The 128,200-nt window shown below is 44.0% G+C and overlaps 7 protein-coding genes across 10 annotated transcripts; 3 read left to right on the top strand and 4 right to left on the bottom strand.

Annotated features, from left to right (window-relative positions):
• The first annotated feature begins 21,918 nt into the window (after positions 1-21,918).
• On the top strand, positions 21,919-32,414 carry LOC109901630 (delta(24)-sterol reductase-like). Its single transcript, XM_031838053.1, has 8 exons — positions 21,919-21,972; positions 22,645-22,807; positions 25,636-25,754; positions 28,309-28,572; positions 28,707-28,850; positions 31,643-31,692; positions 32,078-32,173; positions 32,270-32,414. Exons 1-8 carry the CDS (start codon positions 21,919-21,921, stop codon positions 32,412-32,414), a joined length of 1,035 nt encoding a protein of 344 aa, XP_031693913.1.
• A 4,784-nt stretch (positions 32,415-37,198) lies between these two features.
• Positions 37,199-56,082, bottom strand: LOC109901581 (lymphocyte expansion molecule). Of its 3 annotated transcripts, none has more exons than XM_031785891.1 (11): positions 55,991-56,082; positions 42,218-42,312; positions 39,894-39,981; positions 39,369-39,542; positions 39,163-39,282; positions 38,806-38,946; positions 38,283-38,426; positions 38,023-38,196; positions 37,734-37,865; positions 37,523-37,653; positions 37,199-37,393 (listed from the first exon to the last, which is right to left on the bottom strand). In XM_031785891.1, exons 1-11 carry the CDS (start codon positions 55,997-55,999, stop codon positions 37,306-37,308), a joined length of 1,296 nt encoding a protein of 431 aa, XP_031641751.1. In that variant the 5' UTR covers positions 56,000-56,082; the 3' UTR covers positions 37,199-37,305. The 3 variants fall into 3 exon arrangements, with proteins under 3 accessions (XP_031641751.1, XP_031641752.1, XP_020353168.1); XM_031785892.1 differs by having other exon boundaries at positions 38,023-38,174; positions 55,991-56,050; XM_020497579.2 differs by lacking the exons at positions 42,218-42,312; positions 55,991-56,082 and adding an exon at positions 40,098-40,975.
• LOC109901583 (collectrin-like) lies at positions 44,888-47,821 on the top strand. Its single transcript, XM_020497581.2, has 7 exons — positions 44,888-44,905; positions 45,096-45,174; positions 45,807-45,865; positions 46,079-46,164; positions 46,597-46,713; positions 46,959-47,153; positions 47,245-47,821. Exons 2-7 carry the CDS (start codon positions 45,102-45,104, stop codon positions 47,375-47,377), a joined length of 663 nt encoding a protein of 220 aa, XP_020353170.1. The 5' UTR covers positions 44,888-44,905; positions 45,096-45,101; the 3' UTR covers positions 47,378-47,821.
• A 35-nt stretch (positions 56,083-56,117) lies between the features above and the next one.
• On the top strand, positions 56,118-59,148 carry mdp1 (magnesium dependent phosphatase 1). Of its 2 annotated transcripts, none has more exons than XM_020497582.2 (6): positions 56,118-56,716; positions 56,937-57,000; positions 57,151-57,258; positions 57,443-57,550; positions 57,820-57,905; positions 58,188-58,737. In XM_020497582.2, exons 1-6 carry the CDS (start codon positions 56,683-56,685, stop codon positions 58,217-58,219), a joined length of 432 nt encoding a protein of 143 aa, XP_020353171.1. In that variant the 5' UTR covers positions 56,118-56,682; the 3' UTR covers positions 58,220-58,737. The 2 variants fall into 2 exon arrangements, with proteins under 2 accessions (XP_020353171.1, XP_031641753.1); XM_031785893.1 differs by having other exon boundaries at positions 56,126-56,716; positions 58,628-59,148.
• A 3,315-nt stretch (positions 59,149-62,463) lies between these two features.
• LOC109902698 (cadherin-2) lies at positions 62,464-93,382 on the bottom strand. The gene is made up of 14 exons (XM_020499282.2): positions 93,238-93,382; positions 80,902-81,655; positions 73,538-73,832; positions 73,296-73,415; positions 72,816-72,983; positions 71,802-71,983; positions 70,103-70,359; positions 69,819-69,955; positions 69,536-69,657; positions 66,193-66,310; positions 65,606-65,914; positions 65,231-65,441; positions 64,680-65,121; positions 62,464-64,527 (listed from the first exon to the last, which is right to left on the bottom strand). Exons 2-14 carry the CDS (start codon positions 81,493-81,495, stop codon positions 63,631-63,633), a joined length of 3,852 nt encoding a protein of 1,283 aa, XP_020354871.2. The 5' UTR covers positions 81,496-81,655; positions 93,238-93,382; the 3' UTR covers positions 62,464-63,630.
• A 15,820-nt stretch (positions 93,383-109,202) lies between these two features.
• LOC109902699 (proteasome subunit beta type-5-like) lies at positions 109,203-114,269 on the bottom strand. Its single transcript, XM_020499283.2, has 3 exons — positions 113,890-114,269; positions 112,968-113,274; positions 109,203-109,853 (listed from the first exon to the last, which is right to left on the bottom strand). The coding sequence occupies exons 1-3, from the start codon at positions 114,106-114,108 to the stop codon at positions 109,564-109,566; spliced, it is 816 nt and encodes a 271-aa protein (XP_020354872.1). The 5' UTR covers positions 114,109-114,269; the 3' UTR covers positions 109,203-109,563.
• A 6,356-nt stretch (positions 114,270-120,625) lies between these two features.
• On the bottom strand, positions 120,626-123,088 carry psmb11b (proteasome 20S subunit beta 11b). The gene has a single exon (XM_031838045.1). The coding sequence runs from the start codon at positions 122,969-122,971 to the stop codon at positions 121,718-121,720; it is 1,254 nt and encodes a 417-aa protein (XP_031693905.1). The 5' UTR covers positions 122,972-123,088; the 3' UTR covers positions 120,626-121,717.
• Positions 123,089-128,200: the final 5,112 nt, after the last annotated feature.

The following is a 128,200-nucleotide window of genomic DNA, read 5'->3' as shown; positions in this document are numbered from 1 at the left end:
GGAGAGTGAGCTAGTGAGGTAGGCTGGTCAATACATATACTGAACAGGGATGGAGAGGGAGCTAGTGAGGTAGGCTGGTCAATACATATACTGAACAGGGATGGAGAGTGAGCTAGTGAGGTAGGCTGGTCAATACATATACTGAACAGGGATGGAGAGGGAGCTAGTGAGGTAGGCTGGTCAATACATATACTGAACAGGGATGGAGAGTGAGCTAGTGAGGTAGGCTGGTCAATACATATACTGAACAGGGATGGAGAGGGAGCTAGTGAGGTAGGCTGGTCAATACATATACTGAACAGGGATGGAGAGGGAGCTAGTGAGGTAGGCTGGTCAATACATATACTGAACAGGGATGGAGAGGGAGCTAGTGAGGTAGGCTGGTCAATACATATACTGAACAGGGATGGAGAGGGAGCTAGTGAGGTAGGCTGCAGTGGGTTTGCTGGTCAATACATATACTGAACATGTAACCACAGTAATGGTGGCCAGTAAATCAATGAATAAAAATATAATATTGACAAATTAAACAAATTGTAGACCTTTAATCTTTTCCAATATGTCAACAGACACTTCAATTAAGTATGAAACATTTCACCGTGTTAACTTTCTCTTTATCCCTGGTTGATGTACATGTCAGAGCCTCTTCAGTGTGGATGGGGTATAGCATACATTTTCAACAACAGAGACTGCACTTCCAGTTTGTGTTCTTTACTCTGTTGAGCTCTTTTGTCTTTATTCCTAGGCACAGCACATGGAGCCTCAGTTAGCATGGAAAACATTCAATCAAAACAAAACAAAGTGTAGCATAAATAATATCATATATCAATGTAGTATGACGAATTAGCCATCAATTGTGATATGTCATAAATTGTCTTACATGCCATCACTGTTGTCAAAAGATTATAAACATGTTAAATAAAGTTACTAACCCAGTCAGTCTTTGGGCCACATCCAGGTTCTTTATCAGTTGCACACATGAAGCAGTTGTTGGCTTTGTTGAACTCTGAAATCAGAGGCATGAACTGAACATACGGCTTTCCCACACAGCTACATAAAAATAAAGAATTTACATTTACTTTGAATTAAATGTCATTACCAGACATGTTTAGTATATCCTCAGTCATTTCTATTCCCAGTTGCTCCATGTGTTTTTGAAGTTTCCATATAGATTTGGGAGGGGATGTTGGGGAAGTTCTGTGCAACTTCCTTGGCCACCTACACCAAAAAATAAAATAGAGTTTTTTTTAGCTAATTGTTACATAACAGCTAACCATTCATTATTGAAAATATAACTATCAAACCTGCATTATAAAGACCCCACAGCTGAAGGTGTCCTGCTGCATGGTGGGAGTTATTTCCCCTCCTTTCCACTTTATGTCCGCCCAGTCGTCTTTTCCATGGCAGGATCTTCTCATTTTGAAGTATTCTCTTTTTTTTATGTAAAAATAATGTAATTATGATTAGTTAGAGGCAAATGAATACACGGGCCAAAGTTGTATGCTGTTTTCCTTGTCACTATAATCTAGTAGTAATTTATTAGTAGAGGTAATTTCCTTTATGCCCCATTCTACACACAACCTAAATTATAGGCACTGAACTATTTACAGGACAATAAAAGTAACATATAGGATCCAACCCTATCACAGAGTGAATAAATGTAATTGCCAGTTTTGAGAATGACACAAATATACATTTTCACAAAGTCTGCTGCCTCAGTTTGTATGATGGCAATTTGCATATACTCCAGAATGTTATGAAGAGTGATCAGATGAATTGCAATTATTTGCAAAGTCCCTCTTTGCCATGCAAATGACCTGAATCCCCCCAAAACATTTCTACTGCATTTCAGCCCTGCCACAAAAGGACCAGCTGACATCATGTCAGTGATTCTCTCGTTAACACAGGTGTGAGTGTTGACGAGGACAAGGCTGGAGATCACTCTGTCATGCTGATTGAGTTTGAATAACAGACTGGAAGCTTCAAAAGGAGGGTGGTGCTTGGAATCATTGTTCTTCCTCTGTCAATCTTGGTTACCTGCAAGGAAACACGTGCCATCATCATTGCTTTTCACAAAAAGGGCTTCACAGGCAAGGATATTGCTGCCAGTAAGATTGCACCTAAATCAACCATTTATCGGATCATCAAGAACTTCAAGGAGAGCAGTTCAATTGTTGTGAAGAAGGCTTCAGGGCGCCCAAGAAAGTCCAGCAAGTGCCAGGACCGTCTCCTAAAGTTGATTCAGCTGTGGGATCGGGGCACCACCAGTACAGAGCTTGCTCAGGAATGGCAGCAGGCAAGGTGTGAGTGCATCTGCACGCACAGTGAGGCAACAACTTTTGGAGGATGGCCTGGTGTCAAGAAGGGCAGCAAAGAATTTTCTCTGGTGAATCCCCTTTCCAATTGTTTGGGGAAGACGAGGTGAGTGCTACCATCAGTCCTGTGTCATGCCAGCAGTAAAGCATCCTGAGACCATTCATGTGTGGGGTTGCTTCTCAGCCAAGGGAGTGGGCTCACTCCCAATTTTGCCTAAGAACACAGCCATGAATAAAGAATGGTACCAACACATCCTCCGAGAGCAACTTCTCCCAACCATCCAGGAACAGTTTGGTGACGAACAATGTCTTTTCCAGCATGATGGAGCACCTTGCCTTAAGGCAAAAGTGATAACTGAACAAAACATTGACATTTAAGAAATAAATATTAAGTGACAGTTTCATCAGTACATGCTTAAGTCATTAGGTCACATGACCAAAGAGCCATTGAAATTCTGCTTTTGAAAAATTCATGTAAAAACTTGTGAGATGAAAATGGACAAACTAAAGGGTGTGCAATATGTAGGCCCACTCAGTGGACATTATGAACATTGTTTGAAGTCACTAGGTCATACGACCTAGGAGCTATTGAAACTTTACATTTGGAAAAATTCATGTAAAATCTTGTGCGATGAAAATTGACAAACTAAAGGGTGTGCAAGAGTAGTCAGTGGAAATTCTGAACCTTGTTTGAAGTAAGTATGTCACATGACCAAGGAGCTATTGAAATTCGAATGTAAAAAAAGTTTGTACTTTGTTCACGCTCCCTAACTAATTCAATTAGGAATACAAGAATCTGCTCACATTTCCACATGTTTATTAGCTTTGGAAAGCAAATTAATGTCTAAATCGTGAAAATAAGACCTGTGCAATGTTGTGCGCAATGTTTCCAACATCATGTCACTTATTTGGAGTCTGTTGCTCAAGTGGTTTGGAAGTGTGAATATCCGTTGAATATCGAACTTGAAACTGTCTTTTACCTCGGTCTTTTCACCCCACTTCGATGCAAAGTGTTCGTAGCATGTTAGGAGAGCATTTTTGATAACCCGAACCCAAACCATTTTCCTGACCTCAGTCTCTTAACCTGCTATGTTAATTCTCCTAACCTTACTAAAGTGTCGTGAAAAGAGTGTTTGCTTTTTAAATTTTTGACATTTAGCAGATGCTGTTAGCCTCTTATCCAGAGCGACTTACAATTAGTGCATTCATTTAAAATATGTGGGACGACCGCATATCACAGTCATAGTAAATACATTTTCCCTCAACAAAATAGCTATCAGCAAAGTCAGAGCTAGTAAGGAAGAAAAATTGTAGTTTACGAAAGGCATTTTTTGGGGGTGCTGTGGGATTATTTAAAATACTCTTTGTGTTTTCGGAAGATGGGCAGGGACTCTGCTGCCATAGTTTCATTTTGAAGCTTGTTCCAACATTGGGGTGCAGGACAGAGAAGAGCTTGGGCTGGGCTCGATTTGGGGTGTAGGGTCTGAGCATAGCCTGAAGGTATGGAGGGGCAGTTCCTCTTGCTGCTCCATAGACAAGTACCATAGTTATTTTGAGGTGACATTTCAACCACAAGATTGTCATTTTGGTAACCAAATTTCAACATAGACAAACCTTTAAAATAATGTCAGATCTTCAATGTTATATCCACTATCAGAAAGAAAACTCAAGGCTGGGCAGCACCTTTGTTCTCCCACCCAGGGTTTTATTCAAGACCAACCCTGATATTTGTCACTGGCTATTACTATTGTGAGAGTGATTGTTGAGAGATCTCCACTTAATAAAGTAGATTCACTGTTGCTACCAAAGTCATTCCAAAGGGTAAGTTTAACAGAACAAATTAAATGTCACCATGCTTTATCACTCATATCATTAATGATGCTATTTAGGCCTACAGTAACTTCAGAAAGTATTCACACCCCTTGACTTTTTCCAAATGTTGTTGTTTTTTTGTTTTTGTTAACAATCTACACAAAATACGGTGTAATTCTAACATTTGTCAAATATTTATGAGAAATAAAACACTGATATATCTTGTTTACATAAGTATTCAACCCCCATAGTCAATACATGTTAGAATCACCTTTGGCAGTAATTACAGCTGTGAGTCTTTCTAGGTAAGTCTGTAAGAGCTTTGCACACCTGGATTGTACAATATTTGCACATGCTATATATTTATTTATTATTCAAGCTCTGACAAGTTGGTTATCGATCATTGCTAGAAAGTGATATTGTCTTGCCATAGATTTTCAATCCGATTTAAGTCAACTGTAACTAGGCCATTCAGAAACATTCAATGTCATCTTGGTAAGCAACTAGAGTGTATATTTGGCCTTGTGTTTGGGGTTATTGTCCTGGTGAAAGGTGAATTTGTCTCCCAGTGTCTTTTGGAAAGCAGACTGAACCAGGTTTTCATCTAGGATTTTGCCTGTGTTTAGCTCTATTCTATTTATTTTTATCCCATAAATCTCCCTAGTCCTTGCTGATGACAAGCATACTCCTACATGCTGCAGCCACCACCATGCTTGAAAATATGAATATGTGCTCACTGATGTGATGTGTTGGAGCTGCCTCAAACATAACACTTTGTATTCAGGACACAATTTATTGCTCTGCCACATTTTTTTTGCAGTTTTACTTTAGTGTCTTTGCGAACAGGATGCATGTTTTGGATTATTTTACTCTGTACAAGCCTCCATCTTTTCACTCTGTCATTTAGGTTAGTGTTGTGGAGTAGCTACAGTACAATGTTGTTGATCTATCCTCAGTTTTCTCCTATCATAGCCAATAACTGTTTTTAAGTCATCATTTGGCCTCATGGTGAATTCCCTGAGCGGTTTCCTTCCTCTCAGTTAGGAAGGACGCCTGTATCTTTGTTGTGACTGGGTGTATTGATACACCATCGAAAGTGTAATTAATAACTTTACCATGCTCAAAGGGCTATTAAATGTCTGCATTTTTTAAACCCATCTACCAATAGGTGCCATTCTTGCGAGGCTTTGGAAAACCTCCCTGGTCTTTGTGGTAGAATCTGTGTTTGAAATTCATTGCTCGACTGAGGGACCTTACAGATAATTGTATGCATGAGGTACAAAGATGAGGTAGTCATTAAAAAAGCATAATAAACACTCACACAGTGAGTTCATGCAACTTATTGCGACTTATTAAGCAACATTTTACTCCTGAACATATTTATTCTTACCATAACAAAGGGGTTGAATACTTATTGACTCAAGAGATTTCAGCTTTTCATTTTTAATTCATTTGTAAAAGAAACAACATATATATATATATATATATATATATATATATAAACATGAATCCACTTTAACATTATGGGGCATTGTGTGTAGGCCAATCTCAATTTAATCCATTTTAAATTCAGGCTATAGCATAACAAAATGTGGTCAAGGGATGTGAATACTTCTTAAGACTATTGTTTCAATTCAACCCAGAATTCAACAAAACATTGAAAATACAGAAAGGCCTATAGTTTCAAGCTCTGGTTGATTTCAAATGTATGATCTTTAGTGATATTGAATTGTGTTTGGTTGTCAACAGAACCAAATATCAACATTTGAAGGACGTGTCTTCTGCTTGGATAGTTATATCTGTGCCACTGACTTAATAGGCTTTAATTCCAGTTTGTCTACAAATTGATATTGATATATTAGATTCACGTCTCCATCTCAACCAAAAATCTAAGTTAAAGAATAGGCATTTCAATGCATTTAAAGATTGATTTGATTTAGTCTTATTCTTTAACTTAGATTGTTGGTTGAGATGGAGTAATGAATCCAACACATCCAGTACATTTTTAATTTGTAGAGAAACTAGAATTAAAGCCAGACTAAGTCAGTGGCACAGATGGAACTATCCAAGCAGAAGATTCATCTCCTTCAAATGTAGATTTTTGGTTGCTTTGATAACCAAACACAATTCAATATCACTTGAAATAAAATAAATAGCCTATTAAAATGGAAATTCAACTAAGTTTTGGCTGTCTTTTTAATTGGTTGAATATAGGTTGTAATCTCATTGATCAATGTCTCAACCAAATATTACCCAACTATTCACTTTGAAATTATGTGGTGTGCCCAGTAGGATGTGTGTGTATGTGTGAAAGAGAGAGCGAGAGACACTTTTGTTTATTATCTATTTCAATTGCTTTGGCAATGTAACATGTTTCCCATACCAATAAAGCCCATTGAATTGAATTAAGAGTCAGACAGACGGAGAGTGTCACAATCGTCGTATGAAGGAGACCAAGGCGCACCAAACAAACTAACAAAATAACAAACGAAATGTGAAGCTATACAATAATGCTGACAGGCAACTACACATAGTCAAGATCCCACACCAGAAAGTGTTATATTTCAATCACCATATGCTGCCTAAAGGCCTGCCTAAATATGATCCCCAATCAGAGACAACGATAAACAGCTGTCTCTGATTGGGAACCATATCAGGCCAACATAGAAATACAAAAACCATAGAAGAACAAAACTAACCCTAGATGAACAAAACTAACCCTAGATGAACAAAACTAGAATACCCACTCTAGCCACACCCTGACCTAACCAAAATATAAAGAAAAAACAGAGATATCTAAGGTCAGGGCGTGACAGAGAGAGAGATATGCCATTCCTATTGTGTGGTATAATTAATGATCAATAGACTAGTTCAAATGTGTTGGCCTATGTAGGATATTATCTCTGAAGCCGAACATACAACCAGTCAACATACAAACCTCTGTTCATCTGGGTATTATAATCTTCAGTGATTATACTGTAATGATTGACTAGGTTTCTCTACTACTAGCATATGGTGATTGAAATATAACCTAACCTGGAATCTAATTCCCAAACTTATACAACCAAATTGCACAGAATAACAGTATGTGTACTTATAAAGTACCATCATGTAATCATTAAAACGTGATGAAGTACTTGCCAGCCAAGGAGATACATCTGGGCTGTTTGTGTATGTGAAGCCTGTTTCTTTCTTTATCTATCCATTGATGTTGATGATGTTCCCTATTGTTGATTAGTGACGTTATTGTGGGGGTAATCAGCACCAGGGATGGGGCCCTAGCTGTACACTCTTATAAAAAAAAGGTGCTTTCTAGGACCTTAAGGGGTTTTTCGACTGTCCCCTTAGGAAAACCCTTTGAAGAATCTCTGGGTTCTACATGGAACCCAAAAGGGTTCAACCTGGAACCAATAGGGGTTATGCTATGGGGACAGCCAAATAAACCTTTTGGAGAGAAAAAAATCTAAGAATGTAGGAAGTTGGTGTCTCTGAGCACCATTCTATTCTCCTCCTGGTGAATTGCTTCTGGAGGTGTCTTGGGACGGATACCCTGGTGGCAGGACAGGGAGATCATCAGGTGACTGACCACTAGATGTCCTCGTACACACATGTATGTATCACATCTGGATTTTTCATGTGGATTTCAATAGGATTATATTATATTAATTCAATCCAAGTATTCATACTATTTTGTTGAACTTTACATAATTTAACAGTATTTCAGTTTTATATTCTGTTACACATGCATATACTGTTCCCGAGCTAGTGGAGGCAGGGAGAGGCCCTGAGTGTAGTAAAGTATATGAAAAATGTGAAAATGTGTGTATGTCATTTGAAAGGCATTTTGTGAAAACATGCTAAACTACAGGTTGTTGAAGACAGACAGACAGAGACATGCTGCTATACGTGTTGATTCATCTCCTATTCCTGTCACTAACTCTGGGTTGACAGCTGATTAGAGGAGCCTAAAGTGAAGGGTGTGGCCACAGTGTTCCTCTTGTGGTGTGGTTGGTGGAGGCAGTGTGTGGGCCTGTCTGAAGTGATGTCACACTTCAAAGCTGATCTCCCGTGATTGGCCAAACAGGGGTTCCGAGGCCAGGTGTCCGTCTGAGTAGGCACGGCGCAAGTGGGTGGAGCTACAGGTGTTCTTGATGGCGACCTCGTAGGGAGGTGGTGGGCCCAGCCAGGGGGGATAGTGGGAGGGGGGGCTGAGTGGGGGGTAGTCCACATCATCACCCCCATTCACACCTCGCTGCTGGTGCTCGGAACTAGACACACAAACACACACCCACATAAAGAACAGTTGCAGTACATGCACAGTGCGTTGTGAACTTGAATTGACCTTTTATGCACTTTAAAGGCCCAGTGCAGCCAAACATGTGATATTCCTGTTTTATACAGTGCCTTCGAAAAGTATTCAGACTTTTTCCACGTTTTGTTATGTTACAGCCTTATTCTAAAATTGATTAATTAAATACAAATCCTCAGCAATCTACACACAATACCCCATAATGACAAAGCAAAAACAGGGTTTTAGAAATACCTTATTTACATAATGTCACACCCTGACCATAGAGAGCCATTGTTTCTCTATGGTAAAGTAGGTCAGGGCTTGACTGGGGGGTATGTACAGCTGCAGCGATCCATTAGCTGCTCAGATAGCTGATGTTTAAAGTTGGTGAGGGAAATAAAAGTCTCCAGCTTCAGCCATTTTTTTGCAATTCGTTCCAGTCACGGCAGCAGAGAACTGGAAGGAAAGGCGGCCAAATGAGGTGTTGGCTTTGGGGATGATCAGTGAGATATACCTGCTGGAACGTGTGCTACGGGTGGGTGTTGTTATCGTGACCAGTGAGCTGAGCTAAGGCGGAGCTTTACCTAACATAGACTTATAGATGACCTGGAGCCAGTGGGTCTGGCGATGAGTATGTAGTGAGGGTCGCAGTGGTACAGGTAGCATTGGTGGGTGGTATAAGGTGATTTGGTAACAAAACGGATGGCACTGTGATAGACTGCATCCAGATTGCTGAGTAGAGTATTGGAAGCTATTTTGTAGATGACATCGCTGAAGTCGAGGATCGGCAGGATAGTCAGTTTTACGCCGCCAAACTTAACCTAGTGAGTGAAGGAGGCTTCGATGCGAAATAGAAAGCCGATTCTAGATTTGATTTTGGATTGGAGATGTTTAATATGAGTCTGGAAGGAGAGTTTACAGTCTAGCCAGACACCTAGGTATTTATAGTTGTCCACATATTCTAGGTCAGAACCATCCAGGTTGGTGATGCTAGTCGGGCGGGTGCGGGCAGCAAACGGTTGAAAAGCATGCATTTGGTTTTACTAGCGTTTAAGAGCAGTTGGAGGCCACGGAAGGAGTGTTGTATGGCATTGAAGCTCGTTTCAAGGTTAGTTAGCACAGTGTCCAAGGAAGGACCAGAAGCATACAGAATGGTGCCGTCTGCATAGAGGTGGATAAGGGAATTGCCCACAGCAAGAGCGACATCATTAATATATACAGAGAAAAGAGTCTTGAGAATTGAACCCTATGCCCTCTGATTTGACACACTGAACTCTGTCTGCAAAGTAGTTGGTGAACCAGGCAGTCATTAGAGAAACCAAGGCTATTGAGTCTGCCGATAAGAATACGGTGATTGACAGAGTCGAAAGCCTTGGCCAGGTCGATGAAGACGGCTGCACAGTACTGTCTTTTATCAATGGAAACATATGTCTCCGAATCCCTAGGGCAGGGGTACATTTGGCCCTCCACTCCATCTGCCTCCTCCAGTTTCTTTTTGTGAAGAAGAAGGATGGAGGTCTGCGCCTGTGCAGGTATCAACCAAATCGAGGTATCAACCAAATCCCTGTGAGGTACAGCTACCCGCTGCCTCTCATAGCCAGTGCGATAGAGTCAATGCACGGGGAGCACTTCTTCACAAATTTGGAATATCAGGAGCGCTTACAACCTAACTTAGTACCACCTCAGAGCACTATGAGTACCTCGTCATGCCGTACAGGTTGATGAATGCTCCATCAGTCTTCCAGGCATTTGTAGACGAGAATTTCCAGGACCAGCACGGGCAGGGTGTAGGGGTGTATTTTTTATTTAAAAAAATAAATAAAATAAAAATGTGTTACCCCTTTTTCTGTGGTATCCAATTGTTTAGTAGCTACTATCTTGTCTCATCGTTACAACTCCCGTACGGGCTCGGGAGAGACAAAGGTTGAAAGTCATGTGTCCTCCGATACACAACCCAACCACTGCTTCTTAACACAGTAGGATATCCCTACCGGTCAAGCCCTTGCTAACCCGGACGACGCTAGGCCAATTGTGCATCTCTGGTGGCACAGCTGGCGCTGCAGTACAGTGCCCTTAACCACTGCGCCACCCGGGAGGCCGGTAGTGGTGTATATCGACGACATTCTGATATACTCCGCTACACGCGCCGAGCATGTGTCCCTGGTGCGCAGGGTGCTTGGTCGACTGTTGGAGCATGACCTGTACGTCAAGGCTGAGAAATGTCTGTTCTTCCAACAGTCCGTCTCCTTCTTAGGGTACGGCATTTCCACTTCAGGGTTGGAGATGGAGAGTGACCGACTCCCACCACGGTAAAGGAAGTGCAGCGGTTTCTAGGGTAACTAATACCAGAGGTTGATCCGGGGCTTTGGTTAGGTGGTGGCTCCCATTACCTCACTGCTGAAGGGGGGACCGGTGCAACTGCAGTGGTCGGCTGAGGCGGACAGGGCTTTTGGTCACCTGAAGGCTCTGTTTACCTCGGCTCCCGTGCTGGCCCATCCGGATCCCTCTTTGGCGTTCATAATGGAGGTGGACGCATCCGAGGCTGGAATAGGAGCTGTGCTCTCTCAGCGTTCGGGTACGCCACCGAAGCTCCGCCCCTGTGCTATCTTTTCGAAGAAGCTCAGCCCGGCGGAGCGAAACTATGATGTGGGGGACCAGGAGCTGTTGGCTGTTGTCAAGGCTCTGAAGGCGTGGAGACATTGGCTTGAGGGGGCGAGACACCCTTTTCTCATCTGGACTGACCACCGTAAATCTGGGTGGCGAGGAGACTCGCCAGGCAAGGTGGGCCATGTTCTTTACCCGTTTTGTTTTCACCCTGGGACCAGGTTCCCAGAACGCTAAGGCAAACGCTAAGGCAGAGGAGCGGTCCATAGATCACACTTCCATACTTCCGGCACCTTGCCTGATGGCATCGGTGGTGTGGGAGCTGGACACGGACATTGAGCGAGCATTACGTGCAGAGCCCACTCCCTCCCCCCTCCGCAACCGTTTGATCTATTGGGCCCACACGTCACCCTCCTCTGGTCATCCTGGCATCGGTCGGACGGTGCGCTGTCTTAGTGGGAAGTACTGGTGGTCCACCTTGGCCAAGGAGGTGAGGGTTTATGTTTCCTCCTGCTCGGTGTGCGCCCGGTGCAAGGCCCCTAGGCACCTGCCCAGAGGGAAGTTACAGCCCTTACCCGTTTCACAGCGGCCGTGGTCGCACGTATCGGTAGATTTCCTCACAGATCTTCCTCCCTCACAGGGTAACACCACGATCCTGGTCGTTGTGGATCGGTTCTCTATGTCCTGCCGTCTCCTTCCTTTGCCCGGTCTCCCTACAGCCCTACAGACTGCGGAGGCCCTATTTACACACGTCTTCCGGCACTATGGGGTGCCTGAGGATATAGTGTCTGATCGAGGTCCCCAGTTCACGTCCAGGATCTGGAGGGCGTTCGTGGAACTTCTGGGGGTCTCGGTCAGCCTTACCTTGGGTTTTCACCCCGAGAGTAACGGGCAGGTGGAGAGAGTAAACCAGGATGTGGGTAGGTTTCTGCAGTCTTATTGTCTGGACCGTCCGGGGGAGTGGGCGGCGTTCATCCCCTGGGCAGAGATGGCCCAAAACTCGCTCCGCCACTCCTCCACTAACCTCTCCCCCTTCCAGTGAGTACTGGGGTATCAGCCGTTTCTGGCACCTTGGCATCAGAGCCAGATCGAGGCTCCTGCGGTGGACGAATGGTTTAAGCACTCGGAGGAGACCTTTGCTACAGGTTCCAGCTTCCCCCAGATTACCGTATTAACCCCTCGTTCCATGTGTCTCTCCTCAGGCCGGTGGTGGCTGGTCCACTCCAGAAGTCTGAGGTGCGGGAGGTTCCTCCGCCCCCTCTGGACATCTGGATATATGTTCGAGGCATACTGGACTCGAGGTGCCGGGCAAGGGGCCTTCAGGACCTCGTGGAGTGGGAGGGGTACGGTCCGGAGGAGAGATGCAGGGTGCCGGTGGAGGACGTTTTGTTTGGACTTTGTTTTACACACCTGGTTCCAATTCCCCAATTACATGTTAATTATTTAACCCTCTGTTTTCCCCATGGTTTTTGTGAGTGATTGTTTTATTGTAAGTTCGGTCTGATGTTCGTGGGCTTGGTATTACTTAATGTATTTGGACATTTTTAGTAAAGTTCCTTGTGTTACTCATCTCTGCTGTGCTGCACCTGACTCCTCTGTACCAGCTACACCCAGATCCTTACAGTTCTTAGTTCTGCATTTTTTGAAAGGGGCATGCTTATCTAAGATGGTGAGGAAGTTACCTTTAAAGAACGACCAAGCATCCTCGACTGACGAGATGAGGTCAATATCTTTCCAGGATACCCGGGCCAGGTCGATTAGAAAGGCCTGCTCGCAGAAGTGTTTTAGGGAGCGCTTGACAGTGATGAGGGGTGGTCGTTTGACCGCTGACCCATAGAGGATACAGGCAATGAGGCAGTGATCGCTGAGATCCTGATTGAAAACAGCAGAGGTCAAGTTGGAGGGCAACTTTGTCAGGATAATGTCTATGAGGGTGCCCATGTTTACGGATTTAGGGTTGTACCTGGTGGGTTCCTTGATGATTTGTGTGAGATTGAGGACATCTAGCTTAGATTGTAGGACTGCCGGGGTGTTAAGCATATCCCAGTTTAGGTCACCTAACAGTACGAACTCTGAAGCTAGATGGGGAGTGATCAATTGACATATGGTGTCCAGGGCACAGCTGGGAGCGAGGAGGGTCGGTAACAGGCGACAACAGTGAGAGACTTATTTCTGGAGAGATACATTTTTAAAATTGAAGTTCGAACTGTTAGGGTATAGACCTGGAAAGTATGACAGAGCATTGGGGACAAAGAATAAAAGGAGCAGATTTCTGGGCGTGGTAGAATAGATTCAGGGCATAATGTGCAGACAGGGGTATGGTGGGGTGCGGGTACAGCGGAGGTAAGCCCAGACACTGAGTGATGATAAGAGAGCTTGCATCTCCGGACATGCTGGTTAAAATGGGTGAGGTCACCGCATGTGTGGGAGGTGGGACAAGGGAGGTATCTTAGGCATGTACAGTGGGACTAGGGGCTCCGCAGTAAACTAAAACAATGATAATTACCCTAAACAACAGTATACAAGGCATATTGACATTTGAGAGAGACATAAAGCGAGGCATAAAGCAATCACAGGTGTTGATTGGGAGAGCTAGCTAAGACAACAACGGGTAAGACAACAACAGCTAATCGGCTAAAACAACAACAACAGGTAAAATGGAGATGAATGGGCAGAGAGGGTCGGTTAACTACAAACCGGGCCTGAGTTTGGGGCTAGGGCCGACAGATAAACAAAGGTAAACAAAGTGGAGTACCGTGATAAATGAACAGCACACAGACAAGACATCGCAGGAGTGGCTTTGGGACAAGTCTCTGAATATCCTTGAGTGGCCCAGCCAGTGCCCAGACCTGATCAAACATCTCTGGAGAGCCTTGAAAATAGTTGTGCAGCAACGCTCCTCATCCAACATGACAGAGCTGGAGATCATCTGCAGAGAAGAATGGGAGAAACTTTCCAAATCAGGTGTGCCAAGCTTGTAGCGTCATACCCAAGAAGACGCAATGCTGTAATCGCTGCCAAAGGTGCTTCAACAAAGTACTGAGTAAAGGGTCTGAATACTTATGTAAATATGATATTTCCATTTTTATTTTTTATAAATAAGCGAAAATGTTTAAAAAATACCTTGGGGTATTGTGTGTAGATTGATGAGGGGGGAAAACAATTCAATACATATTAGAATAAGGCTGTAAAATAACAACATTTGGAAAAAGTCAAGGGGTATGAATACCTTCCGAAGGCAATAGACAGTTTATTAGGTACACCCAACTGGGTTGGACCCCCTTTGCCTACAGAACAGCCTGAATTATTCAGGGAATTCTACAAGGTGTGGGAAATGTTTACATGGTTGTTGGTCCATGCTGAAGCAATGGTCAAATCAAATCACATTTTATTTCTCACATGCTCAGAATAAAACATGTGTAGATCTTACAGTGAAATGCTTACTTACAAGCCCTTAACCAACAATGCAGTTTTAAGTAAAAATAAGATTTAAGTAAAAAATAAAAAATAACAGTGACAAATATTTAAAGAGCAGCAGTAATAACCATAACGAGGCTATATTAGGAGGGTACCGGTACAGAGTCAGTGTGCAGGGGCACCGGTTAGTCGAGGTAATTGAGGTAATATGTACATGTAGGTAGAGTTAAAGTGACTATGCATAGATAATAAACAGAGAGTAGCAGCATAAAAGAGGGGGGAATGCAAATAGTCTGGGTAGCCATTTCATTAGCTGTTCAGGAGTCTTATGGCTTGGGGGTAGAAGCTGTTAAGGAGTCTTTTGGACCTAGACTTGGCACTCCAGTACCGCTTGCTGTGTGGTAGCAGAGAGAACAGTCTATGACTAGGGTGGCTGGAGTATTTGACAATTTTTAGGGCCTTCCTCTGACACCGCCTGGTATATAGGTCCTGGATGGCAGGAAGCTTGGCCCCAGTGATGTACTGCGCCGTACGCATTACCCTCTGTGGTGCCTTGCGGTCAGAGACCGAGCAGTTGCCATACCAGGCAGTGATGCAACCAGCGCTGTAGAACTTTTTGAGGATCTGAGGACCCATGCCAAATCTTTTCAGTCTCCTGAGGGGGAATAAGCTTTGTCGTGCCCTCTTCACAACTATCTTGGTGTGTTTGGACCATGATAGTTTGTTGGTAATGTGGACACCAAGAAACTTGAAGCTCTCAACCTGCTCCACTACAGCCCTGTCGATGAGAATGGGGGCATGCTCGGTCCTCCTTTTCCTGTAGTCTACAATCCTCTACTTTGTCTTGATCACATTGAGGGAGAGGTTGTTGTCCTGGCACCACATGGCCAGGTCTCTGACCTCCTCCCTATAGGCTGTCTCCTTGTTGTCGGTGATCAGGCCTACCACTGTGGGTCATCTGCAAACTTAATGATGGTGTTGGCGTCGTGCCTGGCCATGCAGTCATGAGTGAACAGGGAGTACAGGAGGGGGCTGAGCACGCACCCCTGAGGGGCCCCCGTGTTGAGGATCAGCGTGGTAAGGGTTGTTATCTACCCTAACCACCTGGGGGCATCCAGGATCCAGTTTCAGAGGGAGGTGTTTAGTCTCAGGGTCCTTAGCTTAGTGATGAGGTTTGAGAGCACTATGATGTTGAACATTGAGCTGTAGTCAATGAATAGCATTCTCACATAGGTGTTCCTTTTTGTCCATGTGGGAAATCAATGGCTCATCCGTGACAAAGTTCGGCAAGTTGTGCATTCTGAGATGTTGTTCTGCACATCACTGTTGTACTGTGCCATTATTTGTCTGTTTGTCTGTTAGCTTGCACGATTCTTGCCATTCTCCTTCAATCTCTCTCATCAACAAGCTGTTCTTGCCCACAGGACTGCCGCTGGCTGAATGTTTTTATGCTTGTCGCACAAGTCTCGGTAAACTCTCGCCTTGACACTGTCGTGTGGTAAAATCCCAGGAGGGGGGGCTTTCTGAGATACTGGATTCGGCGCGCTGGCACTGACAATCATACCAAACTCAAAGTTGCTTAGGTCACTTTTTCTTTGCCAATTCTAACATTTAATCGAACAGTAACTGAATGCCTTGATGCCTATCTGCCTGCTTTATATAGCAAGCCATGGCCAGGTGACTCACTGTCTGTAGGAGTGATCCATTTTTGTGAATGGGGTTGTGTACCTAATAAACTGTCCGGTGAGTATATTTCCACACTATGAGTCTAGAATAATACTGTGAAATTGTACAAATTATTATATTGCCCTTCAGTGTAAGAACTGTTTGACAATACCGCCTGAAATGTCTGCATGTTTTGGTGGGACAGTCCTTGCAGTCCTTGCAAAATTCTTGCATGAGGTATTTCTGTTTGGTAAGAAGCAATTTTTGTTTCCTTTTTACCATATTAATTTTTAAAAAATCACAGTAAGGTACTTAATTGTTACCCAGAAATTATTTGATATTGAGATAAAAACGGCTGCATTAGACCTTTAAATTCAACAATACCAATTCAAGAAGGATGATATACACCTCTGCAGCAGGGCTGATTGTGACTCTGGGAAGTGTCCAACAGGACCAGGGTGGCTGAAGAGGACGTGGCCCAGGTCAGGATGGGCGTACCGGCCAAGGTAGTTGAGGTCTGGGTGTGGATAGGGGTAGTTGGGGTGTTGTCCCTGGTGAGGATAGTGGGGGATGTTTGGGTACTCTCCCTGGCTGTACTCTACGTGGTTCTTGTTGTTCATGGCCCAGAACAGCCCCAGAATCAGCATGATGGCTCCCAGAACCACGCAGCACAGAGAGAAGGCCTGCAGGCGACTCTACAATCATAACAACATCATATTTATATTAACATTAATTTTAATAGTAATACATTTCACATTGTATTTCTTTATAGTACCCACCTGAGGGGAGGTGAGAAAGGCAGTGGAGCCACCTGTCACAATGAGGAAGAATCCGAGGAAGATGGCTGCTTGGTGGAGGGAAGGCATCGCTCCGGGACCCCGGGGATGGTGTTTGTTAGTCTCTGTGCTGTAGGGAAGGCATCTCCCTCTCCATGTGACCACCGGGGATGGAAAATATTAGTCTTCCCAGTGGAGTAATCCCCTGGTAAATAACCCTACCCCCCCGTTAGGCATGCTCTGTCCCGGTCAGTTCCATGGGACCAGGTCCAATTCTAAGTGTGCTTCCGTGTCGGTTATTTGGGATTCAAGAAGCAATGATATGATGAATGGAGCTGAAGTTAAAGGAGAGTTCAAGTTTAAAAACATTCCCACAAAGTCCCGTTACCTCCAGGTATTAAGACAAATAAAATGGGTGAAATGTTGGTCTTTTATTCCTTCCAGGCTGGATAACGAAATTAAGACAAAACATGAAATGATCTCCATCAATTTCTTTTAGAATAATAGAGACACATTTTCCAATGATATCCAGAGGCTCGCATGAAAAACTGACAATATAAAACAGTTTCTTAGATAAAGGCAGATTTTCTCTGAAAGCAGGAGAGCATTGCCCGGGAGGGCTGAGCATGTGTGTGAGTGAGAGAGAGAAAGAGAGGGAGAGAGTGTATGCGAGTGTGTGTGTGTGTGTGTGTGTGTGTGTGTGTGTGTGTGTGTGTGTGTGTGTGTGTGTGTGTGTGTGTGTGTGTGTGTGTGTGTGTGTGTGTGTGTTCCGGACTGGAGAGACAGACAAGCTGACAGCAGAAACCATTAAGGATCCTTACTGGCGCCCCACCCTCTGTCTAATGGGTGTGTACCACTCACCAGCCTAGTAACGCTCCATTCATGTGTGTGTGTGTGTGTGTGTGTGCGCATGCCTGGGTGTATGTGTGTTTTCATGTTCACTCCTTTTTATTTGTCCCAACAATTGAAAGTGAATTAAACAGATTTTCATTGAAGATGTGAAAACACCTTAATTGAAACCAATCAGTTAGAATTCCCTCCCATCACTGTGACAGTTCATAGATGTCACTAAAGCTATGTACAGTTGTGGCCAAAAGTTTTGAGAATGACACAAATATACATTTTCACAAAGTCTGCTGCCTCAGTTTGTATGATGGCAATTTGCATATACTCCAGAATGTTATGAAGAGTGATCAGATTAATTGCAATTCATTGCAAAGTCCCTCTTTGCCATGCAAATGAACTGAATCCCCAAAAAACATTTCCACTGCATTTTAGCCCTGCCACAAAAGGACCAGCTGACATCATGTCAGTGATTCTCTCGTTAACACAGGTGTGAGTGTTGATGAGGAGAAGGCTGGAGATCACTCTGTCATGCTGATTGAGTTCAAATAACAGATTGGAAGCTTCAAAAGTGGGTGGTGCTTGGAACCATTGTTTTTTCTGTCAACCGTGGTTACCTGCAAGGAAACACGTGCCGTCATCATTGCTTTGCACAAAAAGGGCTTCACAGGCAAGGATATTGCTGCCAGTAAGATTGTACCTAAATCAACCATTTATTGGATCATCAAGAACTTCAAGGAGAGTGGTTCAATTGTTGTGAAGAAGCCTTCAGGGCGCCCAAGAAAGTCCAGCAAGCGCCAGGACCGTCTCCTAAAGTTGATTCAGCTGCGGGATTGGGGCACCACCAGTACAGAGCTTGCTCAGGAATGGCAGCAGGCATGTGCAGTGAGGGGAAGACTTTTGGAGGATGGCCTGGTGTTAAGAAGGGCAGCAAAGAAGCCACTTCTCTCCAGGAAAAACATCAGGGACAGACTGATATTCTGCAACAGGTACAGAGATTGGACTGCTGAGGACTGGGGTAAAGTCATTTTCTCTGATGAATCCCCTCGATTGTTTGGGGCATCTGGAAAAAAGCTTGTCCGGAGAAGACAAGGTGAGCGCTACCATCAGTCCTGTGTCATGCCAACAGTAAAGCATCTTGAGACCATTCATGTGTGGGGTTGCTTCTCAGCTAAGGGAGTGGGCTCACTCACAATTTTGCCTAAGAACACAGCCATGAATAAAGAATGGTACCAACACATCCTCTGAAAGCAACTTCTCCCAACCACCCAGGAACAGTTTGGTGACGAACAATGCCTTTTCTAGCATGATGGAGCACCTTGCCATAAGGAAAAAGTGATAACTAAGTGGCTCTGGGAACAAAACATCGATATTTTGGGTCCATGTGCAGGAAACTCCCCAGACCTTAATCCCATTGAGAACTTGTGGTCAATCCTCAAGAGGGGTTGGACAAACAAAAACCACAAATTCTGACAAACTCCAAGCATTGATTATGCAAGATTGGGCTGCCATCAGTGTGGCCCAGAAGTTAATTGACAGCATGCCAGGGCGGATTGCAGAGGTCTTGAAAAAGAATGTTCAACACTGCAAATATTGACTCTTTGCACCAACTTCATGTAATTGTCAATAAAAGCCTTTCACACTTATGAAATGCTTGTAATTATACTTCAGTATTCCATAGTAACATCTGGCAAAAATATCTAAAGACACTGAAGCAGCAAACTTTATGGAAATTAATATTTGTGTCATTCTCAAAACTTTTGGCCACGGCTGTATACACACCTATATGGTATTATTTTTCTGGTTTCATTTCAGAATACAGCGCCTTCAGAAAGTATTCATACCCCTTGACTTATTCCACATTTTGTTGTGTTACAGGATTTTTTCCCCCACACAATATCCCACAATGACAAAGTGAAAACATGTTTTTAAAAATGTTTGTAAATGTATTGAAAATTAAATACAGATATCTAATTTACGTAAGTATTCACACCCCTGAATCAATACTTTGTAGAAGCACCTTTAGCAGCAATTACAGCTGTGAGTCTTTCTGGGTAAGTCTAGAAGAGCTTTCCACACCTGGACTGTTCAACATTTGCCCATTATTATTTTCAAGATTCTTCAAGCTCTGTCAAATTGGTTGTAGATCATTACTAGACAACCATTTTAAAATCTTGTCATAGATTTTCAAGTAGGTTTAAGTCAAAACTGTAACTCGACCACTCAAGAACATTCACTGTCTTCTTGGTAAGCAACTCCAGTGTAGTTTTGGCCTTGTGTTTTAGGTTATTGTTCAGCTGAAAGGTAAATTCATCTCCCAGTGTCTGTGGAAAGTAGACTGAACCAGGTTTTCCTCTAGGATTTTGCCTGTGCTTATCTCCATTCAATTGATTTTTTATTCTGAAAAACTTACCAACCCTTAATGATTACTAGCATACCCATAACATGATGCAGCCACCACAATGCTTGAAAATAAATGTTATTTGGGGATTTGCCACAAACGTAACAATTTGTATTCAGGACATGAAATTACTTGCTTTGCCAATTTGTTTTGCAGTATTACTTTAGTGCCTTGTTGCAAACAGGATGCCTGTTTTGGAATAAGTTTTATTCTGTACAGGCTTCCTTCTTTTTAATCAATTAGGTTACTATCGTGGAGTAACTACAATGTTGATGACCCATCCTCAGTTTTCTCCTATTATAGCCATTAAACTCTGCAACGGTCTTAAAGTCACCATTGACCTCATTGTGAAATCCCTGAGTGGTTTCCTTCCTCTTCGGTAACTGAGTTAGGAAGGATGCCTGTATATTTGTGGTGACTGGGTTTATTGATACACCATCCAAAGGGTAATTAGTAACTTCAGAGGGCTATTAAATGTCTGCTTTTTTTCTCTTTCTTTTTTTTACCCATCTACCAATAGGTGCCCTTTTTTGTGAGGCATTGGAAAACCTCCCTGGTCTTTGTGGTTGAATCTGTGTTTGAAATTCACTGCTTCACTGAGGGACCCTACATATAATTGTGTGTGTGGGGTACAGAGAATAGGTAGCCATTTAAAAATCATGTTAAACACTATTATTGCACACAGAATGAGTCCATGCAACTTATGTGACTTTTTAAGGAACAATTTACCCCTGAATGTATTTAGGCTTGCCACAACAAAGGGGTTGAATACTTATTGACTCAAGACATTTAATCTTTTCATTTTTTATTAATTTGTAAAAATTTCAAAAAACATTATTCCACTTTGACATTATGGAGTATTGTGTCTAGACCAGTGACAAAAAAATCTCAATTTAATCAATTTTACATTCAGGCTGTAACACAACAACATGTGGAAAAAGTCAAGGGGTGTGAATACTTTCTGAAAGCACTATAGTTAAATGCATTAGATTTTGCATTGGTTAGGGTTTCATGTAATAATCTGTGTAGTTTTATTACCTGGTTTATGGCAGTAATATTGTTATATAATACCGCTATATAAAATCTATAATTACTATGGTAGTTAGATGTAAGTTATAATAAATAGGTTATATAAATAATGGTTAACCACTGTAGGCCTAGTTTGATATCAGTTTAGTTGAATGGTTTTAACAAAGTTTTATTGACACTGCACCGGGGGAATGATGTGACGTGATTTCTGCTCTCTGATTGGACGAAGCGCGCCAACGTAGGAAATGGAGTCATCCCGATTGACGCGTCTTTAGCAAATGAGCGCCGGCCAGAGGCGGAGCTAGCCGACCACACAGCTAGACTCGCCTATCAGAGAAAACGACAGGAGTGGCAGGATTCTAACTTCAATATTCACCCACCTGTCTGTCTATGTAGTGATGTGTGCATTTATGTGTGTGTATGTGTTGGCATAGATAATGTATGTGGATTTTAAAAAGCAGAAGTTTAGAAATATTGCATCGCATCCCAACTAAAGGCAATAAAAAATCGATTGTTCTAGAAGGGAGTCATTCTCTGGAACAGTTAACTAGACCATCATCAGGCCAGTAGACCAGCAGCGCAGGGAGGATGGATCCGTTGTTGTATCTCGGTGGACTGGTAGTTCTCTTTCTGTTGTGGATCAAGGTGAAAGGCTTAGACTACGTGATCGTTCACCAGAGATGGATATTCGTCTGTCTATTTCTGCTGCCGCTCTCAGTCATATTTGATGTATATTATTACATGCGCGCGTGGCTCATTTTCAAAATGTGTTACGCGCCAAAACAGCACGACCAGCGCGTGCGGGACATCCAGAGACAGGTAAATCCACGTGGCTAAATTACAACGACAACGTGTGTGCGCGTGCGTGAGAGAGAGAGTGCTGTGAGGTTCCTGGGGTGAGGAAAGACTGTAATCCCTCTCTTCCTAAAGAGAGTTTTGGAAAGAACGAGGGATTTGGGAATGAATGAGAGGAATAACAAACTGCAGCATTCACTGCATAGGTCTTGGAGTTCAGTGTGTGTGTGCATTCCGGGAGCTCAGTATTTGAGCATGGCATCAGATACTGTATGTCTTTTACAAAGTTTAAATTCTTTCTTCCATCGAATGCTCTGTAATGATTTATAGGGAATAGCAGGAGTAGGGCTTTAATCAGAGACCCCAGAGAAAGTGCAGTGCCTTCTGTGCCATAAAGGTCCAGACCTTTAGGCAGAGGCCATAATACATACAGTATGATACTGTGTGTGGGTTGCAGGTACACGTGTGGAGGAAGGGGGGGGGGAGACTCACATATGTACAGGTCGACCTGGCTGGCTGACTGTCTCTCTCAGAGGTGGGAAATACAAGAAGACTAACAAGAACATCATGATCAACATGATGGACATACTGGAGGTGGACACACAGGCAGGTAGGACAAACACACTCGCACGCTGTAGCTCTGTAATATAAAAGTATGTAGGTGTGTGTAAACCTGGGAAAGTATATGTACAACAGGTGGTTCGTGTGGAGCCCCTGGTCAACATGGGTCAGATCACTGCTCTCCTCAACTCCCTGGGCTCGACTCTGCCTGTGCTGCCAGAACTGGACGACCTCACTGTCGGTAACTCCCTGGGCTGGACTCTGCCTGTGCTGCCAGAACTGGACGACCTCACTGTCGGTACGCTATGCATATCATTATCATTATATCTGCATATCATCAGTATATATTGTTGGCTCAGGTTTTATGGTACATGGTGGTATATGTTTTTGTGTATGGTTTTGAGTTATTGGTATATCGTATATAATGTATATATTGTTGCATGGCTGTTATATGGTATATATGGTGGTATATGCAATGATGTATATAAACCCCAGATTGCTGATGCTATGTATTGGCCATTGGCTTCTTTCACGCTTCTAGGTTTGTAGAACGGAAGTTCAGCAAAGTGGTATTGTTTATGTTCTGGTCGCTAGCAACAGCGCAGAATTATCAAGCTTGCATAATGGCGGCACAATCCTCTCACCGATGCTGTTGTAGTGTCCCTTTTTGTTCCAACAACAAACAAAAACCATATCTCAGCTTTCACGACTTCCCAAGAATGCAACTTTACGTGACAGCGGGGTGAGAGCAATTAGAAGAGATGAGGGCCCTGACGTCACTATTTTACGTGGGAGCACCTTCGTCTGTAGCCTGCATTTTAACCTGGCCAACTGTCGGCCATATTGGCACTCCCCAGTAGGAGCAGTCCTCCATAGGAATGAATGGAATTCTACACTATTTCAATTAAGGACAAAATTATATGTATTTAAGTATTTTTATTGTTGTAGTGGGGACATTAAAATTATACTTGAAGGAAAATGTTTTTAAATCTATTTATTTTAATTTGAGTGTTTAGTTCACATAATAAAATGTATACTGAACAAAAATATATAAACTGTCACGTCGTGTATGTAGGTAGCAGGGAAGTCAAGCGCAGGAGAATTAAACTTGGTATAAATGGAGTATTTTAATAACTTAAAACACAGACTCCAAAACCAAAGTCCATAATAAAATAAATGTGGGTACAAGAACCCGTCACACACCAATCCATAAAACATGAACATAACAATAAACAATCTCTGACAAGGACATGAGGGGAAACAGAGGGTTAAATACACAACACTTAATGAATGGGATTGGAACCAGGTGTGTAAGAAGACCAGAAAAAAACAATGGAAAATGAAACATAGATCAATGATGGCTAGAAGACCGGTGACGTCGATCGCCGAGCACCACCTGAACAAGGAGAGGCATTGACTTTGGCAGAAGTCGTGACATAAACACAGGCCTCCCGAGTGGCGCAGCGGTCTAAAACACGCAGTGTTGCAGCGTCACTACAGCCTGGGGTTCACATAGGGAGTCCCATAGGGCAGCACACAATCGGTCCAGAGTTGTCCGAGTTAGGGGCAGATAATGCCAAGAGTGTGCAAAGCTGTCATTAAGGCAAAGGGTGGCTACTTTGAATAATCTCAAATATGAAATATATTTTGATTTGTTTAACACCTTTTTGGTTACTACATGATTCCATATGTGTTATTTCATAGTTCTGATGTCTTCACTATTATTCTACAATGTAGAAAATAGTAAAAATAAAGAAAAACTCTTGAATGAGTAGGTGTGTCCAAACATTTAACTGGTACTGTATATAAACGCAACATGTAACAATTTCAAAGATTTTACCTTGTTGTAGTTCATATAAGGAAATCATTCAATTTAAATAAATAAATTAGGCCCTAATCTATCGATTCTAGGGCATAGGCCCACCCACTTGGCAGACAGGGCCACCCACTGGGGAGCCAGGCCCAGCCAATCAGAATGAGTTTTTCCCCACAAAAGGGCTTTATTACTGATAGAAATACTGATAATGCTGCTTAATCAGTTTCTTGATAAGCTACACCTGTCAGCTGGATGGATTATCTTGGCAAAGGAGAAATGCTCACTAACGGGGACGTAAACAAATTTGTGCACAAAATTTGAGAGAAAATAGCTTTTTGTGTGTATGGAACATTTCTGGTTGCACGGTGGCTTCAACCCAGCGCCCCATGTCAGTCATCTAGCGTATATATGAATCATTGGGTATATATATTGTTGTTCGGCTGTGTTATATGGTGTGTATATATGGTGGTATATGTTGTTGTTATTGTTGTTGTTCTATAGAACAACTGACTGATTGTCATCCAGAGGGGTATACTACAAAGCAGGATCAATGAGTTAGGAGGATCAATGAGTTAGTCAGCTGACTTGCCTATCTATTCTGAAATAACTTTTTTTTTTAAAGATAAGCTTGAAATGGGCATGGACTAATTGACTCAACAACCAAAAACACATATCTACTTTTAGTTTTCTTAATGAAACAGAAAATCAATAGTTATTTCTGGTTGTTGATCAAAGTTAGCTGGCTAACTCATTGATTCTGCTTTGTAGTATACCCCTCTGTAGCTGAGTGTTTCCATGGCATCTTATCCATCAGGGTTGTTTATTTCCTGTTGGGAGCATCATCACCCTCTCTTATTGGATTAGAGGATCAATTGTTTATAGATGGCAGAGTTCCGAGGGTGAAACTCAGAGGAAATGGCTTCAGAGTGCACAGCACTCCTGGATCAGATTCCATAATGGTTTTCCGGATCCATAAATGTTAGAGCAACAGCTTAATGTTTTCTCTTCAGCATGCTGTAGATTAATCTGGAGCACCACAGAGAATGACACACACACACACACACACACACGATAAACTGTTTGAGTGTTTACGCTGCTCTCTGCTTCACCTGTGAGGAGATTGAGTTCCCCAAGTCCCTAAAGTGTTGTTGTTTTGTTTGTCTATGTGTCCTGTATTGTTGGTGTTGTAAATTGACTGTGTCCCTGAGCACTAGTGTGCCCCAACTGTCTTTTGTTTACTGAATAATCAAGCCTACCTGTCCACCCCACCCCATCCCTCCCTCTTTCTCCCTCTCGCTCTCCATCTACAGGAGGTCTGGTGATGGGTACAGGTATAGAGTCATCCTCTCATATCTACGGACTCTTCCAACACATCCGTGTTGCCTTTGAACTGGTGCTGGCTGATGGCAGCCTGGTCCACTGCACTGAGGTGAGCAGAGTTCTCTTTACTGCTCAGATCTTTAAGAGAACCTTGGTGTCGGAGCAGAGCAATACCTCCAGTTCTGAAGCTCACAGAGCAATGCTACAGGCTTCCAGTTCTGTAGCTCACAGAGCAATGCTACAGGCTTCCAGTTCTGTAGCCCACAGAGCAATGCTACAGGCTTCCAGTTCTGTATCCTACAGAGCAATGCTACAGGCTTCCAGTTCTGTAGCTCACAGAGCAATGCTACAGGCTTCCAGTTCTGTAGCCCACAGAGCAATGCTACAGGCTTCCAGTTCTGTATCCTACAGAGCAATGCTACAGGCTTCCAGTTCTGTATCCCACAGAGCAATGCTACAGGCTTCCAGTTCTGTATCCCACAGAGCAATGCTACAGGCTTCCAGTTCTGTAGCCCACAGAGCAATGCTACAGGCTTCCAGTTCTGTAGCCCACAGAGCAATGCTACAGGCTTCCAGTTCTGTAGCCCACAGAGCAATGCTTCAGGCTTCCAGTTCTGTAGCCCACAGAGCAATGCTACAGGCTTCCAGTTCTGTAGCCCACAGAGCAATGCTACAGGCTTCCAGTTCTGTAGCCCACAGAGCAATGCTACAGGCTTCCAGTTCTGTATCCCACAGAGCAATGCTACAGGCTTCCAGTTCTGTATCCCACAGAGCAATGCTACAGGCTTCCAGTTCTGTATCCCACAGAGCAATGCTACAGGCTTCCAGTTATGTATCCCACAGAGCAATGCTACAGGCTTTCAGTTCTGTAGCCCACAGAGCAATGCTTCAGGCTTCCAGTTCTGTAGCCCACAGAGCAATGCTACAGGCTTCCAGTTCTGTAGCCCACAGAGCAATGCTACAGGCTTCCAGTTCTGTAGCCCACAGAGCAATGCTACAGGATTCCAGTTCTGTAGCCCACAGAGCAATGCTACAGGATTCCAGTTCTGTAGCCCACAGAGCAATGCTACAGGCTTCCAGTTCTGTATCCCACAGAGCAATGCTACAGGCTTCCAGTTCTGTAGCCCACAGAGCAATGCTACAGGCTTCCAGTTCTGTAGCTCACAGAGCAATGCTACAGGCTTCCAGTTCTGTAGCTCACAGAGCAATGGTACAGGCTTCCAGTTCTGTAGCTCACAGAGCAATGCTACAGGCTTCCAGTTCTGTATCCCACAGAGCAATGCTACAGGCCTCCAGTTCTGTAACTAACAGAGCAATGCTACAGGCTTCCAGTTATGTATCCCACAGAGCAATGCTACAGGCTTCCAGTTATGTAGCTCACAGAGCAATGGTACAGGCTTCCAGTTCTGTAGCTCACAGAGCAATACTACAGGCTTCCAGTTCTGTATCCCACAGAGCAATGCTACAGGCTTCCAGTTCTGTATCCCACAGAGCAATGCTACAGGCCTCCAGTTCTGTAACTAACAGAGCAATGCTACAGGCTTCCAGTTATGTATCCCACAGAGCAATGCTACAGGCTTCCAGTTATGTAGCTCACAGAGCAATGGTACAGGCTTCCAGTTCTGTAGTTCACAGAGCAATACTACAGGCTTCCAGTTCTGTATCCCACAGAGCAATGCTACAGGCCTCCAGTTCTGTAACTAACAGAGCAATGCTACAGGCCTCCAGTCCTCCAGTCCTTAGCTCACAGAGCAGTGCTACAGGCCTCCAGTTCTGTAACTAACAGAGCAATGCTACAGGCTTCCAGTTCTGTAGCTCACAGAGCAATGGTACAGGCTTCCAGTTCTGTAGCTCACAGAGCAATACTACAGGCTTCCAGTTCTGTATCCCACAGAGCAATGCTACAGGCTTCCAGTTCTGTATCCCACAGAGCAATGCTACAGGCCTCCAGTTCTGTAACTAACAGAGCAATGCTACAGGCTTCCAGTTATGTATCCCACAGAGCAATGCTACAGGCTTCCAGTTATGTAGCTCACAGAGCAATGGTACAGGCTTCCAGTTCTGTAGTTCACAGAGCAATACTACAGGCTTCCAGTTCTGTATCCCACAGAGCAATGCTACAGGCCTCCAGTTCTGTAACTAACAGAGCAATGCTACAGGCCTCCAGTCCTCCAGTCCTTAGCTCACAGAGCAGTGCTACAGGCCTCCAGTTCTGTAACTAACAGAGCAATGCTACAGGCTTCCAGTTCTGTAGCTCACAGAGCAATGGTACAGGCTTCCAGTTCTGTAGCTCACAGAGCAATACTACAGGCTTCCAGTTCTGTATCCCACAGAGCAATGCTACAGGCCTCCAGTTCTGTAACTAACAGAGCAATGCTACAGGCCTCCAGTCCTCCAGTCCTTAGCTCACAGAGCAGTGCTACAGGCCTCCAGTTCTGTAACTAACAGAGCAAAGCTACAGACCTATAGTCCTTTAGAAAACATAAAGCCAACACCACTGAAAATGGCAGTTAATCTGGAAACAAAGGGTCCACAGTACAACCAGAGAGAGCGAGAGAGAAGGAAAGGAGAAAGAAGGAGGATTGCTTCTGCAATCTGCTATGTGGCTCTTACAGAAGGGGAACTGATGTTCTCTGTGTGTGTGTGTGTGTCTTCTCTAACAGGAAGATAACTCTGACCTGTTCCACGCAGTTCCATGGTCCTGTGGAACTCTGGGGTTCCTGGTTGCTACAGAGATAAAGATCGTCCCGGCAAGGTATTGGGTTCGTCGGCAGTATGAGCCAATCAGAGGGCTGGAGAACATCTGCCGTCGTTTCAGTGAGGCGTCTGAGGACAAGAACAACACATTTGTAGAAGGACTGCAGTACTCACTTGACAAAGTTGTTATCATGACTGGCACTATGACTGACACGGCTGAACCCGACAAGGTGAGAGAGAGAGAGAGAGAAATAGAGGAAGAATGATAAGGTACTCTCAGAAGGACAATGGAGGAGAAGACTGCTGTTTGTCTGCAAGATCTAACCATAACCCTGCACTGTGTGTGTCTGTGTGTGTGTTTCAGATCAACAGGATCAGCCTGCACTATAAGCCCTGGTTCTTCAAGCACGTTGAGAGATACCTGACAGAGAACAACACAGCAGTGGAGTACATCCCTCTACGCCACTACTACCACAGACACACACAATCCATCTTCTGGGAGCTCCAGGTACACACATACACACACACACACACACACACACACACAACAAAATTGAATTTTATTTGTCACATGCGCCGTATACAATAAGTGTAGACCTTACCATGAAATGCTTACTTACAAGCCCTTAAACAACAGTGCAGTTATAATAATTACCAAATAAACTAAAGTAAAAAATGTTAGAGTAACACAATAAAATAACAATAACGAGGCCACATACAGGTTGATACCGGTACCGAGTCAGTACGTGGGGGTACAGGCCAGTTGAGGCAATCTGTACATGTAGGTAGGGGTGAAGTGGCCATGCATAGACAGCAAACAGCGAGTAGCAGCAGCGTACCAAACAAATGGAGGAGGGGGGGTGGTGTCAATGTAAATAGTCTGGTGGCCATTTTATTAATTGTTCAGCAGTCCCATGACTTGGGGTAGAAGCTGCCAAGGAGCCCCCCGGTCCTAGACTTGGCGCTCCGGTACCGCCGGCCGTGCGGTAGCAGAGAAAACAGTCCTCCTTATAGGCTGTCTCGTCGTTGTTGGTTCTCAGGCCTACCACTGTTGTGTCGTCAGTAAACTTTATGATGGTGTTGGAGTCGTGTTTTGCCACGCAGTCGCAGTCGTGGTTGGCACCCTTGAGGGGCGCCAGTGTTGAGGATCAGCGTGGCCGACGTGTTGTTGCCTACCCTTACCACCTGGGGGCTGTCCGTCAGGAAGTCCAGGATCCAGTTGCAGAGGGGGGGTGTTTAGTCCCAGGGTCCTTAGCTTAGTGATTCAATCTTCATCCTGTATTGACGCTTTGCTTGTTTGATGGTTCGTCTGAGGGCATAGCAGGATTTCTTATAAGCGTCCGGATTAATGTCCCACTCTTTGAAAGTGGCAGCTCTAGCCTTTAGCTCGATGCGGATGTTGCCTGTAATCCATGGCTTCTGGTTGGGACATATGGCCATTGTGGGGATGATGTCGTCAGTGCACTTATTGATGAAGCCGATGACCACTTCCGTATTGAGCGATTCACTGGTACTTTAGTTTTAGCATGTAAGCAGGAATCAGGAGGATAGAATTATGGTCAGATTTGCCAAATGGAGGGCGGGGGAGAGCTTTGTATGCATCTCTGTGTGTGGAGTAAAGGTGGTGTGTAGTTTTTTCCCTCTGGATGCACATGCTGGTAAAAATGTGGTAACTGCATTAAAGTCCCTGGCCACTAGGAGCGCCGCTTCTGGGTGAGCATTTTCTTGTTTGCTGATGGCCTTATAGAGTTGGTTGAGTTCCAGCATCGGTCTGTGGTGGTTGGTAAATAGACGGCTACAAATAATATACGTTTCATCTTCATGCCCTTGCTGATGGAAGGAGGTTTTCACTCAAAATCTCACGATACATGGCCCCATTCATTCTTTCCTTTACACGGATCAGTCGTCCTGGTCCCTTTGCAGAAAAACAGCCCCAAAGCATGATGTTTCCACCCCCATGCTTCACAGTAGGTATGGTGTTCTTTGGATGCAACTCAACATTCTTTGTCCTCCAAACACGACGAGTTGAGTTTTTGCCAAAAAGTTATATTTTGGTTTCATCTGACCATATGACATTCTCCCAATCTTCTTCTGGATCATCCACATGCTCTCTAGCAAACTTCAGAGGGGCTGGACATGTACTGGCTTAAGCAGGGGGACACGTCTGGCACTGCAGGATTTGAGTCCCTGGCGGCGTAGTGTGTTTGTTACTTTGGTCCCAGCTGTCTGCAGATCATTCACTAGGTCCCCTCGTGTGGTTCTGGGATTTTTGCTCACTGTTCTTGTGATCATTTTGACCCCACGGGGTGAGATCTTGCGTGGAGCCCCAGATCGAGGGAGACTATCAGTGGTCTTGTATGTCTTCCATTTCCTAATATTTGCTCCCACAGTTGATTTCTTCAAACCAAGCTGCTTACCTATTGCAGATTCAGTCTTCCCAGCCTGGTGCAGGTCTACAATTTTGTTTCTGGTGTCCTTTGACAGCTCTTTGGTCTTGGCCATAGTGGAGTTTGGAGTGTGACTGTTTGAGGTTGTGGACAGGTGTCTTTTATACTGATAACAAGTTCAAACAGGGGCCATTAATACAGGTAACGAGTGGAGGACAGAGGAGCCTCTTAAAGAAGAAGTTACAGGTCTGTGAGAGCCAGAAATCTTGCTTGTTTGTAGGTGACCAAATACTTATTTTCCACCATAATTTGCAAATAAATTCATTAAAAATCCTACAATGTGATTTTCTGGATTTTTTTTCTTCTCATTTTGTCTGTCATAGTTGAAGTGTACCTATGATGAAAATTACAGGCCTCTCATTTTTTTAAGTGCGAGAACTTGCACAATTGGTGGCTGACTAAATACTTTTTTGCCCCACTGTACATACACATACATACATATATACACACACACACACACACACACACACAGTGCATTAGACAGATGATACAAAGTGACCCTTTTATCCTGCAGATTTCAGCATGTCATCATCTCCTCCCCCAACACATAACTCTGCATTAGTCTCCCTAATGTACACAGACACACACGCTGCCATTAGGAAGCCACGTGTGGTTTGCTGGTAATTGTTCCTTAACATTAAATTATGTTTGAAATTATGCCAAGTTTTTCTCTGACAGTTATATGAGACATAGAGGAGGGTCGTGTTCTGTGGGACATATAATAAACAATCTTTCTGAAATAGAAAACTAATATGTGTTTCACTCCATTTCAAAACTGTTTTTCCCTACTGGACACAACTGTGGAGCTGGAAAGCTGATTGCTGTAAACATGAATGTGTGTTTTTGTCTCCAGGACATCATCCCGTTTGGTAACCACCCAGTGTCCCCGTGTTCCGGTGGATGGTTCCTCCTAAGATCTCTCTGTTGAAGCTGACCCAGGGAGAGACCATCTGACAACTGTATGAGCAGCACCATGTTGTGCAGGACATGCTGGCCCCCATGAAACACATCCAGACCGCTATCGCACGCTTTCACCAGGACATCCATGTAAGACACACACAAACTAGTACATTTCACATAAGACACATAGCATGCTTCCTCAACGTAACATACCCTAATACATTATACACACAAGTGTGACTGAGTTGGTTTATCTCATTTTAGGGGTGTGAATGAGTTGGAACAGTATATCTAATTTTAGGGGAGTGACTGAGTTGGTATATCTCGTTTAAGGGTGTAACTGTCTCATTGCAGGGGTGTAACTAAGTTGGTATGTCCCTCCCTGCAGGTGTACCCTCTGGTTGTGTCCGTTCGTGCTCCCCCTGGCCCGGGGGATGGTTCATCCTAAAGGTGAGGAGGCAGAGCTGTACGTGGACATCGGAGTGTACGGAGAACCCAGGGTTAAACACTTCATGTAGACAGCTGGAGCAGTTTGTCAGAGAGGTGCATGGGTGAGTTTCGGTTGTGCGTGTGTGTGTAGGTTCCAGATGCTGTATGCAGATGAGTACATGGAGCGTAGTGAGTTCTGGGTAATGTTTGTCGGGATGTTAATATCACCGGAGCTGGGCTGTCGGGACGCTTTCCCTGAGGTATACGACAAGATCTGCAAAGCTGCACGACACTGACCTCTGACCACTAACCCCTGATCCTTTAACATCTGCCATCCCACTAGTAACATGATGAAGATTAGAGCCTTTAAGGAGTGTTCTCAGCCTGTTTGTATTGTAAAGCCCAGTGAATGTGAATGTGCTGATGAAACAAATACAGCCTTAACACCAGCCTGTTTTGATGTACACTAGCGTTCAAAAGTTTGGGGTCACTTCGAAATGTCCTTGTTTTTGAAAGAAAAGCAAAAAAAAATGTCCATTAAAATAACATCAAATTGATCAGAAATACAGTGTAGACATTGTTGATGTTGTAAATGACTATTGTAGCTGGAAACGGCCAATAAAAATAAATAAATGGAATATCTACATAGGCGTACAGAGGCCCAATTTCAGCAACCATCACTCCTGTGTTCCAATGGCAGGTTGTGTTAGCTAATCCAAGTTTATCATTTTAAAAGGCTAATTGATCATTAGAAAACTGTTGTGTTAACTACACTGCTCAAAAAAATAAAGGGAACACTTAAACAACACAATGTAACTCCAAGTCAATCACACTTCTGTGAAATCAAACTGTCCACTTAGGAAGCAACACTGATTGACAATAAATTTCACATGCTGTTGTGCAAATGGAATAGACAACAGGTGGAAATTATAGGCAATTAGCAAGACACCCCCAATAAAGGAGTGGTTCTGCAGGTGGTGACCACAGACCACTTCTCAGTTCCTATGCTTCCTGGCTGATGTTTTGGTCACTTTTGAATGCTGGCGGTGCTTTCACTCTAGTGGTAGCATGAGACGGAGTCTACAACCCACACAAGTGGCTCGGGTAGTGCAGCTCATCCAGGATGGCACATCAATGCGAGCTGTGGCAAGAAGGTTTGCTGTGTCTGTCAGCGTAGTGTCCAGAGCATGGAGGCGCTACCAGGCCAGTACATCAGGAGGCATGGAGGAGGCCGTAGGAGGGCAACAACCCAGCAGCAGGACCGCTACCTCCGCCTTTGTGCAAGGAGGAGCAGGAGGAGTACGGCCAGAGCCCTGCAAAATGACCTCCAGCAGGCCACAAATGTGCATGTGTCTGCTCAAACGGTCAGAAACAGACTCCATGAGGGTGGTATGAGGGCCCGACGTCCACAGGTGGGGGTTGTGCTTACAGCCCAACACCGTGCAGGACGTTTGGCATTTGCCAGAGAACACCAAGATTGGCAAATTCGCCACTGGTGCCCTGTGCTCTTCACAGATGAAAGCAGGTTCACACTGAGCATATGTGACTGATGTGACAGAGTCTGGAGACGCCTCCACGTCTCCTGGCGTTGTACGAGATATTCAGTTTCTTGGTAATTTCTCACATGGAATAGCCTTCATTTCTCAGAACAAGAATAGACCGACGAGTTTCAGAAGAAAGTTCTTTGTTTCTGGCCATTTTGAGCCTATAATCAAACCCACAAATACTCAACTAGTCTATAGAATGCCAGTTTTATTGCTTCTTTAAATCAGCAAAACAGTTTTCAGCTGTGCATAACAGAATTGCAAAAGGGTTTTCTAATGATCAATTAGCCTTTTAAAACTTGGATTAGCTAACACAACGTGCCATTGGAACACAGGAGTGATGGTTGCTGATAATGGGCCTCTGTACTAGTGGTCGACCGATTATGATTTTTCAACGCCGATACCGATTATTGGAGGACAAAAAAACACCGATACTGATTACTCGGCCGATTTTTATTTATTTATTTGTAATAATGACAATTACAACAATACTGAATGAACACTTATTTTAACTTAACCTCTAGCGTCAAGCAATCCCGTATCCGGGAGCGTAATTATAGCCTCAGGCTCATTACCATAACGCAACGTTAACTATTCATGAAAATCGCAAATGAAATGAAAGAAATATATTCACTCACAAGCCTAGCCTTTTGTTAACAACACTGTCATCTCAGATTTTCAAAATATGCTTTTCAACCATAGCTACACAATCATTTGTGTAAGAGTATTGATAGCTAGCATAGCATTAAGCCTCGCATTCAGCAGGCAACATTTTCACAAAAACAAGAAAAGCATTCAAATAAAATAATTTACCTTTTGAAGAGCTTCGGATGTTTTCAATGAGGAGACTCTCAGTTAGATAGCAAATGTTCATTTTTTCCAAAAATATTATTTGTGTAGGAGAAATCGCTCCGTTTTGTTCATCACGTTTCGCTAATAAAAAAATGCAAAAATGCAGTCTCTACAACGCCGAACTTTTTACCAAATTAACTCCATAATATCGACAGAAACATGGCAAACGTTGTTTAGAAACAATCCTCAAGGTGTTTTTCACATATCTATTCGATGAAAAATCATTTGTGGCAGCTGTGTTTCTCCTCGACGCAAACGAAAAATACACGCAGCTGGAGATTACGCAATAATTGCAACGGAGGACACCAAGCGGCAACCTGGTAGATGTAGTCTCTTAAGGTCAATCTTCCAATGATTTGCCTACAAATACGTCACAATGCTGTCGACACCTTGGGGAAACGACAGAAAGTCTAAGCTCATTCGTGACCCATACACAGCCATATAAGGAGACATTGGAACACAGCGCATTCAAAATCTGGGGCACTTCCTGTATGAAATTTCATTTTGGTTTCGCCTGTAGCATTAGTTCTGTGGCACTCACAGACAATATCTTTGCAGTTTTGGAAACGTCAGAGTGTTTTCTTTCCAAAGCTGTCAATTATATGCATAGTCGAGCATCTTTTCGTGACAAAATATCTTGTTTAAAACAGGAACGTTTTTTTAATCCATAAATTAAAAGAGCGCCCCCTATATCCAAGAAGTTAATATGATACATCAATAAAATCAATTTAGCCTCAAATAAATAATGAAATATGTTCAATTTGGTTTAAATAATGCAAAAACAAAGTGTTGGAGAAGAAAGTAAAAGTGCAATATGTGCCATGTAAGAAAGCTAACGTTTAAGTTCCTTGCTCAGAACATGAGAACATATGAAAGCTGGCGGTTCCTTTTAACATGCGTCTTCAATATTCCCAGGTAAGAAGTTTTAGGTTGTAGTTATTATAGAAATTATAGGACTATTTCTCTCTATACGATTTTGTATTTCATGTGCCTTTGACTATTGGATGTTCTTATAGGCACTTTAGTATTGCCAGTGTAACAGTATAGCTTCCATCCCTCTCCTCGCCGCCACCTGGGCTTGAACCAGGAACACATCGACAACAGCCACCCTCGAAGCAGCGTTACCCATGCAGAGCAAGGGGAACAACCACTCCCAAGTCTCAGAGTGAGTGACGTTTGAAACGCTATTAGCGCGCACCCCGCTAACTAGCTAGCCATTTCACATCGGTTACACCAGCCTAATCTCGGGAGTTGATAGGCTTGAAGTCATAAACAGCGATATGCTTGAAGCATTGCGAAGAGCTGCTGGCAAAACGCATGAAAGTGCTGTTTGAATGAATGCTTACGAGCCTGCTGGTGCCTACCATCGCTCAGTCAGACTGCTCTATCAAATCATAGACTTAATTATAACATAATAACACACAGAAATACGAGCCCTAGGTCATTAATATGGTCAAATCCAGAAACTATTATTTCGAAAACAAAACAAACCGTTCCATATTTTATCTAACGGATGGCATCCCTAAGTCTAAATATTGCTGTTACATTGCACAACCTTCAATGTTATGTCATAATTACGTACAATTCTGGCAAATTAGATCGCAATGAGCCAGGCGGCCCAAACTGTTGCATATACCCTGACTCTGCGTGCAATGAACGCAAGAGAAGTAACACAATTGCACCTGGTTAATATTGCCTGCTAACCTTTCTTTTAGCTAAATATGCAGGTTTAAAAATATATACTTCTGTGTATTGATTTTAAGAAAGGCATTGGTGTTTATGGTTAGGTACACGTTGGAGCAACGACAGTCCCTTTTAGTGAATGCGCACCGCATTGATTATATGCAACGGCAGGACACGCTAGATAAACTAGTAATATCATCAACCATGTGTAGTTAACTAGTGATTATGATTCATTGTTTTTATAAGATAAGTTTAATGCTAGCTAGCAATTTACCTTGGCTTCTTACTGTATTTGCGTAACAGGCAGGCTCCTCGTGAGGCAGGTGGTTAGAGCGTTGGACTAGTTAACCGTAAGGTTGCAAGATTGAATCCCTGAGCTGACGAGGTAAAAGTCTGTCGTTCTGCCCCTGAACAAGGCAGTTAACCCACCATTCCTAGGCCGTCATTGAAAATAAGAATGTGTTCTTAACTGACTTGCCTAGTTAAATAAAGGTGTAATTTTTTTAAATAATAATCGGCAAAATCGGCATCTAAAAATACCGATTTCCGATTGTTATGAACTTGAAATCGGCCCTAATTAATCGGCTCTTCCGATTAATCGGTCGACCTCTACTCTGTACGCCCATGTAGATATTCCATTAAAAATGAGCCATTTACAGTGTGACAAACACATTACAGTGTCTACACTGTATTTTTGTTATTTTAATGGACAAAATGTTTTGCTTTTCTTTAAAAAACAAGTACATTTCTAATTGACCCCATACTTTTGAACAGTAGTGTACAACTTCTGACCCCTAACCCCAACACCTGCATGTTCTGACCTCTAAACCCCTAACATGTTCTGACCCCCAACCCTAACCTGGTTATTTCTACTGCCTGGCAGAGAGAAAGGAGATCACTGCTATTGTCCACAAATGTTTTTGTTGGTGTATGATGATAATAAAGTTTGTTTTGTCAACAGCAAATCTCTACTACTTTCTACCAAACATAAAAACATCTCATGTTGATCAATATTGATTTTAATATAGTTGAAAAACTAAACTTGAAATCTGATGGTTTGTAAACATGTATCCGGAGTCTTTGTTCCATGATGCTTCGATGTGTGTGTCTAAGCTGATTTCATCAAAGTGTTCCTTCCAGGCTGCACCAGGAAACTCAGTCTGTCCACCGGAACATTTATCGCACGCAACCTCTCCCTGAAACACACAGAGCAATACACACACACACACACAACACAACACAACAATCACTGTACTGATAGAAAATGTGATATTTCTTTAATTTCAGGTGAGGTATCACTGTATGTGTATGTGTGTGTGTCTTACTGTGTGTGTTTGTCTCTGTCTGGTTTGTGAAGATATCTCTGTGTCCGGGAACTGAAGGAGGAGGTGTAGCCATTGTCAGTCTTACTACACCCCTTTTCTGCAATGTCATAACGACCAGGACCAACCATGCTCTGATTGGAAGAGAGGATGTTAGAGTTTAGGGGACAGGGTTAGAGGTCAGAGTTAGAGGTGAAGGTTAGGCTTAACTCACATAATTTCCGTTCTGCAATCTTTCTGTCCTACGGCTGGCACGGGGGGCAGAGGAGAGGAAGGGGGGATGGGTGTGACTCTCTGGACGGGACTGTGGAGAGACGACCTCATACCACCCTGGCCCTGGGAACGTCTGAGGGGAGAGGGATAGAAAGGAGGAATAGAGGGAGAAGAGAAAGATATTATATTTGTTCTTTCACTTTTTGGGGCAGGGGTTGGATGTTAAAGGTTAGCTAGAACGGTTGGAGAGCATTGGGGCAGGGTTAGGGGTCAAAGGTTAGGGTACTCACAGCAGGTCGAGGGCATTGGGACAGGGTGCTGTGGTAGATTCTCTCTGTTGGAACAACTGGGTACTGATCCAACATTCCAAACACACCGTGGTTCCGCTTTTCACGACGACACAACTCCTCTCCAAAGCCCCCACACCCACTGGGGTACTCCCCTGGAGTTAGATTTACACACTTCTACACATGTACACACACACAATAAGTTGATGGTGGTCCCTCACAATTTGATGTGTTCTGAGGTGTGTGTGATGTGAGTGTGTTACCGGGGTAGCGAAGTATCCAGCGGTGATGGGTTTGTCTCGTGGTCCAGTGAAGAGATCATATGCGCCTCTCCTGCTGCTGCCGCTGGCCAACAACGCCTCTGTGCTGCTCTTTAGAGTATAGGTACAGGGACTCAGCCCACAGTCCTACACAGATGAACACACAGTTAGTTGTAGTATAGCGAGTTTTATAAACTGTGTGGTTCGAGCCCTGAATGTTGATTGGTTGACAGCCATGATGGTATATCAGACCGTTTTGCACAGGCATAACAAAACATTTATTTTTAATGCTCTAATTATGTTGGTCACCAGTTTATAATAGCAATAAGGCACCTTGGGGTTTGTGGTATATGGCCAATATACCACGGCTAAGGGCTGTATCCAGGCACTCTGCGTTGTGTCGCGCTTAAGAACATCACTTAGCCGTGGTATATTGGCCATATACCACACCCCCTCGTGCATTATTGCGTAAGTAACCTATACCTTGTTGTTTTCAGTTATAGTGTTGTGTTTGTGTTTGTCATACTGTACTGTTGCCTTCTGGGAAGCGTTGCAGTGAGGAGCTGAGGTGCATGCTAGGAGCCCCATATAACCCCGACCTCTTCTCCTCCAGCGCTGCCCATGGAACACCCCCATTACCATAGCAACCAGGGCCTGGCGTCCAGCTCTTTAAACACAGAATTTGAGAAGGGGTTGGGGTGTAAGGCACTTTGAGTATCACAGAGAAAGATTGATCTTAGTAGTTTGTAGCCAGTTTACACCTGCTATTAACATGGTGTTAACATGTGACCTACCAACAGTATGCTGAGTATAACATATTGTGTCCTCCTGCCCTCTAGAGCTGCACTGTGGTACCTCTGTGTGTGTGTGTGTGTTGTGGTACCTGTGCATTTCTGAACCGCTCTTCCCTGCTGTCACACACTCCTCTCACACTGCCTGGTTTCTTCTGCAGTTCCTCTATAAAGTCTGCTACTCTGTAGGTTCCTGGACCCACTTTAGTTTTCTATGGGACAGACAGAGAGACAGAGGTTAGGGGTCAGGTGTGTGTGTGTGTGTGCACACATGCGTGTGTGTGTGTGTGTGACCCACCAGGAAGCGTTTGTTTTCCCAGGCCTCCCTGTAGAGGAGGTGAGGTATGGCTGCCAACCTGGCAGTCTCCTGGGCCCTCTGCCACCCCGGCCCTTTGGCCCGCTCTGCCACCGACCGTTTACTGAAGTCCCCATGGCCTGCAGCATCATAGGACCCCGGGCCCAGCCGCCTCTCCTGACAAACAACACACATATCCTTATAAGTGAAAATGTTTGTTATGATTTTGAAGCATAGAGAGGACGTTTGAGAGAGAGAAAGAGTTATTTCACTTTTGTTTATTATTTATTTCACTTGCTTTGGCAATGTAAACATATTGTAATGAAACAGGCAGGGAGCAGGTCACGAACCCTCGACCTTCTAGCCCGAGGTCCGGCGCGCTATCAACTGTGCCACAAAAGCATGCTCGTGCGGCAGGGTCGATTTCCGCGCTTGCTTATAAACCCAGGGTCGTTACAATATGTTTCCCATGCCAATAAAACCCATTGAATTGAGGGGGAGAGAGAGGTTGGGAGTTACAAGTCATACCAGGTCATTGGTCATCTTTTTGCAGTAGGGGATCTCTGTGTAGGTCCCTGCTCTCTTATTGGCTGGATGGACCGCTGACACATCAAACCTGCAAACGCACATTGCAGTAAGACATCAGGCCGGAAGTGCTACGGATAACAACATCCATATTGTTTTCCTTATTAACCTTCATGATTCCGCATGTCCTTTTGGCGCTTGTCTTACCTCGATGTCTGTGTTCCAAACGGGGCTCCTTTGAACTTTTTTTCAGCCATTGTTTATTTTAGCCTCCCCTGACACAAGAAATGAAACCTGTGTATTTGACAGAGACGTAGCTATGGCAACAGTGACGTATACGAATATCCCATAACGTATTGATGATAGAATTCGCGTTGCTAGGAGATACTATCTTTATTCTCTTTTTATACAGCAGCACTCTGGCAGGCAGAGTTGCGATCTCCAGTTTGCTGCCTGATTGGCTACTTTCAAAAAGATGTCGCCGGTCAAACTATTGATCGCGGGTTGCAGGTTTTTGGGCTAAATTGCACCGCGGCCGCCATGGCATTTTTCTTTCAAATATTTCACTGTGACCTGCTGCTGCTAACTATCAGGTAGTAAGTCAGCCGAGTTGCTGAATGTGTTAGTGGTGGGGATGGGGCGGAGGGGTGTGCGTATGTTGAGACTGAGCGCCGCAGCAGGCAGAAGTCACATGAGCAGCACGCTCGCACGGCATGACAACTTTTTACCAGTTGTAGGTAGATTGTCATTGTGGAGACACATATTCCCAACCCTTTTTCCATAAAACGCGCTATGAACTGATGCGCATCAGGAAATAAGGCGTCAGTGCACAGACACAAACTACATTAGGCGCTCTAGAGCGCATTAGATAAAGTCGTTCGGAGGTGGTTTAAACTGGATTCATTTGTCGACTTTTCTTATGGCAAACCACATCAAGACAATGGTTTTACATATGCTCCGTTCTTGGGTCTCGAGTGCTGCGCGATTGGAAATTTTAAATTGATGATTTGGAACTCATTTGCATGCTTCTGACATGGGGAAAAGTACACTATGAAACTGACATTGAATGTGGAGAGTGATACATCTGTTGACGATATCACTGACTGGAGTCGTTGCAAATCAATTTGTGCAACTTGTGTAGCCTACCGGAGCTGGCAAACTGATTTAATAAATAGGCTATAACTTCAGTTATTGTAGCCTTGTGTTATTATGCAATTATTAATGGCCATGTTTAGTTAATGCAATTGGAAGTTATCAATCATGATTACAGCTCTATCAGCTGTTAGAATAGTGTAACGACCCTGGGTTTATAACCGCGGAAATCGACTATGCCGCACGAGCATGCTTTTTTTTCGAAGGTCGAGGGTTCGAGACCTGCTCCCTGCTGTTTCATTACACTGGTGTCAGAAGTGGGATAGCCAGGGTCGTTACAATACATTCAATTGAAGGTAACAGTCAATCAGATTAGTCTACAGGTTTAAAACAACAACAAAAAAACACTGTCTGTTGACAAGCATAGGCCTATTCAGTTCATATCCATATGATTAATATACGATTTAGTGATTGAAATTAAGACCCCATCCTCGGTAGCCTCTTCCAGCAGGCTATCGGGCAACAGAAGCACTTCTTAACTCTAAATCGCTTCGCTATTCATGTTATATACATTAGTCTGTCAATATGAACTAAGCAAGCTTGCCTAAGCTATTGTAGGCTATCAGGGGCTATAGGCTACCTGCGATTAACATAATTAAACCAAATTGAATTACAATCATAAACTCTGATTTTAGTAGGCCTAGCCTATGCCTATTGAAATGACAAGTCAATCTCGTTAATAGGCCATATATAATCGTTTGTATAACAACGGCACAATCACCAGAAAATAGTTTTAACATTATTTTGACGTTCGTCCAAGTGCTTCTTGCACAGAGATTTCGAGATGATCTGTCCAACTTTCATCCCTCAAACTCTCCTGTTGGATTTATCTATAGTTATGCACATACACATACGGGATTAATTTACAATCATAGCAGTCAAACTAGTTAAATCAACATCCATTGATGGAACATTATCTGGCGACATATTGAAATTCCTTTATTAGTAACGGTTAGCTCGCAATAATTAGACCAATTATTTTCATGGAAAACCAAATTTAGCTTCTTATGTCGTTACAAATGACTTTGATATTCCTTCTTAATTAATTTGCTCAATAACGTAATGGAAAAAGGGTTCATTGGCTAAATGTGGCAACTCGCCTTGCTGCAGCAAAAACAATGTGGGCTAGTTTTTAAGGTTTTGAGTAGTCATTGCGAGTAAAGTCTTAGCTATACCTGGCAACCCTGGCAGGGCGGTTCCGGACGTGCGATTCTTCGAATGTGCTGTTCCGGACATGCGATATCAGCTTCTTGACATCATCACCATGATGCTGGAGACAATAAACAGGAAAATAGCCTACAAAGAACTCTCGTCATACAAAGTTGAATACCAGTAAATTATATATCAAACCCACGGAAATCCCTAGTTAGTTGCAGTAGCAGTGCGTGAGTAAAATCACTGGGGAAGCCAAGCAAGAATAAAAAAACATATAGCCAATGGGTTGTTATAATTGTGTTGTTTGCTCTAAAACCTGTTAGTTCATATGGCTTGTTATATAGGCCTAAGGCCGATACAATATGAAGATGCTGGCAGAATCATTCACACCTTTGTTTCTTCACAAAACCAGAGAGCAACCACTGTTGGGTGAAGTGCACAAAGCTTATTGCATGTAACAAACAGTTACATGACCTACAGCATTGTCAGGTAAGTTAATGTTCCCAACATTTTCAGACCACTAAACAACTATTGATTTAAAACCATGGAGAGTTACCACAAGTTTCAAAGAAAATAGGAGCTGCCTCCACTATTCCAGCACCATTTCAACATAATCAAATCACCTATGCATAGTCTAATACAATGACAACTAAAATATACCAAAAACAATTTAGTCCAATCAACTTAAGCTAAATATGACGTGGCTGTCCATGGTTCTGATTTGTGTGTTTGTGCATGCGTGTGTGTTTGTGCAAGTAGAGAAACATGTTGACTCGCTCTACTTGTAGAGAAATGCCAATGCCATCCTCCTATCTTTCATTTTGAAAAATGGTCTCTGTCATACAGTTCAAGCTTTTATTTTATGTTGTCCCGCTACCTGGCTAAAATGCTTGTTCGCTAGCCTAGCTTAATTTCATGTTCATCGTTAGCTAGTTAACATTAGCCTTCTACATATTGAACTTTCATCCTGTCCAACTAGGGGCACAATGTATGAGGCCCAAAATGCTGGTAGGCTTGAACAAATGAGACGAACTGGCAACAGACAGACAGAAAACACAGGTAGATATACACAAGGGATAATGGGGAAGATGGGCGACACCTGGAGGAGTGTGGAAGCAAGCACAAGGACAGGTGAAACAGATCAGAGCGTGACAGGCTTCCCTTGGCATCCACGAATACATGCCACTGGTTAGTTGAGCATGCATAGGCTACAGACTTAATATACCTCAGTGGCTACAGAGCATGAAGTCTATTCTACAATTGTCCTGCAGGGACTCCTCAACTTCAAACTGCAAAATGCACACCAACCCCAGTTTTATGTTCAAGAGACGAGTTCAACCAGCAATATATCTTTCAATAAAATGATTTCAGTATAATTTCTGATGGGTGTTTCCTGTATGGTGAAATACCCTAGCATTTTATGAGAGCAAAGATCATTTACTGATAATGCGTTATTGTATGTCTTGTATTCATGAGCTAACAAGGAAGCTTCACCCGGAGTCTGTATTACATTTAATATGCTTCTGAATGTTCTTCTTCCTAAATAGATTTGCAATCAGCTAATTTGGTGTTAATAGCCAGCAATCAGCTGGAAGAGTAGAGCTACCCCCCACAGGCAGACCAAGTGTAATGTGTGAACCCATGTTTCTCATGAACAATCAATGATTGAATTTGAACCTAAGATGTGCTTGACAAAAACTTTCACTGGTGAAAAATGTACCACATTATAGGTAATGTATCCAGGGCAGTGTGAATGGTTAATCATGACAGTTTCCCTGAATTGTAAACGTGTAATGTTACATTAGGTCTACCTTCATCTTTGTTATGTTACCTTAGTACTGTAGAAGCTGATGTGACACTGATGTTTCCCCCAAATGGCACCCTATTCCCTATAGGGCTCTGGTCAAAAGTAGTGCACTATGTATGGAATAGAATGCCATTTGGGACAGAATCACTGATACTCGTAATAAAGGTATTATTAACTGTAAACACCCAGAAGAAAAGTGTCAGCTGTCTTCCTTGACCTCAGTGTGGCCTGTGGTGGGGCATAAGTCTGAAGGTGTCAGCTCTCCAGGTTGGGAAAAGTACTAAAAATATGTTCATAGATGCTACAAACCTCCTACGAGTGGGTTGTTACAAGGATGTACTGTATTATCAATTAGTTTATATTATTTTGTCTGGCCAAATTCTCCTTAGGCTCTACACTTGTTGAGGGATCTGAATTTGATCACTCGGTTGTCGCTGAGAATTTTCCTGTGCCGCATGATTGACATAAATTCACTGAAACCCTGCAATAACACATGGTTATATTAACAGTATTGCACTTTTCAAGTAGCCTGAATTTGTCCAGCTAATAGCTTAACCACTGATCAAGCAACATTACATCAGCGGAAAAGTGTGACTGGACTAAACGTTAAGATCCCGTTGCTGCATGATTATTGTGCTGCAACAATACTGGTCATTTTAAGATCCCATCTGTGCAGTAAAGCAGGCCCACTGGGTAAACAAAACAAGACTGGGTCTGTGTGTTTATCTTCCCGAGGTCTGCCTCCCTCTCACATTATCAAACCTCTTCCAATTCTCTGAGGCTTGGACAAATAGTGCTGACACTGCTGCGCACGCACTGCTGTTCTCACATCATTCTGCTCTTTGGGCAGGCTATCTGTACTGTTGGTGACAACTGTTATAGGGCTGTTACATTTTTAAAGGTGGGCAGGGAGAGTTTTAGCTAGCAGCTGTGTGTGTCATAGTTTAACCAATAAAACCTGGTAGTGGCCACTCCAAGGTCTGTTTGATTCCATTGTTGGACTGCTCCTTCAACTTTAATGTCTGACCACTGGGACTTTGACTGAGCCAGCAGCACAGCAGACTCTTTCTTAGTTCTGTTCTTATCCTCAGGAGGGGATGTTGGTGTGGATCCTGTTTCTGCTCTGCCAGGTGGGGGCACCTGCTCTGGCACAAGACCTCTGCCAGCGCGGTGAGTGACTCAGAGTACTCAGAGTAGCTAGCTCACATCCTCATAGCTGGAATTACTTGGTGTTTGGTTTTTATTATTTCGTTTGTAAGTATTACAATTTGTACAATACCAGTTTATTGCTTCCCTGAATGTTTGTTTCAGCTAATATTCCAATAGTTTAATGTAGGGAGAAAGACAGTTTAATATGTCAGCTGATCAGAGTCTTGAGGAAGAAGGTACTGGTTGTGAGTGTTTTCATGACTTCAAATGGTCTACACAGGATGTTGTTATCTTGTCTTTGCATTAAATTTGGCTAGTTTAACAGCAGCGAGTGCCTGAGTGGGCAGAGGGCGAACACGCAGTAAATATGAAAATACTTTATGGTTTGTGGTACAGATAGTGTCCTTCATACTGTCCTGATAAAGAACTGTGAGACTAGATGAGCAGGGTGTCCTATTCACTGTTTGTTTCATTGGTGTCCTGTTTTTTTGTTATTATACAGTTTGTTTCAACCGATGTGACTCAAGTCAACATCTTCGTGACTTATTAGACTAGACTATTGTATGCTAATGTTTCATGGTGTCTAAAACATTGAGCATACAATATTTGAGGTAGGGGAGAGAGATAAAAAAAAACTGTTATTCTCTCTGTAGATGCTCCAAATGGGTACAAAGTGCGCATCAGCCTCAAAACTGCTTTGGGAGAGGATGCTGTGAGTACTATGCTTACCAAAAGATACAGCAGATTATTCAATTATTTTCAGAAATGTTCTCTGAAATCAGTGATATGCTCTAAAATACAGAAGGGGTCCTATTGATCAAGAGCTTTGAAATGCTAGAAATTTATTATTTTCAACATTATCAACACAGAAAAATGTGTTTGAATATTGTGATTGGTGATGAGATTATACTTTTTTTGTCTGCAGTATGAATGGAATCAGAGTGAAATGTTCTTTTTCCAAGCTACTATGGCCTTTGCCATGAGGAGGCACTTCCAAATGGAAACATACAAGTAAGAATATCTACAGTGCCCGAAAAATTTCTGACACATTATTTAATCAGTCGCTGTTTGAACTCAATACAAAGCACATGCTACAGTACATCAGCATGTAGTACATTATAAATTGGGTTGTTTGAGCCCTGAATGCTGATTGGCTGACAGCCGTGGTATATCACTGTATACCACAGGTATGACAAAATGTTCATTTTTACTGCTCTAATTAAGTTGGTACGCAGTTTATAATAGTAATAAGGCACCTCGGGGGTTTGTTGTATATGGCCAAATTATGTTTTTTCACTTCTTAAAAAAAAGGTTTATTTCCAGCCTTCCTGTGAGCATGTTTTATGACATCTGTTTAAGTCAATAAAATTGTCTTCCTGGAGTGTTGTGTAATGCTGTCATCATGGCATTTCTGGCATTATGATGTTTGTGGGACTTTTCCAGTGTCGACAACATTATCCTGTGTGTTCAGACTTCGAGGGTGTCCTTCTGGTTTGTGGTGACATCACCAGACAACACCACCATGCTTATTCCTAAGGCAGATGTGGAGAAAGCTGTGAGGTAATGCTCTGGTCTACTTTAAAATAAAATGTTCTGGTCTACACCTGTAGATAAAACTAAAGTAAGAAAATTAACATAAGCATCCACCTGAATACCTTATAAAACAGAAAATAGATATTATGCTTACAATGTTAAACACAAGGCAAGCGGTATTTAGACAGATTCAAGTACAGTTTGAGATAACAGACCTGTAAAAGAAGAGATGTACTATCTGGACCTAAATGATCCCCTTCTATAACCAACAGGATGTCAAGGCATCGCATCAACAATGCCTTCCTCCTGTCAGATAGGACCCTGGAGTTTCTGGGCATCTACCCTACACTAGCAGCGCCAGTGAACCCTGACACCCCTCCCTGGCTCATCGTGTTTGGAGTGGTCATAGGTGCTGTGTGTGCTGGAATCATTGCCCTGCTCGTATCCTCTCTGTTACAAAAGAGACGGTGAGTCCACCCTTTGACAATACTTCAGTCTTTCTGTTCATAATGATATGTTTGGTTATTTAACTGGTGTTGATGGTTCATCTTGATCTAGGAAAGAGAAAGGGATGACAGAGGATGGGCAGGATGAAGAGGACATGCAGGTGAAAGGAGTGGAAAATGGCATCAACCTGGATGGCACTTACAATAGAGGATTCACAGATGATGATCGCTTTACAAAGCTGTAAAGGCTTTTCCGGTACAATGCTGCCAAGTAAGCACTCCAAAGACACTTTTATGCACTGTGTCTACAGTAAAACAGACTCTAGCCACTAGGTAAATAAATGAGTGAAAAGAACAGTAAGACGGGTAGCCTTCAACCAATGCGAATTCAATGTGAAATCAACAAAACATGTCACCATGACATTGGATTTAGGTTAAAAGTTTTGTGGAAAAAAATTACAAAATTCCCTTATGTTGATTACTTTTTAAAAATCCAATCAGTTTTCCACATTGATTTAACTTCATCACATTGAATTTTTGTGGAATCAACAACGTTGATTCAAGCAGTTTTTGCCCAGTGGGTTCAATCCAATTGTAAATGTATGAAAAGGTGTATTGCATATTTGTTTATACTCAATGAATGAATAAACATTATCTCAGTGGTAGTTTATAAATCAAGCACAAGATTATATGGTTGGGTTTCCTTTTTCCTTTATTTTTGTGGTAGGCTATATGGCGAATATCACAATTCAGTTACAGTTGAAGTCAGAAGTTTACATACACCTCAGCCAAATACATTTAAACTCAGTCTTTAAAATCAGACATTTACTCCTAGTAAAAAATTCCCCGTCTTAGGTCAGTTAGGATCACCACTTTATTTTAAGAATGTGAAATGTCAGAATTATAGTAGAGAGAATGATTTCTTTCAGCTTTTATTTCTTTCATCACATTCCCAATGGGTCAGAAGTTTACATACACTCAATGAGTATTTGGTAGCATTGCCTTTAAATAGTTTAACTTGGGTAAAACGTTTCAGGTAGCCTTCCACAAGCTTCCCACAATAAGTTGGGTGAATTTTGGCCCATTCCTCCTGACAGAGCTGGTGTAACTGAGTCAGGTTTGTAGGCCTCCTTGCACAGGCTCTTTCAGTTCTGCCCACCAATTTTCTATAGAATTGAGGTCAGGGCTTTGTGATGGACGCTCCAATACCTTGACTGTGTTGTCCTGAAGCCATTTCCCCACAACTTTGGAAGTATGCTTGGGGTCATTGTCCATTTGGAAGACCCATTTGCGACCAAGCTTTAACTTCCTGACTGATGTCTTGAGATGTTGCTTCAATATATCCACATAATTTTCCTACCTCATGATGCCATCTATTTTGTGAAGTGCACTAGTCCCTCCTGCAGGAAAGCACCCCCACTACATGATGCTGCCATCTCCGTGCTTCACAGTTGTGATGGTGTTCTTCAGCTTGCAAGCATCCCCCTTTTTCCTCCAAACATAACGATGGTCATTATGGCCAAACAGTTATATTGTTGTTTCATCAGACCAGAGGACATTTCTCCAAAAAGTATGGTCTTTGTCCCCATTTGCATTTGCAAACCGTAGTCTGGCTTTTTATGGTGGTTTTGGAGCAGTGGCTTCTTCCTTGCTGAGCGGCCTTTCAGGTTATGTCGATAAAGGACTCGTTTTTACTGTGGATATAGATACTTTGTACCGGTTTCCTCCAGCATCTTCACAGGGTCCCTTGCTGCTGTTCTGGGATTGATTTGCACTTTTCGCACCAAAGTACGTTCATCTCTAGGGGACAGAACGCGTCTCCTTCCTGAGCAGTGTGATGGCTGCGTGGTCCCATGGTGTTTATACTGGGGCGGCAGGTAGCCTAGTGGTTAGCGCGTTGGACTAGCAATTTTCTGGAATTTTTCAAGCTGTTTAAAGGCACAGTCAACTTGGTGTATGTAAACTTCTGACCCACTGGAATTGTGATACAGTGAAATAATCTGTAAACAATTGTTGAAAAAATGACTTGTGTCATGCACAAAGTAGATGTCCTAACCAACTTGCCAAAACTATAGTTTGTTAACAAGAAATTTGTGGAGTGGTTGAAAAACAAGTTAATGACTCCAACCTAAGTGTATGTAAACTTCCAACTTCAACTGTACAGTATGGGTTATCCATGGCTTTAGTTAAGCATTTCTGCAAACCACGGAGGTGACAAAGGTCTACATTTTTAATATTGTCAAAACTGTGAAATTATAGAAAGAATCCATAAGCATGTTCATTTAGAGATCATGAATGCTTCTTCTCAGTGATCGCAGATCTGAAAATAGTCCAAATGGAGCAACAGTTCAATAAATGTATTTGAGAGGGAGGAAAACCCCACGATAATTGATTTAACTAAGAAATGCATGTAGTTAAGTGTTAAACGCCTATTAATGTTTTTTACTGCTTGTTTTGCACAATGTGAACCACTGGAGAAGAACACGTGAACAGATTGGTTTAAACTTTAAATAGGTTTTATAGTGGATGTTCTAGTAGTTTGACATAATGGCCATTTTGATATTACTGTAGATTGCTAAATTATGTGAATCAGAGGATGTGCAAACCATCTGTGATTTAGATGGAACCTCTCTAGTTTGTTGAGATTAAAGCAAATTAAACTTCATTAAGGACTTGAGCTTCCAATTGCTCATTTATCCCCCTCTGTTACTATTCCCCAGGTCGCTGCTGTAAATGAGAATGTGTTCAGTCAATTTACCTGGAAAAAAAAAAGTGTTACCTCTATTCAGCTACAGCATACGACGAAAGATTATGGGCACTTGATGCAACACACATTCAGTCAATGCCTGCAATTACACATGCATAAGGGGTAGATGTGGGGTCAGCTGTACAGGCGGCGACAAATGCGGCAACGCCCTGAAACGTGGTAGGCCACCAAAAGCATTGTCGCAGAAAGGCCAGGGTCCGCCGGGAGCCTGGGTGGCAGGCAAGCCTGGAGGAATGGGCCCACTCCAGGACAGCGGAGCGGACAGTATCAGGCACGAACATCCGGTTATCTGGGACTCCCCCAGCTGAGTCCCGTCACCAGGCACGAGCTGGGAAGGATGGTCTTGGGCTCCGGGGTGGTAGCCGTGGGGTTATAGCGGCGAGACAGAATATCTGGCTTGTAGGAGAGGGAAGAGTTGAACCGGATAAACAGCAGGGCCCATCTCAATTGCCTGGAGTTGAGGCACTTGGCGGTGCGGAGATGCTCCAGGTGTTTGTGGTTGGTCCACACAATGAATGAATGTTCCGCCCCGTCGCGCCAGTGCCTCCATTCCTCCAATGCCATCTTCATTGCGAGAAGCTCCCGATTCCCCATATCGTAATTCCTCTCTGTGGTGGTGGAAGAAGGCGGCACGGGTTGCAGTTTAAGGTCCAGTGCAGAATGTTGGGACAGAACAGACCCCACTCCAAAGCATCTACCTCCACCACGAACTGACGGGAAGGGTCCAGATGAACCAGGATCAGAGCCGTGGTGAAGCGGTGTTTAAGGTCCCTGAACGCCCTGTCCGTGGCCGTAGACCACGTGAACGGAACCTTGGTAGAGGTGAGGGAAAACAGGGGGAGGCTAGGGTGCTGTAACCCTGGATTAAGCGGCAAACAAAATTGGCGAACCCCAGGAAGCATCGCAGCTGCACCCTGGACGTAGGCTGAGGCAAATCCACCACCACTTTCACCTTCTCGGGATCCATCTTGACGCTCCCAGCAGAGATGATGTAGCCCAGAAAGGGAATGGTGGAGCGATGGAACTTACACTTTTCCGCCTTAACAAACAATTGGTTCTCCAGAAGGCGCTGGAGAACCTGCCGGACATGGAGCTAGTGTTCTTGGGGAGAGGGAGAGAAGACGAGGATGTCATCAATGTAGACGAAGACTAACCGGTTCAGCATGTTGCGGAGAACGTCATTCACCAGACCCTGGAACACAGCAGGGGCGTTGGTGAGACCAAAGGGCATGACCAGATATTCGTAGTGGCCGCTGGCCGTGTTGAAGGCGGTCTTCCACTCGTCCCCCTCTCGTATCTGCACCAGGTGGTAGGAATTATGTAGATTCAACTTGGAGAACACAGTGGCCTCTTCAGAGTTGTCAGGTCCCGACAGTGAGTACAGACGCCCTCGGGGCAGTGTGGTGCTAGGGGGAAGGTCAATCCCGCAGTCACAGGGGCGGTGCAGCGGAAGGGAAGTGGCCCAGGACTTGCTGAACAACTCCCGGAGATCCTGGTACTCCGCGGGAATGGCGGAGAGATCCGGAACCACCTCCGAGGACCCAGGAAGATGTCCTGGGGAAGGTTGCACCAACTTCAGACAATGGGCATGGCAGAACCGACTCCAGCCCATGATGACACCCGTAGACCAGTTGATGAGTGAGCTGTGTCGCTGGAGCCAGGAGAATTCCAAAACCATGGGGATCTGGGGGGAATTGTTGAGCAGGAACTGAATGATCTTGCTGTGATTCCCTGACACCCGTAGGTTGATGGGATTAGTGTTATGGGTGACCTGACCCATAGAGCGCCCATCCAATGCTCTAACATCCACGGGAATGGAGAGGGGCTGTTCAGCTCGGAAGCCAGTGTCGCATCCAAAAAGCTCTCTTCGGCCCCAGAGTCAATGAAGACCCGAAGAGATTTGGACTGGTTTCCCCACAGCAGAATGACATGAAAAGGGGTGTGAGTAAGGGAAGCAGAAATGTTCCTCATATGGCCCACAAGAGTTCTCGCTCCTACCGGTGAGCCTGGTCTTTTACTGGGCACGAGGACACAAAATGACCAAAAGTCCCGCAATACAGACAGTTCCTTGTGCTGATCCGGTGTTGCTGTTCCGCTGGCGACAGCCCAGCCCGGGCTTGGGAAACAGTGCCTCAGCCCTCCACTGTAATTCTCGAGGAAGGTCAGGATATCTTGGGTGCTCTCGGCCACGGGACCGCCGGTGACTTCCGGGATGACTCGGAGGCAAGGTGGAATCCCTGGACGTAGGAGTGAAATCGAATTTCCTCTCCATACGTCATTCCCGCAGTCGCCCATCGATGCGGATGGTCAAAGCGATGAGGGAGTCAAAATCTGTGGGTAACTCCCGAGCCGCAAGCTCGTCCTTAACCTCCTCCGAGACGCAGTGCAGGAACATGTCGAAGAGTGCTTCCGCGTTCCACACACTCTCCGCTGCCAAAGTACGGAAATCCACCGCATAGTCGGCCACAGTGTGGGCGTCCTGCCAGAGCTAGATTAGCTTCCGGGCAGCTTCTCTCCTGGAGAACGGGGCATCAAAGACCTTCCTCACCTCTCCCACGAACCCCTCCAGGCTCGCACATACGGCCGGCTGCTGTTCCCATATGGTAGTAGCCCAGGTGAGAGCCCTTTCAGACATCAGCGTGATGAGGTAGGCTATTTTGGAGCGGATCCAAGGGGAAGGAGGAGGGCTGAAGCTCGAAAATGGGGGCTCACTGAGCTAAAAACGCCCAACAGGTGATTGGCTCTCCATCTATCACCTACTTTTTGCCTTACCTCTCTAACCTTACTACATTTGCACACACTGTACATATATTTTTCTATTGTGTTTTGGACTGCATGTTTGTTTATCCCATGTGTAACTCTGTTGTTGTTTTTGTCGCACTGCTTTGCTTTATCTTGGCCAGGTCGCAGCTGTAAACTGGCCTACCTGGTTAAATAAAAAAGTAAAATCAGGTATGAAGGTAAGACCCAAATGCAGACCACATCAAATAAACAATAGTTTAATATTCCAACAGGGGCAGGCCAATAGACAGGTCAAGGCAGGCAGGTGTCAGTAAACTAGAGGTGGGGCAATGGTACCAGGCAGCAGGCGGGCTCAGGGTAAGGCAGAGGTCGATAATCCAGAGGGGGGCAAAGGTACAGGTCGGCAGGCATGCTCAGGGGCAGGCAGGTGGGCTCGGGGTCAGGACAGGCAAGGGTCAAAACAAGGAGGACGAGAAAAGAGAGACTGGAAAAAGCAGGCGCTGTGACACAAACCGCTGGTTGACTTGAACAAACAAGACGAACTGGCAACAGACAAACAGAGAACACGGATATAAATACACAGGGGATAATGGGGAAGATGGGCAACACCTGGAGGGGGGTGGAAACAATCACAAAGACAGGTGAAACAGATCAGGGTGTGACAAAATGGGTGGCAATTAACTTCCTACAACCTCTAATGGTTAGGTATTCTACCAGTTTCAGCTCTGGTAGTGGAACACACAAGGGCCTTAGATTTGTTGAATCAAATGTAGCATCAGCAACTAAAGCAGCTTGCAACAACCTCAAGTGTGGCACTCAAGTGCCTTTGATCCTTCTCCAGAAAGGACATGTTACAAAGGGAAAGCTTCTGTGAGTCATTTGTTTGAGAACATTCTGTTCACTGGCTGAATTGTTTTCTTCCCACATCATAGCCATTTCTTATTCTAGACACAAGGGGGAGGTTTTAGCCATGCGGTCAGAACATACAGTTGTGTAGGACATACAGTTGTTTTAGCTATATATGTGTAATATGAGCCAAGGTCGATTAGATTGTCCTTTGCCAAGGCAGCAGCTACTCTTCCTTGGGTCCAGCCAAATTAAGGCTGTTATACAATTGTACAAATATTACAATACATTTCACAACACATTAAGTGTGTGCCACTACTCTACAACACATAATCCATGTGTATGTGTGTGTATAGTGCTTATATTATCATGTGGGTTTGCAGTCTTATTATGGCTATTCATTTGATAGATAAGGGGATAACTTCCACCTCCAAAGCATGTATTGTAGGCCTATGGAGAACCATCGACAGACTGAAGTATGACCTCTGCTGGTCGATAAGTGTATACCGAAGATGGTTTAGCTAAAGTGTGGAAAGATCTCAATTGAATACTCCTCTCTCCTTGTCTCCTTCTCAAAACCCATTAGATTCCCTCAGATTACACAGACCCAAAAATAATTTGAAAACAAATCCAATCTTGATAAACTCCCATATAAACTCCCACATCTATTACGTGAAATACCAGTGTCCCATCACAAAAAGGGCAACCAGTTAAGCACAAATACCAATGTAAATACAACCTATATTTATCTGTTTATATATTTTCCCCTTTTGTACTTCAATTATTTGCTCATTGTTACAACCAATAATATAACATTTGACATGTCTATTCTTTTAAAACTTTTGTGAGTGGAATGTTTACTGTTCATTTCTGATTGTTTATTTCCCTTGTTAAATGTATTTTTGTCTATTTTCTATTTCACTTGCTTTGGCAATGTAAACATTTTTCCCATGCCAATAAAACCATTTTAATTGAATTGAAAGACAAAGGTCCCTTCCCTCTGACCTTCTCCTCCAATGGGTTCTGAAAAGAAGAGACGAAGCTTCATATCCGTTGCCAAACCCACTGGCTCCAGGTCATCTATAAGTCGTTGCTAGGTAAAGCCCCGCCATATCTCAGCTCACTGGTCACCATAGCAGCACCCACCCGCAGGACGCGCTCCAGCAGGTATATTTCACTGGTCACCCCCAAAGCCAATTCCTCCTTCGGTTGCCTTTCCTTCCAGTTCTCTGCTGCCAATGACTGGAACTAACTGCAACAATCACTGAAGCTGGAGACTCATATCTCCCTCACTAGCTTTAAGCACCAGCTGTCAGAGCAGCTCACAGATCACTGCACCTGTACAAAGCCTATCTGTAAATAGCCCATCCAACTACCTCATCACCAAATTGTTATTTATTGTATTTATTTTGCTCCTTTGCACCCCAGTACCACTACTTGCACACTCATCTTCTGCACATCTATCATCCCAGTGTTTAATTTGCTATACTGTAATAATTTCGCCACTATGGCCTATTGCCTCACCCTTCTTATCCTACCTAATTTGCACACACTGTATATAGACTTTCTCTATTGTATTTATTGACTGTATGTTTGTTTATCTCATGTGTAACTCTGTGCTATATGTGTCGAACTGCTTTGCTTTATCTTGGCCAGGTCGCAGTTGTAAATGAGAACTTGTTCTCAACTGGCCTACCTGGTTAAATAAAGGTGTTCTCAACTGGCCTACCTGGTTAAATAAAGGTGTTCTCAACTGGCCTACCTGGTTAAATAAAGGTGTTCTCAACTGGCCTACCTGGTTAAATAAAGGTGAAATAAATAAAACATGTAAAAAAGGACACCCCATTGGACTTTGAATGGAGGACCGTATAGACAGATAAATAGTAATTGCGCCTTTTTGTAGGAACGAACTCTACCATGGTTCATTGGACAAAGCCTATGATGAACATCGGGTTTTTGGATAAACGCTGAAAATAAGGTATGTGGTAAACACAGGCATCGGATATTTTATACGTTTTGCTCTATGAGATTATCTTCATCAGTTAACGTCACTTTTTGTGAATTAAGGCTTCATAATTAATAATGGTCATGTAAAACTGACTGCTGTTATCTCATAGAAACCGTATAATATCTCCTAAGCATGTGTTAACCTCGTACCTTATTTTCTGCGTTTATTCCAAATCCCCATTCTTCCCCCATTCATTTTTTCCCATAGGGATGGCGGAACGAACCAGAGGTAACTATTTTTCGGGTTTTAGGACTCAAACTGGCGAACTCACGCCCCACCAAACTGGCTGTCGTCCAATCGCGTTCACGTTGTCATTCTGCATCACTCGGTTGCTAAGCAAATCGTCCCGCAAGTCCTTCTCAAAGTCAGGGTATGAGTAGATAAACCTGACTATTTTCATCGAAAGTACGCAATGTCACTATTCAAAAACGACCCAATATTACAGATAAGTTAAATATCTTACATATCGGAAAATATTTGTAATGTTGTACTCACGAAATTCATGCTAATGTTGGGTTTTTGAGCTAGCGCTCAGTGTTGATCCGAGCGTTCTGACCTCAAAAAGGGTGCGTTCGTAAATTCGCTCTGGCTATCTACTCCGATTTCAGAGCACTCTCGCCTGAGTGTGCCTGAGCGCAGAATAACTGATGAATTTACGAACATACCAAAGGCAGTCAAGCGCCCAATGTAACTGACTAAAGTTGGATAGCCTGCTAGTTTTTTGGGGGGGTTGATAGCTTGTGAACGTAAATTACTTCCAGACATTGAGAACACTTCACTCTGACAATTTTGCTCGCCATAGCAGAACTAGTTAGGCTGTGTTCATGTTATCTAGAGCGTTAGTGGCTGTAACTGTGTTGCTAGCAACAATTTTTATTCCGTTTTTTGTCAACCTTTACTGACACATGTCATATTCAAAGGATGTTTTGCGTTCGTACATTCAGCAGTTAATCTGTGCTCTGGCAGATACGATTCCAATGTAGTTTCCCCATCTCCTCAAAGTATCACTGGTATAGCTACCAATGTGATCTATTTGTACTTTTACTTCCGCATCTAGATCTTCTGAGCACATAACCACAACTACCACACTGGATGTAGCTAGCTTGTCGTAGATTTTACGATTATCAGGGTCAGTTAGCTACTAGATAATTGAAACAGTTACTGCTTAACTCAGGAAATAGCTAGCTATGTCCAAACCAAAGTTTGTTGTGTTTGACCTGGGTAAATTGAAAATATAACTACTGTAACGTTAGCTAGCTAACTTTATCTAGCTATGTAGCTAGCTAGCAATGTTATGAGAATGAAGACTCAACAAATAGCATACCTTGCTAATACCAAAGCAGAACAATAATATTGTTACCGCTAAAGTAGCTTGTCTAGCTATCTGTCATGTTTTTCTGTCATCCTCCATCATCTCTGTTTTGTTTTTTCCTTATCTCAGATTATACTCTTTGGCCCTTCTGGGTGAATAGCTATGTGGACCCACAATTTCACAAAGACGAAGAGTGAGTTTATTGGTTAAAATCTTGTTGAGTATCAAGCTAATGATGGCTTTAGGCTATATCTTTCTCTAAATCCTCTCCCTTCCAACTCTTACACACATCAGCCATGTCTTTTCAAATTTCAAATAATATCTCATCTGCCTTTCCCGACAGGGGAGTGGTGTTGAATGCAAGGAGGGAGAAAATCCAACTGTTCCCCGAAACAGTGGACATATTGACTTCTCTACATGGCCAAGGGATCCAGATTGGAGTGGCATCACGGTCGGTTCATACAGTGATCAACGAATTGTAAAACAAAATCATGCTATTTTATAATCTGATTAAAAATTTGTTTTAACATCTATGTAAAATGTGTTTAGACAATGGGCATTTCTGTTTTTAGCCTCTAGATGATTGTTTGAAATAACATGCCATTGTAAATCAACATTTTATTTATATTTCTCAGAACAGATGAGGTAGATGGAGCCAATCAGCTGTTGTCCCTCTTCAATCTCAACCAATACATATCCTTCAAGGAAATATACCCGGGGTCAAAGGTCCCTCACTTCAAAAAGTAAGTGTCTGAATTTGAGATTGCTGTGTTCACGTGCTAGTTGGAACTAGGAAACTCTGACATTTCTGACTTTCTATAACTGGTTGTAGTTAATCACGTGCCACTTTAAACAAATGAGCAAATCTGACATTTCTAGCATGTGAATGCAGCATTAACGACCACTACCACTGGACTATTCTTCTGTGAGGATGGAAGTGTGTGTTTGTGTTCATGTCTGGCCGTGAAAGAGTGTTTATAGTGGAACTCACTCTCATTGTGTCTTTGTTCAGGCTCCAGGCAGACAGTGGATTCAAATTCAGTGAGATGATGTTCTTTGATGACGAACACAGGAACATCACAGCAGTCAGTCGACTAGGTACAACTTTCATAACTTTCCACCTCAACTCAAACCAATTTATAATTTCATAAAGTCCACTTTAACTTTGAAGTCATTAAAATGCATGCACAACAGGTAGGTCAAAATATAGATGATTTAAAATGATTCCATATCATGAGTTGACCACGGACATTATGACATGACATCTGTTTTGAAGTATAGCAAATTAGCAAGTACTGTATATTGCGTAAACCATTCACACCCAAAGGAGATAACAACACAAGTACTTTAACTTACCCTGAACTCTGGTTTCTCTCTCAGGTGTGCACTGTGTTCTGGTCCCTGAACTCTGATTTCTCTCTCAGGTGTGCACTGTGTTCTGGTCCCTGAACTCTGGTTTCTCTCTCAGGTGTGCACTGTGTTCTGGTCCCTGAACTCTGGTTCCTCTCTCAGGTGTGCACTGTGTTCTGGTCCCTGAACTCTGGTTTCTCTCTCAGGTGTGCACTGTGTTCTGGTCCCTGAACTCTGGTTTCTCTCTCAGGTGTGCACTGTGTTCTGGTCCCTGAACTCTGGTTTCTCTCTCAGGTGTGCACTGTGTTCTGGTCCCTGAACTCTGGTTCCTCTCTCAGGTGTGCACTGTGTTCTGGTCCCTGAACTCTGGTTTCTCTCTCAGGTGTGCACTGTGTTCTGGTCCCTGAACTCTGGTTCCTCTCTCAGGTGTGCACTGTGTTCTGGTCCCTGAACTCTGGTTTCTCTCTCAGGTGTGCACTGTGTTCTGGTCCCTGAAGGAGTGACTATGAAATTAGTCAATGAAGCGCTTCTGCAGTTCGCCCAGGGTGCAAAATGAGGACTTGAGGACAGAGTTGATGCAATACATACAGTGCCTTGCAAAAGTATTCATCCCCCTTGGCGTTTTTCCTATTTTGTTGCATAACAACCTGTAATTTAAATGGATTTTTATTTGGATTTCATGTAATGGACATACACAAAATAGTCCAAATTGGTAAAGTGAAATTTAAAAAATGACAGAAAAGTGGTGCTTGCATATGTATTCACCCCCTTTGCTATGAAGCCCCTAAATAAGATCTGGTTCAACCAATTACCTTCAGAAGTCACATAATTAGTTAAATAAAGTCCACCTGTGTTCAAGCTAAGTGTCACATAATCTGTCAAATGATCTTAGTATATATATACACCTGTTCTGAAAGGCCCCAGAGTCTGCAACACCACTAAGCAAGGGGCACCACCAAGCAAGCGGCACCATGAAGACCAAGGAGCTCTCCAAACAGGTCAGGGACAAAGTTGTGAAAAAGTGCAGATCAGGGTTGGGTTATACAAAAATATCTGAAACTTTGAACATCCCATGGAGCACCATTAAATCCATTATTAAAAAATGTAAAGAATATGGCAGCACAACAAACCTGCCAAGAGAGGGCCGCCCACTAAAACTCACGGACCAATCAGAGAGGCAACAAAGAGACCATAGATAACCCTCAAGGAGCTGCAAAGCTCCACAGCAGAGATTGGAGTATCTGTCTATAGGACCACTTTAAGCCGTACATTCCACAGTGCTGGGCTTTACGGAAGTGTGACCAGAAAAAAGCCATTGCTTAAAGAAAAAAATAAGCAAACACGTTCACCAAAAAGGCATGTGGGAGACTCCCCAAACATATAGAAGAAGATTTTCTGGTCAGATGAGGCTAAAATTTAGCTTTTTGGCCAGCAAGGAAAACACTATGTCTGGCGCAAACCCAACACCTCTCATCACCCCGACCACAGCATCCCCACAGTGAAGCGTGGTGGCAGCATTAGGCTGTGGGGATGCTTTTCATCGGCATGGACTGGGAAATTGGTCAGAATTGAAGGAATGATGGATGGCACTAAATACAGGGAAATTCTTGAGGGAAACCTGTTTCAGTCTTGCAAAGATTTGTGACTGGGACGGAGGTTCACCTTTCAGCAGGGCAATACCCTAAGCATACTGCTAAAGCAACACTCAAGTGGTTTAAGGGGAAACATTTAAATGTCTTGGAATGGACTAGTAAAAGCCCAGATGTCAATCCAACTGAGAATCTGTGGTCTGACTTAAAGATTGTCACCAAAAGCACACACAAACTTCTACAGATGCACAATCGAGAGCATCCTGGCGGGCTGTATCACCGCCTGGTACGGCAACTGCTCCGCCCACAACCGTAAGGCTCTCCAGAGGGTAGTGAGGTCTGCACAACGCATCACCGGGGGCAAACTACCTGCCCTCCAGGACACCTACACCACCCGATGTTACAGGAAGGCCATAAAGATCATCAAAGACAACAACCACCCGAGCCACTGCCTGTTCACCCCACTATCATCCAGAAGGCGAGGTCAGTACAGGTGCATCAAAGCTGGGACCGAGAGACTGAAAAACAGCTTCTATCTCACGGCCATCAGACTGTTAAACGGCCACCACTAACATTGAGTGGCTGCTGCCAACACACAGACTCAACTCCAGCCACTTTAATAATGGGAATTGATGGGAAATGATGTAAAATATATCACTAGCCACTTTAAACAATGCTACTTAATATAATGTTTACATAACCTACATTATTTATGTCATATGTATATGTATATACTGTACTCTATATCATCTACTGCATCTTTATGTAATACATGTATCACTAGCCACTTTAACTATGCCACTTTGTTTACATACTCATCTCATATGTATATACTGTACTCGATACCATCTACTGCATCTTGCCTATGCCGCTCTGTACCATCACTCATTCACATATCTTTATGTACATATTCTTTATCCTCTTACACTTGTGTGTATAAGACAGTAGTTTTGGAATTGTTAGATTACTTGTTGGTTATTACTGCATTGTCGGAACTAGAAGCACAAGCATTTCGCTGCACTCGCATTAACATCTGCTAACCATGTGCATGTGACAAATAAAATTTGATTTGATTTGAAGATTCTTTATCCCTTTACACTTGTGTGTATAAGGTAGTAGTTTTGGAATTGTTAGGTTAGATTACTCGTTGGTTATTACTGCATTGTCGGAACTAGAAGCACAAGCATTTCACTACACTCACATTAACATCTGCTAACCATGTGTATGTGACAAATACATTTGATTTGATTTTGATTTGAAGATTGCTCTACACCAGCGGAACCCATCTAACTTGATGGAGCTGGAGCAGTTTTGCCTTGAAGAATGGACACATCCCAGTGGCTAGATGTGCCAAGCTTATAGAGACATACCCCAAGAGACTTGCAGCTATGATTGCTGCAAAAGGTGTCTCTACAAAGTATTGAGTTTGCGGGGATGAATAGGTATGCACGCTCAAGGCAAAAAATGTTTTGTCTTATTTCTTGTTTGTTTCACAAAAAAAAATATTTAGCATCTTCAAAGTGGTAGGCATGTTGTGTAAATCAAATGATTCAAACCCCCCAAAAATCCATTTTAATTCCAGATTGTAAGGCAACAAAATAGGAAAAAAATGCTACGGGGTGTGAATACTTTTGCAAGCCACTGTATACTTTACCTCTTGGGACATTGTTGTACTGCCACAAACCTGATTCATACAGAATTTTTTTAAACTCCAGGCTGTGATCTCAAACCTCATTACTTCACTTCATTCAGTGTTACTGCAAGATGAGAGCAATGTTTGAGAAGATGGACGAATGTTTTCTTCATGACTTTTTATGTGTATAATCAACGATACTTCAAGGGTGGGCAGAGCCATGCAATCAATATGTTATACATGTATTGAATTGGAATTCAAGGTACATGAAATAACGTTCTCAGTTTTTTAATTTGACCAATTCTATTACACTTATTATTACTGTTGCAGAGAAAATATATAAAAAAATTATATATAAAAGTATTTTTTTTTATGAATATAGCTGGCTTCATTTTGTCTTATTGCCATATTAATTTATTCTCTATTCCATATCAACTGACAACTGTACCTTGTCAGCTTGGGGGTTTGAACTTGCAACCTTCCGGTTACTAGTACAACGCTCTAACCACTAGGCTACCCTGCCGCCCCATCATCATTATGTATTCTATTTGTCATTAGTTTTGATATTAATGTTCAATACTCAACTCGCATGTTCTATAATTTATGCACTGTTATTTTCTCTAATTTAGCCTTAGACTATTCATTCATAGTTTTAATTTACTCCTCTTTCTCATTGCCTATTCTTCCTAGAAGCCCCAGGACAATCTCCACACCTAATTTTTCTACCCAAAGAACTAAGGATTTTTTTGTCAAATGTATCAAGTACAAATCTAATTCTCATTAAGATGGTTGGTTGATTGAGATTTAATTCCCCTTGGTGATCACATAGAGGCCTGGTGGAACAAACAAATGTCAGTTTGACCAAGGCTCCTGGTCTATGCTAAATGTAGTCGTCACATAGTAATCGAAAGTAACATTGTTATCATTTTAATAGCTCATTCTAAAAGCGATGAGTTTTTTGCAGTAGTAGTAGAAATGAGCCATATTGTTTGCAAATCAGACCATCTTGATCTTTTGGTGGGAAATATTGATTGGTGGTCATATGAATCATTCTTCAGTTAAATTATTCATAGTATAGTCAACAGTAAGATTGCGTGTGTATGTTTTCCCAGTTCCATCTCAGGTTTAAAGAAAGAGCCAGCTTGTGTAGTAGGAAGGGTTGCAAATATGAAAGCAGACCAGAATATCACTACAGCCCTAAAATCAATGAATAGGTTTATATTGCCCAAAATGTTATATCTGAACTATCTGGGGGAAATAACATGTCACGAGACATATTCAACACCAACCATTTAATCACTTCAAATTATGGGTGTCATTTCTTGTATTCAGTGAGTGAAATAATGACAGTGTTACTCATAAAGGGACGCTTTCTTGGTTTGTGTGAAATCCTCCACTGAATAATCACCACATTGCAGAAGTTGATATTTACAAAATGCACATAATCATGTCGCTATAGTAGGAAACATTACACTTTTTACAAGGCTCCTTCAAGGACATATTATCTCAGGTATGTGTGCAAATTGCATAGTGTTTCATAGAATTTACTACTGTGATTATAATTACTGGGAGTTACACAATACATAGCTTGTTGGCTACACAATTCAATTCAGAGGAGCTCCCTCCTGATTGTGAAGCAACATAGCACCTGTATACTACAGTGTGTCTACTAAGATGTTATCATCAGAACAGCTTCCATTTGACTGGATGTAATGTGGACAGATTCTTCAGTCATGCCTATATATTTATATTAACTCCATGTAAAGTGTGCTTTTTAATTTGGTTCAATTCAGCTTAAATGATGCATTTGGGAACACAGTGTTCTGAGTGAGAGTGCCCCTATTAAACTATCTATATTAAATATCACAATTCCATTACATTTTTCATGAGGCCTATTTTCCAACAATGCGGCTTTCAGGGCTGGGAATCAATATTTTAGAAAGTTAATTTTTCATAACTTTAGCTAACTGAATTATTCATATCAGTTACAAGAGAAGTCTAAAAGTGACGGATTTTATATGCTCTTTAATAAACACAGAAGGGTGAGTTCATGAGGTGTGTTGAATGGATCCTCTGGCATGTCTCGGCTGTGCTGCATTGCCAATGAGCAGGAAGTTTAGTCATTGAACAGAACAGAACTTTCTCTCTGAAGTTGTGCATAACACCCTCGTATAGCTTTTAAATTGAATCCGTTGGAGTGTTTCTCTCTCCTTTCCAAACTGCTACTCGGTGTCTTTGATTCGCAGGTTCTCTAAAAATCCCACCTTGAGACCTCTTTTTCTTCACCCACACTCTCTGTTTTGCTTGTGTCATTGACAACCAAACCTTGGCTTCTATCTCCTACCAGTGTCTCCTCCTCCACAGACCTTCTGTCACACTCCTTTTCTTGTTCTCTCTCTTTGATTATCTTCACCAGCCTTTGGAACTTCTGGTCCAACTTGTCTACTGTTTCCCTCACCCTCTCCTCTCTCTCTCCCTCGTTCTCCAGTGAGCTCAGCGACCCCGCTCGGGAGTCCCCCCCCTCAAACTCGTAGGTCTGCAGTGAGTCGTAGGGTGGCTGGGATAGGTCTAAGGTCACCTGGTTCAGACGGTGCTTCAGGAAATCCTCCATCCTCACAGGCAGGGAGGAGTTACAGTTAGCCCCACCCCCTGCCATGTCAGCCACCAGTCCCTGCTCACAACCCCACCCCCTGCCGTATCCAAGCATGCCTCCAGAGAGGGGTAGTAGCTGTGGGGTCAGGTCCCTCCTACTCAGCGCATACATGTTCAGGAATTCTGCACTGCCTGGATACAAAGTAGTCCCGGTCACAGGTATCCCTCCACTGCCCTGGTTTAGTGAACCCACAATGCTGTATGTTGAGTCCCCCAGTAGATTAGTGTGGATGTGATTAGTATTTATCTGGCTAACACCAACAGCGTCTTCATTCTTCTCTGAGCTGGGGAGAGAAGAGGAATCTGTGTCTGTGTCTTCTACTGCAGAGCTAGAAGCTCCGGTGGTGGTGGTAGTGTGGGAGGGAATGAGGTCTGGATTGTTCTCCTGCTGCTCTGATGAAGAGATGCTGCTGCTGTGACTCTGAGATGATGAGCCATTTCGGACAGAATAGGTCAGAACCAGTGCTTCATCTGTCAGTACAGACTCAGGCTGTGTCTGGGGAGGAAATACACAATACTTTTATAACGATTATCAAATACTTTAAAATGAAAAATAGCCTGAGAGATTTACAAAAATAATATTGAGACAGCTGAGGTTGATATTAACAACATTGTTACATCCATTATATATGAAAGCTAATATCTGACTCTGATTGGGCCCTGCTCTGGATGCAGCTGCTGCTGGGTGTCAGTGTTGGTCTCCCTGCCTTCCTCTTTTTCTGTGGGTCTGCTGTTAGCCACCCAGATCTCTGGTCCATCTCTGCTGGGGAACCATGGCTCAGCAGAGTTGAGATGAATCGCCTCAGGCTCCAGTAGATCAAAGGTGCCCTGGTTCTGGATGACTAGGGAGTTATTATCCATGTGGTTGCCAGGAAGCCCATAGGTTCCCATCGGTTTGGCCAGCTGCAGACCTGACTGGAACGGTGTTGGCTCCTTGTGACAGTCTCTGAGGACAGGCAGGGTGTGAATGCTGTAGCAGAGGCGTCCGTACACAGGGGCTGAGCCTGGACGCTGTGGGTCCGCAGTAGAGTGTGGGGTCCGGCTCCAGCTGTACATCATGTCCCTGGCCTGATTCTGCTGGGTATACCATCTGGGGGAAGACAAGAGCATAAGGCAGAGCAACACAGAGACACGTGCACACCCACACTCCCTCACGCATGCTCACACACACACGGCCACAAACAGACGTCACAGCTCACATGTTCCTGCTGTCCTGCATGCTCTCTACTCTGTGCATGCTGTCTACTCTGTGCATGCTCTGGAGCGCGGTGATGTCAAAAGCAGCAGTGTCTGCCTCCCCTCCCCCTTCGTCATCGTAGGTAATGATGTTCTCCCTCACATCCTCCTCCTCAAATGGGGAGTGGGAGTCTTGCTTCTGATGCCGCAGAGACAGAGACAGAGCACACACCACTGGGGGAGAGAGAGAGAGGCACATTATCGTAAATACCACACACTGACACTGCAGTCCATTTCACGGGATACTGATCTTCAGACAGACAGACACAGGCAGTATACTGAGAACAGTAGAAACAGGCATGTGTACTATACATCAGACAGTAGACCTCAAGTCTTACCTAGCAGTGTAGTGACACAGGCCAGAAGGGCCAGCAGGGTGACCATACTGAAGATCAGTGATGGAGAGGTTGAGGGCCGGGGCAGACATACCGTCTGTCTCTCCCAGCCCCTGTCCCTCTGTCTCCCCTGCTCCTCGGCCCGCATGCCCCCTCTCAGACAGGGACATACGTTCACGGTGACCGTCCCGGTGTTGGTGAGGCCTGACGCCCCATCCCGCAGCACAATGGGCACGTACAGGGTGAGGAGGGAGAAGGAGAAGTCAGGGAGGGGCTGCAGTGCCGACTGGAGAACAAGGCTGGCTGTGGCACCTGGGATTGAATAAGACAATAACACCAGAAACTCAAGTCAGTCATCAGGTCACTTGTACATGAATGCCATTCTCCAGTTATACGTCAAAATATGAATTTCAGTTAACTTCAACAGGCCTATATCGTTACTGTAAGATGCAGGCGCACTGTCATCAAGCATGTAAAATAAAAATAAGCATATTGTCAATGATAATCCAGTTGCAGAATTTCTGATTTGACATAAGGGGTTTGAGGAGGGTGACAGCTTGACATAGAGGTTGAACATAGCTAGAATTCACCTCCACTCTCCCTGATGGTGAGGTTTAGAGCAGAGCTGGACTCTGGAGGGATGCTGAAGTGGATGGTGACACCCTGTCCTCCCTGGTCCCTATCCACTGCCCTCACCACCTGAACAACCTGCGAGACAGAGCAGAGAGAGGAGAACTTCTATTGGACCTCACAAGCTAGGTTTCCATCCAATTGGCGACAGATTTTCATACGAATATTCAAAAATCTGCATAAATAATATATGTACATTTTCCCACCAGAGATGTGATTCCATCAAATTGACTTGTTGTGGATAAAATTCTGTGCATGAAGCATTGACATTAAAGCCAGTAGATGGTGATAGCGCTGACGTCATCCATGTATTCCTTTGGAAAACTCTCGATGGCGTATGAAGACGGAAGTATTTGAATTTGAAGAACGCCATATTGCCACAGAACAATAAGCTAGATGTTTCAACAGATGTATAAATCTGAAGCCTCCTGTTGACATTTTCCCCCACCAACAAATGGCCCAGTGGCCGGAAGTGGGAGAAGATGGAGAGAGATGGATTTTGGCTGTCATTCTGCTAATTCTCTCATCAATGAAACATTTGATCTCAATACAGTTTTCTTTTCCTGAAAACTATAATCTGTAGTGGGCTAAGTTTGGTAAACTTTACCCTTTGCCAAAGTTTCAATATGTTTTATTGTTTAGTAGGAGTGCAAGGGCGAATTTAGTTATTGCACACGCTCACTTCATAGAGTAGGCGTTTCCTAATGGAAATATTCAAATACATGCTAGAACATTCCAAAAGGATCTCGCTAGCTCGTGCTTGGCTTGGCCCACCTCCTTGCTTGTTTTGCCCACTATGATTAATTTGCTCCCATGGGAAACGACAGGCTGTGGTCTATCTTGGGTTAGTTGTAAAAATCTTTGATATTGCTGAATGGGTTTGAATGGCACCATAAAATCATGGTGAAAGTGACCGTAACTAGCACAGGATCAATGTTGATGTAATTGTCTTCATCCTGCCTGAGAGAGTTAACTGGGAACCTCATTGTAGCCTATGGGTCAGCATGTAGTCCTGCGAGACAACAAATTTAGTAGTCAGAATGGATCTCTATTTAATCTCGATTTGTAGCGAACTTGAAAATAATTCACCGTGGGGATCGAATTTGATCATAAAAAGCCCATTTTAGATCCCAAAATGGGGGTCAATTTTTGGGGGTGTTTGGCCGTTCTGATGATCGTAATTTACATAGGCTTTCTAGGTCAGACCAGGGCTTTTGGCACCGCTAGGTTGCTACTACTGAGGTATAATATGAACAGTTGCTACGCAGTAGCCGTCCAACAGAGCTCGTGACTTCACGCTCCAGACCGGACATTTTACTTACAAATTTCCATCATTACATTTTTTATCTGATGTACTTTAATCGCATAAAAAAAGGTTGGATGGAAACCTGGTTACAGCCACATAACTCCAAATCAAATCAAATTTTATTTGTCACATACACATGGTTAGCAGATGTTAATGCGAGTGTAGCAAAATGCTTGTGCTTCTAGTTCCGACCATGCAGTAAAATCTAACAAGTAATCTAACCTAACAATTTCACAACAACCTCCTTATACACACAAGTGTAAAAGAATGAATAAGAGTATGTACATAAAAATAAATGAATGAGTGATGGCCGAACGGCACAGGCAAGATGCAGTAGATGGTACAGAGTACAATATATACATATGAGATGAGTAATGTAGGGTATGTAAACAATATATAAAGTGCTATTGTTTAAAGTGGTTAGTGATACATTTATTACATAAATATTTCCATTATTAAAGTGGCTGGAGTTGAGTCAGTGTGTTGCCAGCAGCCACTCAATGTTAATGATGGCTGTTTAACAGTCTGATGGCCTTGAGATAGAAGCTATTTTTCAGTCTCTCGGTCCCCGCTTTGATGCACCTGTACTGACCTCGCCTTCTGGATGATAGCGGAGTGAACAGGCAGTGGCTCGGGTGGTTGTTGTCCGTATTGATCTTTTTGGCATTCCTGTGACATCGGTTGGTGTAGGTGTCCTGGAGGGCAGATAGTTTTCCCCTGGTGATGCGTTGTGCAGACCTCACTACCCTCTGGAGAGCCTTACGGTTATGGGCGGAGCAGTTGCTGTACCAGGCGGTGAATGTGGATAGGGGGCTGCTCCCTCTGATGTTTCCTGAAGTCCACGATCATCTCTGTTGTTTTGTTGACATTGAGTGTGAGGTTATTTTCCTGACACCACACTCCGAGGGCCCGCACCTCCTCCCTGTATGCTGTCTCGTCGTTGTTGGTAATCAAGCCTACCACTGTAGTGTCGTCTGCAAACTTGATGTGCATGGCCACGCAGTCGTGGGTGAACAGGGAGTACAGGAGAGGGCTGAGGACGCACCCTTGTGGGGCCCCAGTGTTGAGGATCAGCGGGGTGGAGATGTTGTTACCTACCCTCACCACCTGGGGGCGGCCTGTCAGGAAGTCCAGGACCCAGTTGCACAGAGCGGGGTCGAAACCCAGGGTCTCGAGCTTAATGACGAGTTTGGAGGGTACTATTGTGTTAAATGCTGAGCTGTAATCGATGAACAGCATTCTTACATAGGTATTCCTCTTGTCCAGATTGGTTAGGGCAGTGTGCAGAGTGATTGTGTCATTTGTGGACCAATTGGGGCAGTAAGCAAATTGGAGTGGGTCTAGGGTGTCAGGTAGGGTGGAGGTGATATGGTCCTTGACTAGTCGGTTGGTGTATGTGTCCTGGAGGGCAGGTATTTTGCCCCCGGTGATGCGTTGTGCAAACCTCACTACGCTCTGGAGAGCCTTACGGTTATAGGTGGAGCAGTTGCCGTCTCAAAGTACGTCTCAAAGCACTTCATGATGACAGAAGTGAGTTCTACGGGGCGGTAGTCATTGAGCTCAGTTACCTTAGCTTTCTTGTGAACAGGAACAATGGTGGTCCTCTTGAAGCATGTGGGAACAGCAGACTGGGATAAGGATTGATTGAATATGTCCGTAAACACACCAGCCAGCTGGTGTCCAATGGCATTGGATAAACATTTGATAATAATAACTCAGCCAAGAGCAATGGAGAAAAAGAACTCTGGAGAAACAGGACTCATTACACCAATAAGGTGAAGAAGAAAAACAGAAACAGTGATCTGACATCAATTGCTCTTGAGTCAAAAGGAGACGGAATAAAAGGAATAGGAAATCTTCAAAGACTTCTACAAATAATTGTACTGAAGGTTGTAATCAGAAATTAGCATTAAGGTTTTCAGCATGCAGGGCTATAGATAGACAGACTGATAAAGTGGAGTGTCAAAGTTACATGGGTAAGTGTTAGCAGCACTGACCTGTCCAGGGGTACTGGAGTCACACACAGATGTTGTGTACTGTCTGTCCAACTCTGGTGCATTATCATTCTGGTCCAGTGTCTCTATGGCAACCACAACCCTGGTCACAAGGTTTGGATTGTCTAGAAAAGGAAAGGAGTGCCTAGTGAGTTTAACTTCAACTTCATCACAGCTATCACCAGGGCTACAATGAGTGATATGAGGGAGAACATGAATCTGTACTAAGCCAGAGTGAAGGTATTGTCTGTGGGTAGCTGGGCCTGAAAGGACTTGAATCTCATACCTCTCTGTGTGGCGATGACAGTGATATTATGCCATTGCTCACGCTCCCGGTCCAACTCCATCACCGTGGTGATAAGGCCGCTGTCAGAAGTAATACGGAACAGAGCCTCCAGGTCAGACTGGGGATCAATGGAGTACCTGAGAGAGAGACGGGGGCGGGGAGGCGGAGAGAGAATAGTTTGAGTAAAGAAAATGTGAGTGAGTGACAGACACACAGACAGATGGACGGACTTACGGACGGACGGACAGACAGACTGACGGGCTGACTAAGTGAGTGTAGCCTACCTGATGTTTGTGCTTTGTCCTGTGTCTGGGTCAACAGCAGATACTCGGCCCACGCTGCAGACAGGAGGACAGTTCTCAGACACATCCAGACGGTAACGGGATCGGGAGAAGCGGGGGGGCTCGTCTGCGTTGAGGACCATGACCCATACGGTCGCACAGTCCTTAAAGGGACCCTTCCGTAGAAACCGTGCATCCACCATGGGGTTCACAACTTCCACTGAGAATGAGAATGAACTGCGACTCTCATAGTCCAGCAACTGAGGAGAGAAATACAGCCAATTATGTTTTACTATACTTTTCTATAACCATTTTTGTCTATTATTTATCTGTCTCCTTTGCTTCCTCTCTATCACCCTCCCTAACTCGGACACTCTTTCTTCCCCTCTTTTCATCGTACCGTTTTCCTACCCTTGTTCCATAATTATTTCGCTCCCACATTCACTCATCATCACCTCATCCTATCTCATACTCTCACGCTTGTCACACAAACTTTGTTAAATGGAGCTTGAGATGCCCCATGTACTCAACACCACACTGAAGAATACACAGGCTCACAGCTTATTTTCCGGTTTGTGATTTAAATTCAACTGCTAGTCGGAATCTTTCATTTATGAATTAGTTGTGCATAAATTTCATTGTATTTGAATCTCCTTTTTTGTCTATTACTTATTTTCAAGTTATCCACAGTGAGACAATGTTTTGTTTGAGATAATTAAAGGCATTCTCTGGAACTCTTGTACACTTTTTAGCCAGTAGGTTAGAAAGCACTCGAGACAAAATATGTCCCCCAAAAATTGCGTAGTACATCACATATTTTCTCTCACGCTCTGCTCTTTGTGCATCATGTGCATCTTGCTAGCTGTCACTCATATGGCGAGGGGCTGAAGCTCATTGGTTGAACTCGAATTGCTTGGGGTCTGGCCCATGCGGGGGAAAATGGAGCAGCGTCCAGAAAAACAGTTGCCTTCAAATTAGGGATTTTCGTGGTCAAAAGTGGGAGGTTTAAAAAATACTTAGTAGTCACCAATGTTCCGGAGGATGTCTTTAAATTTGCAGGACTCGTGCAACCACACAACAGGATTGCAAGGGAAAACTGTTAAATGACTGTTTCCAGGGCCTCCCGGGTGGCGCAGTGGTGCCACCACAGACTCTGGGTTCGCGCCCAGGCTCTGGTGGCTTGGTTGGGTTGTGTATCGGACTTTCAACCTTCGTCTCTCCCGAGCCCATACGGGAGATGTAGCGATGAGACAAGACAGCAGCCGCTAAACAATTGGATACCACGAAATTGGGGTAAAAAATATTGATATATTTTTTTTACAGATCACATGGGTATACTGTCTGTTCATCATCATGGCTATCAAATGGCATATAACACGTAGCTTGATAGGAGTGTGTATTATAGGCCTATCAGACCTGTCTGAGGATCCACAATTATTTTAATTTTTTTACTGTTTCCAGACCAAATATTTATTCAAAGCATCCTATTACCAGGCCTGATTATGACTGACTGAAGTCTCTGCAGGCAACACTGTCCTGCTGTTTTAAATGTTTTTCACTGAATGAACTTCCTGGTAAGAGTGCCATGGAGGAGCTATGCTTAGTTTAGCCCCTCATTTTACACCATTGTGGATGTTTTTGACTTGAGTCTGATTAAGAGCTAAATGCAGTATAAATCTGGTCTCCATTATTTATTTCTCACCTTGTTTAGTACAATGACAGCTTCTTGGTCTCTTCCGGTGATGTTAAATGTGTCTCCCTCCTCTCCATCCAGGATGGTATATTCCAGCATGGCATTATCTCCCAGATCAGCATCTGTTGCTGAGAGGCGACCCACCTCCACCCCTGGTGCTGCCAGCTCAGAGATAGAGAACGACCAGGCACCTACAGACAAACAGACAGAGAGAGAGAAAGAAAGAGCGAGAGAGAAAGAGAGAGAAAGAGAGAGAGCGAGACCACACAGATGAGTGACTGGCATGACTAACTAAACATACCATTTAGACCATAAAATGATAGAGTAGTCATCCAGTAGTCCTCAGGGAAAATGTTTACAGTAATGATAAGTGGAGGGAGAGTAGATGGACAGCAGGAGAGTAGGAGAGGGAAAGTCAGAAAAATAGGGACACAGTATAGAGGAATGTATTGTGTCTCAGAGCATTATATTTGGCAGTGATTCTATTGTCTATTGGAGCAGAAACGACTGAACTTTAGATGAAATATTAATAGAATAGAATGTGGAAGCTCTTGGATAAGAAAAGACTGACATTATCTCTCACTGTTTTTCATGAAGAGCTAGCTTAGTGCTGTTGAGGACCCTAATAGAGCAATCTCAAGATGTTATTCATTCAGATTGATGACAATGATAATAATAATGATGATGAATACGATGGTGATGATGATGAAAAGGTAAGCAGCTCATTCATGGAATGTATTCAATGATGAAGGAAGCGCCACATGCACATATCAAGCAACACTGCCTAAAATGAAATCAAAATCAACTATTAGCACAGTAGTCTCTTCTCACAGCTGCTGTGTGACAACCCTGGCAGAGGACACCCTAAAGGTGCACATAGCAGCAGAGAGATCAGTGCACCTTCACAAGTGCCACAGTACAAGGCATTTCATCACTAATCACACACACACACAAATGGAGCATTACTAGGCGGTAATACATGACAAATGCCAATAACAAAACAGTAACAGTAATGTTGCTCACTCTTTCTGAAGTGAGGGGGGTTGTCGTTGACATCACTCAGCCTCACAGTGACTGTGGTCGTCCCTGACATCCCCCCCAGGTGCCCCCCCATGTCTTTGGCCTCAAGTACTACCAGATAGGTGTCCTGACTCTCCCTGTCCATGTCAGTTACAGCAGTACGTAGGACACCTGGCAGAGAGGAAAAGGAGAGGACATAGGACAGTAAATTACCCCATTACAATGACATGGACAGCTAAAGGGACAAGCAGACTGTACCAGGATGAGTTATCTGCTTTAATATCACATATCGCTATGTCACAAGCTTTTATGTACATAGAATACCTGTAGACTGTCTATGGCTGTACATACAGGCAAACAGAAGTGCACAATGTTGTATCTTTACAGATCACATGGGCATACTGTAGTCTGATCATCATCATGGCTATCAAATGGCATATAACACATAGCTTGATAGGAGTGTGTATTATAGGCCTATCAGACCTGTCTGAGGATCCACAGAGAAATACTGCTGGCCCTGGGTCACAGCATACACCAGCCTGGCACTGTTACCATACGTAGGGTCATCTGCATCCGTGGCTGTCACCTGGATTATGGATGTACCTGTTAGAGAGAGATGGAGTGGTGAGACTTCAGGAATGACTAATAAGCCCTTGAGATAGCCTGACCAGACTGTAATGTAAACCACAGATCAGGACCGGAGACCTGTCAGTCACATGTAGTACCTATATTGGCCATCTCGGGCACAGTGGCGGTGTAGGGCTCATTCTGGAAGACAGGTGGGTTGTCGTTGATATCCTGAACTCTGATGATGAACGTGGACGAGGGTTCGAGGGCGTGGCCTGTCTGGCGGTTGGTTGCTGTAGCAATCAGGCGGTACTGGTCCTTGTCCTCTCGGTCCAGGGACTTGGTGACGTGGATGTTTCCTGTGTTCCCGTCGATGACAAACACAGACCCCACCCCCTCTCCTTCTAATATGTACTTAGTACGCCCATCGCCCCTGTCCATGTCTGTGTGCAGCTGGAGGAGATGGGTATGGACAGAAAATAAAGTCATAACAGTAATCTAGCCATTCTGCTTTGAGCCTTGCTTAATGAGCGACTTTTGTTCTCTCTGCCCTATTCTCTAAAACGCCAGAGTTTATAGTTTAACTGATGCTTTTGATATATTGTGTCTGAGCCACCACTGACACAGACAATGCATTCCTCATCAGCGCCATTTATCATCAACCTAAACAAAAACATGTGATTGTGAAATGAGCGATTGAATCAAGCTCCAGATGTGGTATTCAGTGAGTGTGAATTGAATGGCACCAGGTGTGAAAGGGACAGAGGGGAGCTGAATGAGTACTGATGCGTACCGCTAATTAACTCATTGGACCAAGCAGGCCACTGGGATTGTTAGGGGGTGAAAGTACATGACTGTGGACAGTGGCCCCAAATGTCCTGCTCACACATGCAGAACACTGACAGCCCAATGTGTCCATCTGTATGTGTCACTCTTTCTGTCTTCTGTTCTGTTAGGTTCTGTCCATCTGTCTGTTTCCTTTCCCTCTCTGAATCCATCTGTTTGCTTGTCTCTGTATCTCCCCTTAACATTGTTTTTCTGTCACCCTCTCTCTCTCTCTGGGAACGTGCCTCTCTCTCTGACAGTCCATCTGCCCATCTGTTTCTCTCTCTCTCTTTCTTCATCTGTATCTCTATCTGTCTCTGTTTACTTTGCAGTAAACAGTGCTTGCTTGTTCAGTATTTAATGGCAGTAGGGGGACATTTACAGGGAGCTGGTTGGGTAAAAGGCCAGACACACAGAAATAGAAAGCTACAAGGATTACTCAAGCCTTCATCACACAGGGCTTTCTGAACAGGAACCTCAACATCTCACTCCCCTTAAGGCACATCTGCACATGTTCATAATCTACTATTCATATCACATAATTTCCTCCGCTCTGCTGCGGACCCTCCGTAAAAGACCAACACAACCTCTATCTTAAACCCTTTATTTTAACTAAACTCAGCAAAAAAAAGAAATGTCCTCTCACTGTCAACTGCGTTTATTTTCAGCAAACTTAACATGTGTAAATATTTGTATGAACAAAACAAGATTCAACAACTGAGACATAAGCTGAACAAGTTTCACAGACATGTGACTAACAGAAATGGAATAATGTGTCCCTGAACAAAGGGGGGGTCAAAATCAACAGTAACAGTCAGTATCTGGTGAGGTCACCAGATGCATTAAGTAGTGCAGTGCATCTCCTCCTCATGGACTGCACCAGATTTGCCAGTTCTTGCTGTGAGATGTTAACCCACTCTTCCACCAAGGCACCTACAAGTTCCCGTACATTTCTGGGGGAATGGTCCTAGCCTCACCCTCCGATCCAACAGGTCCCAGACGTGCTCAATGGGATTGAGATCCGGGCTCTTCGCTGGCCATGGCAGAACACTAACATTCCTGTCTTGCAGGAAATCACGCACAGAGCGAGCAGTATGGCTGGTGACATTGTCACGTAGGAGGGTCATGTCAGGATGAGACCGCAGGAAGGGTACAACATGAGGGAGGAGGATGTTTTCCCTGTAACGCACAGCGTTGAGATTGCAAGCTTAGTCTGATGATGATGTGACACACCGCCCCATTCCTTTGACAATAAACGCGAATCCGACCATCACCCAAGTTGAGACAAAACCACGACTCGTCAGTGAAGAGCACTTTTTGTTAGTCCTGTCTGGTCCAGTGACGGTGGGTTTGTGCCCATAGGCGATGTTGTTGCCGGTGATGTCTGGTGAGGACCTGCCTTACAACAGGCCTACAAGCCCTCAGTCCAGCCTCTCTCAGCCTATTGCGGACAGTCTGAGCACTGATGGAGGGATTGTGCTTTGCTGGTGTAACTCAGGCAGTTGTTGTTGCCATCCTGTACCTGTCCCGCAGGTGTGATGTTCGGATGTACTGATCCTGTGCAGATGTTGTTCCACGTGGTCTGTCACTGCGAGGACGATCAGCTGTCCAGCCTGTCTCCCTGTAGCGCAGTCTTAGGCATCTCACAGTACGGACATTGTAATTTATTGCCCTGGCCACATCTGCAGTCCTCATGCCTCCTTGCAACATGCCTAAGGCACGTTCATGCAGATGAGCAGGGACCCTGGGCATCTTTCTTTTGGTGTTTTTATCAGAGTCAGTAGAAAGGCCTCTTTAGTGTCCTAAGTTTTCATAACTGTGACCTTAATTGCCTACCGTCTGTAAGCTGTTAGTGTCTTAACGACTGCTCCACAGGTGCATGTTCATTAATTGTGTATGGTTCATTGAACAAGCATGGGAAACAGTGTGTAAACCCTTTACAATGAAGATCTGTGAAGTTATTTGGACATTTACGAATTATCTTTGAAAGTCAGGGTCCTGAAAAAGGGACCATTCTTTTTTTGCTGAGTTTATAATAAACAGAATGGGTTGTTTGATATTTACTGAGCAGTATACTGCAGGTTTTTACATTAATATGGACACAGCTTTGTGGTCAAACTATGGTTGTTATATTTATCACATGAGAATTAAATTCAAGACAAGCCACAGGCAAGGAACATTGTTCATGTTATTATGTCACATAAGCCTGGAGAGAGCAAGAGCAAAAGAGTATTATGGCCCCATGGGACTTAAATCACATAGATGTGCATTTCTTCTACACAAAAACACCAAAGGGATGCATAAACACATTGGTAAACATGTCAACTGTAATTCATAAACCACAGGTGTATACAGCCGTAGTACACAAGTGTCTCTGGGTGTGAGTGTGTGTGTGTGATGTGTGTGTTAGAGAGAGAGCAAGAAAAAGAGAGTGTATATGTGTGTAGTTGAGCGTGCAGTTAGGGATTAAAGAAACACATGATAACACACAGTAAGAAATGGTAGATGAGGGAGTAGGGGGTTTATTCTCTCCAACACCCCCCTCCTCTTCTTCCTCCTTGAATCTGCTTTTATTTGTATTCCTCACATCACCACGATAGACATCTTTGTCATTCTTCCATCCCACTCTCCTAAAAAACATCCCCCCACCCTCTCTCTCACCAACCCATACCCCCCTACTCTCAATCCAATTGCTAGCTCAGTCCTGCTGTGCATCAGTCGCCATGGCAAAATATTTCTCTGTGGGGTTGAAACTTATCCAATCCATAAAAACAAAAGAGTGGAGGGGAATTATTTTTTTAAAATGATCTCTGATTGAATTCCCAGAGGGCTACTTGTCTTTCCCTATCCTGTTGTCACTCTCCCCACTCTCTTTCATTTAAATGTTCTGTATTCTGCTTGTTGATTTTCTCTTCCTGAAAATGTCTCATTCATTGCCATGATGGACTTTATCTTATCCCACTGAATGCTTACTATCTATGTCGTTCAAACAGCGTAGAACATACACTCTAATCATGTATGTGAGTCTGGGCATTGATGTATGTTTGTTTCTTTGCGTTGTTTGTAACTTATTTTTTTACTTATTTTGCACATAATGTTGCTGTTACCATCTCTTATGACCGAAAATAACTTTTGGGCATCAGAACTGCGATTACTCACCACGGACTGGCAGAATCCTTTTTTTCCTTTAAAGAGCCTGATGAGCCCGACATGAATGACATACTGCTTTCCCAGGGACAGGCCTAGATCCCCGTTATTTGTGTGAAGAGGAGTTGGAGAAAAAGGGGCCAGAGGGCGGGCTGCCTTCTGAGAATTCGTAGGAGATCGAACCTCCACTTCCTTCCATTCTGCTAGCAAACTTGCAATATTTGGAAAATTAAATCGATGACCTACGATGAAGATTAAACTACCAACGGGACATTCAAAACTAATATCCACAGAGTCGTGGCTGAACGACGACATTATCAACATACAGCTGGCTGGTTATTTGCTGTTTCAGGCAGGGTAGAACAGCGGCATCTGGTAAGACAGGGGGCGGCAGACAATTAATTTTTGTAAATAACAGCTGGTGCATGATATCTAAGGATGTCTCGAGGTTATGCTCACCTGAGGTAGAGTATCTCATGATAAGCTGTAGTCTACACTATCTACCTAGAGAGTTTTCGTCTGTATTTTTCAGAGGGAAAAACAACTCTGGACCACATTTACTCCACACACAGAAACGCATACAAAGCTCTCCCTCGCCCTCCATTTGGCAAATCTGACCATAATTCTATCCTCCTGATTCCTGCTTCCAAGCAAAAATTAAAGCAGGAAGCACCAGTGACTCGATAAATAAAAAAGTGGTCAGATGAAGTAGATGCTAAGCTACAGGACTGTTTTTCTAGCACAGACTGGAATATGTTCCAGGATTCCTCCGATGGCATTGAGGAGTACACCACATCAGTCATTGGCTTCATCAACAAGTGCATTGATGACGTTGTCCCCACAGTGACCGTACATACATACCCCAACCAGAAGCCATGGATTACAGGCAACATCCGCACTGAGCTAAAGGCTAGAGCTGCCGCTATCAAGGAGCGGGACTCTAACCCGGAAGCGTATAAGAAATCCCACTATGCCCTCCGACAAACCATCAAACAGGCAAAGCGTCAATACAGGACAAAGATCGAATCGTACTACACCGGCTCTGATGCTCGTCGGATGTGGTAGGGCTTGCAAACCATTACAGACCACAAAGGGAAGCACAGCCGAGAGCTGCCCAGTGACACGAGCCTACCAGACAAGCTGAACTACTTCTATGCTCGCTTCGAGGCAAATAACACTGACACATGCATGAGAGCACCAGCTGTTCCCGAAAGTCTGTGTGATCCCGCTCTCCGCAGCAGATGTGAGTAAGACCTTTAAACAGGTCAACATTGGCTGCAGGGCCAGACGGATTACCAGGACGTGTGCTCCGGGCATGTGCTGACCAACTGGCAGGTGTCTTCACTTACATTTTCAACCTCTCCCTGTCCAAGTCTGTAATACCAACATGTTTTAAGCAGACCACCATAGTCCCTTTCACCCAAGAACACTAAGATAACCTGCCTAAATAACTATCGACCTGTAGCACTCACACCTGTAGCCATGAAGTGCTTTGAAAGGCTGGTCATGGCTCACATCAACACCATTATCCCAGAAATCCTAGACCTACTCCAATTTGCATACCACCCTAACAGATCCACAGATGATGTAATCTCTATTGCACTCCACACAGCCCTTTCCCACCTGGACAAAAGGAGCATCTATGTGAGAATGCTGTTCATTGACTACAGCTCAGCGTTCAACACCATAGTGCCCTCAAAGCTCATCAATAAGCTATGGACCCTGGGACTAAACACCTCCCTCTGCAACTGGATCCTGGACTTCCTGACGGGCTGCCCCCAGGTGGTAAGGGTAAGGGTAGGTAACAACACATCCGCCACGCTGATCCTCAACACTAGGGGCCCCTCAGGGGTGCGTGCTCAGTCCCCTCCTGTACTCCCTGTTCACTCATGACTGCACGGCCAGGCACGACTCCAACACCTTCATTAAGTTTGCCGATGACACAACATTGGTAGGCCTGATCACCGACAACAAGGAGACAGCCTATAGGGAGGTCGTCAGAGACCTGGCCATGTGGTGCCAGGACAACAAGTACTCCCCCATTCTCATTGACAGGGCTGTAGTAGAGCAGGTTGAGAGCTTCAAGTTCCTTGGTGTCCACATCACCAACAAACTATCATGGTCCAAGCACACCAAGACAGTCATGAAGAGAGCACGACAAAACCTATTCCCCCACAGGAGACTGAAAAGATTTGGCATGGGTCCTCAGATCCTCAAAAGGTTCTACAGCTGTACCATCGAGAGCATCCTGACTGGTTGCATCACTGTCTGGTATGGCAACTGCTCGGCCTCTGACGGCAAGGCACTACAGAGGGTAGTGCGTACGGCCCAGTACATCACTGGGGCCAAGAGGAAGTTCCTAAAAATTGTCAAAGACTCCAGCCACCCTAGTCATAGACTGTTCTCCGTGCTACCGCACAGCAAGCGGTACCGGAGCTCCAAGTCTAGGTCCAAGAGGCTTCTAAACAGCCTCTACCCCCAAGCCATAAGACTCCTGAACATCTAATCAAATGTCTACCCAGACTATTTGCATTGCCCCCTCTCTTTTACACCACTGCTACTCTCTATTGTTATCATCTATGCATAGTCACTTTAATAACTCTACCCACATGTACATACTGCATTACCTCAACTAACCGGTGCCCCCACACATTGACTCTGTACTCGTACCCCCCTGTGGATAGTCTCGCTATTGTTATTTTACTGCTGCTCTTTAATTACTTGTTATTTTTATTTCTTATTCTTACTCATATTTTTTTCAACTGCATTGTTGGTAAGTGAGCATTTCACTGTAAGGTCTACAGCTGTTGTATTCGGCGCATGTGTCTAATACAATTTGATTTGATTTGATTTGATCATAAAAACTCCCTCAAAGCCCTATAAAGCTGCACAAAAAAAAAATCCTCCATATGTGAGATCCCTTATGACATCATAGCTATCTCAATCCCAGAATCAGACTAGTGCACTAACTGCAACACTGGTCTCCACCACTGGATTACCATCCCTTCCTGACTGTATCAATAAAAGGCAGAGAGGAAGATGGAACATTTACATGGCTGCTTCTACTGTGGCTGGCACAGTTCCGTGTTAGCGTTACAGCTAATATAATTCACATACACACTAAAGCTGCCAGCAGCTGCATTAACAGTCCACCGCTTTGCCTGTGATGTGCTACAAGTAACCTCCATGGCTCTAGATGGATCAGGTGCGAACTGGCTTAAAACTTTTCAATCATCTCATCATCAGACTGGTTTAATCCTGACTTCCTGTCAGCTCTATGGTGTTCTTGGTGTGGTGAGACCAACCATATTTATTGACTAACCTTAGTGAACTACAGTATGTCTGACTAGTAGAGTACTGTATCATCAGGCTATTGTTCTAGGAATAACTTAACCAAAGCTACAAGTATGACATTTGTATGAACCAAAGCTACAAGTATGACATTTTTATGAACCAAAGCTACAAGTATGAACACTTTTATAACACTTTAATTCACACTGTACTTTTAATGACATACAGTATATGAGCATTTGTTTTGATGAGGCCTTACCCGTCCGATGAGCACTGGTTCTGGTCCTCTGTACTCCTCAATCACAAAGAACTGGTTCCACTGCCAACTCCGCCTATGACGAGAGTGAGGCCGCTCCCAAGTTAGAGTTAGCCCCACCACCCCCGCCTGAGACACCAAGCCCCGGGTAGAGATGCTCTTTGGAAGAACTCTGGACTCTGGATGGAAGTCAGTCTGGAGTTTCAAATGATGGCTGGGCTCTCCATTGGGATCTGCCTCCATGGACTCTTGTGACTGAGTGTGAACATTATCCACAGCTTCACTCTTGGATATAATTACATTCCAAGTGGTGTGAAGGGTAAAGGCAGTTTGGGTTGATATCTGTACCAGTTCATCCAGGCCATTCTTTACCTTTTCTGTTAATCCAGGAGCCAGTGGAATGTGGGTAGTCATAAGAACCTCAGCATTCTCACCATGATTCACCAGAGAGACAGTGTTTTCTCCAGCCGTGACATCTGTTAGGGCTTCCTCACTGTTCTGAACTGGAATTGGTAAACTAACAATTAGTGAGCTCTCACCTCTGTGCTCTTCCCACATACAAACCAAAACTAGAAGAAGCATCGTTGGGGTGGTCATAGTAGAGTTGGTATGTTAGTCAACTAATTTCAACATGAATTCTCCAGAGATTTTTGTTCCTCTCCTTGGATTCTGCTGTCTTCTCGCCACATTGTGCTTTCCTTTGCTATGTCCAGGGTCAGTCTTCATTCTGTTTGGTTTTCATTCAGAGCTGTATTACCTGAGAAGAGAGATAATTAGAGTAATCTCAGCTGTTTTAATTAAAAGGAGAGCAAACAGCTCTGAGGTGCAGGAGGCATGAAGACATGCAGATCTGTTGACAGTATTCTCATTAACTCCTCAAGACCTTAGGAAAGCTGGCTGCCATTTTACAACTCCACATTGTGGGGAATATATTGTAATAGCACTGTTCTGTCTGCACAGTTTTTTTGCATACTGTCTATGTTCAGATTTGTCCATTGTTTAGTGTTTGGTGAATTGAAGGATTAGACACCATAGTCATAGCTAATAGAAAACCAGAGGCTATTGTCAGTTTGTTGTAAAATTGCAGCATATAAATATCTATTGTCTATTTATAACATAATAAAACATTTCAAGGGCTCAGACATGCTCATAACCAGTGAAAAAGCACAACACCTGTTAGTTAAAGAATGTCACTTAATACTTAATGACAGAATGGGGCATAGTATAATGAGACTATTGTGTTAAGTGATGAGCTCAATGTAGAGCCTGTAAGGGAGCGTTGTCTCTGGAGGCTGAGTTTGGACCTGAAGGGCAGACTGTGTGTCGCAGCCCACTACTTTACTGTGTCAGACACAATTGTCAGTCCATCCGATGATTGATTTCATCCTAAAGATGGCCTCCTCATACCTCAATGCCCATTAGTAGAAGAAGTTTCCCTTAAGAGATTAATTGGACTCATAAATATTTTAATACATTTCTGTCCTCATTTCCCAAAAGTTTAACGATACGAGTTTCGTTTGTATTAGAGTCAGACCCCGGCTATCGATCTTCCAGGCTTTGTACAATGAAGGCTCGTCACCAATTTAACAAGACTGAAAATGTGTAATCCCAATTTCTCTATCTATCTCCCTCTATTTTCTGCAATCGCCGCTCTTTCTTGTGAATCTTCCTGTGAATTTGTCAATGTCACTCTTTACCTTTTTCCTCTCTCACATTTAACACACAATCACAAACACACACTCATATTCAAAGGTCAATTTCTATCGATAAGAAAGGATACAATGGCCTCATCCCTACAATCCCTGATTTAGTAATCCTCTTTTTTATATTGAATCGCCTTATCTGTACTATACAGTGCAATTAAAATATCTGCCATTGTATTACAACACCCCTTCATTTAGATGCAAATGAGGGCCTAAGTTAAAATATTATTAACCCAAAATGACTGTGTAATATTTAGCAGAATGTTTAATTTATCCAATTTTAGAATGTTTACAACAGGGACACAATACTCATTCATTCCAATTCAGCAATTGCCCTAGTTTCTTAATACTTGAGAACAAAGTACTAATTTGAGCTTTTGATCATAAGAAAAATTGTTGCTTTGTTCTACCCTTCTCCACTCTTCACATCTTTTCTTTCGCAGATAAAAAATGACTGTTGAAAAGGAATAAGGCTATTTTTTTGCACATATTAAAGCCACCTCATCAATATGAATGCCAGATGTGCACTCAGTCTCTCTGAGCCGATGTGTCTGTTCCCTCATCTTTAAACCATCCCCTATATCTCCGCTCTGGCGCTTTTAGAGCTATTCTCTTTCTTCTGTATAATGTTGCATCTTTAAATCAATTTCTTGGCCCATTTTAAAACAATTAGTTTGAGTGTTTTTCATATTGTTTTTCATGTCTACCGCTCCACAATTAAATAAAAAACATGCCATTTAATATTATTTTTCAGTATGTGAGATGTAAGTGTTCGTGAGGGGATGGATCGTGGCTAGAAAGAGATAGAATGATAAAAATAGGGAATGAAAGAGTCAGGGCGATTTACTGTTGCTGGCTGATGAGTGGTGACACAGGTCTAAATTGCAAATCGCTGTTTCAGTCTCCCTTCACTCTGTGTGCAGCTTCACTGCAAGGAAGCTGTTTCAGTCTCCCTTCACTCTGTGTGCAGCTTCACTGCAAGGAAGCTGTTTCATTTTTATAAAAAATAGCCTGTGCATGTCAGGCCTTTACATAGATATATAGAGAGAAGAGAGGTAGAGGGGGTAGAAAGGGAGACACAGAGAGGGAGGAGAGAGAGAGAAAGAGAGAGGGAGGTGGGGGGGAGAGAGGGGGGGGGCGGGGGGAGAGATAGAGGAAGAGGGAAAGAGAGAGGGAAATATGTGATGAAGGGAAAGCTTAGCTGGCTTAAAGACATGCTCTGGAACTTTGGCAACTACTAAGTATTTTTTAAACCTCCCACTTTTGGCTGGATGTGTCAACGTATAGTTCATACATGCATAATCTATGAGCAGAATTACTGTTTTACCTCAATTAGCCACAAAATCCCTAGTTTGAAAGCAACTGTTTTTCTGGAAGCTATGCTGCACCATTTTCCAATTATTGTCCCCCACATGGCCACCCCCCTAGCAAATCGAGTTATAACCAATGAGCTTCAGCCCCTAGACATTTGAGTGACAGCTAGCTAGATGCACACACAGCAGAGCGAGAGAGCAATGACGTAATGCACATATCTGCACATATGTGACTTAGTACTCAATTTTCGGGGAACACTTTCGGCTCGTGAGCGCTAATTTCAGAACTACTGGCTAAAAAGTATACAAAATTACTAAAGAATCTCGGTAAACAGCTAAGGGATGGGACTGGAGAATGTCACTCTCAAATTCATAGACAGAGCTATGGATGCATGGACTGACCATCCATGTTATCAAAATTGGATAAATCACTGCCACTCCAGCTGCTCTGTCTTCATATCTTCTCTCATAGTCCGAGAGCATCTGCGGTAGTGGCACAGGCCTACTAATTTCTCCCAAATGGAGATTTTGTCTTTTCTCCCTCTATTAACTGACCATCCCATCATTTCAATTCCATGCTGTCACTGTAACTTTTTCGCTCAACCTTAACATTGTTGTCATCTATCCCTGTGCCCTTGGAGAGTTCCTCAATGAGCTTGACACCTTGATAGGCTCATTTCCTGATGATGGCTCACCGCTCTTCATACTTGGCAACTTCAATCCCCGGACTTCTGCCTTGGATTCATTTCTTTCTAACTCTCTCTTTCCCCTCCTTGCCTCTTTTGGTTGCACCCTTTCCCAATCCCCTCCAACTCACAAGCAAAGCAATACGTTTGACCTCACTAGAGGCTGTTTGCCTACTAAACTCACTGCAACCCCCTCCAGGTCTCTACTTTGTTTCCTTGTCTGTCTCCCTTTCCTCCAACGCGGGCAGCTGAGTGAAAATGGAGGAAAACTAAACTTCCAAAGGACCTATTATTCATTCACTCCCTCCTCTCTACCTTCTCTTCCCCTGTATTCACTGCAAAGCCACTTTCTATCACTCCAAAGCTTCTGCCTCTAATGCTAGGAAACTCTTTTCCACCCTCTCCTCCCTCCTTTATCCTCCACCCCTCCCCCTCCCTCCCTGCAAACACCTTTGTCAACCACTTTGAAAAGAAGGTTGACAACATCCACTCCTCAGTCACTCAGCCTATTGAGTACACTGGTTCCACACACACAGAATTACCATATGCCTTGTCCTCTTTCTCCCCTCTTTCTCCAGATAAAATCCTGTGACTAGTGAGGTCTGGCCGCCCTACAACATGCCCGCTCGACCCCATCCCCTCCTCTTTTCTCCAGACCATCCCTGGAGACCTCCCATTCCTCACTTGCCTCATCAACTCATCCCTGACCACTGGATGCGTCCCCTCTGACTTCAAAATGGCTCGAGTTTCACCCTCCTCAAGAAACCAACACTCGATTCATCTGATGTCAAAAACTATGGACCAAGATTCACAAAACCTTCTTAAGAAGAAATGTCTTCCTTTTTATTTATTTTTATTTATTTTTTTGCATTTTCCAATTAAGAACATTCAAAACAAAAGTGAAAAGATATTAGACAACGATAGGACAAAGTGACAGTAACAGACGAGCATAACAAAAAAATAATTATAATTATAATTATATATACAAACATACAATAAGAAAAAAAAAAAACCGAGACATTGGATCACCTGCCGTAGGCTACATATTATACATTACGTGCGAAACATTATATGAGGATTATATATAGATTCAATCAATGAGATGTGGGGGGGGGGGGGATTCTCCATATAGTCAATAAAAGGTTGCCAAATTCTGTAAAATGTCTTTAACTTATTCCTCAAGCAGTAAGTGATTTTCTCCAAAGGGATACAACTATTAACTTCCGATAGCCACATTGCAACTGGCAGGGAGGAATCCCATTTCCATTTCAAGGCAATACATTTCTTGGCAATCGCGAGCAATATTTCTGTTAGCTTTATAGTATGGCTTTGCCTAAGATTGGTGTTAGTAAAGTTACCCAGTAGACAGACCTCCGGGTCTAAAGGGAATGCAACCCCGTGAATTGAGGATATGGTATCGCATACCCCCCGCCAGAAACCGTGTAGTTTTGAACACTGCCAAGTGGAATGGAGGAATGTTCCTTCCTCTGAGCCACATCTAAAACATAGGGAGGAGATATCTGGGTTGAACTTGTGCAGTCTAGATGGGGTGATATAGAGCTGATGGAGGAAATTATACTGAATCAGTCTGTTTCAGGAGTTCAATGTGGATGTAACACCATCCCTGCATAGGTCACTCCATAGATCCTCATCAAGATCAATACCCAGATCTTTTTCCCATCTAAGTCGGGGTTTATCTAGCCCAGGCAGTGTTAGTCCTGACATAAGAGCATCGTATACACGGGAAATGGTCTTGAACAGTGGTTGGTCTGCGTGGCAGAGTTGTTCAATAGGTGACATCTTAGGTAGGTTCAATTGTCCCTTGAGAGTCACCCTAATAAAGTTTCATATTTGTAGGTAGCTAAAGAAGTCCCTGTTAGGCAAGTGGTATTTCTGATCAAAAGACATAAGAACTCTTTCCTCGTAACAATGTTCCAGAAGAGTGATCCCCTTATCAGACCAGGGTCTAAAGTTACTATTCTGGAAAAACATAGGGATCAATCTATTGTTCCATAAAGGGGTTTTGGGGGAAAGGAATCCCTCTCGTCCGAACAACTTATGCAATTTGCACCATGCCAGGACAGAATGTACAATTAAAGGGTTGTCTGTGATGGTTTTTATAGATTTTCTGTCCCATTTGTAAAACAATTCTGCCCCAGTGTCATCATTTACCTCAAGCTTTTCAATGTTCAACCATGAGGGAGAGGGACCATTGTCAAACCTCTGAACCAGAAACCTAGACTGTGCAGCCCAGTAGTACATTCTAAAATTGGGGAGGTTTAAGCCCCCTTGACTGTAATCAAGGGTCAGTTTATCCAGGCCAACCCTAGGGGTTTTGCTGTGCCAGATAAACCGTCTGGTCAGCTTGTCGAGAGAGGAAAAAAATGCTGCGGGAACAGGGATAGGGAGAGATTGAAACAGATATAGAAATCTGGGCAGGACATTCATTTTAATTACATTGATGCTACCCAGTAGAGTGAGAGGTAAGTCCATCCATTTACAAAGGTCAACCTCCACCTTTTGCAACAAACTGGCCAGATTGAGTTTATAGAGGTTGTTCAGATTACCATCCACCATTATGCCCAAATATGTGAAGCCCATAGGCGACCATCTAAAAGGAAACTTGTGCTTGATGGTATGATGGTCAAAGACAGACAATGGTAAGATTTCGCTTTTATCAAAATTGACCTTATATCCAGAGAAAGAACTATAACACTGTAGTAGCATCTGCAAGTGAGAGAGGGAGTGTTCTGGGTTTGTTAGAAATAAGATAAGGTCGTCCGCAAAGAGTGATAATTTATGGGTATGGGGGCCCACCTCAAAGCCATGTATGTCAGGGCACGTTCTAACAGCCTCAGCCAATGGCGAGGGCAAAGAGGTGGGGGCTAATTGGGCAACCTTGTCTGTTCCCCCTATAAAGAGGGAAAGAGGAGGAAGTAATCCCATTGGTAGCAATCCTAGCTTTAGGAGATTTGTAGAGTGATTTTATCAAATTTACAAGCACGGTACCTAAACCAAACTTTTCCAAGACGCGAAAGAGGTATGGCCATTCAACCCTATCAAAGGCCTTTTCAGCATCGAGGGAGACTGCGACACTAGGTATTTTGTTTTTGTTAGCAAGGTGCATTATATCAAAGAACCTTCTGAGATTATTGGAGGACAATCTATTAATTATGAAGCCAGTCTGATCTGGGTTAACCAACAGGGGAAGACATGACTCCAGTCTCTTAGATAGCATCTTGGTGACCAGTTTACAATCTGTGTTAAGGAGAGAGATTGGTCTATAGGAGGCACACTTAAGCGGGTTTTTCCCTTTCTTGTGGTTTACAGTAATCACTGCTTGAGAGAAGGACTCTGGAAAGCAGTTGTCTTCTCTGGCTTTTTTAAGTACCTCCATAAGGTAGGGGACCAACAGCTCCCTAAATTCTTTATAGAACTCTGGAGGGAAGCCATCCTCCCCAGGAGATTTATTAGAAGGTAAGGATTTAATGGCCTCCAACAATTCAGGAACTGAGAAGTGTTCACTCAGGTGCTCGCTGTCTTCCCCTGACAGGCATGGGAGGTTGAGAGAGGAGAGAAAGGAGTCAATCTCTGATAGATCATCGCTTGATTGGGAAGTGTAGAGGTCTTCATAGTATTTCTTAAAAGTATTATTAATTTCAGTAGGGTCGAAAGATATCTCATTAGTAAGAGTTTCTATGGCATTAATTGTCCTCTTACTTTCCTCTGCTTTCAGTTGCCATGCCAATACTTTGTGAGCTTTCTCTCCAAGCTCGTAATAACGCTGTTTTGATTTAGTGATGGCCCTCTCAGCTTGATATGTGTTCAGGATATTATATTAAAATTTTTTATTTACCAAAAGCCTGTATAGATCTTTAGTCGGGCCTCTTTGGTAGGTTTTCTCTAGCTCGGAGATTTCAGATTCAAGGGCACTCAGTTCCGCACCGTGTTTTTTCTTCAGCCCTTTAGTATAGGAAATAATCTGTCCCCTCAGATAGGCCTTCAATGTGTCCCAAAGAATGAAGCTGTCAGGAGCAGAGGGTTTGTTTGTCAAAGTAAGAATATTGATCTGCTCTTTGATGAATGCACAAAATTCAGGTTGCTTTAGGAGTGTAGAATTTAGTCTCCATCTATATGTTCCTTTTACCTTGGTAGGAATGGAGATTGATAATACCAGAGGAGAATGGTCACTAAGCAATCTGGGGAGATACTCGACATCTAACACTCTATGAAACAGTTGTGTCGAAAGTAAAAAGTTATCTATGCGTGTGTGTGTCTTGTGTGGGTGTGAATAAAAAGAGTAGTCCCTATCCTGTGGGTGCAACTGTCTCCAGATGTCTAGTAAATTGAGATCTTTCATGAATGACAGGAAATGTCTTCTTAACTGCCATTTTTTTCGTTAACTATAGACTTAAGAAGAAAGTTAAGGAAAGTTGCTATTCCTAAAAATGGTTATTGGAAATGTTCTTGTGGTAAGTAGATTCTTGAAAATAAAGTTTTTGTACACGTTCTTAATTCCAAGATAGCTAAACCCTTGTCTTAAACTCAGGGCAGTGAGATAAAAAGCAATTGAACATATATTTTTTCTTAAGAAGCTTAAGTAGCTTTTTTTCTTTCTTTAATTTTTTTTTTCTTCGTGGTATCCAATTGTTTTAGTAGCTACTATCTTGTCTCATCTCTACGGGCTCGGGAGAGACGAAGGTTGAAAGTCATGCGTCCTCCGATACACAACCCAACCAAGTCGCACTGCTTCTTAACACAGCACGCATCCAACCCGGAAGTCAGCCGCACCAATGTGTCAGAGCACACCAATGTCTCAGCACCGTGCACCTGGCAGCCGTGCACCTGGCAACCGTGCACCTGGCAACCGTGCACCTGGCAACCTTGCACCTGGCAACCTTGCACCTGGCAACCTTGGTTGCACGATATCCCTACCAGCCAAGCCCTCCCTAACCCGGACGACTCTAGGCCAATTGTGCGTCGCCCCACGGACATCCCGGTCGCGGCCGGTTACGACAGAGCCTGGGAGCGAACCCAGAGTCTCTGATGGCACAGCTGGCGCTGCAGTACAGCGCCCTTAACCACTGCGCCACCCGGGAGGCCCTTAAGAAGCTTCTTATGTTTTTGCGTAAGAAGTGTTTTGTGAATCTGGGCCCTGTATCCCTTCTTTCTTTTCTTCACAAAACACTTGAGCGTGTTGTCTTCAACTTTCTCAGAGCCATCTTCTTGACCCTAACCAGTCAAGACGAGTCACTCAATCTAGACTGCTCTTCTCTGTGGCTCGGAGGCTCTCCGCACTGCCAAAGCTGACTCTCTCCTCTATTCTCATCCTCCTAGATCTATCTGCTGCCTTTGACACAGTGAACCATCAGATCCTCCTCTCCACCCTCTCGGGGCTGGGTGTCTCAGGCTGTGCACACTATTGGATTGCATCCTACCTGGCAGAGCCGCTCCTACCAGGTGAAGTGGAGAGGATCTGTGTCTGCACCACATACTCTCACTACTGGTGTCCCCCAGGGATCGGTTCAAGGCCCTCTCCTCTTCTCTCTGTACACCAAGTCACTAGGCTCTGTCAAATCTTCACATGGTCTCTTCTATCATTTCTATGCGGATGGCACTCAACTACTTTTCTCCTTCCCCCTTCTGACACCCAGGTGGCGACATGCATCTCTGCAAGCCTGGCAGATATACTTGGATGTCGGCCCACCACAAGCTCAACCTCGACAAGGTGTAACTGCTCTTCCTCCTGGGGAAGGCCTGCCCGCTCAAAGACCTCTCCATCACGGTTGACAATTCCAAAGTGTCACCCTCCCAGAGTGCAAATAACCTTGGCGTGACCCTGAACAACACCCTGTCATTCTCAGCAAACATCAAAGCAGTGACCCGCTCCTGCAGGTTCATGCTCTACAACATCCGTAGAGTACAACTTTCCTCATACAGGAAGCGGTGCAGGTCTTAATCCAGGCACTTGTCCTCTTCTGTCTGGACTACTGCAACTCGCTGTTGGCTTGGCTCCCCGCTTGTGCCATCAACTAATTCAGAACACAGCAGCCAGTCTGGTTTTCAACCTTCCCAAGTTCTCTCATGTCACCCCGCTCATCCGCACACTCCACTGGCTTCCAGTTGAAGCTCACATCCACTACAAGACCATGGTGCTTATCTACAGAACAGCAAGAGGAACTGCCCCTCCCTACCTTCAGGCTATGTTCTAACCCTACACCCCAACCGAACACTCCGTTCTGTCACCTCAGGTCTCCTGGGCCTCCCACCCCCCACGGGAGGGCAGCTCCCGCTCAGCCCAGTCCAAGCTCTTCTCTGTCCTGGCACCCCGATGGTGGAACCAGCTTCCCCCTGAAGCTAGGACAGCGGAGTCCCTGCCCATCTTCCAAAAACATTTGAAACCCCACCTCTTCAAACATTTAAATAACCCTCCTCCTCACCTCAACCCCCCCCCCCCCATAAAAAAAGTATGTTTTTTTTAAACACTTAACCAGCACATGAACTTGACCCCCCCCCCCCCCCTCTAGCTCTGACTCTACTGACAGCTACATTATTTAGGAAAAATGTACATTGTATGCCTGTGATATGTGGTTGTCCCACCTAGCTATCTTAAGATGAATGCACTAACTGTAAGTCACTCTAGATAAGACTGTCTGCTAAATTACTAAAATGTAAAAGTACAGTTTTAACCATGTTTTGAGCCTATACAGTGTTTGTTTACATTTACTTGTTTACAAACATTGGAGAAAAACAAGCTTATGGGCTCAAGCTACTCAATCCATATTGTGGAAGTTAAGTGTTACAGTCTGATGAGAACTTTAAGGCAAAGTTCCCACGTTAGCGGAGACTGCATTCATGGTAAATGCTGCATATGTCGGAGTTTAAATAATATATATAATTCATTGACAAGTCCAAAAATGGATGTAGCAACTGTTTATTGCCCCTTTAAGTAACAAAGACAGGCAGAGATTTTACTCCACCCATGCATCTTCCTGGCATTCTCTTCTTCCTTCCATTAAATTTAACAATTTAAGACTGCTCATCCTCTCTCTCCCTCCTCTCTTTCCCTCTCTCAGTCTTCACAGCCTGTCCAAATCAAACTGATGAGAGGGCTCATTGTGACTATACTTGGCACATCCCCCATCTTGCTCTTGTCACCATCTTACATTCAGACAGTCAGTAAGTAGTAGTTCAATACCCAATCAAAGCTCTGTGTTGTGGCAGACGTATGCTCTAACAATGTGCTAGTGCTTACGACTCAGCTGTACATTCACTTGACAAATAAATGTGTTCAACAAAGACTACGGTGAGCGGGGACTAGGGAATATCTATACTGGCTGGATACTGTGTGTGTCTGTGTGTGTGTGTGTGTGTGTGTGTGTGTGTGTGTGTGTGTGTGTGTGTGTGTGTGTGTGTGTGTGTGTGTGTGTGTGTGTGTGTGTGTGTGTGTGTGTGTGTGTGTGTGTGTGTGTGTGTGTGTGTGTGTGTGTGTGTGTGTGTGTGTGTGTGTGTGTGTGTGTGTGTGTGTGTGTGTGTGTAAAGCCTATATGCTGAGTGAAATTGGCTGATAATGATTTTCTCTTTGATGTCTAAAGTCAAAGTGTTGTTGGTGTGTGAATGTGGTACATGGTCTCTCTCATTCTCATTACAAGAGTTTGTTATTTATCTCCCTACTTTCTCTCCTCTTGTGTCACACACATACAAACACACACACACTTCAAAGCTGGGCATTAGCATACTTTAGATAAACTGAACAGCCTGGAGCATGACCTTGTCTTGTTAGAGAACGTTGGAGCTGTGACCCCTCTGACGCATGTTATTGTGATCTGCACACAAACGCTAAAATGTTAACACTGTGGGAACAGTGCCAGGGAAACTTATCCAAGGGATGGATTGCTGTCATAGCTTCTCCATAGACTGTTTACAGGGTAAGGTAACCAATGTGTAATTTGATGAACTAACCCTTTAAGCATGAGTAAATCCGTGTGGACTGTGGAACCAGTGCAGGCTGCAGGTGAGCGTTTCTGAGCATGCGCACGCACGCACGCACGCACGCACACATGCACACACGCACACACGCACACACGCACACACACACACACACACACACACACACACACACACACACACACACACACACACACACACACACACACACTCACACACACACACACACACGTGTAGCCTAGTCCAGGAAGGGAGGGAAGATGACAATCAAATTGGTACCATCTGTCAAATTTCTGCGTTTAGTTCAGTCAACAGAATAGCCACAGTTTGGTCCCATAATTCCAACAGATCTCTTGGATAACTCTGTATTTGTCTGCATTTAGACTGCCGCTAAAACAGCTGACATCTGTTCCTGACATTTGAAGGCGAACATCTTTATTTTGCACATTTTATTTTGGTATAAGCACGTGCACCACACAATTTAGGCTCTATTTCAGATGATATATATTCAGATTCAAATGGATTTTTGTATTGACATTAAAATAAAAACATGATGATAAACCATCCATACCCCATTCATTCTGCAAGATAAATGGGCTAAAGTGAAAGTAGGCTACAAATAAACTGAACCATATTAAGAACAAAACATTTTGTCCTGATGCATTTTTCTCACACCAATTTCAATCTTACCTTTCAATAAAGATATCATCTCATAGCTCTTTCAACTGCCTGTGATTTAAGTGAACGCGCTGAATGAAATACAACTAGAATCCAACGTTGGAGAGAAGCCTGTGTTCCTTGTGTGCCCGCTCTCATTCTCTACTCTCACTGTCCCTGAAAATTCCATATCACTCCCCCTCTGTCCTCACAGACCCCTTCCTCCTCCTTGCGGGGCTGACAGTTTGTTTGTCATATTTTTGGGATATTGTAGACTAGGCTACTATTTTGCCAGCCTTCATGCCATAATGTGATTGTGGGCATGTTTGCTTTGCATCATGTGAATTCATATTTAGCCTAGGGGTTCCCAAACTGTTTTCCTCACAACCCCATTTTTATATCTGAAAATGTTTGGGACCCCAACCATGTCAAACAAATTATGTAGACTTTTTTATTTGGGGCTATGGCAATCAATTGAAAAACATTTTAACAGTATTTCTGACTGTCTTCTCAACTAAACAATCACATACTTTTAATGTTTGGCTATGACAGTCAATTACAAATTAGTCTGACAAAATGTATATTATCTCACCACCACTAATAAGATGGGTGTGCTTGATGCATGTCATGTCGGAGTATCTCAAAGTCCGGGGGCGTGGATGACAGTGCACACCTCAATACAATGCCATAGATGTCTCAAATTTTGAGGGAGCGTGCAATTGGCATGCTGACTGCAGGATTGCCCACCAAAGCTGTTGCAGGATGATTTAATGCTAAATTAAGCCATCATTTTAGATAAATTGGCAGCAAGTCCAACTGACCTCACAACCACAGACCACGTGTAACCACGCCAGCCCAGGACCTTCACATCCGGCTTCTTCACTTGAGGGATCGTCTGAGACCAGCCACTCAGACAGCTGATGAAACTGTGGGTTTGCACAACCAAAGAATTTCTGTCAGAAACCGTCTCAGAGAAGCTCATCTGCGTGCTTGTCATCCTCACAAGGGTCTTGACTTGACTGCATTTCAGCGTCGTAACCAACTTCAGTGGGAAAATGTTCCTCTTCAAAGGCCACTGGCACACTGGAGGAAAAGTGTGCTCTTCAACGGATTAATCCCGGTTTCAAGTGTACCGGGCAGATGGCAGACATCGTGTGGCGTCGTGTGGGCGAGCAGTTTGCTGATGTCAACGTTGTGACCAGAGTGCCCCATGATGGCAGTGGGATTATGGTATGGGCAGGCATAAGCTATGGACAACAAACACAATTGCATTTAATCGATGACAATTTGAATGCACAGAGATACCGTGATGAGATCCTGAGGCCCATTGTCGTGCCATTCATCCGCCGCCATCCCCTCATGTTTCAGCATGACAATGCACTGCCACATATTGCCATAATCTGTACACAATTCCTGGAAGTTGAAAATGTCCTGCATACTCACCAGACATGTCATCCATTGAGCTTGTTTGGGATGCTCTGGATTGACAAGTACGACGGCATGATCCAGTTCCTGCCAATATCCAGCAACATCACACAGCCATTGAAGAGGAGTGGGACAACATTCCACTGGCCACAATAAACAGCCTGATTAACTCTATGGGAAGGAGATTTGTCGTGCTGCATGAGGCAAATGGTGGTCACACCAGATACTGACTGATTTTCTGATCCATGCCCCGTTTCTTTTTAGGTATCAAATTAAATCAAATTGTATTGGTCACATACACATGGTTTGTAAAGCCCGACGCTGGAGATGAGAAACAAGTACAGGGAGTGAACATTTAATGAAAAATGGACATCAAACGAAACAAGAACAGTGTCTGGACTGGGGGGAACAAAACGACATGACTACTGAGTTGTAGGAGCCCGACGAGCCAGCTGAGGCATGATGTGGGATGGGAGCCTACCGAGCCAACCGAGGCAAGGAAACCTCTCGAGCCAGCTAAGGAGTGGAACCTGAGACACCCCCGGTTCCATTGGCGGAGGCACCAGGACCCGACGTCACCACCAAAAACAAAAAACAAGAACTCCCTGATGCTTCAAATAGTGGTGTCAGTACTGACACTGGAGTGACACTGGAGACGAGAAGCAAGTACAGAGAGTGAACATTTCATGGAAAAAGGACATCAAACAAAACAAGAACAGCAACTGGACAGGAGGAACAAAATTACATGATGACTATAATGCTGACACAGCGAACCAACGAAGGAACAGACAGATATAGATGGGGCAATCAACAAGGTGAAGGAGTCCAGGTAAGTCCAATGATCACTGATGCGGGTAATGATGGTGACAGGTGTGCGTAATGATGGGCAGCCTGGTGCCTTCGATTGCCAGAGAGGAGAAGCAGGAGCAGGCGTGACATGGTCAGCAAATGTTATTGTGAGTGCAGCGAAATGCTTGTGCTTCTAGCTCCAACAGTGCAGCAATATCTAACAAGTAAACTAACAATTCCACAACAACAACCTAATACACACAAATCTAAGTAAAGGAATATATGGATGAGCAATGACAGAGCGACATAGGCAAGATGCAATAGATGGTATAAAATACAGTACAGTCGTGACCAAAAGTTTTGAGAATGACACAAATATAAATTTTCACAAAGTCTGCTGCCTCGGTTTGTATGATGGCAATTTGCATATACTCCAGAATGTTATGAAGAGTGATCAGATGAATTGCAATTAATTGCAAAGTCCCTGCAAATGAACTGAATCCCCAAAAAACATTTCCACTGCATTTCAGCCCTGCCACAAAATGACCAGCTGACATCATGTCAGTGATTCTCTCGTTAACACAGGTGTGAGTGTTGACGAGGACAAGGCTGGAGATCACTCTGTCATGCTGATTGAGTTCGAATAAAAAAGTTTCAAAAGGAGGGTGGTGCTTGGAATCATTGTTCTTCCTCTGTCAGCCATGGTTGCCTGCAAGGAAACACATGTCGTCATCATTGCTTTGCGCAAAAAGGGCTTCACAGGCTTGGATATTGCTGCCAGTAAGATTGCACCTAAATCAACAATTTACCGGATCATAAATAACTTTAAGGAGAGTGGTTCAATTGTTGTGAAGAAGGCTTCAGGGCGCCCAAGAAAGTCCAGGAAGCGCCAGGACCGTCTCCTTAAGTTGATTCAGCTGCAGGATTCGGGGCACCACCAGTACAGAGCTTGCTCAGGAATGGCAGCAGGCAGGTGTGAGTGCATCTGCACGCACCATGATGCAAAGACTTTTTGGAGGATGGCCTGGTGTCAAGAAGGGCAGCAAAGAAGCCACTTCTCTCCAGGAAAAACATCAGGGACTGATATTCTGCAAAATTTTCCAGCATGATGGAGCACCTTACCATAAGGCAAAAGTGATAACTAAGTGGCTCGGGGAACAAAACATTGATATTTTGGGTCCATGGTCAGGTAACTCCCCAGACCTTAATCCCGTTGAGAATTTGTGGTCAATCCTCAAGAGGCGGGTGCACAAACAAAACCCCACAAATTCTGACAAACTCCAAGCATTGATTATGCAAGAGTGGGCTGCCATCAGTCAGGATGTGGCCCAGAAGTTAATTGACAGCATGACAGGGCAGATTGCAGAGGTCTTGAAAAAGAAGGGTCAACACTGCAAATATTGACTCTTTTCATCAACTTCATGTAATTGTCAATGAAATCCTTTGACACTTATGAAATGCTTGTAATTATACTTCAGTATTCCATAGTAACATCTGACAAAAATATCTAAAGACACTGAAGCAGCAAACTTTATGGAAATTAATATTTATGTCATTCTCAAAACTTTTGGCCACGACTGTATATACATATGAGATGAGTAATGCAAGATATGTAAACATTATCCGTGCTTCTCCACCTGCATTGCTTGCTGTTTGGGGTTTTAGGCTGGGTTTCTGTACAGCACTTTGAGATATCAGCTGATGTACGAAGGGCTATATAAATAAATTTGATTTGATTTGATTTGATATTAAAGTGGCATTATTAAAGTAACTAGTGATCCATTTATTAAAGTGGGCAATAATTTCATGTCTGTATGTAGGCAGGAGCCTCTCTGTGTTAGTGATGGCTGTTTAACAGTCTGATGGCCTTGAGATAGAAGCTGTTTTTCAGTCTCTCGGTCCCAGTTTTGATGCACCTGTACTGACCTCGTCTTCTGGATGGTAGCGGGGTGAACAGACAGTGGCTCGGGTGGTTGTTGTCCTTGTTGATCTTTTTGGCCTTCCTGTGATATCGAGTGCTGTAGGTGTCCTGGAGGGCAGGTAGTTTTCCCCCGGTGATGCGCTGTGCAGACCGCTCCACCCTCTGGAGAGCCCTGCGGTTGTGGGCGGTGCAGTTTCCGTACCAGGCGGTGATACAGCCCAATAGTCTCAAGTGTGCATCTGTAAAACTTTGTGGGTTTTAGGTGACAAGCCAAATTTCTTCAGCCTCTTGAGGTTGAAGAGGCGCTGTTGCGCCTTCTTCACCAGACTATCTGTGTGGATGGACTATTTCAGGTTGTCCATGATGTCCAGGGCGAGGAACTTGAAAACTTTTCACCTTCTCCACTGCTGTCTATCAATGTGGATAGGGGGATGCTCCCTCTGCTATTTCCTGAAGTCCACGATCATCTCCTTTGTTTTGTTGATGTTGAGTGAGAGGTTTTTCTGTCATCACACTCTGAGAGCCCTCACCTCCTCCCTCTAGGCTGTCTCATCGTTGTTGGTAATCAAACCTATTACTGTTGTGCCATCTGCAAACTTGATGAATGAGTTGGAGGCCTGCATGGCCACGCAGTCATGGGTGAACAGGGAGTACAGGAGAGGGCTGAGCACACACCCTTGTGGGGCCCCAGTGTTGAGGATCAGCAAAGTGGAGATGTTGTTTCCTACCTTCACCACCTGGGGGCGGCCCGTCAGCAAGTCCAGGACCCAATTGCACAGGGTGGGGTTGAGACCCAGGGTCTCAAGCTTAATGATGAGCTTGGAGGGTACTATGGTGATGAATGCTGAGCTATAGTCAATGAACAGCATTCTTACATAGGTATTCCAGTGTGCAGTTTGATGGCGATTGCATCGTCTGTGGACTTATTGTGGCGGTAAGCAAATTGAAGTGGGTCTAGGGTGACAGGTAAGGTGGAGGTGATATGATCCTTGACTAGGTTCTCAAAGCACTTCATGCTGACAGAAGTGAGTGCTATGGGGTGATAGTCATTTAGTTCAGTTACTTTTGCATTCTTGGGTACAGGAACAATGGTGGCTATCTTGAAGCTTGTGGGGACAGCAGACTAGGATAGGGAGAGATTGTATATGTCCGTAAACACACCAGCTAGCTGGTCTGCGCATGCTCTGAGGATGCAGATAGGGATGCTGTCTGGGCCGGCAGCCTTGCGAGGGTAAACACATTTAAATGTCTTACTCACTTCAGCCACGGAGAAGGAGAGCCCACAGTCCTTGGTAGATTTTGTATCAAGACTGCCCAAATGTGCTGGTTAACTGGTTAATAACTTTTCAAGATCATAACTGTGCACTCTCCTCAAACAATAGCATGGCATTCTTTCACTGTTATAGCTACTGTAAATTGGACAGTGGAGTTAGATTAAAAACTTTCTGCCAATATCAGATATTTCTATGTCCTGGGAAATGTTCTTGTTACTTACAACCTCATGCTAATTGCATTAGCCTATGTTAGCTCAACCGTCCCGTGGGGGACACACCGATCCTGTAGAGGGTTTAATATGTCTGGAAGCAAGACGTCGGTGTTCGTGACATGGCTGGTTTTCCTTTTGTAGTTTGTGATACATACTTACCACATTACAATGACTTTAAAATACAAAGACCATATCTTTTGTTGTTGAATACATATGTAGTGCATTCGGAAAGTATTCAGACCACTTGACTTTTTCCACATTTCGTTATATTACAGTCTGATTAAATAGTTATATTCCTAATCAGTCTACACACAATACCCCATAATGACAAAGCGAAAACAGATTTTTACATTTTTTATAATTTATATATATTTTTAAACAGAAATATTCAGACCCTTTGTTTTGAGACTCGAAATTGAGCTCAGGTGCATCCTGTTTTCATTGATCATCCTAGAGATGTGTCTACAACTTGATTGGAGTTCACCTGTGATAAATTAAATTAATCAGACATTATTTGGAAAGACACACACCGGTCTATATAAGGTCCCACAGTTGACAGAGCAAAAACCAAACCATGAGGTCGAAAGGAATTGTCCGTAGAACTCCGAGACAGGATTGTCTCGAGGTACAGATCTGGGGAAGGGTACAAAAACATTTCTGCAGCATTGAAGGTCCCCAAGAACACAGTGGCCTGCATCAATCTTAAATGGAAGGAGTTTGGAATCACCAAGACTCTTCCTAGAGCTGGCAGCCCTGCAACACTGAGCAATCTGGGGAGAAGAGCTCCAGAGTTCCTCTGTGGAGATGGGAGAACCTTCCAGAAAGACAACCATCTATGCAGCACTCCACCAATCAGACCTTTATGGTAGAGTGGCCAGGCGGAAGCCACTCCTCAGTAAAAGGCACATGATAGCCTGCTCTCAGACCATGAGAAACAAGATTATCTGGTCTGATGAAACCAAGATTGAACTTTTTGGCCTGGATGCAAAGCATCACGTCTGGAGGAAACCTGGCACCATCCTTACGGTGACGCATCGCAGCATCATGCAGTGGGGATGTTTTTCAGAAGCAGGGACTTGGAGACTAGTTAGGATCGAGGGAAAGATGAACGGAACAAAGTACAGAGAAATCCTTGAAAACCTGCTCCAGAGTGCTTATGACCTCAAACTGGGGTGAAGGTTCACCAACAACGACCCTAAGCACACAGCCAAGACAACACAGGAGTGGCTTCGGGACAAGTCTCTGAATGTCCTTGAGGGGCCCAGCCAGTGCCCGGACTTGAACCCGATCTAATGTCTCTGGAGGGAAAGACCTGAAAATAGCTGTGCAGCGACGCTTCCTATCCAACCTGACAGAGCTTGAGAGGATCTGCAGAGAAGAATGGGAGAAACTCCCCAAATACAGGTGTGCCAACACTCAAGGCTGTAATCGCTGCCAAAGGTGCTTCAACAAAGTACTGAGTAATGGGTCTGAATACTTATGTAAATGTGATATTTCAGTTTTGTATTTGTAATAAATTAGCTAAAAACTGTTTTTGCTTTGTCATTATGGGGTATTGCGTGTAGATTGAGGGGAAAAACAATGTCAATACATTTTAGAATAAGGCTGTAACGTAACAAAATGTGGGAAAAGTCAAGGGGTCTGAATACTTTCTGAAAGCACTGTATATATTTTTTCTTCAGGGTTCTGGGTCTGAATACTTATGTAAATGTGATATTTAGTTTTGTATTTGTAAAAAAAAATCTAAAATGTATAGTATAACCAGTTTTTGCCTTGTCATTATAGGGTACTGCGTGTTGATTGAGGGGAAAAAACTATTTCATCATTTTTTAATAAGGCTGTAACGTAACAAAATGTGGAAAAAGTCAAGGGGTCCGAATACTTTCTGAATGCACCATATATTTTTTTTCTTCAGAGTTCTGGAAATTTTCCCATGACCCCATTTTCATTTCAAGTTTGGGAACCGCTGATATAGCCTATTCTTGTACACTCATCCTAGCACCTGTGACCCAGTACACATTATCACTGAAGTCAGAGGGTGCATCCATCAGCCAGTTGTAAACAATATGGTGTTTTTGTTATGGGAAAGTGCAATAGTTTGAGTCTGAAAATAGTCCGTCGCCTTGCAGCCTTGCACTCACAAATAAGAATGCTCTGCATTAGTCATCTCCCCATCAGTCACTCTTCAATGGCCTCTTCAAGGTGGTGGCTGTTGAGGTAGGAATATGCTGAGTAGAGCCAAACTGAAGTTGGTGAATACCACAAGAGGTTGGTGGCACTTTAATTTGGGAGGATGGGCTCGTGGTAATGGCTATAGCAGAATGGTATCAAATACATCAAACAAATACACTGTGTTCAAATACTCATACTAACCGTACTATTTGTGATGTAAATTGAGTATGTAGTATGTTTATTGGTCATAGTATGGATATAGTTCAAATGCCAAAAGTTCCCGGATATCGTACTAAATTCTCCAAAATAGAAAGTATACACGCAGTGGACACCATTTCCGTGCTTTTAGGGCCCATAATGCAATTCTTCAGAAAATGGGCGTGGCTTCACAACGTTTTCAGATTTGAAGAAATTGGTGGAAAATATGCAGCCGAGTCCGACGAGAGCAGATACAAATGAATTGCTTTAACTAATTATGACAAATGTTAAGAAAATGTTGAGCAATGTAATAAAGTAATGACTTTTCAAATAAGTTACGTTACACGTTATGTTAGCTGTCAATTTGTTTGCTACGCTATCCTTACGAACCACATAGCATTACAGCAGTATGTACCGGTATGTTACCATTGTTAGCTAAGTTAGTTACCTAACGTTAGTTGGCTACTAATACACCGAACAAATGCCAGGCAGTATATGAACTATCTGCTATCTAACTAACTACCCAATGTTTAGTGACTTGACTATTCACATCATTCACATCTGCTACGATTTCAGAGCACTCGTCTGAGTGTGCCAGAGCACAGAATAACTGATGAATTTACTCATGCTCAACACCCGTTGAATATGGCCGGTGTCAGTAAATGTTGGCAAAAAAAAAAGAGTAATTAAATTGTTGCCAGCAGCACAGTTAGTCACCAACTCTTACAGTTACAGTCACCAACGTTCTGGATAACATGAAAACAGCCTAACTAGCTTTGCTAGGGCGAGTAAAATGGTGAGGTGTTCTCTGTGTCTGGAAGTAGCTAGCCAACGTTAGCCAGTTAGCTTCGGTGCTTAACTACCGTTGAATGCTTGGATCAATCCTACTCCTCGGCCAGACCGGTCCAGTGTGTGCTCTGCACACTCTGAATTCATGAATGGACAATCTGACAACATTATGGATTTACGAACGACCAGAGGTCACTCTGGCACTCCAGATTGAATTTACGAACACTTCAAAATTGTAAAATGTTTAGCTAGTTATTTGTTATGCTAACAACAGGTTGCATAGCAACAGCATCATTTTCCAGTAGACAGGCGAAGCGCTAGTACGCTCAACTAAAACAATGCCATCCCTTTAAAATATACTTAAATGAACTAATACTATATAGTATATTGTACAAAAGACTATTGAGAGTAAATATTAGTTCATCATAGGAGAGCTGTAGCTCCGACCACTGATGATGTGGCGCAGGGCTTGCTGGCGATCTCTAACTGAGAAGGAAGTAACTAGAGAAAGTACACAAGCCGTGATAAGTTCCAGCCATCTCCTGTGACAACCACTAGTTAGTATTCTTTGTTTAAGCCAAGGCCAGTGTGCCTATTTCTCACAATTCATGTGTTGTGGACGCACTCCTTTGTTATGCTAATTATAGTTTTTATTGCGAGCTAGCAACTTTAAGCTTTTTGTCATCTCATTTCAGACATTTAGTCACAGCCATGTTGTTAGGTTGTATTACACTGTACAGAAGATAACCTATTGTAACCATATTATTTATAGCTTATGTAATTGCAGGTTGTATTAATTAAGCCTATACCTGCCATTTGCTATTGTATTTCATTTCCCCCTTTTCAGAACCACACACACTCTTGTTTTACACAATTGTCAGGCCATACACTGTGCTGTGCTGTGCTGAGCTACCACAAAGAGCCGCCAGCCAAAGGCAACCAGAGCACCCACCAGGTCACTAACCAGGTCAGGGTCCATGGATACCTAGGCCAGACACTCAACCCCATCCGCAGCCCACTAGAGACTTCACTGCCGCAGCAGCAGTGCAGACCTACAGAGGGCCTAGGCCAACCATCCATAACTTCAACAGCCGAGACCCAAGTGAGTTTGCTCTCCTGAAGATCGTACTAGGAAACCTCATGCCAGCTGACGGGAACAAGCTCTTCATCTGATCCTAGTGGATCACTTAAAGCTAGAAGAAACCTGGCTAGTGGCAGATTCATACCTCAACTCCCCCACGCCTTACTCAGACACCATGGCAGCCCTGAATGGGAAGTTTGGACAGCCACACCATGTCGCCCTGAAGAAGATAGCCAGTATCATGGACTCTCCCGATGTACGACGTAGAGATACAGCTGCCTTCGAGAAGTTCGCACTACAGGTCCAGTCCTTAGTGGGCATGCTCCAGACACTGGGTCCAGATGGCAACATAGAGCTGATGTGTGGGTCTCATGTGGCATGCCTACCACCCGAGATGAGGTCAGACTTCTGCCGTCGCATGTTTCATCAGTCAGGTACCACATACACCTTACTCGAGTTCTCAGAGTGGTTACAGTATGAGTCCTGGTGTCAACACTATGATGGCCAGTCATCAAGCAAAGGGCATAAGGACAGACTTGGGCAGAAGTCAGAAGGGCGCCACGGGAAACGTGCAACGTCCATCCTTTACTGAGCTAAAGACAACCCTGAGAGTGGAGCCGCTGCCTCAGCATTCAACAGTTCAGCTGCAAGAAGAAAGGCAAGGTGAAGCCATACTGTCGTTATAGTAACAGCCCCAAGCACTATCTCAACAGTGCTCAGCCATCCAGACACTCACCAAGGAGCAAGTAACAGAGTGGAGCAAGACCAACAAGAAGTGCTGGCGTTGTGGAAGGGACCATCAGGCATCCCAGTGCACCTTCAAGAAGCCCTGCAGTCTCTGCAAGTTAACGCATCTACAAGTCCTTCATGAGGTCAACCCCCAAAGAGGCACCCAAAGAGGAGAGCTGCCTGGTAAGCACAACCACATAGGTGCTCTACCTAGACAGACCAGCTGACTGTAATCGCATCCTACTGAAGGTGATCACTTACGCTATTCTGGATAACGGGCCCGAGCGTACCATGCTCCTTCCAGATGCTGCACAGAAGTCTGGGTTACAGGGGACCCTGGAAGAACTAGCCTTCAGAACCATTCACCAGGACATCCAGACCCTCCGTGGTGCATCAGTGACCTTCCGCATCTCTCCTGCCTCGCAACCCAAGACCAGTTTGCAGATCAAAGGGGCCTTCAGTTGCTGGTCCCCAAGAACCAGATGTTAGCCAGTGTACCACATGGAAGGAGCTTCTAGAAGTCACTACGCAAGTGCTACACGGGGCGGCAGGTCAGGGTAGTGACCCTACTGCCGAAGACTACCAGAAAGCGGAGACCGTCAGCTACAAGAGAGCCCAGCGAGTTTCCCAGATGAGCTCCGTCTCCTGAAAGCTGGTAATCCTGTCCTGTCCAGCAGTCGCCTACTTACTTTGTCACCTGAGCTTGACGAATCCGAAGAGCTCATCGGAGGTGGTGGTAGACTACGTAGTGCCAAAGATCTAGAACATGCTACAGTTCATCCCATCCCCCTCGATCCTGGTCATCCATCCACCAGACTCCTGATCAAAGATTACGACAACCGTTTGTGCCATCCTGGCCCTGAGAGGGTGTTTGCAGAGATCAGCCGCACCCTCTGCAGGCGGGAAGTCATCCTGCGCTTCCAGCACACCTGCACAGAATGCTGTAGATGGAAATCCAGACCTGCTGTCCCCAAGATGTCTGACCTGCCAGCTGCACGCCTGCACCTCTTCAAGCCAGCCTTCCACTCCATGGGCATGTACTGCTTTGGGCCCTTCCAGGTCAAACTGGGGCAGCGCATCGAGACGAGATGGAGGATAATCTTCAAATGTCTCACCACGAGAGGTGTATCTTGGACCTCCTGACCAACATCGATGCCGACTCCTTTTTGATGGCCCTTAGAAGATTAATAGGCCGCCATGGGATGCCGGCTAAGCTGTTCTCTGACCAGGGAACGAACTTCCGAAGAGGAGAGAAGGCCTTCGCTGTTTTGGCTCCCAACCTGCAAGAGCAGCTTGCAAAACAGAAGATTCCCTTCCTCTTCAACCCCCCTGCAGCACCGCACTTCGGAGGAGTTTGGGAGAAAGAGATTTGCTCTCTTAAGACTGCCCTCTACACTACAGTGGGTGCCCAGTCAATGACCGAAGAAGTGCTCAGAACAGTCCTCATTGAAGTGGAGGGTATCCTGAATTCTAAGCCCTTGGGCTACGTGTCCTCCAGTATCGCAGACCTGGACCCCGTGACCCTTAGCCTCCTGTTGATGGGGCGGCCAGACGGATCCCTATCGCAAGTGGTGTACCCGGAGACTGAGCTCCTCAGCAGACTTCGATGGAGACGCTGCCTGTTCCTGATGGATCACTTCAGGTGCAGCTACATCAGGTACTACCTCCCCAGCCTGTAAGCCCGCCAGAAGTGGCATGCCATCCCTGCCGACCTCAAAATGGATATGGTGGTCATGTTGGTGGACCCCCAGCTTCCGAGAGCCCTCTGGCACATCGGACGTGTCATTAAAGTTCACCCAAGCGCAGATCGTCATGTGAGGTCAGCCGAGGTACGATCAGGGACAGAACATACACCCGTCCTGTTGCCCGGTTGGTAGTCCTGCCAGCTCTCCCGGACAGAGAATACAAAGACAGTACTTCTGCCGTAACCACTCCCAAGAGCCCTTAGCCTTTCTCAGGAGCAAATTGGCGTTGCAATTTGGGGTATGAAAGACTATTTAGAGTAAATAATAGTTCATCATAGGAGAGTTTTAGCACCACCAACCGTTGATGTGGAGCAGAGCATGCTGGGCTATCTCTAACTGAGGAGAAGGAAGTAACTTGAGAAAGTACACAAGCCGTGATAAGTTCCAGTCATCTCCTGTGATTACCTCTAGTTAGTATTCTTTGTTTTAGCCAAGGCCAGTGTGCGTCCTTCAGAAATGTGTTCATATTTCTTACAATTTGTGTGTTGTGGATGCAGTCCTTTGTTATGCTAATGAGCGTATTTTTTACCACGTCCTAGCAACTGTACGCTTGCTAACCCTATTGTTTCTGCCATCTCATTTCAGACATTTAGCATTTCAGTGTCTAGTCTTATATGCCCTGTGGATATATGGATGTCTCAGCCTTCAGTATTTATGCTGCAGTAGTTTATGTGTCGGGGGGCTAGGGTCAGTTTGTTATATCTGGAGTACTTCTCCTGTCCTATTCGGTGTCCTGTGTGAATCTAAGTGTGCGTTCTCTAATTCTCTCCTTCTCTCTTTCTTTCTCTCTCTCGGAGGACCTGAGCCCTAGGACCATGCCCCAGGACTACCTGACATGATGACTCCTTGCTGTCCCCAGTCCACCTGGCCGTGCTGCTGCTCCAGTTTCAACTGTTCTGCCTTATTATTATTCGACCATGCTGGTCATTTATGAACATTTGAACATCTTGGCCATGTTCTGTTATAATCTCCACCCGGCACAGCCAGAAGAGGACTGGCCACCCCACATATGCTCTCTCTAATTCTCTCTTTCTTTCTCTCTCTCGGAGGACCTGAGCCCTAGGACGATGCCCCAGGACTACCTGACATGACTCCTTGCTGTCCCCAGTCCACCTGACCGTGCTGCTGCTCCAGTTTCAACTGTTCTGCCTTATTATTATACGACCATGCTGGGTTTCTGTACAGCACTTTGAGATATCAGCTGATGTACGAAGGGCTATATAAATAAATTTGATTTGATGTATAGATTATGTGGGTATTTCGTTAGCAATGTGCCTTGTGGATGCATTATACAATCAAGTGCATGCAGTTGTGTAAAGATGATGGTGCTGCTCAGTAGTGCTGTGTAGTTACACTCTCCTGATCATTCATTAGTGAAGTCACAGCCATGTTGTTAGGTTGTATTGCCCTGTGCAGAAGATAAGCTATACATAATATGGCTACAATTGGTTATGTAATTGGAGGTTGTATTAAGCCTATACCTGCCATTTACTATTGTATTTAATTTCCCCCTTTTCAGAACCACACACTCTTGGTTAACACAATTGTCAGGCCATACACTGTGCCATTACTGCTCTATGTGAATCAGCGTCATTAAACAACCACAACTGGAATCCTACCGGTCTGTCACCTGTGCCCTTACAAGCACCTAGGAGAGAACACATAGTGCTAAGTATAACCTAACCCTTAAGAATATACAGTCCACCAAGTCCTCAACTACATCATATATACGCATTAAGTATGTTGTATGTTAGTATCCAAAATGAAATCTAGAATCGGCTTCCTATATCGCAACAAAGCATCCTTCACTCATGCTGCCAAACATACCCTCGTAAAACTGACCATCCTACCGTTCCTCGACTTCGGTGATGTCATCTATAAAACAGCCTCCAACACTCTACTCAACAAACTGGATGCAGTCTATCACAGTGCCATCCGTCTTGTCACCAAAGCCCCATACACTACCCAACATTGCGACCTGTAAGCGCTCGTTGGTTGGCCCTCACTTCATACTCGTCGCCAAACCCACTGGCTACAGGTTATCTACAAGTCTCTGCTAGGTAAAGCCCCGCCTTATCTCAGCTCACTGGTCACCATAGCAGCACCCACTAATAGCACACGCTCCAGCAGGTATATCTCACTGGTCACCCCCAAAGCCAATTCCTCCTTTGGTCGTCTTTCCTTCCAGTTCTCTGCTGCCAATTACCGGAATGAACTACAAACATTTCTGAAGCTGATCACTGCACCTGTACATGTTTTATTTATTTTACCTTTATTTAACCAGGCAAGTCAGTTAAGAACAAATTCTTATTTTCTTATTTTCAATGACAGCATAGGAACAGTGGGTTAACTGCCTGTTCAGGGGCAGAACGACAGATTTGTACCTTGTCAGCTCGGGGGTTTGAACTTGCATCCTTCCGGTTACTAGACCAACGCTCTAACCACTTGGCTACCCTGCCGCCCCGACATAGCCCATCTATCTACCTACCTCATCCCCATACTGTATTTATTTAACTTGCACCTTTGCACCCCGTCATCTACAATTCCAGTGATTAATTGCTATATTGTAATTACTTCACCACCATGGCCTATTTATTTCCTTAACTTACCTCATTTGCACTCACTGTATATAGACTTTTTCTTTTGTTCTACTGTATTATTGACTGTTTTGTTTATTCCATGTGTAACTGTTGTTGTATGTGTCAAATTGCTATGCTTTATCTTGGCCAGGTCACAGTTGCAAATGAGAACTTGTTCAACTAGCCTACATGGTTAAATAAAGGTGAACAAAAAAACTAATAAAAGTATGGGTATTCAAACAGCTCAGGTTTCTGTGTTTTCCATTATTGAGCCATCCTCCCCTCAGCAGCCTCCTGTGGTGAATACATATAGTATGCCTATACTAGTGTGATAAGAACATTAATAATTTCAATTTTTACATGTGGAAACATGACACAGGAAATAAAATGTTTTACCAAGTTTGCACAACTTCAAGTGCATGGAAGCCCCGGTGGATGCTATTGTTATATGGTACAGCAACTGCTCGGCCTCCGACTGCAAGGCACTACAGAGGGTAGTGCTTACGGCCCAGTACGTCACTGGGGCCAAGCTTCCTGCCTTCCAGGACCTCTATACCAGCCGGTGCCAGAGGAAGGCCCTAAAAATGGTCAAAGACTCCAGCCACCCTAGTCATAGACTGTTCTCTCTGCTATCGCACAGCAAGCGGCACCGGAGCGCCAAGTCTAGGTCCAAGAGGCTTCTAAACAGTTTCTACCCCCAAGCCATAAGACTCCTGAACATCTAATCAAATGACTAACGAGACTATTTGCATTGCCCACCCCACCCTCACTACTGCTACTCTTATGTATGCATAGTTACTTTAAGTCTACATATTACTCCTATACCACCTGTATACTGCTACTCTTTAATGTTAGTTTTTTTCTGAACAGCATTGTTAGTTAAGGGCTTGTAAGTAAACATTTCACTGTAAGGTCTGCGCACATGAAAAATAAAATGTTAATGTATGGGATGCATATTGAACCAGGTTAATTCCTTAAGCCTTGAAAGTGAGAGTAGCGCTATTGCTATTTTCACTGAAAACCGCTCATATTTCCTTTGCCCCAATTCTTCATGACAATAATGGAATCGTAAATTACTGGTCTGTTCAATTCACTGTTACAAATAACATTTATTTTATTTTAAAAAGCACACGTTAGATGAGAATGAATGAGAACATTTATTAAAAATGTTACAGAGCAGTCAAAATAAAATAAAAGTCAGCAACGCCACTACGTAGCAACACCCCTTTATCCCTGGCAGAGCATGGAAAATGTAGTGACAACCAGGTTACAAATATCTTTAAAGGTCATTTTCAGTCATCCAGATCCTATGCCAAGTTTGGATGTGTGTAAACACCATTATCTTTTGATTGAATTGTCTCCCCAAGGCTGTCACATAACATCTACCCTCCCATACATTCTATTAACCCCTGCCCTTCTCTCACCATACATGAACCAACTCCTCTCTATGCCTTCTCTGCCTGGTACTGTTGGTGCAGCATTAGGACATCTGACTGGGACACTCTGGTCCAGCCCTCACTGTGGACGTGGTAGAGGTTGACCTGTCCTCCACTGTAGGCATCACGGTATGTGGCCTGATAGATGGCCCTGCGACCCAGATCACAGGCCTCCTCCACTGTCAGGTCCTTCTGCTTCAGACCACTGTCCACGATGCCATACGCGTACATGGAGCCAGAGCCCACTGCAAACAGGTCCCCACACACACGGTTCCCCTCAGAGTCCACGTAGTAGAGACCTGGAAGGGGGAGAAAGTGAAATGTTAATATTTGCGAACGTTAGCCATGTGCAGTAAATCACCTGTTGGTGTCACCGAATGGAAGAGATTGAACATGTAGAACCGTTGGGAAAAAAATAAATGACGGCTGCTGTACTGTGGTCTGAGGTGATAGGACGGTGTGTTTCCCTTTTTGGATTTTTGTCTTTAGTGCACTTTAATAGGAGCTTTCCCTCCATAAGGGGAAGGATGTGCCATACATACATTTATAAAATCATGGGAGATATGACATTAACGCTACTGCAATATGTAAACTCAGCAAAAAAAAGAAACGTCCCTTTTTCAGGACGCTGTCTTTCAAAGATTATGTAAAAAAAATTTTTAAAAAGCTTCACAGATCATTGTAAAGGGTCTAAACACTGTTTCCCAGGCTTGTTCAATAAACCATAAACAATTAATGAACATGCACCTGTGGAACGGTCCTTAAGACACTAACAGTTTACAGACGGTAGGCAATTAAGGGCACAGTTATGAAAACTTAGGACACTAAAGAGGCCTTTCTACTGACTCTGACAGACCACGTGTAACACCTGCACAGGATTGGTACATCCGAACATCACATCTGCGGGACAGGTACAGGATGGCAACAACAACTGCCCGAGTTACACCAGGAACGCACAATCCCGCCATAAGTGCTCAGACTGTCCTCAATAGGCTGAGGCTGGACCGAGGGCTTGTAGGCCTTGTAATATTCATATGTGTAAACATACTGAATTATAATAAAATGCAGTACTACAGGATATTTCCTAAAGTAGCTCTTTATTAGCTAGCTATAACTTGCATGTCCACGTATCTCCAACCATGATCAACGGCCCATGACCTAACCATCTGGGTGGTCTTAACCAATCATAGCACAGTATGATACGGCGGTAAAATGCATCCAATTATAATTCAGTTTGTTTACACATGCGTGCAAAACAAGACATGGTGTCAGAGTAAAAGGTCTTAAAAGATTGAGTTTGTTCACCTCGAATGGACTGGGAGTCTACAAACTTACCCGATGCATGGCGTAAGTACAAACAGCATGTGGAGCTAATGTTCACGGGTCCTCTGAAGGACAGAGGAGAAGAAGAAAAGTGCAGCTACCTGCTCCTCTGGATCAGTGAAAAAGGGAGAGATATTTACAACACATGGACACTTACCGTGGCTGAATCAAAAGGTACTGAAAACATACTACGATCGATTTGAAGCATATGTTGTGCCGAAGACCAATACAATTTTCGCTAGGTACAAATTCCATGAGAAAGTACAGGGAGCTAGCGAATCTTTTGAACAGTTTGTGACTGAGCTGCATCTGCCTGAGGAGAGGAGAAAATGCCCTCAGAGCGTCTCAGAATTCTGGAACCATCGTGATGAACTATCACAGATCAACGGAATAATTTTCAAAGGAGAAAAATCATTATTCCTACCAGTCTCAGAAAAGATTTTGAAAAAGATCCATGCTGGACACATGGGCGTGGAAAAGTGCAAACAGAGAGCACAGGACATTTTGTTTTGGCCCGGAATGTGCAAACAAATAGAGGACATTATTGGTAAATGCGCCATCTGTCTTGAACGACGCCCCTCAAACACCAAAGAGACAATGTTACCTCACTGTATCCCAGACCGACCCTGGCAGGTCGTGGCAACCGACCTGTTCACCTGGAACAACGAGGACTGCATCGTAACAGTGGACTACTACAGCAGATACTTCGAACTCGACAAGCTTCACAGCACCACATATGCAGCTGTGATACACAAGCTGAAAGCAGCCTTTGCCAGGCATGGTATTATAGAGACTTTAATATCTGACAATGGGCCCTGTTACAAATCAAAGGAGTTTGAATCCTTCACAAAAGCATGAGAGTTTACACATGTCACCACAAGCCCACATTACCCTCAAAGTAATGGCCTTGCTGAAAGATCTGTGCAGATTGCTAAATCACTCATGGACGAGACCCCTATATCAGTCTCCTTGAATACCACAACACTCCAGTTGACAACTTCAAATCACTGGCCCAGCTGTTGATGAGCCATAGACTTCGCTCAATCCTTCCCAGCACCAACTGCAACCTGAGGTTGTCAGCTACAAGGAAATGCATGAAAAACGTGCACAGACAACAATAAAAGCGATACTACGACAGGTCAGCTAGACCACTGATCGACGGAGAGGCTTCTGGAAGACAGCAGTCGTCATCCAGCCAGCTGACACTGAACGTTCATATCACGTCTGCACCGCAGAAGGAGCGGTGTACCGCCGCAATCGTCGTCACCTACTGAACACAAAACAACAACACACTGAGGAGATGAACTGTTCCCCTGAAAGAGAACGTGATGGACTAAACACACACACAGCACAACATAGACCATTCTTACCTGCAACACCACAAGAGCTGTTGACACACAGAAGCATGCTCAACATCATATCGCACAAGGTCAGGAAGAGAGGTCAAGCCCAGAGCTGTCCTAGACCTGTGAAATGTCAAAGGGTGTAGGCAGATCGCTGCCCTAAAAGAGTTCCAGACTGTAAACTTGATATTGAATGTTCACTTGAAATGCTTTGGTGTTGTATTTGTTTGCTTTGGTATTGTATTTGTCGAAGACGGCAAGATCTGATAGAGGTTAGGGTCTAGATTCCATCCAGACCATGGAATATCCGCATTATATTGTGATTGAAATTTAAAGATGTGACAAAAATTGCACGTCGGCTCAATCGGAAAACCCCTTTACATTTCAATCTCGCTATAAAATGGATCTTCCATCCTGATGAACCTAGCCCTAGATTTATCAGGGCTGATCTTGTGTGATAGAATGGGTTAGCCTATATATTATCCCTATCCAGCTTAGACTATGATGTGCACCAACTGACGTGTAACAGAGATAAGATCGTACTGTAATCTCACTCCACAGCTTCAAATGTCTCCACTCATGTTGCCGAATGGCTTACTTTTTGGTGGCGCAACTGGCTAGCATGTTTGCGACGCAGAGGATCACTTGTTTGAGCCCAGTAAGAGGACATCGACAGTGAGGGAGGCTATACTGCTATTAAGCTAGAACAGTGAAGCCTGACGCACACAGTTCATATCATATCCATACCTGGTCCAGTCTTGTCCCAGCCACACACCATGGTTCCCATGCTAAGGCCCATGCCTTTGTACTGGTACACCATGTTGGCCAGCAGTTTTGAGGCGGCTGCCACTGAGATGCGTTCCTTGTTGCGGAGCTCGTAGACGCGGCACTGGCGGGCCAGCAAGCGCTCCCAGAAACTGCAGTCAGCTGCACCTCCAGCCATGGTGCCCAGCAGGTAGGGGTTGATCTCTATTACCTTCTTCACTGTCTGGGAGGCGATGTAGGAGCCGGCTGTGGCTCTGGAGTCCACAGCCACAATGACACCATGCTGGAACTAGGGAGAATGGATATGAGGCAGAAGACAATGGTTAGCCTTGATTATTTCAGATGTAATTGTTTAAACAAGTAGCCTATCGAGAACTAAAATGGCCATGGAGGAGCCATTTTAGTCTGATTATGTTCTCATTCAATATGTTGTTTGTGTTGTCTGTCTAAGGATGTTACTGGGGGCCCTTTCACATGGGGTTATAGGTCACTTGATGTAGGTACACAGGTGACCTGGAAGTGTTAGCTGTCACAGGTGAGAATTGCTTATGGGATGCACCTTACGTTGGTTCAGTCAGTTAATGTTTTTGCATTGGAACGCAGTAGTTAGCTATTTCATATTAAAGTAATACATGGCCCAACTAAAGATCTAACTAACGTTAGCTAGGTCTAGAAAACAAAAATGTACGTGGACGCGTGATGAACTTCTCTTAAACTGCGACAATGGAGTTTCATAGCGTTAGCGTTACAGTTAATTAATTGATGATACAAGCTAACTAGCTAGCTAGCTATCGTGCAAACTGTTGGCGAATTATTCTTTAACTAACCAAAGTTGGCTATGTAGTTAGCCACCGTTCGCAATCATATTAGCTAGCTACCAAGAAAATTAGCTTAGCATACTTACTTTGAAGGCTAATGTGGTTGTGCCATGAAGGAATTCAATCTTTCTATCTGGTCCATCTCCGTTAGAGCACGAGGTGCTCAGAGCGAAAGAGAGTCGATCTCCTCCAACAGACTCCAAACCCAACTCTGCTTCATACAAACCACTGGCGAAGCCATGACGCTGGCGACCATAGTTTGAAAAATCTACTGACTCACTCTGCAACACACTAGCAAGCGCCATCTTTGAACTTATGGATGATGATGACGATAGGGTAGGGCTCCTGTTGTTATCGAAGCAATTTTGCCGGTAAAAGGAAATACGTCACTGTTTTGAACATCGTTCGGGGTCTTCTCAAGATGGCCAAAGGACGCAGCATTGTGTCCAATGATTATTTATAAATAATGCCTCGTTCAAAATCACTGGGAACTCGGAAATCTCTGAATTCCGTGCGTTCAAAACAACTGGGAATTCGGAAAAATCGAGCTCCGACTGGAAAAAATCGATTTGAACGGTCACCCAAATCTGAATTTCAACTCGGGAACTTAGACCTCTTCTGGAGCTCCACTTTTCGACCGGAACGGATCACCGATGTCATGATTTGACTTCGTATTTTTCCGAGTTCCAAGTTGTTTTAAATGCGACACTTTATTTATTTAACCTTTATTTAACTAGGCAAGTCAGTTAAGAACAAAGTCTTATTTACAATGACGGCCTACCAAAAGGCCTCCTGCGGAATAAAAAATAAATACAATATAAATATAGGACAAAGCACACATCACAACAAGAGAAACATCACAACACCATATTATATAACAACATAGCAATCAAAAGCTTTGGCCAAGTCAATAAAAATAGCAGGACAATATTGCTTAGAATCAAGGGCAATGGTGACATCATTGAGGACCTTTAAGGTTGCAGTGACACATCCATAACCTGAGCGGAAACAAGATTGCATACCCGAGAGAATACTATAGACATCAAGAAAGCCAGTCAGTTGATTATTGACAAGTTTTTCCAACACTTTTGATAAACAGGACAACATAGAAATAGGCCTATAACAGTTAGGATCAGCTTAGCTGTGGCTGCCATCCAAGCAATGGGAACCTCCCCAGAAAGGAGGTGAGACAAGTTAACACGTTTGTAGATAGGCTTGGCGATGATAGGGGCAGCAACCTTATAGAAGAAAGGGTCTAAACCATCTGACCCAGATGTTTTTTGGGATCAAGTTTAAGGAGCTCCTATAGCACCTCGGACTCAGTGACTGCCTGCAGGGAGAAACTTTGTAGGTGGGCAGGGGAAAAAGAGGGAGAAGCATCAGGGATATCGCATTGGAAAGGGTGGGAGATGAGGAAATGTTGTACAGGCAAGGAGGCATGGCTGAGTCAAATAGGAATCCTGACTTAATGAAGTGGTGATTAAAGCGCTCAGCCTTGTGCTTCTTGTCAGTAACAACCACATCATCAACATTAAGGGACATGGGCAGCTGTCAGGAGGAGGGTTTATTCTCCAGGTCTTTAGCTGTTTTCCAGATCTTCTTGGGGTTAGACACACAGAGAGAGAACTGCTTCTTAAAGTAACTAACTTTGGCCTTCCGGATAGCCTGAGTGCACTTATTTCTCATTTGCCTGAACAATAGCCAGTCAGCCTGAGTATGTGTGTGCCGAGCCTTTCACCAAATGCAATTCTTGAGGTGGAGTAACTCTGCAAGATCACGGTTAAACCAGGGGCTGAACCTGTTTTTTATTCTCATTTTCTTTATGGGGGCGTGTTTTTTAACAATACCACTGAAATATAAAAAAAAGAAGGTCCAAGTGTCTTCGAAAGAGGCGATCAAGCTGATTCTATACCATTTTACAGAGGCCAGTTCATGAAGGAAGGCTTGCTCATTAAAGTTTTTTAGCAAGCTTCTATGACAAATCAGGACAGGTTGTTTCACTGAGCAGCCATTATGAACACAGGCTATAAAACAGTGATCACTAAGGTCATTACAGAAAACACCAGACTCATACCTATCAGGATTATTCGTGAGGATAACATCAAGGAGAGTAGCCTTTTCTGGGTGTTTGGAGTCATACCTTGTGGGATTGTTAATAATCTGAGAAAGATTTAGGGAGTCCCATTGCTTTAGGACTTGGTCAGGTGGTTTAAGCTTGTCCCATGGTTAGGTCACCTAGCATGATAAATTCGGATTTAGTGTAAGGGGCCAGGAGAGAGCTTGGGGCAGGTAGGGTACAGGCCGGTGCTGATGGAGGACGATAGCATCCAGCAACAGTCAACAAAGAGATATTTGACAGTTTAATGCTTAAAACCAACAAATCAAATTGTTTGGGGAGAGACTTGGTGGAGACAACTGAGCACTGAAGTTGATCCTTGGTAAAGATTGCCACTCCCCCACCTTTGGAAGATCTGTCTTACCAAAAAAGGTTATAACCAGAAAGGTTAACATCAGTATTCAAAACACTCTTCCTTAACCACGTCTCAGTAATGACCAACACATCTGGATTGGAGCTGTGAACCCACACTTTCAATTTATCTATTTTAGGTAATACGCTTCTAGTGTTAACATGCAGAAAACCCAGGCTTTTATGAGAGCAGAAATCAGTGAAGCAGATATCAGAGCACAAGTCAGAATTGAGGCTAGCAACAGTAGATGGGTCAGGGTGTTCATGCACATTTCCAGATATGATCAACAGTAATACAATCAAGGCACGGCATAGGACAGGGAGAGATCTGCAGTGCTGATTTATGACATCTGAATGTGCATCAGATGGCAACAAGATCATATTGTACAGCAATTTCATCAGGTAACATGATTACAAAGCGAGAGGTGGTTAGAATAGGATGGGAGGCCAAAAGTCTGAGTAGCCAATAGAGAGTCAGAGTCCCGAGTGTGGGAACATACATAATCTGTCCCATGGTTGGGTAAAGAAAGTTTGTAGTCAACAAAGTATGCAGGAATCATGAGGCAAAATGCATAAGATTTTTTTTAAAATATATAACGAGTTGGGGCTAACCATTGTAAATTCAGAGTCACTCACCCCAACAGTATGTGTGTGCTGGAGGCACCTGTACCAGACAGGGGGAGACAGGCCAGGGCAGACGGTGAACAGATCACCAGGTGGAATCCAAGCAGCAGTGCAGTAGACAACAGGGGTAGGTGTCCCACCCACTTGGGAGAAGCTTTTATTTCTGGAGGCAGATTTCTTGTAGAAAATGAATGAATGGTCTTTGAACAGTATGCTCCGCTCCGAGCCGCGCTGCGCCGTACAGAACTGGCGATAGACTTTCGAGCCAAAGGATAGCCGATGACCACAAACCGTGGTTAGCTGAACACCAACGACTTGCCAGTAAAGGAGCCAACTAGCTTCTGAACTAGCTTCTGGATTAGCTTCTGGCTAGTTTCAGGCCAGCCTCCTGGAGTTTCTGGCTAGCTTCTTGGAGGATTACAGATCTGAGGTAAATAATACTTTTTTATAAATATACATTGGTGAGGCGGGTTGCAGGAGAGTGTTTTGAAGATGAGTTGATGGAAAATAAAAATAAAATGTATGTGAAAAAGTTGTAAATATATATATATACAGGACACGACAAGACGAGGACAAAAGACGTCTGAACTGCTATGCCACCTCGGAGCATTCATTATACACAGGCAGTTAGAAAAGCCAAGGCTAGCTTTTTCAAGCAGAAATTTGCTTCCTGCAACACTAACTCAAAAAAGTTCTGGGACACTGTAAAGTCCATGGAGAATAAGAACACCTCCTCCCAGCTGCCCACTGCACTGAAGATAGGAAACACTGTCACCACTGATAAATCCACCATAATTGAGAATTTCAATAAGCATTTTTCTACGGCTGGCCATGCTTTCCACCTGGCTACTCCTACCCCGGACAACAGCACTGCACCCCCAACAGCAACTCGCCCAAGCCTTCCCCATTTCTCCTTCTCCCAAATCCATTCAGCTGATGTTCTGAAAGAGCTGCAAAATCTGGACCCCTACAAATCAGCCGGGCTAGACAATCTGGACCCTTTCTTTCTAAAATTATCTGCCGAAATTGTTGCCACCCCTATTACTAGCCTGTTCAACCTCTCTTTCGTGTCGTCTGAGATTCCCAAAGATTGGAAAGCAGCTGCGGTCATCCCCCTCTTCAAAGGGGGGGACACTCTTGACCCAAACTGCTACAGACCTATATCTATCCTACCGTGCCTTTCTAAGGTCTTCGAAAGCCAAGTCAACAAACAGATTACCGACCATTTCGAATCTCACCATACCTTCTCTGCTATGCAATCTGGTTTCAGAGCTGGTCATGGGTGCACCTCAGCCACGCTCAAGGTCCTAAACGATATCTTAACCGCCATCGATAAGAAACATTACTGTGCAGCCGTATTCATTGATCTGGCCAAGGCTTTCGACTCTGTCAATCACCATATCCTCATCGGCAGACTCGACAGCCTTGGTTTCTCAAATGATTGCCTCGCCTGGTTCACCAACTACTTCTCTGATAGAGTTCAGTGTGTCAAATCGGAGGGTCTGCTGTCCGGACCTCTGGCAGTCTCTATGGGGGTGCCACAGGGTTCAATTCTTGGACCAACTCTCTTCTCTGTATACATCAATGAGGTCGCTCTTGCTGCTGGTGAGTCCCTGATCCACCTCTACGCAGACGACACCATTCTGTATACTTCCGGCCCTTCTTTGGACACTGTGTTAACAACCCTCCAGGCAAGCTTCAATGCCATACAACTCTCCTTCCGTGGCCTCCAATTGCTCTTAAATACAAGTAAAACTAAATGCATGCTCTTCAACCGATCGCTACCTGCACCTACCCGCCTGTCCAACATCACTACTCTGGACGGCTCTGACTTAGAATACGTGGACAACTACAAATACTTAGGTGTCTGGTTAGACTGTAAACTCTCCTTCCAGACCCATATCAAACATCTCCAATCCAAAGTTAAATCTAGAATTGGCTTCCTATTTCGCAACAAAGCATCCTTCACTCATGCTGCCAAACATACCCTTGTAAAACTGACCATCCTACCAATCCTCGACTTTGGCGATGTCATTTACAAAATAGCCTCCAATACCCTACTCAACAAATTGGATGCAGTCTATCACAGTGCAATCCGTTTTATCACCAAAGCCCCATATACTACCCACCATTGCGACCTGTACGCTCTCGTTGGCTGGCCCTCGCTTCATACTCGTCGCCAAACCCACTGGCTCCATGTCATCTACAAGACCCTGCTAGGTAAAGTCCCCCCTTATCTCAGCTCGCTGGTCACCATAGCATCTCCCACCTGTAGCACACGCTCCAGCAGGTATATCTCTCTAGTCACCCCCAAAACCAATTCTTTCTTTGGCCGCCTCTCCTTCCAGTTCTCTGCTGCCAATGACTGGAACGAACTACAAAAATCTCTGAAACTGGAAACACTTATCTCCCTCACTAGCTTTAAGCACCAACTGTCAGAGCAGCTCACAGATTACTGCACCTGTACATAGCCCACCTATAATTTAGCCCAAACAACTACCTCTTTCCCAACTGTATTTAATTTTTATTTTGCTGCTTTGCACCCCATAATTTTTTATTTCTACTTTGCACATTCTTCCATTGCAAAACTACCATTCCAGTATTTTACTTGCTATATTGTACTTACTTTGCCATCATGGCCTTTTTTGCCTTTACCTCCCTTCTCACCTCATTTGCTCACATTGTATATAGACTTGTTTATACTGCATTATTGACTGTATGTTTGTTTTTACTCCATGTGTAACTCTGTGTCGTTTTATCTGTCGAACTGCTTTGCTTTATCTTGGCCAGGTCGCAATTGTAAATGAGAACTTGTTCTCAACTTGCCTACCTGGTTAAATAAAGGTAAAATAAATAAATAAAAAGAGGATGCTTCAAAGACTCCTGACACTTGTTGGGCCCAAAGTCCTTGCAAGCCTGGGAGCCTTAACTCAGCATTCAGTCCCCATAAAATAAAATATATCATTGTAATGTACATTATTTTAATTGTTGACAATGTCAAGAAGCTGCCATGTGTGTAATCGTAGGTGGCTCGTTCTTGATACCATGTCTTGTTTTGAGATGCTTTGACTGATGTCAAGTCTATGCTAATATGGCGAAAAATTTGCTCGCTAGCTAACCAATAACTGTAACAATGTATTTGAGAGACAACAAGTGCTCATCGTGCACATTTATTAAAAAAATGTTCAATAAACATTGGAGACGAAATATAGTTTATATGTTGTCAACAATCTAAGCCAACCCCCTCTGTTTTGCCCCATAGTTGCGCACAAGCTGGTTTTGTTGCTAAACAACCAACCCGTCTATAGGTAGAGAGGAAAAGGGTATTTCGATATTATAGAAGTTCATTATGGGTTATTATTTGGTAGAAGTTTGTTTAACACATAATAAAGAAAAATATTTATGAAAATATGATGGTTCACAATAATGAAAATGCAGTATTAGGCTTCATGATACATATTTCTTATTTGTTGAGAGAAATTACATGTGGTTTTACTGTACTGAAGATCTCTGAACACACAGTATGATTGATTTATCTTAAAAAATAATTTTATGGATTTTACCACCTCACCAAATCTTTGGCCTTGGTTGACCTGTCATGATATATTGCTTGTTTGTTTTTTTGGTCTTGAAGCACTTTGAGATTCTATGAAAGCACTATAGAAATGTAATAAATTCATATAATTATAATTATTATTAACCTATCCCACCTCCCCATTCTCCCATTCAACATACCTAAACAATGAATGACATCACAGTTCTTATAATGTCATAAAAGCTATATTGTGTTCTGTTTCCATGGCAATATTTTAGGTATTTTTCTTAAAACTGCATTGTTGGTTAAGGTCTTGTAAGTAAGCATTTCACTGAACCTGTTGTATTCGGCGCATGTGACAAAAACAATTTGATTTGATTTTGATTTTGATTTGAATTATGCTTCTAAGTTTTTATTTTATTTTATAAAGACAAGAAACTTTCCAAGAGCTTAATTTTGAAAATGTAAAATGAAGAGGAAAGGTGTGAGTACATGTTTCTTATGGCTATACAGACAAGGTGGAGTCCACCCACAGCTACAGTAAAATACAGAGAACTACCAAAGCAAACCCAGACTTTGTCAAAGACAAATATAAGGACAATACCAGCTATGGACAAGAGATCTGCTCGTTATGGATCGACACGCAACCTTCTTGGACTGGCGAATTTGAGGGTGTCAATGTCCTCCTTTTTATGGATAGTTTCAGAGATGACCTGTCTGCTGCTGACTGTTAAGTCTTGGACGTCTCAACCATACTACCCCAAGGAACCATGCATACATATCCTTTGATAAGATGCAGGTGCACCCAACAGTGACAGTACTTCTTTCTACTGTCAGATCGTGCCCCTTTTATCTCCCGAGGGGCACAGAGCCTCCAGCATGTGGACAGGGTCCCATTCACAGGAAACAAGGTAGATGCAGGTTGAGGACCAGGTTGTGGCCCACCTTCCTTCTGCAGTCCAGAGACATCTTGCATTAATGCCTCCAGAGACGTCTTGGCAATTCTCCAAAATAAATATGTTTTTAATTCAACGTCATTGTGGTTTAAGACTAAATTCTAAATCAAGCACTACATTTCTATCAAGAATCAATGTGAATAATCTAGTCCATAATCTGGTTTTGAACATAACACAGGACCTCCGATGTTTACAAAAAGGATCAACATTCATCAGTCTACAAACAATCTCAGTAAAACCCTGTAGGGTACAGTTATTGGTCACTTACAAGTTTCTTGTTTTCTTTCTTCTTCTAAGCCTTTATTTCCAACTCTCTTTTGCCTTCTTTAGTTTCACTTCTTTCTACCACTGATCTGCCCATCTTCCACTCCTTCCTGTTTCTCCCTCCTTTCCTTCACCTTTACTCTTTCTCTTTCCTTCTCTCTGTAATACTCCTCTCTCAATTCCTCTCTGTCCCTGCGAGTCCACCCATGTGAGGTGATATGGTACACATCCACACAGTTCCCAGAGTATGCATCCCTGTGTGTGGCCCTGTACACAGCCTCTCTGGCCAGTGAGATGGCCTCCTCCACCGTCAGCCCCCACCGTACCCCTCCGTCCAGCACAGAGTAGGCATAGGGCGAGCCAGAGCCCACAGAGAACAGCGCTCCCTGCAGGCGAGTCCCGTCACTGCATACGTAGTACAAGCTGGGGCCAGAGCTCACTAGCTGTTTGCCTCCAGCAGAACAGTGCTGCCGACTCATGGCTGGTGAGAGGCACGGATTCCTTCTCCGTGCCTCTGCTTCAGAGATTGAGTCACTTCCTGATGTCTTTGCCAGATCATCTGTTTCATTCCCCATCTTTGATCTGTTCTCTTGCTGATCCGCCCCTTTGCTGCCATGCTCAAGAGGACATGTCTCCACCTCACCTCCGTCCCAACCACACAGAGTGGCTGCCACACACAGCTCAGTGCCCTTAAACGGGTGCAGCATGTGGGCTAGTAGCTTGGCAGCGCCAGCTGTGGACAGCCTTCTGCCATGGCGGAGCTGGTAAAGCCGGAGCTCTCGAGCCAGTATCCTCTTCCATAGGGCACAGTCGGCAGATGTGCCCGAGGTGGTGCCCACCAAGTGGGAGTGGACAGGCAGGATCTTCTTCGAGGCTGGGCAGGCAACCAGCCCATTGCAGCTGGACCGTGTGTCTGCTGCAGCTATCACTCCCCCCTGGAACATGAAGGCCAGGGTGGTGGTGCCATGAGACATGGGGAAAGGCAGAGGGACAGAGGGAGAGGAGGAGGGAGGAAAGCCAGGAGGAAAAGAGAGGAAAGGTAGGGTTGAATCCTGGTGAAGGGGGTTGATATGGTATGGTGCAGTGTTGGGGTTGATTTGGCCAAACTGTATCGGGCTTTCACTGAGGTATTCCGCAGCTGGTATATAAAGATGCAGTGGGCTCTCACTGTTACTCCACGACAATCCCCTGCTTGATATATCTCTGGTTCTCTTCCCAAAAAGCATGGAGGTGTCTTCCTGGGCCATGCGATGTGAAGCTGGAAAATTCCATCTAGAGTTGAGAAAAGAGTCCTTGAAACCGCACAGATCTTGTAATGCCATTGAAAAGTGTGTCCCTCAATATATAATGTTACCTATTTATCCATATTTAATTCCCCTCCACCGTTAATCATTGATTCTTCTGTTTTTTCTTTGAGAGTCCAGGTCGGGGTCTGTTTGTCTCTGTGATTGGGGATGCACTGACCTAAATGTAGTAAATCCCATCCTTTTATATAGTAAATGATCCCTCAGTTGTATTGTCCAAACAAGTAGCATGACATCAATAGCATTACATTACCTCATTACTGGGACGCAGAAAAAGTGTGGAGTAAGCCACGCCAGTCATCAAAAACTGTGCTTTTGAACACGATACCTGTCTCATAAATCATATTGATATGCTGATTGTACTGGCGTTGATTTAGATTGATGAAAAGAGATTATGTGTCTGTAGTTCAGTCTATCCCCCTATTGGTGAGCCCAAAACTTGCACACCTGTGTTCAAAAAAGTAGGCTACACTGGTCAGGAATCATGAATTTGCCCAAGGTGTGGAAATTCTGTATACAAGGTTAAGGCCAAAAAATTCTATAAAGGTTTATTAGACAAACAATAGACAGACATATCCGTATGGGGAGACAAGCACTTTCGTCCTCCAAGTGTTCCGGGCCCCTGGTAAAAACATTAAATCAGAGCTGAGACCACTCTGGTCAAAGTAGGCTATACATTTGAATATCTTAATTGCTTGAGAGTAACCCTGACTGGATTACAGCTAAGGGCCCGAATACCAAGCAGGTTCTGCTTTATGGTAACCTCTGACCCTAGAGAGGTTACACAGAGGCTAAATTCCAATTGGGAATAAGCATACTTTAAAAAAAAATCTTAACGTTACACACTTTTTCTTTGGAGGAAAGTGACTCTCTTTTCCTCCTTTCTATGAGGACATTTCAAACAGTGGGAGAATGAAAGCAGCTTCCATGAACCCAAAAATCCTTCCAGAAAATGAAGAATGATATAAGGAAGGTAAATAGACTTCATGGAACTAACCTACTCTATTGAATAATTGTACTGGATAGGAAGAAAAGCCATTGACCCTGAAGCAATGTTCTGCAGAGGGGCAAGAATCAACATCACATCAATTATACTTTAGTAAACATCTCGGGTACTCATGGTCTATCAGTTGAAGTCAAGTGAAATGAGTGTTGACTGTATGGTTCATAGTAATATGTTATTAGTAGCTTTCAGCAAACACTTTAATAATGCAATATCTTAGTAAGATCAAGAGTTAACAGCATTCCATTGTTTGATTTTATTACGCTCCTAATCTTTTATTTTATTTAACTAGGCAAGTCAGTTAAGAACAAATTCTTATTTTCAATGACAGCGTAGGAACAGTGGGTTAACTGCCTGTTCAGGGGCAGAACGACAGTTTTGTACCTTGTCAGCTTGGGGGTTTGAACTTGCAACCTTCCGGTTACTAGTCCAACACTCTAACCACTAGGCCACCTGGTGTTTGGGTGAAAGATAAGATGTGCCCCTGGTGTTGTGAACTCAAACAGACTGTAAGTGACACAGTGAATTTTTTTTAACATACATAGGATATATAAACAATTGAATAGGATGCGTTTTTGTCACAATTTCTGTTTTATTTTGAGCGTGTTTCCTTAGGTTACTGCTGGATGGCAGCCTTACCTTGTTTCCAGTTTACCCTAATTGTTTCTTATTGGTTTCACCTGTGTTTGATTGCCCTCTCTGTTCACCTGATTGCCTGGCTATTTCGGTTCCTCTGTTGGCCTGGATCCTTGCTTATGTCTTATGTTTTGTTTAGTGCACTCTTGTGCTATTGCCTTGTTTCTGTCAATACTTTAAGTAAAGATCTGGATTTACCCTTACCTCTGCTTGCTGTGTTTCTCTGCGACTGGGTTCGAGTTCATACAAGCATTACTGTAACAGTAGACTTAAGCCAACAATGGACCCAGCAGACATTTTTCAATCGTCTGAGGAACATGCCGAACTCCACCATTTAGGGTCGGCTCTCACCAACCATAGAACTATGATTGGCCACCATGAGGCACGGCTGCAGACATTGTCAGATGATTTAATAACTCTTGTGTCCGCTCTGCAGACAGGACAGACGGGAGAAACCGGTGCTGCACCTGTGGCTGTTCCTAACCCTCCACTACCTACCAGCTTAGCATCTTCCTCCCTCTGGGAGCCTCATCTCCCGGCACCAGAGCGCTATGGGGGCATCCTGGGAGGTGTCGTGGGTTCCTGCCCCAATGCTCTCTGGTCTTCAAGCTGCAGGCATCAATGATTTCCACAGCGTTCTAGAGTGGCATACGTTATCTCCTTTCTATCAGGACAGGCTCTGGCCTGGGCCACGGCCATATGGGAGCAGCAATCAGACATTTGTTTTGATTGGCAAAGCTTCACCCAGGAGATGAGGGTTTTTGATCACCCAATCAGTGGCTGGAATGCTGCTCAAAGACTCGTGCTTCGGCAGGGCAGCCGGAGCGTAGTGAATTACGCTATTGACTTTCGGATGCTCGCCGCTGAGAGCGGTTGAATACAGAGGCATTTCACTCAGCCTTTCTGAGCGGACTCAGCAAGGTTCTCAAGGATGACCTGGCTTCCCGGGACAACCCTGACACTCTGGATGAGCTCATCGTTCTGGCCATCCGGATTGACAACTGGCTTCGGGAACATCGTCGTGAGAGGACGGCGGGGGTTCCGAGTGGTCTCCAGTGTTTCGGGTCCCGTTGAGGGAGTCAATTCTTCGGTTGTTCCTCTGCCTTATGTTGCGTCTGCTTGTTCTGTACCCCGTCAGAGTTCTCAATTCGGCTCTGGTTCCCATTCATATCCTTCAGAGGAGCCAATGCACCAGACTTTCCACTCTGGAGAGAAGGTGCAGGATTAACGAGCACCGTTTTCTTTACTGTGGACAGCCTGGACACTTCCGTGCCTCCTATCCCGAGCTGACGGGAAATGGGATGACTCGTCAGTAGACGGGAGAATACTGGCGAGTCAGATACAGTCTCCAGCGGCCAACACGGTACGCACCTTGCTTCCGGCCAACCTGCGGTGGGACAATGGGCAGTTGGACATTCCTGCTTTCATAGACTGGGGCTACCGGCTGTTTTCTGGATCCCACATTAGCTCGCCAACAGGGGCTGCCTCTCACTAAGTTGGACATTCCGTTGTCGGTCACTGTGCTGGATGGTCAACCCCTAGGGTCTGGGAAGGTGAAACAACTCACCATGCCTATTCAGCTACGAGATCTGGATTATCATGTGGAGTTTATCCAGTTACATCGAGTGGACTTTCATGAGCTTCCCCTGGTTCTTGGACATCCGTGGCTTTCCTCAATTCCTCAAATTGACTGGCCCTCTGGAAGGGTTCTGGGATGGAATCCTTTGTGCCAGCTCACATGCCAGCAACTCTTTTCTCATCTTTCTAGTCCTGCTCGTCTGGAGGCTTCCAATGCTCCTGTTCCCCCAGGCGGGGATGGCAAGCCTAATCTTTCCCGCGCACCTCAGGATTACTGGGATCAGCTCACTGCCTCCTCACAGGTGCTACGATTGTGCCATCACCCACCTGCCTGGCACAACTTCTCAGAGAGGAGTTCCAGAGATTGCAGCCATGAACAGTTACAGTATATTAAGGAGGTGCTAGAGGTCTACGTCACCTGCCAGAGCGGGGGTTTTCTTTGTTGGGAAGAGTGATGGGGGATAACATTACCATCAAGAACCGTTACCCTCTGCCTCTTATGTCATCATCTTTTGAGAGTCTTCAGGGGGCTACGGTTTTCTCAAAATTGGATTTACGGAATGCATACAATCTGGTGCGCATCAGACAGGGAGATAAGTGGAAGACAGCGTTCAACACCCCAAATGGACATGGGTAACATTTCATTCCGTTTGGACCGACTAATGCTGTAGCCATTTTTCAGGCCCTGGTTCATGATGTGCTGTGATGTTCCTTCACCAGTTCGTGTTTGTATACTTGGATGACATCCTCATCTTCGCCAGGTCCTTCAAAGACTTTCTCACCACTTGTTCATGAAGGCCGGAAAGTGTGAGTTTCACGTTCCTCAGATCTCCTTCTTGAGGTACATCATGTCTCAAGGCTGTGTACAGATGGACCCCCAAAAGGTATAAGCTGTGGTCAACTGGCCGCGGCCCAGCACTGTCAAGCAAGTCCAGCGTTTTTAGCGTTTTGCTAACTTCTACCGGAGATTTGTGAGAGACTTTAGTTCTGTGGTGGCGCCATTGACATAGCTTACCAAGGGCTCGGCTGGGCATGTAAGCTGGAATGCATTCCAGGACGTGAAACGTGGATCCTTCTCTTCCCTTCGTGGTAGAGGTGGATGCCTCTGATGTTGGTGTGGGTGCGGTTCTGTCTCAGTGCTCGGCTAATGACCAAAAGCTTCATCCCTATACCTTTTTCTCCAGGCTTCTCACTCCAACGGACAGGAACTATGATGTCGGCAAGCAGGAGCTGCTTGCGGTCAAACTGGCTTTCAAGGAGTGGTGGCACTGGTTGTAGGGTTCGGAACATCCTTTTACGGTTTGGACAGACCACAAGAACCTGGCCTACATCCAGGAGGCTAAACGCCTCAGTCCCCGATAGGCTCGTTGGGCTCTTTTCTTCACTCAGTTCAGATTCACGTTATCTTACCGTCCGGGATCTAATAACGTAAAGCCGGATGCTCTGTCTTGCCAGTTTCCCAGCTCCAGTGAGGATCGGTCGCTTGGGTCCATCATCCCCAGGTTGCTATTTCTCACGCCGGTGCCCTGGGGTATAGACTGTAGTGAGGGAGGTGCAAGGTAAGGAGGCAGTTCCTGATGGCTGTCCTTCTGACAGACTTTTCGTTCCTCTTGGGGCACGGTCCAAGGTACTTCAGTGGCCTCACTTGTCACGGTTCACCTCTCATCCGCAAGGGCAGAGAACGCTAGAGTTTTTGAGGAGGTTTTGGTGGCCCTCGTGGAGGTGGACACACAGACATCCATTGCTGCCTGTCTGACATGCACCCGGAACAAGACTCCACGTCAGCAGCATCTGGGGCTTCTTCATCTGGTGCCAACACCTTCTCAACCATGGTCTCATCTCTCTATGGATTTCATCACAGGTCTTCCATCCTCAGAGGGCCACACTGTCATCCTGGTCATTATGGACCGCTTTTCCAAGGCGGCACATTTCATTCCGCTGCCTAAGCTTCTATCTGCCTGTGAGACTGCTCAGCTAGTCATTCAGCATGTTTTTCGCGTTCACGGACTGCCTCTGGACATCGTCTCCGA

This window comes from Oncorhynchus kisutch, linkage group LG13 (genome assembly GCF_002021735.2).
Source record: "Oncorhynchus kisutch isolate 150728-3 linkage group LG13, Okis_V2, whole genome shotgun sequence".
Classification (NCBI taxonomy): Eukaryota; Metazoa; Chordata; class Actinopteri; order Salmoniformes; family Salmonidae; genus Oncorhynchus; species Oncorhynchus kisutch.
This window is presented reverse-complemented; position numbering and strand designations above follow the sequence as displayed.

Bases quoted from the DNA above. Each gene is read 5' to 3' on its own strand.
- LOC109901630 (XM_031838053.1), top strand. From the start codon at position 21,919: ATGTGTTACGCGCCAAAACAGCACGACCAGCGCGTGCGGGACATCCAG. The intron at 22,808-25,635 runs GTACGCTATGCA...CTCCATCTACAG, and splicing joins ACTGGACGACCTCACTGTCG to GAGGTCTGGTGATGGGTACA. The intron at 28,573-28,706 runs GTGAGAGAGAGA...TGTGTGTTTCAG, and splicing joins ACACGGCTGAACCCGACAAG to ATCAACAGGATCAGCCTGCA.
- LOC109901583 (XM_020497581.2), top strand. From the start codon at position 45,102: ATGTTGGTGTGGATCCTGTTTCTGCTCTGCCAGGTGGGGGCACCTGCT. The intron at 45,866-46,078 runs GTGAGTACTATG...TTTTGTCTGCAG, and splicing joins CTGCTTTGGGAGAGGATGCT to TATGAATGGAATCAGAGTGA. The intron at 47,154-47,244 runs GTGAGTCCACCC...ATCTTGATCTAG, and splicing joins TCTCTGTTACAAAAGAGACG to GAAAGAGAAAGGGATGACAG.
- LOC109901581 (XM_031785891.1), bottom strand. The intron at 39,982-42,217 runs GTATAGCTAAGA...GTGCGTTTGCAG, and splicing joins CGCCCTGCCAGGGTTGCCAG to GTTTGATGTGTCAGCGGTCC. The intron at 38,197-38,282 runs GTAACACACTCA...GTACATGTGTAG, and splicing joins CTGGATACTTCGCTACCCCG to AAGTGTGTAAATCTAACTCC.
- mdp1 (XM_031785893.1), top strand. From the start codon at position 56,683: ATGTCCAAACCAAAGTTTGTTGTGTTTGACCTGG. The intron at 57,001-57,150 runs GTGAGTTTATTG...CTTTCCCGACAG, and splicing joins CAATTTCACAAAGACGAAGA to GGGAGTGGTGTTGAATGCAA. The intron at 57,551-57,819 runs GTAAGTGTCTGA...GTCTTTGTTCAG, and splicing joins AAGGTCCCTCACTTCAAAAA to GCTCCAGGCAGACAGTGGAT.
- LOC109902698 (XM_020499282.2), bottom strand. From the start codon at position 81,495: ATGACCACCCCAACGATGCTTCTTCTAGTTTTGGTTTGTATGTGGGAA. The intron at 69,956-70,102 runs GTAGGCTACACT...TCTCTCTCTCAG, and splicing joins GGACAAAGCACAAACATCAG to GTACTCCATTGATCCCCAGT. The intron at 65,915-66,192 runs GTGAATTCTAGC...ATTCAATCCCAG, and splicing joins CACCATCAGGGAGAGTGGAG to GTGCCACAGCCAGCCTTGTT.
- LOC109902699 (XM_020499283.2), bottom strand. From the start codon at position 114,108: ATGGCGCTTGCTAGTGTGTTGCAGAGTGAGTCAGTAGATTTTTCAAAC. The intron at 113,275-113,889 runs GTAAGTATGCTA...CATTCTCCCTAG, and splicing joins CAACCACATTAGCCTTCAAA to TTCCAGCATGGTGTCATTGT. The intron at 109,854-112,967 runs GTATGGATATGA...TCCCCCTTCCAG, and splicing joins CTGGGACAAGACTGGACCAG to GTCTCTACTACGTGGACTCT.
- psmb11b (XM_031838045.1), bottom strand. From the start codon at position 122,971: ATGGCATTACAAGATCTGTGCGGTTTCAAGGACTCTTTTCTCAACTCT.